Source organism: Lepidochelys olivacea (genome assembly GCF_965140295.1).
Source record: "Lepidochelys olivacea isolate rLepOli2 genome assembly, chromosome: 23".
Classification (NCBI taxonomy): Eukaryota; Metazoa; Chordata; order Testudines; family Cheloniidae; genus Lepidochelys; species Lepidochelys olivacea.
Genome location: NC_140433.1, coordinates 9,496,089 through 9,640,267, shown reverse-complemented (window position 1 = coordinate 9,640,267; position 144,179 = coordinate 9,496,089). Strand labels below are relative to the sequence as shown.

Sequence of the window (144,179 nt, the reverse complement as noted above, 5' to 3'; positions counted from 1 at the left end):
ATATGAGATTTATGACAGCATGCCAAACCATTAGTAACCCCATCCCACTTTCATGCCCATGACACTTTGCTTGATGCTTGAGAGCATGTTAGTGGCAGCCATTCATCCTTGGACTTTGATCTCCTTCCAGCTCTGTGTTTGCATGTTTCATCTATTCACCCAGTATTATTAAAATGCCTTTGTTAACCCAAAGATCCAATCCTGCATGTGGTTGTGGGGACGGACTCCTATGCCCATGCAAAATTCAACAGGGCACCCTGGATTCAAGGTCTGTTTGTGCAGATCCAATCTCATAGCTGGATATGAGTCAGCAGTGTGCCCTTGTTGCCAAGAAGGCCAATGGCATTTTGGGATGTATAAGTAGGGGCATAGCGAGCAGATCGAGGGACGTGATCGTTCCCCTCTATTCGACATTGGTGAGGCCTCATCTGGAGTACTGTGTCCAGTTTTGGGCCCCACACTACAAGAAGGATGTGGATAAATTGGAGAGAGTCCAGCAAAGGGCAACAAAAATGATTAGGGGTCTAGAATACATGACTTATGAGGAGAGGCTGAGGGAGCTGGGATTGTTTAGCCTGCAGAAGAGAAGAATGAGGGGGGATTTGATAGCTGCTTTCAACTACCTGAAAGGGGGTTCCAAAGAGGATGGCTCTAGACTGTTCTCAATGGTAGCAGATGACAGAACGAGGAGTAATGGTCTCAAGTTGCAGTGGGGGAGGTTTAGATTGGATATTAGGAAAAACTTTTTCACTAGGAGGGTTGTGAAACATTGGAATGCGTTACCTAGGGAGGTGGTAGAATCTCCTTCCTTAGAGGTTTTTAAGGTCAGGCTTGACAAAGCCCTGGCTGGGATGATTTAACTGGGAATTGGTCCTGCTTCGAGCAGGGGGTTGGACTAGATGACCTTCTGGGGTCCCTTCCAACCCTGATATTCTATGATTCTATGATTCTATGATTCATGTTTGGAAAGCAAAGTGCACCCAATGAAATGTCTGTTATTTCTTTGCAGATTCACCACACACTTCACCGGGTAAGTTCAGTTTGGGATTTTAACTCTTCCCTTCTAGGACAGAACGTCTCTATGCTGGAAATATGCACCCACTATGGGGTACCACTTCCATCTACCTCCTTCCCCTTCCCCAAAAAAATCAATCACTCAACAAGGTTTTCATAAATCTCCCATTAACAGACATAAGTCAAACTGAAATAAGCCTGGTTTAAACTGAAATAGGCCATTTAGGGCTTATCTATGCTGTAAATGCTGCCGCTGTGGCCCTTCCATATAAACTGAATTCTGCCATCGATCTAGTGCTGTCTATGTGGGAACTTGGGTCGGCTTAACTCCACGGCTCTGTGATGAGGGTTTTTCACACCCCGACTTTAATTAAGCCGACTTAATTTTCAAACATAGACCAGGCCACGTCTTTTGCACCAATTTAAAATCACACCTTGTGTTAAACCTGAGTAACTCTGCAAGTAGACAGTTGGTGACCTGTTCTTTGTGGGATTTGGAGCCAGCTGGGTCTTAACAAGTCCCACCCCTCCTTCCTCATTATGCCCTAACATTGCTTCATGTATGGTATGAGGTACTTTATATCTGACCACCGCAAATAATTCACCAAATGATTTAAAAAATAGGATGAACATGCAACATTATGTGTCATATATTGTGCTTTATTTAGATTATGGACTACTTGGGGCAGAACTGTTTCATGCTATGTGACCTTATAGCACCAGACCTGATCGAGTCCTTATCACAGCTGGAGGCCTTTATGCTTTACAACAACAACAACAATAATAATAGTTATTACTATTATTATTATTAATATATAATGTATAAGAAAAAGCTGTTGTTATATGCTGTGCTCCTTGTTTTCTTCACAACCCATACCTGCCTTCTTTCTTTCAGTTGTCAAATAATTGTAATTTTGGTCAAAGCCGACCAAATTACCCAGAGCCACCTAGATTACCGATTACCCAGAGCCACCTAGAATTCATTTCTCTGTTTAAAATGAAAAGACATTTCTAAAGCAGGGCAAATGTGATGGAGATTTTCACTAACTACAGGGCATATTGTTTTGTCTTTTTCCAAAGAACACCTGGACATGCCCAAACTGGTGCTAATGTTCAGCATTCTCCTTGCCGTTGTGACTGTTTCCCTCTTCATCCTCACTCCGTTCCTCATTTATTATCGTTGCTGCTCAGGTATGAAAATCTTACTTCTACTTTTCCAAACTGAGCCATATTCATACAGCAGATTTACTAATACAAAGATAAACCCTTGCAGTCCTTATTGAGACTGACATCAAGGGGAATTTCCCCCAAGTCAGGACTGCAGTGTTTGACCTGTAAACTTGTGCCAAGGCAAGCTGAGTAACTACCCATTTCACACATTTTATGTCATTGCAAAGGGGCTCGCAGCCAGCCTAGACACACACTTATTTTCTTTGTCTCGACGTTGCCTTTTGTTATATTGGTACAGAAGAGATAACAGAGAACAACTGCAAACCTGGCCCCCTAGAATCTGTCCTGTACCAAATTCCCTGCCTTCCCAGGTGAATTCCTTTGGATAGTATTGAGTTCCTGTATAATCAAAAACAAAAAAAACAAAACCTCCCTCTTACTACCACATGTGTGCGTGTTTTAGGCTTTGTCTACATTAGCACTTTTGTCAGCAAAACTTTTGTCTGTGAGGGTGTGAAAAAACACCCCCCTGACTGACACAAGTTTCACCAACAAAAGCGCTGGTGTGGACAGTGCTATGTCGGCAGGAAACCCTCTCCCCCCGACATAGCTACCACTGCTCATTGAGGGAGGTTTCATTATGCCGGCTGTAGAGCTCTCTCCCACCGACATAGAGCAGAGACACAGGAGACCTTACAGCGGCGCAGCTGCAGAGGTACAACCATGCTGCTATGAGGTCCATAGTGTAGACATAGCCTTGGGCTCTAGGGTTGTAAGTAGTAGGTAACTGCTGAACTATTTGTAGTGTTCAGATAGTGTCTCTTTCTTTGCTTTTAGAAAACAGAAAAAGGGATGCTGCAAAAGGTAATACAGGAGACAGACTGATGTAAATTTTTGGCAAGTGGTTATATTCCTTGTAACAAATGTAACATCTTTGAGTGTAAGTCAATAGTAAATATTTTCATATATAATCAATATTATTTTCTTCATGCCTATTACATCGGGGACTGGGATGGGGAGGTTAACAGGGGAAAGTATTGAGAGCCAGAGGTGGGAGAAATTGATTGGATGAGGAGCTGGGGAGGGCAAAACTGGGACTACCTGGGCAGGGAGACTGGGACAGGGAACCAGTGGGAGCAGGGGAGACAGATCTGATGAGGAGGTGGATTGGGGTGGAGAAGTGCAATTGTGGGTGGATTTAGAGGTTCCGACCCTGCTCGTGACTCAGGTGGATGTGTATCTGATGCCACAGGATGGAATTTCTGATTTTGGTTTTGTTTGATTTTTCAAAAAATAATAGGAAATTACACACAAAAACCTGCATTAAAAGAACAATAATTTTGCAAAATCAAGCACACAAAATTAGGAACTGAGAGATTTAAATTTGCCTGGTTAAACATAATTTGGCCTTCTTGTGCATAAGCATCAGAATACAGTCTTTAAAAGATCCTATTATTTTCCATGGGACTCTTGCCTCATTTGTTACCAAGTGCTCAGTGGTTCAGGGTTGTGTAGTGAGTAATGCCGTTGTCTGCAGGTCCCAGTCCTCATCTGCTGCAAAAGTTGGAGGGAGATGAGTGAACCAGACAGGGGATGACCGAAAGAGAAAGGATTACAGATTACTGAATACTGCCTAGGATAATTGTATTCTATCCCTGCCTCTGCCACAGAGTTCCTGTGTGATGCTGGGCATACCCACTTTGCACCCACCCTGCAGGCTGCACCTCACACCCAAGATACCTAGCTCTTTTCTTCCCTCTTAGGCCTTATGACAGCTCCTAGAGAGGAGTAACTCGGGTGCACATTGTGAAAAGGTCTCAGGACATGTTGGGTGCATGCTGGGTGCTGAGCCGTAGGGAACCACGTAGCAGCCCCCTCACTAATTAAGGGTTAAGTTCTGCTGAGCCCCTGTCCTGCTCCTCACCCAACACTGCACTTGGGCTGGACCTGACCTTGAGAATTTTCTAGGGTAAAGGCAAACTGTTGACACAGAACAAGTGTTTGTTACTGTAAATGTCGCAGTTCAGAGAAACTTCACCTGTATTCCCCCTCATGGTCCAGCAAAGGACCCACTCTAGGCTCCTAGCTCCCCAGCCATCACTTCTTCAACAGAGACCCATAAAAAGCTGTGGGATCTGCTGCAGAGCAAGGCCTGCAATCATGGCATTGATGTGTCAGGAAGAGAAGAAAGAGGGCGATAAAGCCAGTAGTAACTGAGGGAACAGGGAAGCAGGGGCAGTGTCCTGACACTGTCACACCTGGGGAAGTCCAGGTAGCCAGGGACAGAGATAACTTCTACTGGAGCATGAGTTTTTCTCTTTGTTTGGTACAGAGAAATTCCACAGCTTTGGGCTTCTGAAGCCCTTCTTAATTAGAGCTGAGTGAAATATTTCAAACAATGTTTGCATGCATGGGAGAAAAAATGGCCTTTTTATAAAAGCAAATTTTTTCACAAGACTGTGGACATTATCACTCTGATTTTCAAAATTTTAGTCAAAGAGGTTAGCAAAATGTTACATTTCAAAAACTGGGTTTTAATAACCTTTTCAGTAAGAATTTGCATTAAAATTGATAAAACAGATCACAAGAAATATAATAAAAAAAAACCCCAAATGGTCCATTTTGCACCTTGCAAAATGGAAACTTGGAAATGTCAAATTGTTTAACTTTCTATACATATAGTGCTCCTCTTCCCTTGAAGTACATGAATGTTTACTTAAAATATGTCCATGCTCACTATGAGAGTTAATTTGCTTTAGAGATGTAGCCAATAATTCTCCCCTCTGTTGTTCAGTACAGTTGTTAGCAAAGGGCGGAATTATTGGCTATGTCCCTATTGAAGCTTGTCTATCAATGTGGGCACGGGCATTATTTTAAGTAAGAACTCATGTGTTTCAAGGGAAGGGGTGCACTATTTGGAAGAAATATGTACTGTTTTCCACCCATGCTCACTACATTTGTTATTGGGGCAAAAGTAGGGATGCAGCCCCACTTCCACACCAACGAGCAGAGCAGGGCTAGTTCTGGGAGAGCCGCCAGGGCTGGAGATGGGTGAGAGAGCCAGGTGCATGCTGTGCCACTGGAACGGGTGTCACACCTTCTATTCTGGGGTGCTCGCCTCAAGACTTGCTGGAGACGGTCGCCAGACTGGGGTGTCTCCACACCTTTTTCCCAGGACCCCTGTGCTTGTAAGAGAGAGGATAGCAGCCATGCAATAGGCCGTAGTCCGTTGCATAAACCAGTGAGTATTAGTTACACAGGGGCACTGTCTTCTGAAAATCTTGATGGCACAAAAAAAATCAATGTCTGAGCTATAAAAAATTCAACTGAAATCACTAAATTGTATAGACTGTAAGATGTTTGGGGCGCGGACAGTCTCTTACTGTGTGTTTGCACAGTGCCCAGCACAATGGGGTGCTGACCTGCTTGGGATTATTAAGTACTTAATAAAGATAAATAATAACAGTTAATAGCACAAGAAATGTCATATATGAATTACCATGTCACATTATCTGTCTCTCTGTCATGTATTGTAACTCCACACTATCATTGTGAAACCACAATCGGCTGGCAAAGACTAAGTTGTGCCTGCTTTTTCTTGCAAGAGTTAATAATAAAATCAATAATGTTCATATTAATTAATTTGTCTTTGTTCATTTCAGTGATTTGTAATGACAAAGTAGAGAGTTCATTGGGACGGGACATAAGACTTTTATAGGGTATATCTACACTGCAATTAAAAACCCGCACTGGCCTGTGCCAGCTGATGCAGGCTTGTGGGGCTTGGGCTGTGGGGCTGTTTAATTGCAGGGTAGACTTCTGGGCTCAGGCTAGAGCCTGGGCTCTAGGACCTTATAGGGTGGGAGGGTCCCAGAGCTCTGTCTGCATCCCAAGCTGGAACATGTACACCATAATTTAATAGCCCCTAAGCCCAAGTCCTGTGAGCCTGAGTCAGCCGGCACAGGACAGCTGCTGGTGTTTAACTGCAGTGTAGACATACCTATGGAGTTGAAGACCAGAAGGGACCATTAGATCACCTAGTCTGACCTCCTTTATAGCACCCACCATAGAATTTCACCCAGTTACTGCAAATTAAGCCCAACAGCATTTATTTGGCTAAAGTAATTTCCAGGAAATCATCCAGTCTGAATCTGAAGTCTTCAAGAGATGGACAATCCACCAGTTCCCTGGGGGAGTTTGTTCCAATAATCACTGTCCCTGTGTCATAAATATAAAGGGAAGGGTAAACCCCTTTGAAATCCCTCCTGGCCAGGGGAAAGCTCCTCTCACCTGTAAAGGGTTAAGAAGCTAAAGGTAACCTCGCTGGCACCTGACCAAAATGACCAATGAGGAGACAAGATATTTTCAAAAGCTGGGAGGAGGGAGAGAAACAAAGGGTCTGTGTCTGTCTGTATGCTGGTTTCTGCCAGGGATAGACCAGGAATGGAGCCTTAGAACTTTTAGTAAGTAATCTAGCTAGGTATGTGTTAGATTATGATTTCTTTAAATGGCTGAGAAAAGAATTGTGCTGAATAGAATAACTATTTCTGTCTGTGTATCTTTTTTGTAACTTAAGGTTTTGCCTAGAGGGGTTCTCTATGTTTTTGAATCTAATTACCCTGTAAGATATCTACCATCCTGATTTTACAGAGGGGATTTCTTTATTTCTATTTACTTCTATTTTTTATTAAAAGTCTTCTTGTAAAACACTGAATGTTTTTTCATTGTTCTCAGATCTAAGGGTTTGGGTCTGTGGTCACCTATGCAAATTGGTGAGGCTTTTTATCCAACATTTCCCAGGAAAGGGGGGGTGCAAGTGTTGGGAGGATTGTTCATTGTTCTTAAGATCCAAGGGTCTGGGTCTGTAGTCACCTAGGCAAATTGGTGAGGCTTTTTACCAAACCTTGTCCAGGAAGTGGGGTGCAAGGTTTTGGGAAGTATTTTGGGGGGAAGGACGCGTCTAAACAGCTCTTCCCCAGTAACCAGTATTAGTTTGGTAGTGGTAGCGGCCAGTCCAAGGATAACGGGTGTAATATTTTGTACCTTGGGGAAGTTTTGACCTAAGCTGGTAAAGATAAGCTTAGGAGGTTTTTCATGCAGGTCCCCACATCTGTACCCTAGAGTTCAGAGTGGGGGAGGAACCTTGACACCCTGTTATTATTATTTTTTTGCCTAATTTCTCATTAGAATTTGTCTGGCTTCTGCTTCTACCCATTAGTTCTTGTTGGGATAGAAATGGTTAAAAAACAAACAAAATTATAAATATGCTTCTAAGACTAAAACCGAACTGAACAAATAAGAATATTTTGTTCAAAGTAGATTTCTCACTACAGAACTTCTTCCAGCACGGCTGGCCAGTCCTTAGCCATGGTCCAACACAGAGCCAATTGCACTTGGTATCTTTGACTCCTCCAGGGAAGGATAACCATGGGGTTCTCTCCCCTTCTTTTTATAGTCCAGTAAACCTATACAATGTAGTCTTTGAAAAGTAGCCCAGAAAAAGTTTACCTCACCTGCTGGGGTGTAGATGCCATTCTGTCTACTCCCCCACTTGATAGTTTGATAGCTTTGTTTGCGTTATTTGCATCTTGATAGTCTCTGCCTGGTAACCCAGCTGGTCAGAAGCAAAAAAACCCATTCCTTTGGCTAGGGCAGACTGGGTTCATGCATTGCTTGCCAAACACATTTTAAGAACACAATTCCAGCCCATACTCATAGTTCTTTGTATGCACCCCATACACACACACCATGCAATGATTCTTGGGACCAGTGTGTAACCAGTTTATATATGGCACCTTCCATCACACCTTTTAGACACAGATTATGACAACATTGAGTTGGGGTTCGCTGAGCTGGTCAGGCCAGCTGAGGTGCCCTGCTAGATACTGGGGAGCCCCTTGCTCTCTGTCATTGACATGTTTTAGCATCACAATAATTTCATTGCCTAGAGCCAGATTCTACCTAGTCATTACACAGATGTGCAGTGGAAGGGAGGCAATATTGGGCTGAATCAGAACCAGGTTGTATTCCAGCCCTGTGTCCCTAGCCTGCTTTCCCTCCCTCCCTGGAAATGAGGTGCAATACAAAGATATGCAGAGTGGCTGGCATGGCCCTGGCTCAAACCCCACGGTGAGAATGGGCCAGTGGAGTTGTCTGGCTTCCCTGGGGTTTCTGAAGAAATATGTACTGTTTTCCACCCATGCTCACTACATTTGTTATTGGGGCAAAAGTAGGGATGCGGCCCCACTTCCGCACCAATCAGCAGAGCAGGGCTAGTTCTGGGAGAGCCGCCAGGGCTGGAGATTGGTGATGGACCTAGCAGCCTGGGTGCATCCTGGGGCTCTGAGCTCCCTGGGGGCATGGTATAATAGGCCGAGGGAGGCTAAACTTCCCCTAAACCGAGCCCTGGCCCTTCCCATGCTCCACAGTCTCCCAGATGCTGGTGTCTAAGCCAGCAGGCGCTCAGCTCTGCTGCTGGCCTGAGGTCAGCAGGTGGCACTGGGGGCGGGTGTTGGGCTGGCACTGGAGCTGATGCTGAGGCCGGCCGGTGAGCTGGTGCTGGGGGCCAGTACTGGGGGGGCCTGGCAGCTCAGTGCTGGTGCCAACCAGGGGCGCCGGGCGGTTTGGCCAGGGCTTCTCTTGCCATGTGTGTGGGGGGAGTGGGCACTTGGGGCTGCGGCGGACGGTGTGGTAGGGGGCAGGACCATATGGGTAGTCTCCCCTAAGGGGGCACTCACATGCCGCCCATGCCTGGGGTCATGGGTAACTCTGGCTCATCTCTTATGGTGTGTCTATACTACAAGAGCTACAGCAGCAAAGCTGTAGTGTAGACACTTGCTACAATGACGGAGGGGTTCTTCCATCGTAGCAAATCCACCTCTCTGAGAGGTGACAGCTAGGTCCATGGAAGAGTTCTTCCATCAACCTAGCAGTGTCTACACTGGGGCTTATGATTGCTTAACTACATTGCACAGGGGTGTGAATTTTTCACACCACTAAGTAACGAAATTAGGTCAATGTGTGTTTTTGGTGTAGACCAGAACTTACTTAGGGCTGGGCTCACAAGGTGCAGCTTACCGTTACCGGAGCATGTGAGAAATAGTGCTGGGCCTGTTTTCCCAGCATGGCACCGTATATTGGTGCATCGGTAAGACTCGGGTCTCACGGTGAGTGTTTTCTTTGCAAGCACAGCCATTATGATCATCTAGTCTCAACACCTGCCTTACACAAGCCCGAGGGTTTCACCCACTGATTCCTGCGCTGAGCCCAAGAACTTGTAGCTGAACTAGAACCAATCTGTCTGAAAGAAGTCCAGTCCTGCTTTAAAGACTCCGGATGAGGGAGAATTTACCATATCCTTGGGGAAGTTGTTCCAATGGTTAATTACTCTCATTTTTTAAAATTTGCACTTTATTTCCAGGTTGAATTTTTCTAACTTCAATTTCTAGTCATTGGATCTTGTTCTGCCTTTATCTGCAAGGTGAAAGGGCTTCCATACAAATATCTTCTCCATGTGTAGGTATTTACAGACTACAATCAAGATGAGCCTATTTCTTTCCTGTTTGCTTTGACCAGCAGTGAAATAGTTAACAATGATGACATTTAAATGACTGTCACTAGGTTTCAGAGATAAAAACGCACTGAGGTGAATGGGGACAGTTTGCCCCCATCAAATCTCATTTCAAGCTGTCCACATACATCACTTGCATCACTGCATCTGTTACACTCAGCTCACAGTTTGAATTGTGTTGTCAGCTGTTGTGCATGTTTGTTCTCTCTGTGCTATCCCAGTCCTGCACAGAGAGTTGGTTCAGCAAACCTCAACAGTGCTACCCAGAAAGACCACAGGCTTGGCTCGGGGGCAAAAAGGCTCGGCCAGCTTTAATATCTAAAAAGCACTTTATCAGTGTTCCATACACTGCATGGGCATACTGCATGTATGCTCATGAATGTACCAGCACATTCAGTGTAAAGTCATCCCCTAAGCCAGTACGAAGAATCAAGGGGTGTCCCTTGATATATCTGGGGTGAAACAAAGACTTACATGCCTCATGGCATCTGTTTGTTACCTTCCCTTGTACCTTGTTCATGATGTTTCAGACAAAACATTCCTATTCATTGTTCTGTCAAACCATCTTATCTTGTGCAAGGTTGGGGTGTATCTGTGCTAACCTCCTGAAACATATTTATGTTAATATCTAGTGACTAGTACTTCTTACGAGTGCCTGTGTTTTAGCAATGCTAATAGTAGCTTTGCCAAGTTCATATAGCGGACAGTGAACTTGTCAGCATGCGACTGCTCTATGATAGGCCCTGGTGTTTGCTCATAGCATGGCCTTGCTGACTGTGGTTCAAGCCTCAGGTCTTGCACCAGGCCCCAGGCTCTCTCTCTATTACATCCCCTACTTTTTGTCTTTTTTTATGGGGAGGAGATTTACCCATCATCCTGGAACAGCATCATGCATGGACTGAACATGACCCAGTGGGCTAACCACTTTTATATGGCCACCTTGTGTTATCCACACATTCATGCCCCATCTGTCCTTTGGTCTGCACATTCCCTCGTACAACCTGTGCACAGTTTCCTTCCGTCAATAGTTTTAGTCCCATATACTGGGCCTGGCAATGTTAGGTCTGGGACTTTAGTTGAGAGGTGTAGTCTTAGAGTTGCTCAGAAATACTGGGATAGGCATTATGAGTGTGTCCCACAGTGCTATGTATATGAGGAGTAAAACAGAAATTTGGAGTAGTGACATCACAAATGAGGTCTTCATATATACATTTCTTGTAATTAGTTACCACACAGTACTGTCCATCCATGTTATAAGTTATCCTTTCTGCTGATTGTTACCATCTGGTAAGTTTCGCTGGGCAGGAGACAGGAGCAGCTAGCTTCGCTATTCCATTGGATTGGCCTGAATCATTGTGGACACACAATAAGTTGCAGAGTCAACAACATTTCTGGCAGAACAAGCCATGGTGTGATGCTCTTTCGGTTTGCATTGCTCCATATTACACCAGTAGTTGATGTAGATCCAGTCGGTTTTTGTAGATGCTGTCTTCCAGGTGACCGACTGAATAGACAGGAACAAATTTATCAACTATTTCTACGTCAAAATTCAATATTGGTAACCAGATACTGAACAAGACTGTTTTGAACAACATGTGCCTTAGTTAGGGTGCAGTGTTACTGACCCCAAAATTATGACTAGTACTAACAGGGAATTCGTCTATACAATTTCATATATTGCCATTTCACCACAGTTTTTTGTTATACACTGAGGGCAATGCCAGTTAGCTGTTTATTAATAATAAGGTGAGGCAATTTTTTCTCTCTTTTTAAAATGTTCTCTAATGACAGGTTTCAGAGTAGCAGCCGTGTTAGTCTGTATTCGCAAAAAGAACAGGAGGACTTGTGGCACCTTAGAGACTAACCAATTTATTTGAGCATGAGCTTTCGTGAGCTACAGCTCACTTCATCAGATGCATTCAGTGGAAAATACAGTGGAGAGATTTATATACATAGAGAGCATGAAACAATGGGTGTTACCATACACACTGTAACCAGAGTGATCACTTAAGGTGAGCTATTACCAGCAGGAGAGCGGGGGCGGGGGAACCTTTTGTAGTGATAATCAAGGTGGGCCATTTCCAGCAGTTGACAAGAACGTTTGAGGAACAGTGGTGGGTGGGGGAGGGGGCATAAACATGGGGAAATAGTTTTACTTTGTGTAATGACTCATCCACTCCCAGTCTCTATTCAAGCCTAAGTTAATTGTATCCAGTTTGCAAATTAATTCCAGTTCAGCAGTCTCTCATTGGAGTCTGTTTTTGAAGTTTTTTTGTTGAAGTATTACCACTTTTAGGTCTGTAATCGAGTGACTAGAGAGACTGAAGTGTTCTCCAACTGGTTTTTGAATGTTATAATTCTTGACGTCTGATTTGTGTCCATTTATTCTTTTACGTAGAGACTGTCCAGTTTGTCTCTAAGTAAAAGAATAAATGGACACAAATCAGACTGGGAGTGGATGGGTCATTACACAAAGTAAAACTCTTTCCCCAGGTTTATCCTCCCTCCCCCACCCGCCACTGTTCCTCAGACGTTCTTGTCAACTGCTGGAAATGGCCCACCTTGATTATCACTACAACAGGTCCCCCCCCGGCTGATAATAGCTCACCTTAAGTGATCACTCTGGTTACAGTGTGTATGGTAACACCCATTGTTTCATGTTCTCTATGTATATAAATCTCCCCACTGTATTTTCCACTGAATGCATCCGATGAAGTGAGCTGTAGCTCACGAAAGCTTATGCTCAAATAAATTTGTTAGTCTCTGAGGTGCCACAAGTACTCCTTTTCTTCTAATGAGTTGGTTATTGTAGTTACCTCAGCCTGGTCCAGTCCACACAAGAGATCCACTTCCTGGACACTACAGTGCTAATAAACAATGGTCACATAAACACCACCCTATACCGGAAACCTACTGACCGCTATTCCTACCTACATGCCTCCAGCTTTCACCCTGACCACACCACACGATCCATCGTCTACAGCCAAGCTCTGCGATACAACCGCATTTCCTCCAACCCCTCAGACAGAGACAAACACCTACAAGATCTCTATCAAGCATTCTTACAACTACAATACCCACCTGCGGAAGTGAAGAAACAGATTGATAGAGCCAGAAGAGTCCCCAGAAGTCACCTACTACAGGACAGGCCTAACAAAGAAAATAACAGAATGCCACTAGCTGTCACCTTCAGCCCCCAACTAAAACCCCTCCAACGCATTATTAAGGATCTACAACCTATCCTGAAGGATGACCCAACACTCTCACAAATCTTGGGAAACAGGCCAGTCCTTGCCTACAGACAGCCCCGCAACCTGAAGCAAATACTCACCAACAACCACGTACCACACAACAGAACCGCTAACCCAGGAACCTATCCTTGCAACAAAGCCCGTTGCCAACTGTGCCCGCATATCTATTCAGGGGACACCATCAAAGGGCCTAATAACATCAGCCACACCATCAGAGGCTCGTTCACCTGCACATCCACCAATGTGATATATGCCATCATGTGCCAGCAATGCCCCTCTGCCATGTACATTGGTTAAACTGGACAATCTCTACGTAAAAGAATAAATGGACACAAATCAGATGTCAAGAATTATAACATTCATAAACCAGTCGGAGAACACTTCAATCTCTCTGGTCACGCAATCACAGACATGAAGGTCGGTATCTTACAACAAAAAAACTTCAAATCCAGACTCCAGCGAGAAACTGCTGAATTGGAATTCATTTGCAAATTGGATACTATTAATTTAGGCTTAAATAGAGACTGGGAGTGGCAAAGTCATTATGCAAGGTAGCCTATTTCCCCTTGTTTTTTTCTACCCCCCGTCCCCCGACGTTCTGGTTAAACTTGGATTTATGCTGGAAATGACCCACCTTGATTATCATGCACATTGTAAGGAGAGTGGTCAGTTTGGATGATCTATTGCCAGCAGGAGAGTGAGTTTGTATGTGTATGGGGGTGGGGGGAGAAAACCTGTATTTGTGCTGGAAATGGCCCACCTTGATTATCATACACATTTTAAAGAGAGTGGTCACTTTGGATGGGCTATTACCAGCAGGAGAGTGAGTTTCTGTGTGTGTGTGTGTGGGGGGGGGGGCGGAGGGTGAGAAAACCTGGATTTGTGCTGGAAATGGCCCAACTTGATGATCACTTTAGATAAGCTATTACCAGCAGGAGAGTGGGGTGGGAGGAGGTATTGTTTCATGGTCTCTGTGTATATAATGTCTTCTGCAGTTTCCACGGTATGCATCCGATGAAGTGAGCTGTAGCTCACGAAAGCTCATGCTCAAATAAATTGGTTAGTCTCTAAGGTGCCACAAGTACTCCTTTTCTTTTTGCGAATACAGACTAACACGGCTGTTACTCTGAAATTTTTCATTAATGTTGAGGATCCCCTTACATTTTTTTCCTTTGAATAAAAAACTTTGATTAATAAAAGAGAATTATTTTTGTTTGCAATTGCGTTATTCGTTGGGGCAAAATTATATGCACAAATATTTATAACTTCGGCTTTTGCAAAAAAAATGGTTATTAATAATATTATGATTACACCTCAATCATAGCATTGAAATAGTGTTACCACTTATATTTTTAAAAAAAGGATAAAATTGACTTTTCTTGCAACAAAATTTAAGAAAAAGGTAGTCACATGAAACACACAATATATGACACAAGACAATATATATGACATACAGGACAAACTTTCAATTAAAGATGAATGGTACCAGAATTGTATTTAGAACTATACAAGATTAGGCATTAAGAGCTAAGTTATTAAAGTTAGAAAACAGGCAGGTAAACAAAAGAGTTAAACATTTAAATAAGTGAGTTATTAACTTTTTATTTAAAACTTTTTATAAGAATTGATACAAATTCATCTTAAGTTATCTGCCCACTTTGTTGTATTAATTTAGTTAACTTAAGGCAGTTTCCATCACTTTATATTCCTTTTATTTTAAAAATGCGACTATATGAAAATAAAAAATACCCATGTTTCATGTATTAATTAATGGCTAGAATGAGAAGAAGAGTTAACATCTCTATTGCTTGTCAACTATATCTTCAAGAAAGTTAGGAGTATTTCTAGCTGTTCCAAGTCCATAATTAATTTACTGGACTTATTTAAACTAAAGCTTTTACCTGGCTTTCTCTTTGCTTGTTTGTCGTTGCTTTGACTTTTTCTGCGATGGAGATTTGTGTAACAAGTATAACTTTTAACTTTTAAAACAAAGAGAGGGCAGAAGTGAAGAAAGGTGTGTGTAGGGAGAAAGCAACCTAGAAAGGGAGGGAGATCTGAGTCAAGAGATTAATTAACTCTGTCAGGTCATCTGAAGCTATAGGCAGCAGCAGCCAGTTAGCAAATTGAGAGAGGATATAAAGGAAAACTTAAGCAGTATGTAAAAACATTTGAAAAAGATTAAATTATTAGCTCTGAGTTAGGCGTGGGGCTTCGTGGGTTAAAGTCTTCTTGAAATTGCCAGTATGATTGGTTTTAGGATGAGGCTGGAAACACAATGAGAACAAGCCTTCTGCATTGTGCTTTGGGATTTCTGCTTCACAGCTAGAAGTGTGAATATCCAATACTTGCAATTAACTGCTCATGAATAATCAACATACCAAAAATTATTTGTGGAAATTATTTAGCAAAAACTTCTGAATTAGAGCAATGGTGGTAGGCTCTTCCTGGACTATTTCTCTGCTGGGGCTTCGAGGTTCTAACAGAATACAAATATAATTATAGCTGTTGAAAAGCTCTCCCACAGAAACACATGTACCTTGATTTTCCAAGACTTTAACCAAGTCCAAGTCCAAGATTGGGAACCCACACCCCTGGTGTTTATCCTGGCTCTGAGAGGAGAGTGGAAGTTGTTACCTGGTCTTGCAAAACCTGAATTTGTTCCCCCAGTGTCCCTTGCTTTTGTCTGCATGCCAAATGGATTGCGGGAGTGCCCTTCGCTGCTGCAGTTAACCATTTCTGAGCAACTCAATGAGTTAATGCATCAATTCTGGGTTTTAACCTGCTCATTCTTCGCTTTTGACATTGAAATTCTTTTTTATCCACTCCCCTGCAATCAAGTCACACCTCCTGCCTGCAAATATGCTCTGTTAACTGCTCCATTTTCTCCTTAATCTGATTTACCAATCTAGTGAAAAGATTGTTTGCTACTTCTCCCTCCTGTGCACTTATTTCTCCCATTCTGACAGGCACCAGCCTAGGTCTCGGTTTAGGTTTTACCAGAACCTGGCTCCCATCATACAGTGATGGTGGCAGTATTGTGCCCCCTGCCCATGGATTGCTTGGTGGCTCTTGGTCTGGGTCATTCCCAATGTCCCCATTCCAGCAACCATTCCAATCATTCCATGTTCCATCTTTTAATTTTGATCAGGCCACATTTTTCCATTTCGGTCCTCATTCTTCAGGCACTGTACAATTACCCGAAGTCTGCTGTTGCCAGACAAGATTTATAGTGGGGGATGGCACTTCTCTTTTTTGCAGATTGTCTACAGCGGCTCCTCATTTTCTATTCTGTCCCTGTGCTTTCCAGTGCTCTATTTCTTCTTCTAATTGTTTTGTGTCTTCTATGAATTGCTCTGCCAATTTCATGGCATATTGTCTAAGCCAACTCACTGCCATATCCATTCATTTCAATTTTCTACTTTTATTACCCTCTGCTATTGCTTTTCATATTCCAGTCCATGTTTCCCCACTATACTTTTTGAACTTATATGGACCTTCTTTGCTGGCTATTCAGAGTGTCCAGACCTCATCAAACTCTGTGGAGATTCTTAGGGAGGGGAGGAGGGGATTATCTCCCTCTAATTTATTGATCTGTTTTTGATAGAGATGGGGTGAATTTCAATTCTCTTCAATATTGCCCAGCCTGGTATTTCCATGTCTGTATGTAACTTCCAGTATTGAGGATGTTTTAATGTGGTTTGTGAAATGTGTGTTTGCTAGAGACACAAAATGCATCCCCATCTAAGCACTGATATAGCTTTAGGGTTCTGGGCGACCTTTCCTGAAAAAGACACATACACTTCAGGTAGAACAACAGGAGAGTTAATATTTAACCTACTCTTTTTGTTTTCACTTTCCTTGGTCAGAGTTGAGTCCCTTTGTTCAGTGTATTCAAAGTGTGCGATCCATTCCGCGCAGGCATGCTGTCAAATCCCATTTTAAAGCCTTGGTTTTATTAACACTGGAGCCCCCGCATCTGGCACTGAGGGATGGAGAACCTTCCAGACTGTGGTCCAGTTTAATTTTCTGAAAAAAGGTAAGAGCCTCTGCTTTAATTCCAAATCCTCCGCTTGTGTTGATGGGTGGGGCTGCATTAACGTAAGGGGAGTTCTGACCATTCACACTCATTGGCTTGGGGAGCACATTGAGGAGAATGGTGGCTGGAATCTATAGCTGAGTTCGTAGTGGGAAGAATGGAAGATAAATTATGATTCTTTGAACAAATCTGTCACCTCTTCTTGACATTTTCCTTTTTTACTTGGTTGGTTGATCTGTCTGAGGGTTTACTAGCAAATAGAACAGGAGGCTATAATATAGGATGCAGAGGCAGTGGTGGATTACCACATAGGCCCTGGACAATTTGGGGGCCCCGCAAGAGCACCAGAACTTTGGTCCCACCCTCTGGTCCTCCTCCCCGCCACTCCCTATGTCCTGTTCCTCCTCTTCCCCCTGAGGACCTGTCCCCTGGCCCTGCCAGAAGATGGAGTCTGTGGTAGGGTGAGCCTATTCCCCTTGCCCCCATGCAGAGCTGGCAGAGCTGCTTGCCTGAGCCCCTCTCCCTTACCCCTCACATGACATGGAGTGGGCTCAAGCCCCCCCCCACACTGAGCAGAGTTGGCCAGAAGGTCCCCCGCCCCCATGTGGCATGGAGCTGGCTAGGGTTGCCAATTTTGGCTGGATGTATTCCTGGAGATTTTATCACATGACATAATCTTTAATTAATGTTTAATCTTTAATTTCTGGAGACTCCAGGCCATTCCTGGAGGGTTGGCAACAAAAGAGCTGGCTAGAGCGCCATGCCCTTCCTCCCACCTGGAGCTGGCCCAAGCTCCCCCCCAGTGCAGAGATGGCCCCCACCACGCCACTGAATGTTTCTTTGTGTCTGCCGGGGGGCATGCCCCACAGTTTGGGGACCACTGCCATAGGCTGTGGTAAGAGTCACCCAGGGAACCTGTATAGCTGTGGGGAGCCCCTGACCCTCCACCTGCCCTGGGTGGGAGTTTGGGAGGCCCAAGAGAAGCTCCTGACCTATGTCCCTGCCGCCAGGGCGCACTTCTCAGAACAGGTGGGGGGTCCAGGGCTCCTGACAGTGGCCCAAGCTCTCTGGGCAGCTCTTACCACAGCCCAGCTTCCGGCCAGGCCAGGTGGCGAGGCCTTGGGGGGAAAAGAAGGAGCAGGGGGTAGAGCCCCATGGCAGGGGGACGATGTGGGGGGCTCAAATGTTCTTTGTGCCCAGGGCCTCAAATATCTTCATCCACCTCTGTGCAGAGGTTATAGTCCATCTCTTCTGATTATTCATTTTTTGACTTTGGGCAAGTCACATGTTAACAGCTTCAGCCTTTGTTGCCACCAGATGGAAAATAAGAATGATAAAATGTATCCACCATTTTAAAGTGCTTGAAATCTTCTGCTGGTTGGTGTTCTATTAAATCAAATCTTTGTTGTTTTTATTTAATTTATTTATTTAATTATTAATTATTATTATTATTATTATTACTAATCGCTGGTAATAATTGCTGGCAAGTGCTAGAGGAGCCAACTAGGGGGGGCGCTTTTCTTGACCTGCTGCTCACAAACCAGGTAGAATTAGTGGGGGAAGCAAAAGTGGATGGGAATCTGGGAGGCAGTGACCATGAGTTGGTTGAGTTCAGGATCCTGACGCAGGGAAGAAAGGTAAGCAGCAGGATACGGACCCTGGACTTCAGGAAAGCAGACTTCGACTCCCTCAGGGAACGGATGGCCAGGATCCCCTGGGGGACTAACTTGAAGGGGAAAGGAGTCCAGGAGAGCTGGCTGTATTTCAAGGAATCCCTGTTGAGGTTACAGGGACAAACCATCCCGATGTGCCGAAAGAATAGTAAATATGGCAGGCGACCAGCTTGGCTTAATGGTGAAATCCTAGCGGATCTTAAACATAAAAAAGAAGCTTACAAGAAGTGGAAGGTTGGACATATGACCAGGGAAGAGTATAAAAATATTGCTCGGGCATGTAGGAATGTTATCAGGAGGGCCAAATCGCACCTGGAGCTGCAGCTAGCCAGAGATGTCAAGAGTAACAAGAAGGGTTTCTTCAGGTATGTTGGCAACAAGAAGAAAGCCAAGGAATGTGTGGGCCCCTTACTGAATGAGGGAGGTAACCTAGTGACAGAGGATGTGGAAAAAGCTAATGTACTCAATGCTTTTTTTGCCTCTGTTTTCACTAACAAGGTCAGCTCCCAGACTGCTGCGCTGGGCATCACAAAATGGGGAAGAGATGGCCAGCCCTCTGTGGAGATAGAGGTGGTTAGGGACTATTTAGAAAAGCTGGACGTGCACAAGTCCATGGGGCCGGACGAGTTGCATCCGAGAGTGCTGAAGGAATTGGCGGCTGTGATTGCAGAGCCATTGGCCATTATCTTTGAAAACTCGTGGCGAACCGGGGAAGTCCCGGATGACTGGAAAAAGGCTAATGTAGTGCCAATCTTTAAAAAAGGGAAGAAGGAGGATCCTGGGAACTACAGGCCAGTCAGCCTCACTTCAGTCCCTGGAAAAATCATGGAGCAGGTCCTCAAAGAATCAATCCTGAAGCACTTGCATGAGAGGAAAGTGATCAGGAACAGCCAGCATGGATTCACCAAGGGAAGGTTATGCCTGACTAATCTAATTGCCTTTTATGATGAGATTACTGGTTCTGTGGATGAAGGGAAAGCAGTGGATGTATTGTTTCTTGACTTTAGTAAAGCTTTTGACACGGTCTCCCACAGTATTTTTGTCAGCAAGTTAAGGAAGTATGGGCTGGATGAATGCACTACAAGGTGGGTAGAAAGCTGGCTAGATTGTCGGGCTCAATGGGTAGTGATCAATGGCTCCATATCTAGTTGGCAGCCGGTATCAAGTGGAGTACCCCAAGGGTCGGTCCTGGGGCCGCTTTTGTTCAATATCTTCATAAATGATCTGGAGGATGGTGTGGATTGCACTCTCAGCAAATTTGCGGATGATACTAAACTGGGAGGAGTGGTAGATATGCTGGAGGGGAGGGATAGGATACAGAAAGACCTAGACAAATTGGAGGATTGGGCCAAAAGAAATCTGATGAGGTTCAATAAGGATAAGTGCAGGGTCCTGCACTTAGGACGGAAGAACCCAATGCACAGCTACAGACTAGGGACCGAATGGCTAGGCAGCAGTTCTGCGGAAAAGGACCTAGGGGTGACAGTGGACGAGAAGCTGGATATGAGTCAGCAGTGTGCCCTTGTTGCCAAGAAGGCCAATGGCATTTTGGGATGTATAAGTAGGAGCATAGCGAGAAGATCGAGGGACGTGATCGTTCCCCTCTATTCGACATTGATGAGGCCTCATCTGGAGTACTGTGTCCAGTTTTGGGCCCCACACTTCAAGAAGGATGTGGATAAATTGGAGAGAGTCCAGCGAAGGGCAACAAAAATGATTAGGGGACTGGAACACATGAGTTATGAGGAGAGGCTGAGGGAGCTGGGATTGTTTAGCCTGCAGAAGAGAAGAATGAGGGGGGATTTGATAGCTGCTTTCAACTACCTGAAAGGGGGTTCCAAAGAGGATGGCTCTAGACTGTTCTCAATGGTAGCAGATGACAGAAGGAGGAGTAATGGTCTCAAGTTGCAGTGGGGGAGGTTTAGATTGGATATTAGGAAAAACTTTTTCACTAAGAGGGTGGTGAAACACTGGAATGCGTTACCTAGGGAGGTGGTAGAATCTCCTTCCTTAGAGGTTTTTAAGGTCAGGCTTGACAAAGCCCTGGCTGGGATGATTTAGTTGGGAATTGGTCCTGCTTTGAGCAGGGGGTTGGACTAGATGACCTTCTGGGGTCCCTTCCAACCCTGATATTCTATGATTCTATGATTCTATGATTCTATGGTCTCTGTCTGATTGTCTCATAAAGATTGTGTTGTAATAATATGTAGCAGTCCAATATTTAAAATAAAAAATCTTCCTAAATATTTCTGTGGATAAAAGCACTGTGCTCAGTTTGCTGTCACTCATGGGATTATGTTATTTGTTAGGACAGCTTCCAGATATTCCTGAGAGTGTTCACAGATCTCAAAAGTTATATTTTAGAACAAATAATTATTTAGATGAAAAGTCATATCCAAAATTCACTATTTTCATAATCATGAGAACATTGGAGCCGTCATCATATTATTTATTATTATTCATAGAATATCAGGCTTGGAAGGGACCTCAGGAGGTCATCTAGTCCAACCCCCTGCTCAAAGCAGGACCAATCCCCAATTTTTGCCCCAGATGACTAAATGGCCCCCTTAAGGATTGAGCTTAAAACCTTGGGTTTAGCAGGCCAATGCTCAAACCACTGAGCTATCCCTCCAGCAGAAATTCTTCTGTTTAAAAACTTTCTGTCACCCAACCAGAAATCAGAAACAATACCAACTGATGACCAATCATACACCATGAATAATGAGTAGTCACAGACAGGTCATAGGCTGAAACAGGTTACTCTTATTTATTTGGTAAATACTTAAGAAATAATAAATACAGTCACAGATTAATGGAATATATTTGTAAAATCAGGATCGGTTCATTAATAATTGGTTGGGATTTTCAAAAACATCTATTTGAGCTGGGAGATCAAGTCCCATTAAATAATCAAGGAAACATGCTTCTAAGTCATTCAGATCATGTCTACACTAGGAAAAAGGTGTCTAACACACGTTAATTAACAAGTAGTAGAATCCTAAACATAGACATGGCAGTTGTAGTATTAGCCAGTCAAGATAAACCCAACCGCCTTGTCTACTCTAGCATTTTAAAATGTTAGTTAACTTGCACTACAACATACCTTTTCCCAAGTGAAGACAAGGCCATAGACACATTAAAATCCCCCCTTGACCTTCCACCTCAAGTCTCAGAAGCACTGAAGCTTACACATCCTGTATAGTTTCATATTTTGTCATGTCATAATTATTAGCTGGGTAGCAGCTCCATACAGATCTTCATATAGATAGAGCTTATCAAACTATTTGGTGAAAATAATATTTATGAGGAACTTTGGATAAAATCAGTGAAATGCTTTTGAAAATTTTACCCACAATCTCTTGACCAGCCAAAGACGAAAGAAGGCATTTCTGGTCACTGCTGTCACCTGGGAAACAAGGTATAGAGACTGGTTGTAATATGGACTCTGTGGGCCAAAATCTGCCTTCATTTAAAACTATCCAAACCCACTGACTTTGCTTAAGTTGAACAGTTGTAGCTAAAGGGGGAATTTGGCCTTGTACCTTTTACTGCTTCATGGCCTGATTCTAACTTTCATTTACCAGGAGAAACTCCATCACCAATGTTGTTAGGCTGGTGTAAAAACAGTGTGAGTGGAAAATGCTTTGCTTCTTAAAAATAATAGACCTTGAAATATTTTGGGAAAAATTAACACATAGGTTGGATGTTAACAAAACCAAATTTCAAAGGCACTCCAGAATAAACAACCGATACAGATAAACTCAGCAAATGTGCTATCTGCTCTTCCATACTAACTGTTTGAGTTACAGAGAAGCGATATCATGGTGTTATTCAGAAATGAGTGAGGCTAGACTTGGGGCTAAATTATGTTTGTTTGTTTTGTCTGCCTAAGAAAGAAACAGTGCATATTGTTATGGTGAAATGTGCAAATGGCTAGTACTTTACAGTCATTGATGGATAACCCCCAACACAAAATTCCCCTTAGAAGATATCACATAGTAACCTCCCCCAGTGGGCTATTATGGTTCTGTGTGGTCAGAGCGCTCTTCTTTGGCTTGCACATATACAGACACTCAGGGAAACTATTCTGAATTAACTAACGGGGTGAAAGAAGGTGAATTAGTTAAACTGTATTAAACTCAGATGTGGATGCTCTCATTCATAATTAATGTGGCCTTAATTAAACCAAATTAAGGTCACAGTAAAGCCATTTGCATTCTGAATAAGAGCATCTACATTGGGATTTAATGTGAGTTAACTATTCCACTTAAAAAATTCAGTCAGATTATTTTTCCCGAGTGTCTCTATGTAGACATGGCTTTGTGTCTCTGGCTTGGTCTACATTTAAAATTTAGGTTGATATGGCAACTGTGCTCAGGGATGTGAAAAATCCAGAGAGAGAAAGACATGTTTTTCATCTTACCCAGAGGTCTTGTTCAGGTCTAGGAAATTTACTCAGATTGTCACAGCTAAATCCACACCCCTAAGTGCCGTAACTATGCCAACCTAACCCTCAGTCTATATGCAGCTAGGTCAATGGAAGAATTATTCTGTTGACCTAGCTACCATTGCTCAGAGAGGTGGTGCTCTGACAGCGATGGAAATACCCCTTCTGTCCATGTAGGCTGCATCTGTAGGCCATAGCTATGCCGCTATAGTCCCTGTAGAGTAGATATGGCCTCAGCATGGTAGCACAAAAGGAGGGTGGATGTTCAGGCTCATCCTGCCAGGTGAGCAGCCCTGGACTAGGTGTCAAGGCTGATTTCCCACTCTGGCACTTCGAGTGCAGAAGTGGGGCCCACAAGGATTCTAAAAATTAATACTGGCCACTCCAGGCTTGTATTAAACTCCCAGGGTTACAGCTTTTCTCTGACCTTGGATTGGTAGATGCTGCCGCCACCCAAGTGCAGAACCCCTTTGAGAGCCCAGGAAGGTGCACTTGGGAATTCCTTCCTGTCGGGTACCCTCAAGCCCTTTCACCCCACTCCGGGGAAGAGCTGAGAAAGGGGAAAAAAGGAAATCAGCTGTTGCCACCAGCTAATTAAACAACATGTGCACAAACCTCTTAAGACACAAAAATCCAATTCTGTTCTTAAAAAAGGTAAATTTTATTAATATAAAAAAGAAAGAAAATACATCTGGGAACTCAGACTATTGCTAGATTTTCAAAAGAGCAACTACAAGGATTAAGCACCAAGACTAGCTTTCTTGAGGTCCAGCTTAAAGGTTACAAGCAAAACAAAAGCACCTGGGTTAGCACAGAGGAATCCACAAGCCATAACGAAATAAAAGGGATAAACCTAATCGCATCTTCCTGGACATTTCCTGATCTACTTACATATCTGGGGTTTTAAATGAGTAGTTTCTAGGTATGATACTGATTATTTTTTCATACCTGGCCCAAACTTTTTACAGCGTCGCTGCTGCCCTATCCACCTCTCCCTGGGAGAACAACAACAGACAGACAAAAGGGGAGTCTTTTTTTCAATTTTAAAAAGTTCTAACCTTCCCATTGGCTCTTTTGACTAGGTGCCCACTCACTTCCTTTTACCTATGCATAGCAGTGAGACTTTTTAACCCTTTACAGGTAGAGCAATTAGAGAACAGCTACTAAGAGGTATTTTATAGCTACTGGCTGGCTGGTTGTCCATAAAAGGGAGCTACCCCCACCCCACTTGATTTATCACACTTCGGCTTTCTCACAGTAAAAAACTTGGGCTGGGGCAGAAAGAGGAGTCTATGAAGCAGTGTGGCTGGAGAGAGAGAAACAGAGGCCTAAGACAGCTGCCAGTCCGTACAGGGCAGGAGTGCCTGGCCAGAGATTTCTGCAGGAGGGAGTGGTCTGTATATGTTTGTTACCACATGGTTCAAAGGAACAGGACTCATGTACATTTAGTAAATAAACAGGTTTCAGAGTAACAGCCGTGTTAGTCTGTATTCTCAAAAAGAAAAGGAGTACTTGTGGCACCTTAGAGACTAACCAATTTATTTGAGCATAAGCTTTCGTGAGCTGCAACCCTTCTGCCCATCAGAGTTGGCAGCAACAAGGGCCGGGTTCAGTATATAGGGGTTCCATTCCAATAACACAATGCAAAACCGGCTCAAGCCCCCACCCAGTGACCTGGGACAAATATATACCACCCCCGCTGGGTGCCTCCAAGAGGCAATACTTCCCCTCTCGCAAGCACAAAGTCTGAGTGTAGCAAAAAGCCTTTTAATAACAGAGAGAAACAATGTGGCATTTTGTTGGGGAAACATCACCAACAGGATTCATAACACAACCCATGAGCAAAAAAAATAAAAATAAAACCCACCCCAAGCAAATTGGGGCATGTCCTTTCCCTTTGGTTCTTGAGTCCAGCAACCTAAAATCACCCCAAAGTCCCAAAAGTCCAACGACCCTGTCATAAATATAAAGGGAAGGTAAACCCCTTTAAAATCCCTCCTGGCCAGAGGAAAAATCCTCTCACCTGTAAAGGGTTAAGAAGCTAAAGGTAACCTTGCTGGCACCTGACCAAAATGACCAATGAGGAGACAAGATACTTTCAAAAGCTGGGAGGAGGGAGAAAAACAAAGGGTCTGGGTCTGTCTGTATGCTGCTTTTGCCAGGGACAGAACAGGAATGGAGTCTTAGAACTTTTAGTAAGTAATCTAGCTAGGTATGTGTTAGTTTATGATTTCTTTAAATGGCTGAAAAAAGAACTGTGCTGAATAGAATGACTAACCCTGTCTGTGTGTCTTTTTTGTAACTTAAGGTTTTGCCTAGAGGGATTCTCTATGTTTTGAATCTAATTACCCTGGAAGGTATCTACCATCCTGATTTTACAGAGGTGATTCCTTTACTTCTATTAAAAGTCTTCTTGTAAGAAAACTGAATGCTTTTTCATTGTTCTAAGATCCAAGGGTTTGGGTCTGTGGTCACCTATGCAAATTGGTGAGGATTTTTACCAAACCATTCCCAGGAAGTGGGGTGCAAGGTTTGGGAGGATTTTGGGGGGGGAAGACGTGTCCAAACTACGTTTCCCAGTAAACCCAGTTAAAGTTTGGTGGTGGCAGTGGAAATCCAAGGGCAAAGGATAAAATTAATTTGTACCTTGGGTAAGTTTTAACCTAAGCTGGTAAAAGTAAGCTTAGGAGGTTTTCATGCAGGTCCCCACATCTGTACCCTAGAGTTCAGAGTGGGGGAGGAACCTTGACAGACCCAAAAGTCTCTGTCCCTGGTTAGGGCAGCCCCAGAGTTCAAAAGTTCATCTGCAAAGTTTTACCTCCCAACGTAGGGGGGAAGAGGTAAGGGGCACCTTACATGATCTAAAGCTGACTGCCCTGCAGCTCCATAGGGCTTCACTCTGATCCGCTCCACGAGCCACTCCGCTCTTCTCCACCCGCTGCCCCACAAACTGCTCGGCTCCGCATCGCTCAGCGTCCCACAAGCAGCTCCCGCTGTCCCATGAACTGCTCCACCAGCCGGTCCACAAGCCGCTCCAGCCATCCCGCAAACTGCTCCACAATAGATCTTCAGGCTCCCTCCTTACTTAACACAACACTCAGTGATTTCAGCTCTTAGTCAGTTCAGCTCTTTTGTGATTTCAGCTTGTAGTAGGGGAGCCTCAGTGCTGGTGCACCATTAGCCCAAAGTGAATTCAGCTCAGCAGCCTATAACTAGACTCCTAATGGAATCAAAATTAGCTCTGATATTCCACAGTGGAGAGAGGAGGAAGTGCAATTAGCATGTAAGGCCCTCACCAAGGGGCCCATACCACCAAGTATTAATACCTGTCCCCAGCTGTAGCTCACAAAAGCTTATACTCAAATAAATTGGTTCGTCTCTAAGGTGCCACAAGTCCTCCTTCTCCTGTAAATAAACAGTATCACTGATTTGTCCTGTAATTGGGGAAGTGTCCTGCCAGGCCCTGAATTCTGCTACTGCTTTGTAAAGGGACAAGTTTTTGTTTGTTTGTTTGTTTTTGTTTTTTAAATTTAGCTTTAAATTAAAATAAGAATATAGGAACATAAGAATGGCCATACTGGGTCAGACCAAAGGTCCATCTAGCCCGGTATCCTGTCTTCCTGCCCATCCTGGCCAATAGCCATTAATGGACCTATCCTTCATGAATTTATCTAGTTCTTTTTTAACCCTGTTATAGTCTTGGCCTTCACAACATCCTCTGGCAAAGAGTTCCACAGGTTGACTGTGCGTTGTGTGAAGAAATACTTCCTTTTGCTTGTTTTAAACTTGCTGCCTATTAATTTCATTTGGTAACCCCTAGTTCTTGTGTTATGAGAAGGAGTAAACAATACTTCCTTATCTACTTTCTCTACACCAGTCATGATTTTATAGACCTCTGTCATATCCCCCCTTAGTCATCTCTTTTCCAAGCTGAAAAGTTCCAGTCTTATTAACCTTTCCTCATATCAAAGCTGTTCCATGCCCCTAATAATTTTTGTTGCCCTTTTCTGAATCTTTTCCAATTCCAATATATCATTTTTGAGGCAGGGCGACCACATCTGCACACAATAGTCAAGATGTGGGCATACCATAGATTTATATAGAGGCAATATGATATTTTCTGTCTTATTATCTATCCCTTTTTTAACGATTCCCAACATTCTGTAGCTTTTTTGACTGCTGCTGCACATTGAGTGGATGTTTTCAGAGAACCATCCACAATGACTCCAAGATCTCTCTTTTGAGAGGTAACAGCTAATTTAGACCCCATCATTTTATATGTATAGTTGGGATTATGTTTTCCATGTTTTCCAATAAAATAAAATAAACATGTGCCTAGCCAAGGATATGAGAGCCAATGTGAGTGAAGAAACATCTTGTATTAGACCAGCTTCTCTTGGTGAGAGATCAAACACTTTCAAGCTTACACAGAGCTCTTCATCAGATCTGGAAAACGTAATGAATGGCACAAATTAATACAAAATGGAACAGATTGTTTAGCATAAGTAATTTCAAGGGACCAAAATAAAATAAAATAAAAATAAATAAAACTGGTGCCTATCCAAGGATCTCGGCATCTTGGCCATAAATTACAAAAAAAAAAAAAAAAATACAATTACACAGCCAGCAGAACATAAAGCTCCCATCTAAGAACTCTGATTCCCCTCAAAAGTCCCTCTCTGCAGCACGCTGCAGTAAAATGGACTGAAAGCTTTCACATATTATTTCAAATGGAAACTGCTTCACTTGAAGAACTGTCAAGTTCACATCATATATACCAGGAGCCAGATAAAAACATACATACTTTTTTTCTGGAAGGTTGCAGCATACATGACTTTATTGCTTAGAATTCAGAAGGACAACACACAAGAACCAAAACCAGAGAGCGAGAAAGCAGGCTGCTCTCTTAAAAAACAGAGGGGCACAACTCACCCAACCTTAGCCGAGGCTGGCTGGTTGCACACTGACTCTGATCCCATGCTTCCATACAGAACCCGCTGCCTGCAAGCAGGACCAGGAAAACCCTGAGAATTCTTTTAATACAGTTTTCAATGCATGATAAGAACCGCACTGTATTTTGCTTTCTGCCTTTCTCTCCTGACTAGGGTGATGGCGTGAAGAGCCATGTGCCTTTACAATGACTCCAATTCAGCAAACCATCATTTTTCAGAAAAGCACATGCTGAACTTAAAAAGGACTTCTGTGGGTACTTTGCTGAACTGGTGCCTATAAGAGGTGCTCTCACATTTTCAGTATATCATTATGTTGACTCTGAAAAATAATTCTGCTTATGAGGAAACGCTCTACCCGTGATCTCCCTAGCCAAGAGCTTCAAAATGGACTAGTCATGTTGGGTGCTCAATCTGAGAGACCTTGAAGGGCCTGAATTTCAGAAAGAGCTGAGGAGCCCCACTCTGAATATCAGGACTTCTTAAGGTCTCTCAAGCTGGACACCCAAAATCAACACTCAGTTTAGAAACTCTTGGCCATTGAGTTCAATAGGATTGTTCACAGTGTAGGGTACCAACCCACATGAGTCAAGCCCACAGTGTCCATGGAAAAAGAAGGCTGAGTTCAGCAGTACAATCTTCCTCAGACAGCCACACACAGCCCCCATGTAGACAAGCCCTTTTGGGCTGATGGCTTATGTAGATTTTTTTTTTTTTAGTGACTTGTGTCTTTAAGGGTATGTCTATATTACAATAAAAAACCTGCAGCATCATGTCTCAGAGCCTGGGTCAACTAACTTGGGATCGCTGGGTTCTGCCTGCGGGCTAAAAATTGCAGTGTGGACATTCAGGCTCAGGTTGGAGCCTGGGGGTCTGAAAAACACCCCCATCGTGGGGTTTCAGAGCCTGGGCTCCAGTCTGTTCCCAAACGTCTACACTGAAATCTATAGCCCCACAACCTAACCCCAGCCATCACTGTGCTGCAGGGCGTTTTACTGCAGTGTAGACATACCCTAAGGCACAGCCCATGGTAACAGAAATCCTGCAGACTCCGATGAGTGAAAAGGGGCAGGAAAACTGCTGGATATCCCTAGCTGAGAATTTCCTCTCTGTAGGGAAGTAAATCCTCTGGCTTAGAGCTTATGTTGCTGGCCTGCATGCCACCCCAGCTCCTGCACTGTATGGCATAGGGGCATGAACTGCCATGTCTTGAGCATGACAGAACTCCGGTTAAACTGATCTGATGTAATGGCCCTTTGGGGCCATAGCTAGGAGCAGCCCTGGAGCTGGCATAGAACTGGTCCCAGAATTAGGGAGTTGCAACTGACTCCTTTGTTCTCCCAACTGCCACATCACCAAAGTACGTCCAGTCGGAAGAGGGTGCAGCTAAGTGTATGGCTATGTGCAGTCACTGGCTGTGATTGCAGCTCGAGGGGACATGCCTGAGCTAGCTATAACCTCACTAGCACAGGCCCTGGAGCAGTGAAGCTACAGCAGCACCGGTTGGGAGTAATTATCCTGGGTTCTGGGCTCCTTGGTTTGTACAGCCTGGATTGAAGCTTGTGCTGCTGCAGCTTCACTGCTCGAGGACTCGAACTAGCGAGATTAAAGAACTCACAGGCAATGCCTGCAGCCTAGACATGCCCCGCATCTCGGCCTATTGTGCCTCAGGGAGAGTCAGTGCCTCCAGCAGCCCTGGAGAAGGGCAGGCTCTGTGCCACATCTGGACAGCAGTGGTGCTGGAATCACATGGCCTTGCCCTCCCGGAGCACTAGGACAATGACAGTGAGTGTCCCTTCCACCACAGCAAAGATTCTCATGTGATCTACCCCACACACTCACCCTCACACTGGCTACACATAGTGACACCCTCACATATTGTTCAGCTTTCCCTGCAATGTACAGTGACACAGGGGAAGGGAAGGAACAGACTGGTGATACTAAACTGGGAGGAGTGGTAGATACGCTGGAGGGGAGGGATAGGATACAGAAGGACCTAGACCAATTGGAAGATTGGGCCAAAAGGAATCTGATGAGGTTCAATAAGGATAAGTGCAGGGTCCTGCACTTCATAGATTCATAGATATTTAGGCCAGAAGGGACCATTATGATCATCTAGTCTGACCTCCTGCACAATGCAGGCCACAGAATTTCACCCACCACTCCTAAAAAAGACCTCACACCTATATCTGTGCTATTGAAGTCCTCAAATTGTAGTTTGAAGACCTCAAGGAGCAGAGAATCCTCCAGCAAGTGACCCGTGCCCCATGCTACAGAGGAAGGCGAAAAACCTCCAGGGCCTTCCAATCTGCCCTGGAGGAAAATTCCTTCCCGACCCCAAATATGGCGATCAGCTAAACCCTGAGCATATGGGCAAGATTCATCAGCCAGATACTACAGAAAATTCTTTCCCGGGTAACTTGGATCTTACCCCATCTAAAAACCCATCACAGGCCATTGGGCCTATTTACCATGAATATTTAATTACCAAAACCATGTTATCCCATCATACCATCTCCTCCATAAACTTATCGAGTTTAATCTTAAAGCAAGATGGATCTTTTGCCCCCACTACTTCCCTCGGAAGGCTATTCCAAAACTTCACTCCTCTGATGGTTAGAAACCTTCGTCTAATTTCTAATCTAAATTTCCTAGTGGCCAGTTTATATCCATTTGTTCTTGTGTCCACATTGGTACTGAGATGATTTAACTGGGAATTGGTCCTGCTTTGAGCAGGGGGTTGGACTAGATGACCTTCTGGGGTCCCTTCCAACCCTGATATTCTATGATTCTATGATTCTATGGTGTATTTCAAGGGGGAATAACGAGAAATCAGGTGTCTTGTATTTCTGAGCATCTGTGTCTATTTTGATTGCTGCTCTCATTTCAGATCAGCTCCGTGACTCTTCCCACATGAGCTACCAGAGGCATGGAGCTACGGGGACAGCACTCCAGCTGCTTGTTCTGTGCCATACTCCTAGCAGCGATTCCCTTTTCAGGTAAAAGCATTGTCGGTAAAACACTTCTCTGCAGCACAAAATCCCTGGAGAGAGAGACCCTAAACCTGCACGAAACCCCTGCTGGTATCTGTGTTTCAGCAGAGAAAATGTTTCTGTTTGTGTTACTGAGACACAAACAGGCGATTCAGGAGGCATTTGGGGATCTGGTCCTGGAAGCATCTGGGTGCTCTCAGCTCCTACTGAGCTTGGCATCTCACAGCAGGTTCTCAGCACATTGCCAGTTTCAGACTCTTTGTTAGCCCCGGAGTCATAGAATCATAGAATCATAGAATATCAGGGTTGGAAGGGACCCCAGAAGGTCATCTAGTCCAACCCCCTGCTCAAAGCAGGACCAATTCCCAACTAAATCATCCCAGCCAGGGCTTTGTCAAGCCTGACCTTAAAAACCTCTAAGGAAGGAGATTCTACCACCTCCCTAGGTAACGCATTCCAGTGTTTCACCACCCTCTTAGTGAAAAAGTTTTTCCTAATATCCAATCTAAACCTCCCCCACTGCAACTTGAGACCATTACTCCTCCTTCTGTCATCTGCTACCATTGAGAACAGTCTAGAGCCATCCTCTTTGGAACCCCCTTTCAGGTAGTTGAAAGCAGCTATCAAATCCCCCCTCATTCTTCTCTTCTGCAGGCTAAACAATCCCAGCTCCCTCAGCCTCTCCTCATAACTCATGTGTTCCAGTCCCCTAATCATTTTTGTTGCCCTTCGCTGGACTCTCTCCAATTTATCCACATCCTTCTTGAAGTGTGGGGCCCAAAACTGGACACAGTACTCCAGATGAGGCCTCACCAATGTCAAATAGAGGGGAACGATCACGTCCCTCGATCTGCTCGCTATGCCCCTACTTATACATCCCAAAATGCCATTGGCCTTCTTGGCAACAAGGGCACACTGCTGACTCATATCCAGCTTCTCGTCCACTGTCACCCCTAGGTCCTTTTCCGCAGAACTGCTGCCTAGCCATTCGGTCCCTAGTCTGTAGCGGTGCATTGGATTCTTCCGTCCTAAGTGCAGGACCCTGCACTTATCCTTATTGAACCTCATCACATTTCTTTTGGCCCAATCCTCCAATTTGTCTAGGTCTTTCTGTATCCTATCCCTCCCCTCCAGCGTATCTACCACTCCTCCCAGTTTAGTATCATCCGCAAATTTGCTGAGAGTGCAATCCACACCATCCTCCAGATCATTTATGAAGATATTGAACAAAAGCGGCCCCAGGACCGACCCTTGGGGTACTCCACTTGATACCGGCTGCCAACTAGACATGGAGCCATTGATCACTACCCGTTGAGCCCGACAATCTAGCCAGCTTTCTACCCACCTTGTAGTGCATTCATCCAGCCCATACTTCCTTAACTTGTTGACAAGAATACTGTGGGAGACCGTGTCAAAAGTTTTGCTAAAGTCAAGAAACAATACATCCACTGCTTTCCCTTCATCCACAGAACCATCCACATAAATATAAAGGGAGGGGTAAACACCTTTAAATCCCTCCTGGCCAGAGGAAAAACCCTTTCACCTGTAAAGGGTTAAGAAGCTAAGACAACCTCGCTGGCACCTAACCAAAATGACCAATGAAGAGAAAAGATACTTTCAAAGCTGGAGCAGGGAGAAACAAAGGGTTCTCTCTGTCTGTGTGTTGTTTTTGCCGGGACCAGAGCAGGAATGCAGGTCAGAACTCCTGTAAAGGGTTAATAAGCAATCTAGCTAGATATGTGTTAGATTCTGTTTTGTTTAAATGGCTGATAAAATAAGTTGTGCTGAATGGAATGTATATTCCCATTTTTGTGTCTTTTTGTAACTTACAGTTTTGCCTAGAGGGATTCTCTATGTTTTGAATCTGATTACCCTGTAAGGTATTTATCACCCTGATTTTACAGAGGTGATTCTTTTACTTTTTCTTCAATTAAAATTCTTCTTTTAAGAACCTGATTGCTTTTTCCTTGTTCTTAAGATCCAAGGGTTTGGGTCTGTGTTCACCTATGCAAATTAGTGAGGATTTTTATCAAGCCTTCCCCAGAAAAGGGGGTATAGGGCTTGGGGGGATTTTGGGGGCAAAGATGTTTCCAAGTGGGCTCTTTCCCGGTTATATTTTGTTAGATGCTTGGTGGTGGCAGCAATAAAGTCCAGCGGCAAAAGGTAAAATAGTTTATACCTTGGGGAAGTTTTAACCTAAGCTGGTAAAAATAAGCTTAGGGTTTTTTTCATGCAGGTCCCCACATCTGTACCCTGGAGTTCAGAGTGGGGAAGGAAACTTGACACCCAGTTTCTCCAGTGAGATGCTCAGTTCATTATGGATCTGCGGTCAGTACGAGGTATGATTGGTCTGCTCTGGGGATCTGCTCCAATTCTAGCCATCGGGGAAAGATGACCAGTGCAAAGCCCTTTTATAGACAAAAACACCCCCACCCCCGCCACACGCACAATATGGCTTGGTTGAGCTTATCCCAGTTTTAAACTGGATACACAGCACTAATGGAAATGACATCATGTTCTGTCTATATTTACAGATTTCAGAGTAACAGCCGTGTTAGTCTGTATTCGCAAAAAGAAAAGGAGTACTTGTGGCACCATAGAGACTAACCAATTTATTTGAGCATGAGCTTTCGTGAGCTACAGCTCACTTCATCGGATGCATCCGATGAAGTGAGCTGTAGCTCACGAAAGCTCATGCTCAAATAAATTGGTTAGTCTCTAAGGTGCCACAAGTACTCCTTTTCTTTTTGTCTATATTTAGACATTTGTGCTGGTGGCTGATGGCTGGAATAGGGCAAACACAGGGTTGAAATTTTGATTTGAAACTTTTGTTTCAATAGAAAAATGTCCTTTTCCCAACAATAAATTTATGTTTTTTCAACAGACCTCCTTCCCCATCAGATTATCAGTTTGGGATTTTTTCCCCTCCTTTTTCTTTTTTCTTTTCTTTTCTTTTCTTTTCTTTTCTTTTCTTTTCTTTTCTTTTCTTTTCTTTTGCCTTTCTTCATTCTCTCCCCTCTTTTCCAATTTTACCATTGAAAAAGGAGAAAAGTGGAAAAAAAAGCAGACAGCACTTCCCCCCCCCCGCAAAAAAGAAAAGAAAATATATTTTATTAGAACATTGGGAAAAAATGGGGAAAAAAGCTCTCATAGAGCAGCCCTAAGATCTCCCAGGGAGGCTCTAATTCAGTGGTTCTTAACTTTTACTGCAGCCTTCACCCCTTTGGTTCTCAAAATATGTTCTCGCACCTCTTATCAAAAATGGTTGAAATAGGTCAGTTCTTTAAACCTGTTTGTATATTACTGTAATCTTTAAAAAATGTGTAATGTTAATAAATACATAGGATGGATGAAACAAAGTAGTTGTACTTATGTGCCTGTGCTTAATTTGTGTTTTCAATTATTTACCTTCTAAAAAAATCTGGCATGTCTCACACCCCCAGAAAGGTCATTTCGCAACCCCAGGGGGTGCATGCACCCCAGGTTAAGAACCACTGCTCTAATTATTTGGTATGTTTTATCTGTTATACAATGTCTTGTACACTGATGGTGCAATAACAAAATGTGTCTTCATTCTTCTTCTTTGATTCCCATCTGTCAGCTCAGCAGCTATGATTAGGGTTGGGTGATGTCTTTCCACCACTTTCTGTCTTGAACCAGCTTCATGGCTTCCTTTCTCTTTTTGTTCTATGTCATTGTATCTACGCAGTGCATTCTCAGTCTTCCTCTATTTCTAGGTTTCAGAGTAACAGCCGTGTTAGTCTGTATTCACAAAAAGAAAAGGAGTACTTGTGGCACCTTAGAGACTAACCAATTTATTTGAGCATGAGCTTTCGTGAGCTACAGCTCACTTCATCGGATGCATGCCATGGAAGTTCCTTGCACTCTGGTATGTATTGACAATATGGTATCCTTTTTAGGCCCATTCCTGACACATATCCAAACCATCACAGTTATCCTTCTTCAATCTTCTGTAACAGGGTTGTTTCTTGTCCCAGACATTTTCTTCTCATTTCATTTTTTAAAATTTTCTGCAGTCTTGAAACTCTCAGTATACCCCTCAGCCAGTTCATTTCTGCAGGCAATGTCTTCTGTTTGTTAGCTTTCCTCATACTCCAGCGTTCCAATCTGCAGCGCAGTATCGGCACGAGAGTTTCTTTGTTATTGAAATGTATTGAGGCTTCCAGATGTTGCAGTTTTCCAAATGCAGTAACAGCTAGTCCAATTTTTCTTTTTACTTCATCTTCATAATTCCCATGCTTTGATACTAATCCTCACTTTTTCTCACTTGTTCTAGTTCTTTGTCTACACCTTTGATCTTTATCTCTTCCTCTTGTCTTCCAATTGCCATATTTTTTTGTCTTCCCTGTGTTGATGTTCAGTCTGAATTTTCTCCTTTCCCAGTCTAGCTGGTCAGTAATTCTTTGTAACTCCTCCTTGGTCAATGCTATGAGTCAATATAACCTGCGAAACTCAGGTTCTTAACAATAAGAATGATCTTAGATCCTTAATAAACAATAACAAAAGCATTCAATTGCATATTTGCAGAGTATTTCCACTCTTAAATTTATGAAGATAGATTCCTGTCCCACTGCTTGGAATTCATGTCTATTACAGACACCCTCAGTTTTGTTCTGGACAAACCCTCAGGGTACGATTACACTGCAGTCGGAAGACTGATTGAGCTCAGGTAGGAAGCTTGAATCTAGCTAGCTTGGTTAAAAATACCATTGAAGACACAGCTGCATGAACTCCTGTGTGAGTTAGGAATGTGAATATGTACCCAGAGTTCAGGGTGGGTTTATACATCCAAATCCCATGCCACCATGTGTTCATTGCTCTTTTTACCCATGCTAGCTCGATCCAAGCTAGCACTGGAATGCCAACTGAGCTGCAATCACTCCTCCAGTTGCAGTGTGGACTCTCCCTCATTTAGGTTTGCTTCTTTCAGAGAGTTTTGAAGTCAGCTCACATGAACCAGCCCGTGGAACTGCTCCGCTCTGCAAGGGGCTGCAAGCTGCATGTAGCAGGCTGTGTACACCTAGGAGCTCTGGCGTAGGACAACTCCCCACCAGCCCCTTACTCTAAACTGTGCCTGTATGGAGCAACTGAACCCTAAACACATGGAATATGAAACACTGGACCTGATTTTCAGTCACACCAAGGACTTCTTATGCTGCACTATCAATGTAAAGGGGTCTTAAAATGGGCAGAAATGGCCCCTTGAGAATAGGCCCAGGGCAGGTCTCTGGCTGGCTTAATGGCTTTGCACCCACTCAGCACCCAGCCTCCAACAGAAGGGCAGATTGGGATGTGTTAGGCACCTGGGAAGAGCTCAATGCACCATGGATGTCCTCTGCTTACTAGGGCCCATGGGGACCAGCTGCTCTAACTTACACCAGGGGGCTGGACAGGCCTTACCTGGCCCCAGAATACAGAGAGAGTGAAGGTGGTTTAAAGCCCTTTCTCTCTTCCATTCTTGCCCCAAGTGCAGGGACTAGGGAGCGGAGAAACAGGCCCAGCCCTCTGAGATCCCTGTCTAAGGGATTGTCTGTGCTTCAGTGTAGACTCACACTACAGCAACAGAAGGGGTTCTCCCATCACTGTAGTGAATCCATCTCCCCGAGAGGTGATAGCTAGGTTGACAGAAGAATTCTTGCATCAGCCTAGTTCTGTCTATACTGGGGTTAAATCAGCTTAACTGCACCACTCAAGGGTGTGGATTTTTCACCCCCCCTAAGCAATGAAGCTGGGTCGACCTAACTTTTGAGGGTAGACCTGGCCTGAGTATTGGCATTGGCATGTGACATTTTGGAGGCCAGGCAGCCATACAACTTGCTATTTATTGTGGAGACTCGTCATGATCTGGAATTCCCAGGAGGAGCAGGTGAAGAATTTATTTGAACTCCAGTAACAAAAACACAGAAACTGGGACAGTGTCCTAAAATAAATTCATAACAAAGGGACAATGCTGTTTCCCTGAGGATAGTCCCTTCCTAATCTTTCTCATCTTGTTTTAGCTGTTGCTTCCGTGTCCATCGACGTGCTGGGTCCCCAGGACCAGGAGATTGAACTAGCCTGCAGGTCAACAGAGTGGTTCCCTAGCCCTGAAGTCCACTGGGTTACAAAGAATGGGCAGGATCTGCAGCCTGTGACCAAAACAGAGCAGGATCATGAACTTCTGTTCAGTGTTCTGAGTCACGTCACCATCCTGGGAGAGGAAACTGGAGAAATCAGCTGTGTTATCCAGAACAGCCTGCTGAAAACAGAACAGAAATCTGTCATTCTCCTCTCAGGTGAGCCCTATGCATCATGCTTTAACCTTGGAGCTGCTTCTCTGCCCAGAGTCATGTCCCATCAGGCTCTTGTGTCCGTATTATCGATATAAGAATGTGGCAGAACACAGCTTCTCACATAACTCAAAAGGATGCTGCCCTAATACTGTTAGAAGGGCCCCATTGTGTTAGATGCTGTACAAATAACTAAACTAGACAGTCTCTGCCCCAGAGAGCTCACAGGGTAGGATTAGAACAGGAAGAAACATATAAAAGGGTAAACTGGGTGGAAAAGGCAACAGGAAAAGAGGTAGATTTTGCCTGCAGTGTGACTTTGTGGACAAAGCACTGGACTGGGACTCAGGAGAAGTGGGTTCTGTTCCCAGCTCCGCCACTGGCCTGCAGGGAGACCTTGGGCAAGTCACTTCCCCTCCCTGTGCCTCAGTTTCCCCATTCGTAAAATGCGGATAGTGATATTGCTCTCTTTTGAGATACACTGATAAAATAAAAGGAGTACTTGTGGCACCTTAGAGACTAACCAATTTATTAGAGCATAAGCTTTCGTGAGCTACAGCTCACTTCATCAGATGCATATCGTGGAAACTGCAGCAGACTTTATATATACACAGAGAATATGAACCAATACCTCCTCCCTGCACAGGGAGGGGAAGTGACTTGCCCAAGGTCTCCCTGCAGGCCAGTGGCGGAGCTGGGAACAGAACCCACTTCTCCTGAGTCCCAGTCCAGTGCTTTGTCCACAAAGTCACACTGCAGGCAAAATCTACCTCTTTTCCTGTTGCCTTTTCCACCCAGTTTACCCTCTCCACAGTGGGGTGGGAGGAGGTATTGGTTCTTTTAAGAGACTACAGTTAAAACACAGTAGTAATAATAATAATAATGAACAGTGTTAGATGTTTGGTCTCCCCTGTCAGGTGCTTTTCTTTGCTCTTCCAAAATGCAAGTGGCTTTTTACACTAATGATACTTATCTATGTGAAATCAACCCAGTGTAGAGGGCTCACATAATACCTATACACCACTTAAGTCACTTAAGTTCCACTTAAGTCCTATTTTGAGTGTCATGTAGGTCTTGTGTTGGCTCTCCGCATAGGAGGAAACGAACTTCACCCATCTAGCTTTATAAACAAATCCTCACAAAACTCCTTGGAAGCAGATGAGTAGTATTATCGATATTTAGAGATCATAGAATATCAGGGTTGGAAGGGACCTCAGGAGGTCATCTAGTCCAACCCCCTGCTCAAAGCAGGACCAATCCCCAACTAAATCATCCCAGCCAGGGCTTTGTCAAGCCTGACCTTAAAAACTTCTAAGGAAGGAGATTCCACCACCTCCCTAGGTAACCCATTCCAGTGCTTCATCACCCTCCTAGTAAAAAAGTTTTTCCTAATATCCAACCTAAACCTCCCACACTGCAACTTGAGACCATTACTCCTTGTTCTGTCATCTGCTACCACTGAGAACAGTCTAGAGCCATCCTCTTTGGAACCCCCTTTCAGGTAGTTGAAAACAGCTATCAAATCCCCCCTCATTCTTCTCTTCTGCAGACTAAACAATCCCAGTTCCCTCAGCCTCTCCTCATAACTCATGTGTTCCAGTCCCCTAATTATTTTTGTTGCCCTTCGCTGGACTCTCTCCAATTTGTCCACAACCTTCTTGTAGTGTGGGGCCCAAAACGGGACAGTACTCCAGATGAGGCCTCACCAATGTCGAATAGAGGGGAACGATCACGTCCCTTGATCTGCTGGCAATGCTACTTATATGGCCCCAAATGCCATTAGCTTTCTTGGCAACAAGGACACACTGTTGACTCATATCCAGCTTCTTGTCTGCTGTCACCCCTAGGTCCTTCTCTGCAGATCTGCTGCCGAGCCATTCAGTCCCTAGTTTGTAACGGTGCATTGGATTCTTCCATCCTAAGTGCAGGACTCTGCACTTGTCCTTGTTCAACCTCATCAGATTTCTTTTGGCCCAATCCCTCTGTATCCTATCCCTACCCTTCAGCATATCTCCCACTCCTCCCAGTTTAGTATCATCTGCAAACTTGCTGAGGGTGCAATCCACGCCATCCTCCAGATCATTAATGAAGATATTGAACAAAACCGGCCGCAGGACCGACCCTTGGGGCACTCCACTTGATAACAGCTGCCAACTAGACATGGAGCCATTGATCACTGCCCGTTGAGCCCAACGATCTAGCCAACTTTCTACCCACCTTGTAGTGCATCCATCCAGCCCATACTTCCCTAACTTGCTGACACGAATACTGTGGGAGACCGTGTCAAAAGCTTTGCTAAAGTCAAGGAATAACACGTCCACTGCTTTCCCTTCATCCACAGAACCAGTTATCTCATCATAGAAGGCAATTAGATTAGTCAGGCATGACTTGCCCTTGGTGAATTAATGCTGACTGTTCCTGATCACTTTCCTCTCCTCCAAGTGCTTCAAAATTGATTCCTTGAGGACCTGCTTCATGATTTTTCCAGGGACTGAGGTGAGGCTGACTGGCCTGTAGTTCCCAGGATCCTCCTCCTTTCCTTTTTTAGAGATTGGCACTACATTAGCCTTTTCCAGTCATCCGGGACTTCCCCGGATCGCCATGAATTTTCAAAGATAATGGACAATGGCTCCGCGATCACATCCGCCAACTCCTTTAGCACTCTCGGATGCAACGCATCCGGCCCCATGGACTTGTGCATATCCAGCTTTTCTAAATAGTCCTGAACCACTTCTTTCTTCACAGAGGGCTGGCCACCTCCTCCCCATGCTGTGCTGCCCAGTGCAGTAGTCTGGGAGCTGACCTTGTTCGTGAAGACAGAGGCAAAAAAAGCATTGAGTACATTAGCTTTTTCCACATCCTCTGTCACTAGGTTGCCTCCCTCATTCAGTAAGGGGCCCACACTTTCCTTGACTTTCTTCTTGTTGCTAACATACCTGAAGAAACCCTTCTTGTTCCTCTTAACATCTCTTGCTAGCTGCAACTCCAGGTGTGATTTGGCCTTCCTGATTTCACTCCTGCATGCCCGAGCAATATTTTTGTACTCCTCCCTGGTCATTTGTCCAATCTTCCACTTCTTGTAAGCTTCTTTTTTGTATTTAAGATTAGCAAGGATTTCACTGTTAAGCCAAGCTGGTCGCCTGCCATATTTACGATTCTTTCTACACATCGGGACAGTTTGTCCCTGTAACCTCAATAAGGATTCTTTAAAATACAGCCAGCTCTCCTGGACTCCTTTTCCCCTCATGTTATTCTCCCAGAGGATCCTGCCCATCAGTTCCCTGAGGGAGTCAAAGTCTGCTTTTCTGAAGTTCAGGGTCCGTATTCTGCTGCTTTCCTTTCTTCCTTGTGTCAGGATTCTGAACTCGACCATCTCATGGTCACTGCCTCCCAGGTTCCCATCCACTTTTGCTTCCCCTACTAATTCTTCCCAGTTTGTGAGCAGCAGGTCAAGAAGAGCTCCGTCCCTAGTTGGTTCCTTCAGCACTTGCAGCAGGAAATTGTCCCCTACATTTTCCAAAAACTTCCTGGATTGTCTGTGCACCGCTGTATTGCTCTCCCAGCAGATATCAGGATGATTGAAGTCGCCCATGAGAACTGGGGCATGCGATCTAGTAGCTTCTGCGAGTTGCCGGAAGAAAGCCTTGTCCACCTCATCCCCCTGGTCTGGTGGTCTATAGCAGACCACCACCACGACATCACCCTTGTTGCTCACACTTCTAAACTTAATCCATAGACTCTCAGGTTTTTCTGCAGTTTCATACTTGAGCTCTGAGCAGTTATACTGCTCCCTTACATACAGTGCAACTCCCAGACCTTTTCTACCCTGCCTGTCCTTCCTGAACAGTTTATACCCATCCATGACAGTACTCCAGTCATGCGAGTTATCCCACCAAGTCTCTGTTATTCCAATCACATCATAATTCCGTGACTTTGCCAGGACCTCCAGTTCTCCCTGCTTGTTTCCCAGGCTTTGTGTGGAAAACAGACGACGATGAGGGAATATGATAGAGGTCTATAAAATCATGACTGGTGTGGAGAAAGTGAATAAGGAAGTTTCTTTTACCCCTTCACATAACACAAAAACCAGGGGTCACCCAGTGAAATGAATAGGCAGCAGGATTAAAAGAAACAAAAGGAAGTACTTCTTCACACAGCGCACCAGTCAACCTGTAAAACTCGTTGCTGGGGATGTTGTTAAGACCAAGACTGTAACAAGGTTCAAGAAAGTACTTTATATAAGTTCATGGAGGACACGTCCATCAAAGACTATTAGACAAGATGATCAGGGATGCAACCCCATGCTCTGAGCATCCCTAACCTCTAATTGCCAGAAGTAGGGAAGTGGATGATATGGGATGGATTACTTGATGATTGCCTGTTCTGTTCATTGCCTCTGAAGCACCTGACACTGGCCACTGTTGGAAGACAGGATACTGGGCCAGATGGGCCATTGGTCTGACCCATTATGGCTGTTCTTATTTTATAGAAAATGAACATACAAATAAATAACACTCCTTCCTCCCTTGCCCAGTGTTTGACACCTTATAGTCTTCCAGAAACCCTATTGGTTTTAGCTTCCCTTACATCTACAAGACTTAGCAGTATTCCCTAATTTACATCTAGAGAATATTGCTAAAACCAGAATGAATTTTTTAATGCACCGATTGTAATCATGGGAGGGGAAGAGTTCATTTCAGAAATTATAATATTTCTATTTTCTACAATTTAAGTGTGAGTGAAACGGATAAAAAAATCAGCACAGATTCACTGCTGCCCTCCCTGAGAGTCTTTGACAAGGAAAGCCAATATTGAAATATACACATTTTTATTTTGGAAAACTAAATGAACTAAGGGTTAAATCCTGTTCTCGTTCATGTTAGATCTGGTAAAAAAAAGTTTTCAACCATATTTTTCCTGATTTTTCACTGAAAATATTGTTTTTCAGGAAAATCTCATTTGATTTTTGGTCAGGAAATTTTGAAATAAAATAAAGATGTTCATTGAGACTGGAATGGAGTGTTTTATTTTGATTTTTTTTGAAGGGGAAAAAAACCTTGACTTTTCAACCAACTCTAAAGAGTACTCTTGTGAATAAGGTGAGTAAAACTCGGCTCAAAGCATCGGTACTGTGATATGGGGAATACCCACATCTCTCACTGAAAACAGTGGGAGCTGAGGACACAGCATCTCAGGAGATGGAGCCTTAAAATGTATCTTCCTTGAGCAGAGATTTTGTGTTGGTCAAACACATTGTAACAAAAAATAAAGACTGAAAATATTTCCCAAGGAACGGCAACATCAATATCCCTCTGGTTGTAGAGCTGTTCTCAGATTTTTCAGAAACAAACATACTTACCATTTCCCCTCAGGAGTGGTCTTGCAAAGCAAATAAACAAACCAACCAACCAGTTAAAATCATCTAGAGCAGTGGTTCTCAAAGCTGGTCCGCCACTTTTTCAGGGAAAGCCCCTGCTGGGCCGGACCGGTTTGTTTACCTGCCATGTCCGCACATTCAGCTGATTGTGGCTCCCACTGGCAGCGGTTTGCTGCTCCAGGCCAATGGGGTCTGCGGGAAGCGGCGCGGTCCAAGGGGGTTTTACCTGCCGCATCCGCAGGTTCAGCCGATCGTGGCTCCCACTAGCCGCAGTTTGCTGCTCCAGGCCAATGGGGGCTGCGGGAAGCGGGTGCCATCCAAGGGACATGCTGGCCGCCCTTCCCGCAGCCCCCTTTGGCCTGGAGCGGCGAACCGCGGCCAGTGGGAGCCGCAATCGGCTGAATCTGCGGATGCGGCAGGTAAACAAACTGGTCCAGCCCGGCAGGGGCTTTCGCTGAACAAACAGCAGACTGGCTTTGAGAACCACTGATCTAGACATGATGTGAAAATATTCTCTGATACAAAAGCATGAACCAGATTTACAGATTTGATTCTGGGTGAGTGCCTTAGGAGATGCAGAACTAGATACAGCAGCTAGACATGACCCAGGAGGAGGTCAGACTAGATGGTCACAATGATCTTTTTCTGGCCTTAGTAAGTAGGCATCTATAAAATGCACATTTCTTTTAAGGACTAAATGTACTCCCTCAGAATTGATTTTAGAGTTTTTATATTTAAAGAATTTGGTCACAGAAACAGATATGACACTTCAGATCGAACCCATATCTCAATCTCTTTGGAGAAGCAAAATAGCAGAAATTGATTACTTATAATTTGTATTCAGAGAACAACTACCCACTCTTCCAGTAGATGGGGTGAATCTGCTAATGCTGATACTTCTGCTACTACCCAGTTGTAAACGCTTGCAGATAGATGGGGACCCCAGAGCGTCCTACTCCCCAGTGTCCCAGTCTTGGGTTGTGAAGGATTTGTTCTGACAAACTTTTCTGCCTTCCTGAGACTACTTAATTGCCAAGAAGGCCAATGGCATTTTGGGATGTATAAGTAGGGGCATTGCCAGCAGATCAAGGGACGTGATCATTCCCCTCTATTCGGCATTGGTGAGGCCTCATCTGGAGTACTGTGTCCCGTTTTGGGCCCCACACTACAAGAAGGATGTGGACAAATTGGAGACATTCCAGCGGAGGGCAACAAAAATAATTAGGGGACTGGAACACAGGACTTATGAGGAGAGGCTGAGGGAACTGGGATTGTTTAGTCTCCGGAAGAGAAGAATGAGGGGGGATTTGATAGTGGCTTTCAGCTACCTGAAAGGGGGTTCCAAAGAGGATGGCTCTAGACTGTTCTCAGTGGTAGCAGATGACAGAACAAGGAGTAATGGTCTCAAGTTGCAGTGGGGGAGATTTAGGTTGGATATTAGGAAAAACTTTTTCACTAGGATGGTGGTGAAACACTGGAATGCGTTACATAGGGAGGTGGTGGAATCTCCTTCCTTAGAAGTTTTTAAGCTCAGGCTTGACAAAGCCCTGGCTGGGATAATTTGGTTGGGGATTGGTCCTGCTTTGAGCAGGGGGTTGGACTAGATGACCTCCTGAGGTCCCTTCCAACCCTGATATTCTATGATTCTATAATTATGGTATCACCTAGGTGTCCCAGAAGCTGACTAGGGCCCCACTGTGCTAGGCACTGTACACTATTTATTAGGTGTATTATGGTAACACTAGGAGCCCCCAGTAATGGCCAAGGCCCCCAACTGTGCTGGCTGCTGTACAAACACAAACACAGACTCTGCCCTAAGGGGCTTCTGGTCTTCAGTGGGGAGAGATAGCTCAGTGGTTTGAGCACTGGCCTGCTAAATCCAGGGTTGTGAGTTCAATCCTTGAGGGGGCCATTTAGGGATATGGGGCAAAAATTGGTTGGATGATTTAATTGGGGATTAGTCCTGCTTTGAGCAGGGGATTGGATTAGATGATCTTCTGAGGTCCCTTCCAACCCTGATATTCTATGACTATCAAATGTCATTTATATTTTGGGGGGAGGTCAGGGGAGACGGATAGCTCAGTGGTTTGAGCATTGGCCTGCTAAACCTAGGGTTGTGAGTTCAATCCCTGAGGGGGCCATTTAGAGATCTGGGGCAAAAATTGGGGATTAGTCCTGCTTTGAGCAGGGAGTTGGACTAGATGATCTCCTGAGGTCCCTTCCAACCCTGATATTTTATTATTCTAATAAGGACTTCAAATTTGTTACTGTCCTGCACATCACAGCCAATTTAATCTTCATGACAACAGCAGACATGGTACGCATGCCCTACTCTCCCTATAGCATAGGCCCCTAACACTTCATCTAAACAGAAGTCTTTAATAGCTATTAGACATAAGGGAGAGTTGAACAGTTCTGATTCCATTCAGCAGAAGGCACTGGTGATACATACACACTTGTAAAATCATTATAATATTCTGTCTTCCTTATGACAATATCTTTATACTTAGATAGATTCATATATCTAATATTTTGTCTTTATGCTAACCATAATGCTGAGATTATCATAAGTGGTGCTATTTTTTTAAGAGGTTATACATGTGTTAACTCTACTAAAGTCATTGGAATTACACAAAGGGCGAATTTGACTCATTTAGTTATTGCATCAGTGCTAGGAGAGAGACAACAATCATACAAGTCAACACATTCAACCCTGTACTTCCCTTTCACACAATAAGTGTGAGGGAGGACTCAATAATAGTATACAGGAGAGCTGGCTAATAGAGTCACAATAGATAATTTTTTGATGCATTTTGGTAGTTTTATTTGTGATTGTGATTTTTTGTCATTTATCACTCACTTTCCTAAATGGATGAATAATATTCAGCAAATAATTTATTCATCAATAGCTTGCTGATCAGCTCTAGAACACAATATGCATGATCACATTTTCATTCTTTGATGATGTTTAAGATACGAACTCAAAACTTCTTTATGGTGCCTGTGTTTATGATACAGGTACAGTAACTTACATAAAGTGCTTGACACTCCAACTACGATAAACAGACTCCAGTACTTACTTTTGGCTGAATGCAATTTAAAGGGCTGAGTGAAGCAGGGGATTTCTATGCAGACAATTGAATATAAATTGGCTAATGCACAGCTGGAGAAGTATTTACATAATAAAGTGAACCAATATTGCTAGCTACTTCATGTCTTTGACTGTCACAGCACATAGTGGTCATTGTAATATTTCACTGCCTCTATCATTTTAGCCTGTGATATTTCCAGTGAGCTTAAGGGAAACAGGTGCCCAGCTCCCAGTGAAACACAGCTTACATAGTCATGTTATTGCCACTCTTCCTGCATGCAAAACTCTTATGAGAATAGGGCCCAGTTCTGTAGCCTTTACTTACGTGATAAATCCCATTGACTTTAATGGGATCGTTAGCATGGCTAAAGAATTACCTGCACAAATAACAGTTGTGTGACTGAGCCCCATTCCCTGAACATCCTTTATACAGAGCTGTCAGATTTTTAAAAACAGTATCAGAAAAGAAAGAAAAATGAGTGTCAGTGACTGGAGTACTGTTCTGCTTCAGAGCAACTGTCAGGAGAGCTGGGTAAGATGAATTCTTTTGTTTTCAATAAGTCTTTGAGCACTTGGGAACTTCCATCAGCCCAGGAGAAAGTGAATATTGTACCAATTTTTTAAAAGAGTAAATGTGATGACCCTGGTAATTATAGGTCTGTCAGCCTGACATCGATCCTGGGAAAAATACTAGAGCGGCTGATACAACACTTGATTAATAAAGAATTAAAGGAGGCTGAGACAAGTAATACAAATCAATATGGATTTATGGACAATAGATCCTGTCGAGCTAACTTGATGTCTTTTTTTTTTTGTAATGAGATTACAAGTTTGGTTGATAAAGGTAATAGTGTGACATAATCTACTTAGAGTTCTATAAGGCATTTTACTTGGTACCACACAACATTTGGATTAAAAAATAGAATATAAAATTAACTTTGCACATATTAAATGGATTATCAACTGGCTAATAGGTCTCTAAATATAATTGCAAATGAGGAATTGTCATCAAGCCAATGGGCTTCCAGTGAGGTCTCACAGAGATCAGTTATTGACCCTGTACTATTTAACATCTTTATCAGTGACCTGGAAGAAAATATAAAATCATGACTCATCAAGTTTGCAAATGACATAACAGTTGGGGCAGTGGTAAATAATGAAGAAGACAGGTCAGTGGTTCAGAACAATCTGGATTACTTGGCAGAGGTGAAAGTAACTAAAGGGACTTACTGGTATGCAGTACGTACTTACTAGTATGTACCGGGGGGTGGGGCGGCTGGGCTCAACCAGAAGTGGCGGGGCCTTTAAATCCCCAGGCCCTTTACATTGCCGCTGCTACCCTGGGGCTTCGGCTGCAATTTAAAGGGCCCGGGGCTCTGGCTGTGGTGGCAGGGAGCTCCGGGCCCTTTAAATCACAGCTGGACCCCCATGGTAGCAGTAGCGGCCTCGGCGTCCAGGAGCTCTGGCGGTGATTTAAAGGGCCAGGGGCTCTGGCCACCGCTGGAAGCCCCGGGCCCTTTAAATTGCTGCTGGAGCCCTGGGGCTCCTGACTGCTGCTGCTACCACAGCCGGAGCCCCGGGCCCTTTAAATCACCACCAGAGCCCCAGGGTCCTGGCCGCCGCCGCTACGCCAGAACTCTGGCAGCAGAGCTCTGACTGACGGCGATTTAAAGGGCCAGGGGAGTGGCTGTGGATAATCATCTGAACATGAGCACCCAGTATGGGTAAAAGGGGCTAAAGCTATCCTGGGATGCATAAACAGCGGAATCTTGAACAGGAGCAGAGAGGCTCTTTTCCCTCTCTATCTGGCATTGGAGCAACTGCTGCTGGAATCCTGTGTCCGGTTCTAGTGCCCACAAATCAGCAATGGTGTTGATAAATTGGAGAGGGTTCAGAGAAGAGCCATGAGAATGATTAAAGGATTATAAATCACGCCTCATAGTGATAGGCCCAAAAAGCTCAATTTGTTTAGCTTAACAAAGAGAAGGTTAAGAGGTGACTTGATCACAGTCTATAGGTAGTTACATTGGGAAGAAATATTTAAGAATGGACTATTCAGTCTAGCAGAGAAAGGTACAACATGATCCAATGGCTGGAAGTTAAAGTTAGAGAAATTCAGACTGTAAATAAAATGTAAATTTTTAACTGTGAGACTACTGCACTATTGGAACAATTGTCCAGGGCTCAGAGTAAATTCCACATCAGTGACAATATTTAAATCAAGATTGGATGGTTTTCTAAAAGCTCTGCTCTAAGAATTATTTTGGAGAAGTTTTGGAGCCTGTTCTACACAGGAGGTCAGACTAGATGATCACAGTGTTATCTTCTGGGGCTGGAGTCTATGAATCTATCAAAATTAAACAGTTATTCTTGCAATGAACATTATAATTATTGTTCATACATTAACTAGATTCAAATAGAATGGAGACGAGCGTGCTATAAACACATGGGTAGGAAGACAGAAGAGATGTTAAACTCCACTGTATTTCACTTTTTGATAGATTTGCAAGATATTCATTGTTCTTTCCCTTTGGAGATTTCAGAAGAGCTCGGAGCTATGCTGGTAAACTGGAGTGGGTTCAGTCAACCTATTTTCTATAAATTTTAGAGATGATATTTTTTTTCAGAAGATCAATATGTGAAAAGAAAATCATTCCTAGTGCAGTCACTGGATATATTTAGAAATAAGTGTGATATAAATTTATTTTATATCTTTCAATCCATCTGTACCTTCAATTCTATTCTATTTACCTGTTTTGTGTAACAATACTTATTTCTTAAGTATTAACTATGGGATCAGTGTTATCAAACACTTAGGAAGATGTGGTTCCTGTTGAGAACAGTTTACAGTTGAAGACCCCAGTCCTGCAAAGTATTTAAGCACATGCATAACTTTAAGCATATGAATAGGCCCATTGAAGAAAAGAGCAATGCTCTCTTTAAAATTGTAAAAACATAAGAACGTCCAGACTGGGTCAGATGAATGGTCCATCTAGTCCAATATCCTGTCTTCTGACAGTGGCCAATGCCAGATGCTTCAGAGAGAATGAACAGAACAGGTATCAAGTCATCCATCCCGTGACATCCAGTCCCAGCTTCTGGCAGTCAGAGGCTTTGAGAGACCCAGAGCATGGGATTCCATCCCCGATCATCTTGGCTAATAGTTATTGATAGGCCTACCCTCTGAACTTATTTAATTCTTTTTTGAGCCCTATTACACTTTTAGCCTTCACAACATCCCTTGGCAATGAGTTCCATAGGATGACTGTATGTTGTATGAAGAAGTAATTCCTTTTGTTCTGTTTAAACCTGCTGCCTATTAATTTCATTGGGTGACCCCAGTTCGTATGTTATGTAAAGGGGTATATAACACTTCCTTATTCACTGTCGCCACACCATTAATGATTTTATAGAACTCTAGCATGTCCCGCCTTAGACGTCTCTTTTCCAAGCTGAAAAGTCCCCGTCCTTTAAATCTCTCCTCTTATGGAAGCTGTTCCATCCCCCAATCATATTTGTTGCCCTTCTCTGACTTTTTTCCATCCTAATGTTGTTTTTTTGAGATGGGATGACCAGAACTGCACACAATATTCAAGGTGTGGGTGTACCATGGATTTAAATAGTGGCCTTAAAATATTTTCTGTCTTATTACCTATCCTTTTCCTAATGGTTCCATTCTGTTCGATTATTTTGACTGTCACTGCACATTGAGCTGTTGGTTTCAGAGAACTTTTCACAATGACGCTAAGATCTCTTTCTTGAGTGGTAACAGCTAAATTAGACCCTGTCATTATGTATGTATAGTTGTTATTACATTTTTTAATGTTCATTACTTTGCACTTCTCAAGATTGAATTTCATCTGCCTGTGTCTAAGTGATTTCCTCGTCTTGGGTTTATATAGATAGAGAAAACAATATAGTCAGACACACTATGCTGTGGATGAGTCCTTGCTGGCATAGGCTCCAACTCCAGGGTTTCTCCATTGCTCAAGCCCCCAAAGAAAATCATAGAATCATAGAATCATAGAATATCAGGGTTGGAAGGGACCCCAGAAGGTCATCTAGTCCAACCCCCTGCTCAAAGCAGGACCAATTCCCAGTTAAATCATCCCAGCCAGGGCTTTGTCAAGCCTGACCTTAAAAACCTCTAAGGAAGGAGATTCTACCACCTCCCTAGGTAACTCATTCCAGTGTTTCACCACCCTCTTAGTGAAAAAGTTTTTCCTAATATCCAATCTAAACCTCCCCCACTGCAACTTGAGACCATTACTCCTCGTTCTGTCATCTGCTACCATTGAGAACAGTCTAGAGCCATCCTCTTTGGAACCCCCTTTCAGGTAGTTGAAAGCAGCTATCAAATCCCCCCTCGTTCTTCTCTTCTGCAGGCTAAACAATCCCAGCTCCCTCAGCCTCTCCTCATAACTCATGTGCTCCAGTCCCCTAATCATTTTTGTTGCCCTTCGCTGGACTCTCTCCAATTTATCCACATCCTTCTTGAAGTGTGGGGCCCAAAACTGGACACAGTACTCCAGATGAGGCCTCACCAATGTCGAATAGAGGGGAACGATCACGTCCCTCGATCTGCTCGCTATGCCCCTACTTATACATCCCAAAATGCCATTGGCCTTCTTGGCAACAAGGGCACACTGCTGACTCATATCCAGCTTCTCGTCCACTGTCACCCCTAGGTCCTTTTCCGCAGAACTGCTGCCTAGCCATTCGGTCCCTAGTCTGTAGCTGTGCATTGGGTTCTTCCGTCCTAAGTGCAGGACCCTGCACTTATCCTTATTGAACCTCATCAGATTCCTTTTGGCCCAATCTTCCAATTGGTCTAGGTCCTTCTGTATCCTATCCCTCCCCTCCAGCGTATCTACCACTCCTCCCAGTTTAGTATCATCCGCAAATTTGCTGAGAGTGCAATCCACACCATCCTCCAGATCATTTATGAAGATATTGAATAAAACCGGCCCCAGGACCGACCCTTGGGGCACTCCACTTGATACCGGCTGCCAACTAGACATGGAGCCATTGATCACTACCCGTTGAGCCCGACAATCTAGCCAGCTTTCTACCCACCTTATAGTGCATTCATCCAGCCCATACTTCCTTAACTTGCTGACAAGAATACTATGGGAGACCGTGTCAAAAGCTTTGCTAAAGTCAAGAAACAATACATCCACTGCTTTCCCTTCATCCACAGAACCAGTAATCTCATCATAAAAGGCGATTAGATTAGTCAGGCATGACCTTCCCTTGGTGAATCCATGCTGGCTGTTCCTGATCACTTTCCTCTCATGCAAGTGCTTCAGGATTGATTCTTTGAGGACCTGCTCCATGATTTTTCCAGGGACTGAGGTGAGGCTGACTGGCCTGTAGTTCCCAGGATCTTCCTTCTTCCCTTTTTTAAAGATTGGCACTGCATTAGCCTTTTTCCAGTCATCCGGGACTTCCCTGGTTCGCCACGAGTTTTCAAAGATAATGGCAAAATAAATTGGGGGTGCTCAGCACCCACTAGCCACATTACTTTCTTGGGTCCCAGGGCTGGCCACCAATCAGCTGTTTGGTGGGCCCCTGGGCTGGTGGCGGATCAGCTGTTTGGTGGGTCTCAGGGCTGGCCCTGGATCAGCCAGAGGCTGGCGAGAGGAGCTCAGGGGAGGGAGGGACTAAGAGGAGTGAGCGGCGGGTGGGCAGGGAGGGCTCAGGGGAGTGGACAGAACAGGGGTAGGAAGAGGCAAAGCCGGGGTGGAACAACCACAGGGAAAACCAAAAGTCAGCCCCCGGGCTTGCTGGTGATTCTATTGGATAATATAACAGTGTGTTTGTGTGAGCATGTGGTTCTTTTTGCAGATTGGTACATAACAGCATTTTGCTGAAGGAATTTTACATAAGAAGAAATTTGCAAGAAAACACATCTTGTCTTCATTCCTCCTGAAGAGAAGAGGGAGCTTCAGGAATATGGGGAAGCATGAAAGAAGCCATAAAGAGAAGAGAAGGAGAAGGATAAACAGGAAGTGTTGGGGTGGGAGTCATGGTGAAGTAAGAGGGGGAATAGTGGGAAATGAAAGCAGGATGTAGTTGAACTGTGGAGATCCTTGAAGATGTGGGTGAAAAGTGTGATCCTGATGTAAGGGTGAGAGGAAGACAATGGAGGGATTAAAGAAGGTGACTGACCGGTAGGGCTGTATGACTCAGGGCAGGAGAGGAATGGACAATGTGGGAATTTAAAAAATATATTTGTGAATATGATGTGTGCCTCAGTTTCCCTCATATTTTGCATTGCTACCCAGCGTGGGGGGAGAGTATGTTTGTTTTCCGACAGATTAAATAACATAGGACTGTGTCTGAGTGGAATGAACAGAGTTGTTAAGAAACTGGTTGAACCTTACCCAGATCAGCAAGGAGTCCAGACAGATCATGCAAGCTCCAATGACTCATCAGTTGACACTCAACAGCAAGATACTCCAGCCTGAGGGGCTGTGAACTCACCGTGGCCCTGCCTGGAGAACAAAAGACTGAGCCATGACCAGGAGAGAACAAATAGTTGGTGGGTGGGGCTCTCTACTGGGACTTACTAAGGAAAACAGAGAGAGAGAGATGGGGACTGAAAATGGAGTTCCTTACAGCTTGGCTGGTGTATTGTGGCTTGACCAGAATGGACGATGCTTTAATCCTTATTTCTGTGTGCTAACTTAAGGACTTCCAATGCTGTGTGGCAGCTAATAAATCCTGAACCTTTTTGAAAAGGCAGCTTGGGTGTCACTGAAAATACTGGCTAAGTTGCATGGGTGAATGAAGAGTGTGCAAATCTCTACCAGGAATCGATCACAGTTGGACGCTTTGGGCACAGTTCATGGTGTGAAGCAGGAGAGCTGGAACCCAGAGGCTCAGTCTGGGAGGCATTGAGGCCGTGTGGCCTACCCTGAAGGGAAGAGTGGGACCCCTAAGGCCTCAGACACGCAGAAAGGGTCCCGTCAAACACTGTTTAGAACCTGGGTGATGGCACCGATCTTGTGGATCCGTTACAAGGAAAATGCCTTTAGCTGCTCTAGTTTAAATGAAAGTTGGGATGTGAGGTGCAAGCTGGGCAGATCAGAGAGGAGGATGTTGGGGGAGATGTGGAAGCATGAGTTGACCAAGGACTGGAGAAGCATTTTAGTCATAGGGATAGGAAGAGAGAGATGAAGTTTTGAGTTGTTGTGGCGAAAGAACAGACAAACTTTGTCAACAGAAAGAGATGAACATAACACCAAGGTTGTGAGTCAGGGCATAAGAGTTAATACCAGGAATGGAGAAAGGAAGGAGAGTGATGGACTAGGGAGGAATGCTGAGGAGGTCAGTGTTAGCAATATGGAGTTTAATTTGGCAGCAGGACAGACAGGTCCTGAGAGGAGCTTCTCCAGATCTCTCCAGCCACAGCAGGGGACAAAGCCGCACCATTCTAAGTGACCAGGCTGCTTGCCACTTCTCCTGATGGTGGGAGCTCTGCTATGGATCATGCCTCCACAAGATGAGGCCTGAGGTAAGCCTCTTAAAGACGAATAAAGCAATTCCAGAATAGAGCTTCCACTCCAGCTTTAACTCACCCACTGAGCCCAGTTTTTAAAGAACTTGTGATGTGTAACATTACCTTGGAATCTCACATACCTCTGGGCAGTTGTGATGGCCTTAGGATGGGGAAGAGCACTGTATGAGTTTCCCTTCAGTACATTTGTGTGTGTGTTATACAGAACATAGGGTTTGGTCCTGTAAGATGCTGAGCACTCTGACCCAATCATGTGAAGCAGTTGCTGTCAGTTCAGCTATTCATTTTCTTCAGAGCTTTGCAACAAGCTTATCAACAAGGATAAGTGCAGGGTCCTGCACTTAGAACGGAAGAATCCAATGCACCGCTACAGACTAGGGACCGAATGGCTAGGCAGCAGTTCTGCGGAAAAGGACCTAGGGGTGACAGTGGACGAGAAGCTGGATATGAGTCAACAGTGTGCCCTTGTTGCCAAGAAGGCCAATGGCATTTTGGGATGTATAAGTAGGGGCATAGCCAGCAGATCGAGGGACATGATCGTTCCCCTCTATTCGACATTGGTGAGGCCTCATCTGGAGTACTGTGTCCAGTTTTGGGCCCCACACTACAAGAAGGATGTGGATAAAATTGGAGAGAGTCCAGCGAAGGGCAACAAAAATTATTAGGGGTCTGGAACACATGACTTATGAGGAGAGGCTGAGGGAACTGGAATTGTTTAGTCTGCAGAAGAGAAGAATGAGGGGGGATTTGATAGCTGCTTTCCACTACCTGAGAGGTGGTTCCAAAGAGGATGGTTCTAGACTATTCTCAGTGGTAGAAGATGACAGAACAAGGAGTAATGGTCTCAAGTTGCAGTGGGGGAGGTTTAGGTTGGATATTAGGAAAAACTTTTTCACAAGGAGAGTGGTGAAACACTGGAATGCGTTACCTAGGGAGGTGGTGGAATCTCCTTCCTTAGAAGCTTTTTAAGGTCAGGCTTGACAAAGCCCCGGCTGGGATGATTTAATTGGGGATTGGCCCTGCTTTGAGCAGGGGGTTGGACTACGTGACCTCCTGAGGTCCCTTCCAACCCTGATATTCTATGATTCTATGAGGGCCAGAGAGCTCAGCAATTCTCAGGATTGGAACCATAGTAGTTTTCAAAATGACTTTTTCCATAGCAGCACTTAGGGAGAATACTGCTTCTCTTCACCAGAGGGTCTCTGGGGTCGAAGCAGCTGAGTAGCACGTCCAGGAGCCACCAGCTACAGCAAGACAGGACAGTTCAGGATGACACGCAGCCCATATCTTCCATATTGCTCCTTATTGCTGCTCACAAAGGAGCATCCTGTATCTCCAGAACTGGTTTTGTTTCCTAAATATAGTCTAGGGATGCCTAGACTATATTTAGGAATATAGTTTAGGAATATTTCAAGTTTAGCGAGTTTTCCAAGGAGGAAAAAGAGCATATAAGGAAAAAACATTGAAGCTTGTTTATCATTTATGGGGATAGAGGGTTCAGACAAACTGCTCTGCACCTACAGGTACCCAGAGGAGAGTGATGCAATCAACCAAACCAAATCTGAGCTTCTGTTTTCCAGGGAGAAGCTTTTTATTTTGCCTCGGAGGTGAAGCTGCCAATTAGGAAAGTGTGAGAAAGGATGGTGTTTTCTTCTTTTTAACACCTGCCCATCAAATACCCCAGAAACACTGGGATTTTAATAAGCTAGTCAAATATTGTATTGGACAAAAGTCACAAGCAAAAAACTAATCGTAAATGAAAACATTTTATTGAAAAATATATAATGAAGACACCATGACAATGTACATTTAAAAAACACAGCTTTTTATACATCAAAATACATTTGTGAAAACCTTGATTTCAGTTACACCAGTATAAAATCAGCATCAGTGCCATGTTATATTTATTCCTCTTTAATTGAGCAAATTCTCATTGTTGTTTCTTTGTGTGAATTTTTAAAGAATGGATAAACCTCTCCTGAGAATGAACAATCATTAAATGTGAACAACACAGACATGTCAGTTACATTTAAAAAAGTCAACTGCCTGTCTTGGTGACTAAGGTAAACTCCAATTTTCTGGGGCTTTTTCTGCACCATGGCCCGGGTCCATGGGTCTGTTTTTGCCCAATAATCTCTCCCACTCAGACCCAGAGCCCAGAATCCCTCTTTAGGGGACAAGGAAAGTTTTCCTTTTCTCTGTATTGATGTTCTGGCCACTCCCAGGTCCCAGTCAGTGCTGCTCACAACCTCCACCTCCCAGTAGTGCTTTCCAGAGAAGAATCCTTCAGAACCCAACACACAGACAGTTGAATCGAACCTCTCTGCGCTTGCTGGAACTTTTTGAGGTTGGGCTTCATGTTTCAAACTCTTCTTATTGGGAGCAATGGAGAGGTTGGGGTGCGCTGTGTCTGCGTCAAGAGTGATGTCATCTACAGGAAGAGAGTTTTCTTTCTGAGAACCACTCCTATAATGCCAGAATAAACTGGAATAGGAGGAAAATATACACCACAAGCCTTCTCCTGCCGCCTCTCCTCATGCAAAGCTCCCACTGATTTCAATCAGAGTTTTGCCTGAGTAAGGACTGCAGGACTTGACCAATTCAATGTTGCATTGAACTATTTCGGAAACGAGAGTTGCTTGATATTTGCCCAAAAATAAAAGTAACCCTGAACTGTTTATCAAACTGGGATAGATTCTGAGCTCAGTTACACAAGTGTAAATCTAGAGTAACTTCACTTAAACTAATGGCTAGCAAAGTACACCATCACCATTGTATCTGAGAGCTGAATCAGGTCCACTATGTGTTTAGCATTATGGGATATTGTGTGTGTGAAGAATGGCAAAAATATTTTTCCTATGACAGCTAACTATGATGAGAAGTTCATCATGAAACACACAATTGGATTATTAAGAACTCAAACATTGGTCATGTCAACATACCCCTATTACTATCATTGTAAATAAATAAGATGCACATAAATAAAAACACATTATAATAGACTGTATTTTACCCATTAAAATAAGGTTTTATCTAGTAATGAATCCTGGAATCAGGACCGGTAGGTTCTGTTCCCACCTCTACTGCTGTGTGAGATTGGTCAGGTCACAAACTCTGAGACTTGGTTTACTCCTCAGTAAGCTCAGTATGGTGCCAACCTCATCAGGTGCTAGAGGGTGTTTTATTGTTTGTAAAGAGTTCTGAGATGGTCAGCAGAAAATTGCTATAACATATAAATGATTATCTACACTATCTTCATCATCAGATCACCATCGCTGTGCCCTTCCTCATCCCTGTATCATTTTAATCTTCTCTCACTATAATTATTATAATCAACATCAGTCTCCGTTATCACCAGAGCAACGATCCCACCACTGTCTTCATCACTTAGCAAATGCCTCATAAACCTCGTCGAGTCACTCCTGGCCAGGCCTGTCACCACTGCAATCTCCATTGTGATCCCCACTTCCACTGCATTTTGATTCTCATTGCAGTCCTCATTCCTGCCACCACATCATCTGTGCCTTCACTGTGGCCCAAATCCTGAGGGCCTCCTTAGGCACTTCTGAAAACCCCGCTCCAAGTAAACACTAAGGCCCAACTCCTCAAAGGTATTTAGGTGCCTATCTCCCATTGGTATCATTATCTTGGAGGAGCTGTGCCAAAGTGACTTAGAAGCACAGGACTTTCAGAGGGTAGCTGGCCTGCCGGAGGGGGGCACAAGGCAAATGAAGTTCATCTGGGAGTAGAAACCTCACTGAATAACTGGGGCAGAGGGCAGATTATTAGGCAGGGAAGCACCAGGGATTGATAAAAGTTTACAGACCTCAGTGAGAGGGAAAACGAATACAGAATTGAGGGTGGAGGTATATAGGGCACAGAGTGAGAAAATTACACCCAGGTGAACTGGGATTTGTGCTCTGAAGTCACTTAGGTTTTTTTTGAAAGTCACACCCTCAATCCTTATTCAAGGAAATCTCTCACTGGGGTGGATTCTGATCTGACTGCTGTAATTCAGGAGTAACTCCATACAAGTCAATGGAGTCACAGTGGTGTGAAATCTGTGTAAATAAAGTTAGGTTCAGGACTTGTAACCAGTTTGGGAGCTGGGGAGTAAGGTCCTTAGGAGCTGTCTCTGATAAGAACAGTTTGTGTTTCTCGTTTGATTATAGTAGCAAATATGATGATTTCTTTAATATTGGAAAAGATTCTAATGCATTGAGATTCTCCCGCTGCACCCAGCACCACAGTATTAACACCTCCATCCATGTGCTGTGTGTTCTGTTACCTGAATTGTTCCGAACCCTTCTCTATTCTGAAACAAAAGTAAGAAAACAACAGACATTGGATTAAGAGAGGCATTGACTATAGATTTTCTCCCTCCAGCAGCCAAAGATGATGTGTGTGCATGTGGGGGGGATGCGGGATCATGTGCCCCCCTCCTACCCCCACCTCCAATTTCTGCCAGGGTTTGCTGGCTAGATGCTGTCCCTGTGCAGCAGCTCCTGGAGCTGGCAAGTTGCAAGCTGCAGTCAAGGGAAGAGGGCACAGCAAACAGCTGGGAAGGGGCCTCTTAGGGTAAGGGGGGGCATGCCTGGCGGAGCGTGACTCAAGTTGTTAGCAGGAGGCAAACCTTGAAATTGTGTCCTCCCACTATCAGCAGGTACCAGTCATCTCTGCTGGCAATAGGAAAGGTCAAGCCTGAGAGCAAGTGAGGATTCCAGATGCAGTTGGGGGCAATTCCTTTTGCCGAGTTAATATAGACATAATGGCACTTGAATGGTCATTCTCTGTCTCTCTGTCACACACACGTGGGCTGTTCTGAGCTGAGATTAGAAACCAGGGCAGGAATCCTGCTCTGGCTGAGATCTGTCCTGTCTGTCTTGCACCTCCAGCCAAACCGTCACCTCACCATGTTACCTGCTCTCCTGAGCTTTGATCTGTTTCTAACTCCCTTGTAATAAATAAATGCGGGGGGCTGGGGGGGGAGCTCCCTTTGATGGACATCCAGCGAGCCAGTTAGCTGTAAAATCCCTCTTGCTAACTATTCTTTACTTGCTTTACCTGTAAAGGGTTAAAAAGTCCCCCAGGTAAAGAAAAAAAAAGTGGGCACTTGACCAAAAGAGCCAATATGAAGGTAGAACATTTTAAAATTGGGAAAGAAACTTTCCTTTTATCTGTTCTCTCTGGGCTGAAGGGTCAGAGCAGCCATGCTATAAGCAGCTAAGCCAGGTATGCTTATAAATCATCAGATCATGCCTAGAACTAGTTATCTGAACTTCAGTGTGTAAGTAGATCAAAATGTTTAGCTAGATATGATTAGGGTTATTTCTTTTATTTCTTATTGGCTTGTGGACTCCTCCATGCTAACCCCAGATGCTTTTGTTTGTTAAATTTGTTAGTCTCTAAGGTGCCACAAGTACTCCTGGTTTTTTGCTGATACAGATTAACAGGGCTGCTACTCTGCAACCTTTTGTTTGCTTGTAACCTTTAAGCTGAACTCCCAAGAAAGCGATTTTGGGTGCTGGATTTTTGGAATTGCTCTTTTAAAATCTAGCAAAAGTATAAGTTCCAGATGTATTTCCTTTCTATTTTTAATAAAATGTACCTTTTTAAAGAGCAGGATTGGATTTTTGGTGTCCTAAGAAGTTTGTACATGTTATTTGATTAGCTGGTAGGCATAGCTAATTTCCTTTGTTTTCTTTCTCAGCTCTTCCCCAGAGGGGGGTGTGAAAGGACTTGAGGGCACCCCACAGGGAGGAATTCCCAAGTGCTCCTTCCTGGGTTCAAAGTGGGTTTTGTGGCATTTGGGTGGTGGCAGCATTTACCAAGCCAAGGTCAGAGAAAAGCAGTAAGCTTAGGACTTTAATACAAGCCTGGAGTGGCCCGTATTAACTTTTAAAATCCTTGCGGGCCCCACTTCTGCACTCGGAGTGACAGAGTTGGGATTCAGCCTTGACATCCCTCTTACACATTCCCCTCTCACTCTAACAGACAATGAACCTTGCCATCCACACGTACAATGTTTCAGGCTGCCAGAGGCTGTATTCTCAACTGTTCAGCTCCTACTAGGTGGGACATAGAAGTACAATTCCCTCCAAGGGTATGTCTACACTGCAGCTTGGAGGTGAAACTCCCAGCATGGGGAGATGTGCACGCGCCATCTCTATCTGAGCTAGTGCACTAAAAAGTAGCAGTGTGACCACGCTGGCTTGGGCTAGCCGACTGAGTACAATTCCACGCCAGCTGTGGCTACGGAGGTGTTTTTGGCCCCACATGTGACTTTTAGACAGTCAGTGGGTCTGTCCCAACGCACAGGTTCAGACAGACAACAAGGCACAGGCCACATCTACCATGCTGCCCGGTATGTGTGAGCAGTGTGCGGTGATGCAACGAGTGTGCCTCGAGCTGCTTTATTCCCAGCTATGGATGGGGAAGAAAATGGACTGTCAGGATCCCTTTCCCTATCAGAGGCAGCCAGGGATATGGAAGAGAGAGAAGGAAAATGGCACCTCTCTCAAATATCCATGCATTGGGAGTGGGAACAACAGAGAGGGTGTACATGGGTCTTCATTAACCTAAATCCTATCTCATTGCAGCTGGAAAAAAGGAAACAAGGAAAGCCTTTTAAACTCTTGTTCAGTGTTTCCCTTGCTACCATGTATGAACAATTACACAGGAAATGAATAACACTGTGCAAAATCTGTGGTAACTTAAGAAGAGCTAGAGAAACTGATAGCTAGATAGCTGGAAAAATGTACTAGAAGGATGGTTTAAAGTTTGGATGATTATTCATCACTAACAGATATTCATGTAGAATTGGGAAAAAATGTGGAGTTCAAGGGGCTTTCAGATCCAGGTAAGGAACTGCAGAGCTGGCTGAGCCCTTCTTCATATAGGGGGGAAGGAATCTTAGGTGCTCTGCAGAGACTCTCAGTGCCCAGGTCCGGGGGGACACTGTCCTCTCTCTGTCCCTCAGGCGGAGTGTGGGGTGTTTGCATGGCCTCAGCTACTACAGCTCAGGCCCAGCTCTAGCAGCTCTGTCCTGCTGCACTCCCCATCCAGAGCTCTCTGATGCAGAGGGTAAGTACAGTTTATGCACTTTACATATTCGCTAACTGCTCAGTCCCAGTTGCCAAAAGGTACTCCCCTCCTGCTTACTGCTAGAGCAAAAGATCATGACCCTAGGCTGTTAAAGGAACCCTTCCTCCTCCAATGACTTTAACGGCTACATGATTGATCCTTCCCCATCCAAACAGCAGAAGTCAAAGCCAACTTACCCATGTTCTCCTTGACTTGGGCTGTAAAAAAAAAAAAAAAAAAGAGGACACTTTTCCATATATGCACTTAGAATCATAGAAGATTAGGGTTGGAAGAGACCTCAGGAGGTCATCTAGTCCAACCCCCTGCTCAGAGCAGGACCAACGCCAACTAAATCATCCCAGCCAGGACTTTGTCAAGCCTGACCTTAAAAACTTCTAAGGAAGGAGATTCCACCACCTCCCTAGGCAACCCATTCCAGTGCTTCACCACCCTTCTAGTGAAACAGTGTTTCCTAATATCCAACCTAGACCTCCCCCACTGCAACTTGAGACCATTGCTCCTTGTTCTGTCATCTGCCACCCCTCAGAGCAGCCAAGCTCCATCCTTTTTGGACTCCCCCTTCAGGGAGTTGAAGGCTGCTATCAAATTCCACCTCACTCTCTCTCTTCTGCAGATTACACACGCCCAGTTCCCTCAGCCTCTTCTAGTAAGTCATGTGCCCCAGCCCGCTGATCATTTTCTTTGCCCTCCGCTGGACTCTCTCCAATTTGTCCACATCCTTTCTGTAGTGGGGGCCCCAAAGCCGGATGCAATACTCCAGCAGTGACCTCACCAGTGATGAATAGAGGGGAATAATCACTTCCCTCCATCTCTTGGAAATGCTGCTATTAATGCAGCCCAATATGCCATTCGCCTTCTTGGCGTGGACAAACAAATCAAGCCTTTTTGGCAACTGCTACAGAGGTCTGCGGGCTTGAAAGCACTTGAAATGGCAGTAACACAACTACGTCCATAGGGATCAGACTCGACAGCCATATGCCAGATATAATCAAATGGTACTGGAAATCTCCCACCCAGGACCAGGCAGATGTAGGCCAATTGCCCACTACTACCCTGCGTAGCATGTTCTTGTGGACATCTCGAGGTTGTCTCCGAGGAGTAATATGACAAATCCTCCTTTCCCCCAACCTTTCTTGTCATTCCTATTTCAAAGAGGTGATTCCTGAAAAATTCTATGACCTCTTTCCCTTTTTAAAGGAGAATCAGAGCCCCAGGTTCTGTCCTCCATCACTTCAGAGGTGGAAGGCAGATGAGGGCAATTGGATGCAATGACTAGAGGGTCCTGATGCCTATGCAGGACTCCTGCCTTGTTTCATCAACTGCTGCTTCAGATAAGGGTTCCTGGCCATCTGTGTTCTCTTTTTCACAGAATGGCAGATGCTACAACTTTCTGTAATGTGACCCACTCCTGGGCAGAGAAAAGAGTGAATTTGCTGCTCGCTGTTGAGGACAGAGACACCACACAACGGGCAATATTTGACCCCTGGAGAACATTGCATAACCCTAAGTGTTTTGGGCCCCACATGGGGCTCTAAGGGAGACAGTGGGTCTTCCCCACCCCTCAGGCTCAGACAGACAACTGGGCAAAGGCCACAGCTCCCGTGCTGCCTGGTATGTGTGAGCAGTGTGGGGAGATGCAATGGGTCTGCCTGGACCTGCTGTATTCCCTGCTATAGTGGACCGTTAGGATACCCTTCCCTCTCAGAGGCAGCCAGGGAAAGGGAAGGCAGACAGGAGAAATGGCTCCATTCCCCCGATATACAAGCAAGGGGAGTGGGAACAACATCCAGTGTGTACATAGGTCTTCACTCACCTAATTCATTCCTCATTGCAGCTGGGGGGAAAAAAAGAATCCATCAATCACTACACTCTTTTAAACTCTTCTTCAGTGTTTTTCCTGATACCATGGATCAATAATTACCCAGTAAATGGATTACATCGTGCAAAATCAGTGATGACTTAAGTTAAAAAAGAGCTTGAGAAATTGATAGATAACTGGAAAAATGTTTTGGAAGGATGGCTTAAGGTTTGGATGAGGAATCATCACTAACAGATATTTATGTGGAATTGGAAAAAAGTGTGGCGCTAAAGGGACTTTGAGATCCAGGTAAAGGACTGCAGCGCTCTATGCCTGTCCGAGCATAAAAATTACACCTGATAAATAAATAAATATCACCTTATTTAATAAATAAATAAATTTACACCTTATTTCCACTCTGAATTTCACTACCTTCACTTCCAGCCATTGGATCTTGTTAGACCTTTCTCTGCTAGATTGAGGATCCAATTACCAACTATTTGTTCCCCATCTACCTACTTACAGAAGTTGATCAAGTCACCCTGTGTTTTTGTTAAGCTAAGTAGATTGATCTCCAGGACACCCTCTTTCTTCAGTTGTCCTATGGGATTGATTTAGCATGGTGCTGTCTGCCACATTCATGTACAGTTTTGAGCACAAAAGAGTTAGGTGCAGGGAGTGAAAACAAAACCTGAGAATCTTTCATTGGAATCCCCAACTTTTTATCAGCCCCTTTGAACAACAGCAGTGCCATTGGTGGAGCCTGCCTGACGGTTTTTCCATGATCTGGGAGGGCTTCATTCACGAGTAGAGCCACTCAAGCAAGGGGTGACATTTGCAGATTACCCAAACAGTTTCTGTCTGGATTCCTGGAGTTCCTCTAGTGGAATCTGCAGTGAATCTCCAACCCGATTCATCAGTCCTGGAACTACTGAAAATGGTGAACAAGGGAAGGTGGAGGAGGCGTCACAGCTCACCTGGGCGAGGTGAGGAGATGGCAACCTGTGCAGCAGTCTCCTCATGTGCTCATGCCTAAATCTTAGACCTTTGCTTCCAAAGGTTATACCCCATGAAAGGAGGCCAAGATGGATCCAACCTTTCCACATAGCCAGGTAAGCAGATCCTCTTGATGACTTTCTACTGAGCAGGATTTGTTGAATCGAGACATGTTCTCTCTTTTTGGTCTATCCAGTCAGAAGCCAGGATGAAAGATGACATCTGTCCATGTCAGGAGAGTATTGGGAGGAACAGATTTATTACTCATTGAGTCCATTTCAATCTCAAGGCTTCGAAAATAAAACCTGCAATGTGCCCTGCTCAGAAACAAAACTGGTGACATTTTCTGTTCTCTTTCCTTGCAAATAGGTCAACAAAAGGAATAACCTACCTCCGAAAGATGGGTCTGAGCACACTGATCTTGAAAGACCAATTGGGATTGAGCTAGATCCTCCTGCTGAAGAAGTTGGCCAGTTGATTGTGGACTCCAGCTATGTGCATAGCTATATTTGAAATATTTTTTGCAATGCAAAACTCCAAAAACTTTATTGCCTCTTCACACAGCAGGATGGACTGAAATCACCCCCCCACCACCACCCCGGCCAACCTCTCCCTGTTTAGATAAAACACTGCTGTAACATTTTCAGTGACAATCTGCACTGGAAATGTCTTGACAGAAATGAGAATTTTTATCTTAATGGATCCAAACTTTTCTACTTTTTTCGAGGGGGATGGCTTTTCAAAAATTAAGGAAATTAGTTAGGGAAGTGGATTGGACTGAAGAACTTATGGATCTAAAGGCAGAGGAGGCCTGGGATTACTTTAAATCAAAGCTGCAGAAGCTATCGGAAGCCTGTATCCCAAGAAAGGGGAAAAAATTCATAGTCAGGAGTTGTAGACAAAGCTGGATGAGCAAGCATCTCAGAGAGGTGATTAAGAAAAAGCAGAAAGCATACAGGGAGTGGAAGATGGGAGGGATCAGCAAGGAAAGCTACCTTATTGAGGTCAGAACATGTAGGGATAAAGTGAGACAGGCTGAAAGTCAAGTAGAGTTGGACCTTGCAAAGGGAGTTAAAACCAATAGTAAAAGGTTCTATAGCCATATAAATAAGAAGAAAACCAAGAAAGAAGAAGTGGGGCCGTTAAACACTGAGGATGGAGTGGAGGTCAAGGATAATCTAGGCATGGCCCAATATCTAAACAAATACTTTGCCTCAGTCTTTAATAAGGCTAAAGAGGATCTTAGGGATAATGGTAGCATGACAAATGGGAATGAGGATATGGAGGTAGATATTACCATATTTGAGGTAGAAGCGAAACTGAAACAGCTTAATGGGACTAAATCAGGAGGCCCAGATAATCTTCATCCAAGAATATTAAAGGAATTGGCACCTGAAATTGCAAGCCCATTAGCAAGAATTTTTAATGAATCTGTAAACTCAGGGGTTGTACCGTATGATTGGAGAATTGCTAACATAGTTCCTATTTTTAAGAAAGGGAAAAAAAGTGATCCGGGTAACTACAGGCCTGTTAGTTTGACATCTGTAGTATGCAAGGTCTTGGAAAAAATTTTGAAGGAGAAAGTAGTTAAGGACATTGAGGTCAATAGTAAATTGGACAAAATACAACATGGTTTTACAAAAGGTAGATCGTGCCAAACCAATCTGATCTCCTTCTTTGAGAAAGTAACAGATTTTTTAGACAAAGGAAACGCAGTGGATCTAATTTACCTAGATTTCAGTAAGGCATTTGATACCGTCTCACATGAGGAATTATTAGTTAAATTGGAAAAGATGGGGATCAATATGAACATTGAAAGGTGGATAAGGAATTGGTTAACAGGGAGACTACAACGGGTCCTACTGAAAGGTGAACTGTCAGGCTGGAGGGAGGTTACCAGTGGAGTTCCTCAAGGATCAGTTTTGGGACCAATCTTATTTAATCTTTTTATAACTGACCTCAGCACAAAAAGTGGGAGTGTGCTAATAAAGTTTGCGGATGATACAAAGTTGGGAGTTATTGCCAATTTAGAGAGAGACTGGGTTATCATACAGGAAGATCTGGATGACCTTGTAAACTGGAGTAATAGTAAAAGGATGAAATTTAATCATGAGAAGTGTAAGGTCATGCATTTAGGGATTAATAACAAGAATTTTAGTCAGAAGATGGGGACGCATCAATTAGAAGTAACGGAGGAGGAGAAGGACCTTGGAGTATTGGTTGATCACAGGATGATTATGAGTCGCCAATGTGATATGGCCGTGAAAAAAGCTAATGTCGTCTTGGGATGCATCGGGCGAGGTATTTCCAGTAGAGATAAGGTGGTGTTAGTACTGTTATACAAGGCACTGGTAAGACCTCACCTGGAATGCTGTGTGCAGTTCTGTTCTCCCATGTTTAAGAAGGATGAGTTCAAACTGGAACAGGTACAGAGAAGGGCTACTAGGACGATCCGAGGAACGGAAAACCTGTCTTATGAAAGGAGACTCAAGGAGCTTGGCTTGTTTAGCCTAACCAAAAGAAGGCTGAGGGGAGATATGATTGCTCTCTATAAATATATCAGAGGGATAAATACCAGAGAGGGAGAGGAATTATTTTAGCTCAGTACCAATGTGGACACAAGAACAAATGGATATAAACTGGTCATTGGGAAGTTTAGACTTGAAATTAGACGAAGTTTTCTAACCATCAGAGGGGTGAAGTTTTGGAATAGCCTTGCAAGGGAAGCAGTGGGGGCAAAAGACCTATCTGGCTTCAAGATTAAACTCGATAAGTTTATGGAGGAGATGGTATGATGGGATAACATGATTTTGGCAATTAATTGTTCTTTAAATATTCATGGTAAATAGGCCTAGTGGCCTGTGATGGGATGTTAGATGAGGTGGGATCTGAGTTACTACAGAGAATTCTTTCCTGGGTATCTGGCTGGTGAATCTTGCCCATATGCTCAGGGTTCAGCTGATCGCCATGTTTGGGGTTGGGAAGGAATTTTCCTCCAGTGCAGACTGGAAGAGGCCCTGGAGGTTTTTCGCCTTCCTCTGTAGCTTGGGGTGCGGGTCACTTGCTGGAGGATTCTCTACTCCTTGAAATCTTTAAACCATGATTTGAGGACTTCAATAGCTCAGACATAGGTGAGAGGTTTATCGCAGGAGTGGGTGGGTGACATTCTGTGGCCTGCGTTGTGCAGGAGGTCAGACTAGATTATCATAATGGTCCCTTCTGACCTTAATATCTATGAATCTATGTCATGAGGGCCCCCGTTTCCCCTATTCTTTGAGCAGATGTGATGGCCATGAGAAAGCCTGTCTTTATCGATAGATGTATGTCGGAGCAGGTTGCCATAGGTTCAAACGGGGGACCACTTAGGCAGCGTAAAACTAGATTGAGATTCCAAGGTGGAGTGGGGTCTTGTACTTCCAGCTATAGATTTCAAAGACCTGTGAGAAATCTCTTTGTCACTAGGTGTGTGAAAACCGAATGATCATCGACATTGTGATGGAAGACCATGATAGCTTTGAGATGCATTCTAATTGAGCTTGATTTTTTGAGTTTCAAGATGTAGTCCAGTACCCGTGGTAAGGAGGAGACTATAATTGTGACCTGCTTGTTATTGCACCAGGTCTGGAATCTCAGGGGCATCCAGGAAACTCTTCTGGCAGAAAGGCACAAGACCTCTCTGTATGAGGCCTGGGTTCTATTGGACTCTTGGGATTTACAATCATTCCACCATACTCTGCACTCTGCTGTGTGAGAGGAGAACCCCCTCATTAGTGTGGGATACAGTGAAAGGCCCCTGAAATTCCCAGCAGAAGTTTCCCATCCAAGCATTTCACTCTGAAGGGATTCCCCTCGGGGCAGTGTATCAAACCCCCTAGAGTTGTTGAAGACTTACCATGGTTTGCTGGGTGCCATCTAGAACTGACTGCTAACCATTTCCCTGATAAAAACCCCACTCTGTGTGATCATCTCAGAAATCAAAGCAAACTCACCCTTTCTGTCCTGCCATTGCTTGCAAAATGAGAAGACCCCTGGTGTCTCCTCTTTGTGTTTGTTTTGTCTGAAAATTGGGTTAATTAACATTTCTTTCCTCTCAACAGCCTCAGTCTGAAACTACACTGCTCACCAAGCAATGAGACAACCCTCCAATTGAAAAATGCTCTAATTCCCCTGAGTCCCAACTGGAAAACTCACTCACCTCAGCTCAGTGCAAAAATAGAAAGATTCTGACCCCTCAGGAGTTAAAGAAAACCTGCCTATTCAACAAGGACTGACCCCTCCATCTCCAAACTGCAGAAATCACAGCTAACTTACCATTATCTTCCTTGAGTTGGGCTGCAAAAGAAAAAAAAAGGACACTTTTCAATGCACTTTATTGTTATTAAATTAGGGGCCCATTCCTGATCCCAGTACAGATGCCTGGGGGATACCACTATTTACCTCTCTTCATTCTGAAAATGGACAATGTATTCCTACCCTTTGTTTCCTATCTTTTAAACTCTACACCAACATTCCACACAAAGATGGACTACAAGCCGTCAAGAACACTATCCCCGATAATGTCACGGCTAACCTGGTGGCTGAACTTTGTGACTTTGTCCTTACCCATAACTACTTCACATTTGGGGACAATGTATACCTTCAGATCAGCGGCACTGCTATGGGTACCCGCATGGCCCCACAGTATGCCAACATTTTTATGGCTGATTTAGAACAACGCTTCCTCAGCTCTCGTCCCCTAAAGCCCCTACTCTACTTGCACTATATTGATGACATCTTCATCATCTGGACCCATGGAAAAGAACCCCTTGAGGAATTCCACCATGATTTCAACAATTTCCATCCCACCACCAACCTCAGCCTGGTCCAGTCCACACAAGAGATCCACTTCCTGGACACTACAGTGCTAATAAACAATGGTTACATAAACACCACCCTATACTGGAAACCTACTGACCGCTATTCCTACCTGCATGCCTCCAGCTTTCACCCTGACCACACCACACGATCCATCGTCTACAGCCAAGCTCTGCGATACAACCGCATTTGCTCCAACCCCTCAGACAGAGACAAACACCTACAAGATCTCTGTCAAGCTTTCTTACAACTACAATACCCACCTGCAGAAGTAAAGAAACAGATTGATAGAGCCAGAAGAGTTCCCAGAAGTTACCTACTACAGGACAGGCCTAACAAAGAAAATAACAGAACGCCACTAGCCGTCACCTTCAGCCCGCAACTAAAACCCCTCCAACGCATTATTAAGGATCTACAACCTATCCTAAAGGATGACCCAACACTCTCACAAATCTTGGGAGACAGGCCAGTCCTTGCCTACAGACAGCCCCGCAACCTGAAGCAAATACTCACCAACAACCACATACCACACAACAGAACCACTAACCCAGGAACTTATCCTTGCAACAAAGCCCGTTGCCAACTGTGCCCACATATCTATTCAGGGGACACCATCACAGGGCCTAATAACATCAGCCACACTATCAGAGGCTCGTTCACCTGCACATCCACCAATGTGATATATGCCATCATGTGCCAGCAATGCCCCTCTGCCATGTACATTGGTCAAACTGGACAGTCTCTACGTAAAAGAATAAATGGACACAAATCAGATGTCAAGAATTATAACATTCATAAACCAGTCGGAGAACACTTCAATCTCTCTGGTCACGCGATCACAGACATGAAGGTCGCTATCTTAAAACAAAAAAACTTCAAATCCAGACTCCAGCGAGAAACTGCTGAATTGGAATTCATTTGCAAATTGGATACTATTAATTTAGGCTTAAATAGAGACTTGGAGTGGCTAAGTCATTATGCAAGGTAGCCTGTTTCCTCTTGTTTTTTCCTACCCCCCCCCCCAGATGTTCTGGTTTAACTTGGATTTTAACTTGAAGAGTGGTCAGTTTGGATGAGCTATTACCAGCAGGAGAGTGAGTTTGTGTGTGTATGGGGGTGGGGGGGATGTGAGAACCTGGATTTATGCAGGAAATAGCCCAGCTTGATTGTCATGCACATTGTGTAAAGAGTTGTCACTTTGGATGGGCTATCACCAGCAGGAGAGTGAATTTGTGTGGCGGGGTGGAGGGTGAGAAAACCTGGATTTGTGCTGGAAATCACTTTAGATAAGCTATTACCAGCAGGACAGTGGGGTGGGAATAGGTATTGTTTCATATTCTCTGTGTATATATAAAGCCTGCTGCAGTTTCCACGATATGCATCTGAGGAAGTGAGCTGTAGCTCACGAAAGCTTATGCTCTAATAAATTGGTTAGTCTCTAAGGTGCCACAAGTCCTCCTTTTCTTTTTGCGAATACAGACTAACACGGCTGTTACTCTGAAACCTATCTTTTAAACAGTTACCAATCCAAGAGAGGACCGTCCCTCTTATCAATGGTCAAGTCTTAGATTAAGTAAAGCTAGGGTTTTTTCCCTGAAACACCTACTCTGCCCCCACATGATTGGGTAGCCTAATGGAACCTTAACAATGTCTCCTTGCATTTGTTCTGTGAAAGAGGCACAGGGACTGCACATGTTACATGAACAGGTAACATTTCCCTCATCCAGCTGCGTATAACTGATGCATAATGAGGGCAGACTTACTGATTTGCTTAGGTAGGGCTTCTGAACAAGAAATGTTGCAATTATATTGGAATGGTCATTTTTCAAACCAGGCAAAAATATACTATACTTTCTCTGCTAAAACTTTCATGACATTATCAATATATCAAACTAAATATGCAGGTGTTGAGAGCTATTGGAAAAAGCAGACTATGAGGTGAGTTTTGCATGGATCCTTAGAGGTGGGGTCATTCTGATTTTGTGCAGGTTTGAGTTCTGTAGTCTAAATCCAGCTACCATACAGGTTCATGTTCTGTCTCACAAGTGGAATGTAGTAGGTATCAGTGGGGATCATAGTCATAGCAGGAGAAGCATCTCTCGGATAAGAAGGTGAGATCTTACGGGAAGTTTTGAATGTTAATCTAGAGACCGTGAATTGTACTCCACATTCAATGGGAAGCAAGTCTTTACGGTGTTCCTACTTAGCCTTAATGTAGGTATAAGCCTTCAAGTCTAAGGCTGCAGATTGACTAAATTCTGTACTTGGCACATTGATTTCAATGGGATTACACTGACAGACCACAATACCTCACAGAACTGACCGTTTGGAGCCTGCTGATGTGTAATGGATAATTTAGGGAGTGATACTGAGGTTTACAAATACAGGACATACATTATACTTCTGGGAAATAAAAACAGGGTGATACTAATCCACACAAACTCACCAATTTCTCTCTGCAGTTGCTCTGCAAAAGAATAAACTTTATCAGTCACCACTTGCAGTTTTGTTGTTTCGAATGTGAAAGAAAGAGAACATAACAGTTGGATACCTGATTTACTAACACCATGAAGAGCATGGATCAGCTGTATTCAGTACGGCTGATTTGTGTAGGTATTCAGTATTCAGCAAGGGCGGTGTGGTCTATGACCACCCTGACTATGTACCAACAGAGTTCAAGCAGGTTTATGAATCAAGCAGGTTTATCAAGCAGGTTCCACACCATTCATGATTTTATAGACCCATTTGGTATTCCCCCTAAACCACCTCTTTTCTAAGGTGAACAGCCCTACTTTTTTTCAGTCTCTCCTCATATAGAAGCTGTTCCAAATTCTTGACCATATCTATTGCACTTCTCTGTATTTATTCCACCTCTAATATATCTTTGTTGAGATGAGGCTAGCATAACTGGAAATGGTATTCAAGCTATGGGTGTTCCATGGATTCAGATAGTGGCTTTATGACAATTTTTGTCTTATTTTCTGTACTTTTCCTAATCGGTTCTAACCTATTGTTAACCTTTTTGACCACTGCTGCCCATTTCCTGAAGTTTTCAGATAACCATCCACAGTGACTGCAAAATCTCTCTTGAGTTGTAATAGCTTTAATTTAGAATCCATCGTTATATGTGTATAAGTGGGATTATTTTTTCCAATGTACATTAGTTTCCATTTACCAACCATGCATTTCATCTGCCATTTTGTTGCCCAGTCCCCCCGTTCTGTGAGATTTCTTTGTAACTCTTAATAATTTTGAATAATTTTGTATCATCTCCAAATTTTGCCACTTAAGTGTTCACTCTCATTTCCAGATCATTAGCAGGTCCCTTGGTAAACCCCATTGTTTACCTCTCTCCACTGTGAAAATTGACTACGAGGATTCATTTTGCAGCAGAGTCTTTCACACACTGTTTGTGAGGCAATAAACTCCCCTTCTGAGGAAACATCCAAGAGAGAGGATCCTGGAGCTCCCAGCAGAGGGAGTTCTCCTTGGGAGGATGTATTAAACCTCACAGAGTGGGTTTTTTTTTTTTTTTTTTTTTTAAGATTCACAGAGGGTTGCTTGGTGGAATCTGGAACTAGCTACTGAGTTATTGTCTCTGAAATCAAACTCACCCTTGCCTTCCTGCCATTGTTTTGCAAAAACAGAGCCATCACAACGCACCCCCTATTCTATCTTTGCTTTTGCTCTGTCAACGAACATTTCTTTCCTCTGAACAGCCCCAATCTGACATCCCCACCACAACCCTGTAAAACAGAGAAACAACCCCCAAGTGAAAAATGCCCAAATTCCCCTGAATCCCAACTGCAAAATTAATCTTGCCACCTCACTGTTTACCTCTTTTTCCAGATCATTTATGAATATGTTGAATAGGACTGGGCCCAGTACAGATGCCTGGGGGATACCACTATTTACCTCTCTTCATTCTGAAAATGGACAATGTATTCCTACCCTTTGTTTCCTATCTTTTAAACAGTTACCAATCCAAGAGTGGACCATCCCTCTTATCCCATGACAGCTTACTTTGCTTAAGAGCCTTTGGTGAGGGACCTCATCAAAGGCTTTCTGAAAATCTAAGTACATTATATCCACTGGATCCCCCTTGTCCACATGCTTGTTGACACTCTCAACAAATTTTAGTAGATTGGCGAGGCATGATTTCCCTTTACAAAAACCAGTTTGACTCTTCCCCAACCAATTATGTTCATCTATCTGTCTGACAATTTTGTTCTTTACTATAGTTTCAATCAGTTTGCCAGGTTCTGAAGTTAGGCTTATCGGCCTGTAATTGCCGACATCACCTCTGGAGCCTTTTTTAAAAATTAGCGTCACATTAGCTATCCCCCAGTCATCTGGTACAGAAGCGGATTTAAATTATAGGTTAGAAACCACAGTTAGTAGTTCTGCAATTTCACATTTGAGTTCCTATAGAACTCTTGGGTGAATACCACCTGGTCATGGTGACTTATTACTGTTTAGTTTATCAGTTTGTTCCCAAACCTCCTCTAATGACACCTCAATCTGGCACAGTTCCTCAGATTTGTCACCTAAAAAGAATGGCTCAGATTTGGAAATCTCCCTCACATCCTCAGCCATGAAGACTCATGCAGAGAATTAATTTAGTTTCTCTGCAATAGCTTTATCATCCTTGAGTGCTCCTTTAGCATCTCAATCATCCAGAGGTCCCACTGTTTTTTTTTTTTTTTTAAGCAGGCTTCCTACTTCTGATGTACTTAAAAGAATTTTTGCTATTACTTTTTGAGTCTTTGGCAAGCTGTTCTTCAAATTCTTTTTTGGCCTTCCTAATTATATTTTTACACTTCATTTGCCAGAGTATATGCTCCTTTCTATTTTCCTCACTAGGATTTAACTTCCACTTTTTAAAGGGTGCCTTTGTACATCCCACTGCTTCTTTCACGTTGTTGTTTAGCTATGGTGGCACTTTTTTGGTTCTCTTGCTGTTTTTTAATTTGGGGTATACATTTAATTTGAGCCTCTATTATGGTGTCTTTAAAGTTTCCATGCAGCTTGCAGGGATTTCTCTTTTGGCACTGTTCCTTTTAATTTCTGTTTAACTAACTTTCTCAATTTTGTGTAGTTCCCCTTTCTGAAATTAAATGCTACAGTGTTGGACTGCTGTGGTGTTTTCCTCACCACAGGGATGTTAAATTTAATTATATGATTGTCACTATTACCAAGCTGTCCAGCTGTATTCAGCTCTTGGATCAGATCCTGTGGTCCACTTAGGACCAAATCAAGAATTGCGTCTTATCTTGTGGGTTCCAGGACTAACTGCTCCAGGAAGCAGTCATTTAAGGTGTCAAGAAACTTTATCTCTGCATCCCATCCTGAAGTGACATGTATTCAGTCAGTGTAGGGATAGTGAAATCCCCCCTTATTGAGTTTTTCTATTTTTATAGCCTCTCTAATCTCCCTGATCATTTCACAGTCATTATCACCGTCCTGTTCAGGTGGTTGGTAATATATCCCTACTGCTATATTCTTATTATTAGAGCATGGAATTAATATCATTAGAGATTATATGGTACAATTTGGTTCATTTAAGATTTTTACTTCATTTGATTCTAAGCTTTCTTTCACAGATAGTGCCACTCCCCTACCAGCACGACCTGTTCTGTCCTTCCGATATGTTTTGTACCCTGGTATTACTTTGTCCCATTGATTATCCTCATTCCACCAAGTTTCTGTGATAGGTCCATCAATGGCTATTAGCCACGATGGGCAGGAATGGTGTCCCTGGTCTCTGTTTGCCAGAAGCTGGGATTGGCTGACAGGGCATGAATCACTTGATGATAACCTGTCTTTTCATTCCCTTTGGGACACCTGCCATTGGCCATTGTCAGAGGACAGGATACCGGGCTTGAAGGAGCTTTGGTCTGACCCAGTATGGCCATTCTTATGTTCTATTAGATCAATAGCCTCATTTAATACAAGGCACTCTAATTCACTCATCTTATTACTTAGACTTTTAGCATTTGTATATAAGCACTTTAAAAAGTTGTCACTTTTTAGCTGTCTGACATTACATGATGTGCTTGAATGGGACTCTTTTTCATTTGACTGTTTCTCATCAGATCCTACCTGTATTTTATCATCTTCCATCCTCTCCTCCTTACTAGGATATAGAGGATCTCCATTAATAGATCCTCCCCGAACCACATGCTCCTCCACAGCAGTCAGCTTTCGCCCAGCCCTTAGTTTAAAAACTGCTCTACGACCTTCTTAAGTGCCAGCAATCTGGTTCCATTTTGGTTTAGGTGGAGCCCTTCCTTCCTGTATTGGCTCCCCCTTTCCCAAAAGTTTTCCCAGTTCCTAATAAATCTAAACCCCTCCTCCCTACACCATCATCTCATCCACACATTGAGACCCTGCAGTTTTATCTGTCTAACTGGCCCTGTGCGTGGAACTGGAAGCATTTCAGAGAATGCTACCTTGGAGGTCCTGGACTTCAATCTCTTACCTAGCAGCCTAAATTTGGCCTCCAGAATCTCTTCTATCCTTCCCTATGTCATTGGTACCTACATGTATCACGACCAGCGGCTCCTCCCCAGCACTGCATGTAAGTCTATCTAGATGTCTTGAGAGATCCACAACCTTCTCACCAGGCAGACAAGTCACCATGCAGTTCTCCCAATCATCACATACCCAGCTATCTATGTTTCTAATGATCAAATCCCCCATAACTATTACCTGTTTCGTCCTAGTAACGGGAGTTCCCTCTCCCTCTCCCCTCAGTGCGAGAGGATACCACATCATCTGGAAGGAGGGTCCCAATTATGGGATCATTTCCCTCTGTTCTAGTTGGATGTTATCCTTCCCTGAGACATCCATCCTCCTCAACAGCACAGAGGCTGTCAGACCAGGGATGGGACCATTCTACTGTGTCCTGGAAAGTCTCATCCATGTATCTCTCGGTCTCCCTTATCTCCTCCAGTTCAGCCATGCTAGTCTCCAAAGCCTGTACACCGTCTCTGAGGGTCAGGAACTCCTTACATCGAAAGCACCCATATGCCACCTGCCCATCAGACAGGTAATCATACATGCTACATTGGGTGCAATAAACAAGATAGCCCCCACTCTGTTGCTGGGCTTCTGCCTGCATTCTCTTTTTACTCCTGAAACGCGTTCCTTTGTTGAAGTTTTGTTTTTATCAGGGGTTGGTTTTGGTTTTAAGTTTCATGCAGTTTAAAGAATGTTAAGTGTAACAAGACCCCCTCATGCTCCCTCTCTCAACTCCCTCACAAAACTCCCCTATTAGCCGCTCCTATTTGCTAGCTCCTCTGGTCGCTTTGGCGCGGGCTTTTTAAAGCCTTGGCCTTCCTGAGTAGCCCACCCCCGAGCTGATTGGTGCTAAAGGGCTTAGGGATCAAAGCCTCATTAAGAAGCTCTCAGCCTTGGCTAGCAAGACTGCAGCAAAGGATTCATGTGTGTAGGACATGTGTCTACCCCACATCCAGTCCCACAAGTCAATCATCAGCATCATTCCACAGATTAATATGAGCATTGTTTTTCCTTCTTATTAATAAAAATGTATTTTGACTTGTGGATTAAAGCCCAGCACTGGACTTCGCTAACAAGTCATGGGACCCAGCATTCTAGATTCTGTACAGTCTATCAGAATGGTAGCCGTGTTAGTCTGTATCAGCAGAAAGAACTAGGAGTACTTGTGGCACCTTAGAGACTAACAAATTTATTTGAGCATAAGTTTTCGTGGGCTAAAGCTCAATGCATCAGGTGCATGCAGTGGAAAATAAAGTAGGAAAATACAGTAGGATGTATACAGAGAACAGTCTATGTAACTCTCAGGGTATGTCTACACTACAGCCAGGAGGTGTATGCCCACACTGGCTGTGATTGAGCTAGTGTACTAGAAATAAAAGTGTAATCATGGCAGTGACAGCAGTGTGAGGGCCTATCTACCCAACACACGATCCCATCTGAAACACTAGGTATGTGCTGGAGACAGCTAGCCCATCCTTCTGCCCTTGAAGATGTCACTACGCTGCTAATTTTGGTATAATCATTCGTGAAAATGTTAAATAGAGTAGGGCCAAAACACAATCCCTGTGGGACCACACTACAAACACCCCCACTCTGTGAGGATTCCATGTTTGCAGTTACATTTGGAGACCTATGAGTTAGTCACTTTAAATCCATGTAATGCGTCATGTTAATTTTATATTGATCTAGTATTTTAATCCAAATGGATTAAACAAATCAAACACCGTACAGAAGTCTAGTTATCAACACTATTACCTTTATCGAACAAACATGTAGTGAACAGGAGGCAGGGATGTGCCATCCCCTTCCAGGGGTGGAAGGAGAAATTTAGACAACCTACGGGACTTTATACAATACAAGTGATTATTTTTAAGGTGCTTGGATACTGTAAGCATCAGTATGTTCTATATCTGTAGACAGACAAATTGACATAATATGGCAAATCATTACAGAAAATGTAAAAGATTAAAATGTATGAATCTAATATTCAAGTACATTAAGTAGGGAAACAGATTTGTGTTGCAGCTTAAAATACTTGTTCAAGGCTTACCCAGGTAGAAGTGTGGATGTGAAAAGATGTTCTATGTGACTAACAACTTACAAAATTCTGTATTTGGCCAATTATCTTCAAAGCAACTATTTATGTGGAGAAAGATACCTCATGTAACTCAGAGTTTGCAGAACTGGACACATACTGAGTAGTATCTTCTTAAAAAAAGCTCTGCTACATAATGGATGATTTAGGGACTTCTGTTTAGACTTAGAAATATAGGATATACAGTTGAGTTAACCTTGTCCTGTCCCACTTCAAGATGGTTTTGGAGACAGTGCTTCTTGCAACGTTTAAGTGCCTGAAGCCTATTTTGTCTTCCTTTCTTTGCTCTCTTGGTAAAATGTAAAGCAAATTGAACACTTGGAGGGTGAGTGTCCTTCACCTAAACATGTTGTATCTAATGCTGGGAACACCGCTAGATAAGATACACACCTTTTGAAACTGGGTTTCTTCTTCAATTCCATTCAAGTAACTATCTAATCTCCTACTACTAAATGCTAACTCATTCCTATTTGATTAACTACGTTTTAATGCTAGCCACCAATCATACCACAAAAGTATTCCTGAGCTCCACATAAAACTATTTATCTTGTTGGGAACACTGGGGCATGGCCACTAGGTAACTCGAGGGGATGGAAGACCACGAGTGTCGATGAAGCCCCCTCGCACTAGGCCCCGGTGTCCTTGCCCCCCCCCTCCTCCCTGGAGGCACTCGCAGCAGCTCTGTGTGCTAGGCCCAAGTGTCCTTGGCCCCCCTGCCTGGAGGCACACACAGCAGTTATGCTGAGAATCTGCAACAGTATGTTGCAGAGTCAGACTGCCTGAAACTAAGCAAGGCCAAACAGGGGAGCTATGGAAGAACAATGCTGAATAAAGCAGCTTTATGTATAGTTTAACAAATGATACAGAGAATCAGGGAACTAGCTGGGAACTGGATTGGCTGGCTATATGGATACTTGGAGCAGCTTGCTATTGGATAAGTATGCTGGAAAAAAGGATGTATAAAAGCCTGTGTAACTTCCTGCTCTGTTGTGCAGGATTTGAGATTTTATTCTCCCTGTACCTTTTTGCAGCTGCAAATAAACTTTTCTGCTTCTCCACCCCGTTGTGATTATTGGGTGTAGCACACCGGGTAACGAACCACTCCAGCTGTTGTTCAGCCTCTTGGCACTGGGTGCCGGCAACAATCTGGTCACAGTGAGAAGGAACTCTCTGCCCCTTTTGTACCCTAGCCCTGGAATGCTCCAAGTTCACTGAGGGGAGGGGTGAGGGAGGTGCATGAGCACTTCAATGGCTATGATTGGCTAGAACTCTACTGTTCAGGGCTGCACTGGTCTGGAGAGTTCTCATGAGTGAGAGTATGCAGAGTACACTTGAAGGAGAAGAATCTCTCAGTGGATGGTCCAGGATCCCATGGATAGAACCTGCTTTAGCTTCAAAGTGTAGTTTCCAGGCAGCACACTTTATCTCCTCCATGAGCTGGGAAGCCCATCCCCCTTGAGAGTACATTCCCCAGGAGAAGCTCATAGATTTCCCAGCAGATGTGCCAAAAATGGCAACAAACTGTAGCTTCCTGTGACAATCTGACACTCCCAATCCAGCACAAATAACAGCCACTCCTAACAATCGTCCGACGAAATATGAGCAATGTAACCCAACTACCAGCTGCGATAAACTTCACTAATCTCCCTCCAGTTCATCACTGCTGCCCTTGGTTCCTTCAACAATAATACAGTCATTTCTAGCCAATATCCTCTCTCTTCTCAAGAGTAGAAAGCTGCACAACTCGGTGCTAACTTACCCCTTTGTCTCTGAAGCTCATCTGTAAAAGAATGACACACATTTGAGTAATTACATAATTTTCCCCTTTTCTTCAAGCATCTTGAATACAATAGGTCCTTCTGGACAATTCAATGTTACTGGACATTCAATACATGCAGCTCCTAAAAATTCCTTCTCAAATCTGCAGGTGGTTAGGAGGCTGTTGGCAATATTGCACATATGACTAATGAAATAGTTTCCCCCCCTCTGCAAACATCTGAATACAAATTCAGGAAAAAAATATGTTGGGAGTTTTTCAAAATCCTAGGGACTAACTTACCCGAGTGTTACTACAATGACATCACTGTAGTTACAGATGGGATGAATTTAGCCATGTCTGCGCAGTGGAATGTTTTCAGAGAGAACCGATTTCTAAACAACTAATACACAGCATCCACAATTCCACCATATATCCTCTCTTTTTTCCTTTGCTTGAGTAGCAGGCTATATAAATCAATGAAAACTTACTCATTTCTCTCTGTTGTTGATCTGCAAAAGAATGACAACTATTTGAGTAAGAAAATAAATTCCCCTCTTCTTCAAAATAATTCTTTTATAGAGGTTCAGAGGGGGTAGATTCTGTTAGGTGAGAGTTATAAAAAGACAGCAACTTTTTTTCTTTATTTTTTAGAAAGGCCCAATTCAAGACTGGGGCTTAAATAGGGTTGCCAACTTTCTAATCGCACAAAGCTGAACATCCTAGCCCCGCCCCTTCCCAAGGCCCTGTCCCCGCTCACTACATTCCCCCTCCCTCTGTGGCTCGCTTTCCCGCATCCTCACTCGCTTTCACTGTGTTGGGGAAGGGGGTTGGGAGGGGGTGAGGGCTCTAACTGGGGTGCGAGCTCTGGGGTGAGGCCAGAAATGAGGGCTTCAGGGTGTGGGCGGGGGCTCTGGGGTGGGGCAGGGAGTTGGGGTGCGGAAGGGGGTGAGAGCTATGGCTGGGGGTGCGGGCTGAGATATTTGGAGTGTAGGAGTGGGCTGCCAGTTGAGGAAGGGGGTTGAGGTGTGGGAGGGGGTGCGGGCTCTGGGCTGGGGGCTCTAAGGTGGGGCCGGGGATGAAGGGTTTGGGGTGCAGGAGGGGTCTCTAGGCTGTGGGGTCAAGGGATTCGGAGTGCAGGAGGGGGCTGTGGGTTGAGGCAGGGGGTGCGGGCTCTGGGGTGGGGCCAGGGATGAGGGGTTTGGGGTGCAGGAGGGGTCTCTGGATTTGGTGGGGGGCTCAGTGATGGGGCTCGGGGTTGGGATGCAGGGGGGGTGAGAGCTCCAGCTGGGGGTGCAGGCTCTGGGGTGGGACCAGGGATGAGGGGTTTGGGGTGAAGGAGGGGTCTCTGGGTTTGGTGGGGTGCTCAGGATCGGGGTAGGGGATCAGCATTGGGGCACAGGCTTACCCAGTCAGTAGTGCAGCAGGTCTAAGGCAGTCTAGTCCCTACCTGTCCCAGCTCCGCGTTGCACTCTGGAAGCGGCCAGCAGGTCCGGGTGCTAGGCAGGGGGGGGATAGGAGAGGGGGGGACAGGAAGTTCTGGGTGCTGCTCTCGCCCGCAGGCACGGCCCTCCCCTGCTCCCATTGGCCGTGGTTCCTGGCCAATGGGAGTGCGGGGGCAGCGCACAGAGCCCCATGCACCACTGCCTAGGAACTGGACTTGCTGGGCGCTTCCAGGGCACAGCGTGGTGCCAGGACAGACAGGGACTAGCCTGCCTTAGACAGCACCGCCGACTGGACTTTTAACGGCCTGATCGGCAGTGCTGACCAGAGCCGCCAGGGTCCCTTTTCGACCCATTCCGGTCAAAAACCAGACACCTGGAAACCCTAGGTTTAAATAAGTGTGAGAGTGCACTAGAAGCTCTGCATTTTCAGCAGGGATACTTCTGGCTATGGCTGTGCAGTGGACTATTCTGTGAGGGAGGGGTGCTCCGGTCAGCAAATATAAAGCAAATATAAGTCTATCATCAGCTCCATCTCTGCATCAATAGAAGGTGGAGTAGGAAGAGGTCCTGAAACATAAGCCCATGTGTCAGACATAAGACCAGATATAAGAGGCCTGGTATGAGGCCTGGGCTAAAGTAGTTAAAATCTTGCTGCTATAACACAAAGTTAAGTTGTGAGCAAGAGGCAGGCCCTGCTCACAGAATTGATTGCAAAAGTATAGCTTGTGTTATAAAAGACTTGGCCCCTACTACACTGTAAACAAATAAAGTTAATCTGTCCATTAAATTTGGGTTACTGAAAACAAGAAGAAATGTAAAACAAACAAAAAACTTTATTATGTTAACTAACTTAAACTGTTTAAGGTTGCAGCCCACAGATCAAAGAAAACAGGTGATATCACATCCCAAACACACCAAACTTATCAATTTGCCCTTGTAGTTGGGCTGTAAAGGAATGACACACATTTGAGTAACAGCAGAGTTTTTGTTCTATCCTGTAAACAAATGTTTTCTACATAGTATAACTTGGCAGAGGTGGCTGTTAGATGGGAGCTATAGAAAGACAGCAGGAAAAGTGTAATGGTCACAGGATGCTGATGGATAAGGAATTAGCTCACCCTGCATCCTCTACTCATACCAGTCACCCATGAATATCATTGCGACAGATATGGCAAGTTCCTAAAATATCTTTGGGATATCTTACTGCACTGTTTTCTCTGTAAATCTTTCACCTTGCAAAGAAATATGTTTGCATATAAAAAGCTACGTGGTAACTTGTGCCTGCTGGCAATTCCAGCTGCACATAGACTTTGAAGAGAAAGCAAAGTACAGATGCAGGCCAGTTTAGGCAGTCTGGCTTGCTGGGGATATCACATTGTAGGCAGGGAACTGTGCAGCCTTGACAAACCCCAGTCAGGAGGGAGAGAGACACATATCTCTGTCCAAGAGAGGTGATGACTGATGAGCCCTCAAGAGACCACAGAGGGGTAATACAGGGAGAGTTGCCCTGAACTGTGATAATCATGTCACAGTTTTCAAAATGCAGAGCAAGTGGACAGCCCATTCATTTAGCCTGGCTTTCCCACAGCTGCAAAAAGGAAAACAAAGGGAAAGAGTAGGAAATTTGCAAAAAAATGTTTAATAATTATTACCTGCTAGTTTCCAGGAGGCATATAGACAATATGAGACACTTTATCAGAATGATGATTTGTAAGGTGATCAGACACTCTAGAAATAAAACTGCTGGACATTTTGAGGTAAATGAGACAGAGTAGGTAAGTAGATAAGTAGAAAGTTTAGACATATAGGATATACATTGCAAAGCAGAAAAAAAATCTGAAAATCACTACTTACAAATCAGTGAAAACTTACCACAATCATTACAGAATTGGACTGCAACAGATTAAATTAGATTATTATTATTTTTGGTTCTTGAACGTTTAACAATACATTTAGCTGACTGAATTTTTAACTTTGTGAATAGCACCAATAAACCTTATTCAATGACCCACATAGTGCCAAATATATTGTGCTATGTATATATTTTACCACCATCCTGCTGTTCCCAGCCTGTCATCACTGGTTCTTTCTCAGGTCTTCCAAGAAAATGTAAAATATTTTTTCACAACATACGATGGTCACTGCATTAATTACCAATCCCACCTGTATTTAATATTTGCTTCTCATATGATCAAAGTTTAGCAGATTATGCAAAGATTAGCAGAAATCCACTCTACAGATTAGCCCTCTTGCTAAGAATTAAATAAACCAACATTTGTTCCAACAGGAGTTTTGCAAAAACTGTCATCTAATTCATCCTTGATGTAAATCGCACCGACTTCACAACAAGGATGAATTTGGCCACTGCTGTGTAGTAGACTCCACTGACATGGAGCAGCACTCTAGATAATGAATATATATCACATGCAGTTCCTTCATGTCATGCCACAGCTGCAATCAGCAAAGAAGCTGAGGCTAGATCTCCCTAATATAAAGTTGCTAGTGGCAGAGCGCTCTATATAAAGTTCCTGGGGCTTTGGAATACCCTCCCGACCTAGGTCTGAAATAGCCTGGATTTCCAAACTTTCAGAGCATGCTTCAGAGCTCACCAATATGTTGAGGTGTTGTCAGACAGGAGTGAAGTTTTTATCTGATTTTGTATTTTGAAATAATTGGCAGGGCGCTCACAGCTTGCACATGGGCACTTTATTTTATCTCAGCTAAACAAACACATTTTTACAAATATATTCTTGCTTTTTTAATGAGAAAAGGTGGGTAAGGTAATATCTTTTATTGGATCAAATTCTGTCATTGAAAGAGACAAACAGTTCTGCAGAGCTGTTCCCAGATCTGAAAAAAAAAAAAAAGAGCTCTCTGTAAGCTTGAAAGCTTGTCTCTTTCACCAACAGAAGTTGGTTCAATGAAAGACTTTACTTTACCCACCTTGTCGCTCTAATATTCTGGGACCAAAGCAGCTTCAATAACTTTTCCTTGTCTTGGTAGCTTGAGCAGAAGCTTACAGAAATCAATGTAAACTTACCCCTTTCACTCTGCAGTTGATCTAAAAAGAAAGTACACAGTTTTCTTTAGTAAAAAAAAAAAGAGAGATTTAAATGGGAGGAGGGAGTGAGTTAGGATAGGGGTTTGTTAGCTGTGATTATAACAAGATTGCAGAAAAAACCCTGGGGCCTATTTTTCCCTGATGTAACTACACTGACATTACTGAAGTCACAGCAGAGATGGACTTGGCCACCGCTGTGCAGTGGATTGCTCTGAAAGGGAGCACTGCTTTGATCAGCAAATATGAAGCACCTGTAATTCCAATATATGCTCCATCCCTTTCTCCTTGAGTGGAAACCTACATAAATCAAGTCAAACTTACCCATTTCTATCCGTAGTCGGTCTGAAAAGGACTGACACAGATGTGAATAATGGAAGAGGTTGTTTTTTTTTTTCTATAGGCACTGACTTTTTTTTTTGGCCGGTGGGTGCTATTGAAGGGGTGTGTGTGCTGAGCAGGGTGGTGGTACACTCTGCCAGTTTTGGGAGGAGGCTATTTTCAGCATATTTATATACTTCTTTCCTATTCTAATTATTTGAATGTGTCTATCACTGATATCATTACTATTTTAATAATGATTAAATTGTTATGAACTACATAATTACATTATCATGAATTACATTATATTAAAACCACTGCAATCACCTACAAGCTGTTTTCACTAACGTCCCAATTTAAAGACATTATGTCTCACTGTAACTTTCTGGATGAAACTGTCAGCAATCTTATTTACATCTAGTTCCCTGGTATTGTCTTGATGCACATTAGGACAGTTACATTATTCAGTGGTGTCTGTCCCACTGATGACTGGAGATAATTTTTAAGTCTTCTGAAGCTGGAGAATGAGTTCAGGATGATACTGGCACAACGAGAAGGATTCTTATACATTTGCATTACTCTGGAAGCATAGTTATACTCCATATTCTTTACGAAAATATGTTTGTGGTAGGAATACGACATAACTAAGATATGTTTTATGCAAGGTAACTCTTGTAAGGTATCATTTGAAAGGTTATAATACACAAATAGGATAATCCTATTCAGTATGCATGTATCATTTCTGTATCTGCAATTAGGAATATTGACTCTGTGTCTATATTTCAACTATGCTACTTTGGATGACGCCCCCTACTAACACTTCAGGTACAATAATGAAAAAGCCGGACAGTGCTGATGGTCCATCAGCAAGAGACAATGGACTGTAAAAGACCTTAGTCTTCCAGTGAACTTGTGGGTCAGCCTGTGAAGAATGGCCACAGGGGCCCTACAGAGGCATGTGATCATGTCACCTGCTACTGGAACCCATCTTGAATTCTGTACTTTTCCAGGAGAAGCTGGGGTGTGTGTGTCAAACTAGGAAACAAAGGACTCCCGCCTTATGCAAATCCTATTTAAGGGTGGGAAGTGAGGTAATACAGGTCATCAGTTCTCCCCTGCAACCCCACCCAAGATGACTGCTGGAAACAACTAAGACAGAGGAGGGATAGCTCAGTGGTTTGAGCACTGGCCTGCTAAACCCAGGGTTGTGAGTTCAATCCTTAAGGGGGCCAATTAAGGATCTGGGGCAAAAACTGGGAATTGGTCCTGCTTTGAGCAGGGGATTGGACTAGATGACCTCCTGAGGTCCCTTTCAACCCTGATATTCTATGATTCTATGAACTGGGGGAAACAACTGGACGCAGGCTGGAAGGGTGTCAGGCCTGTGAATAAGATTATTAGAATCACATTTAGGGTGAGACCTTACATGCAACCAGTTTCTTTAGTGTATTAAGTTAGTTTTCATGCTCTGTTTTATTTTCTTAGTAATCTGCCCTGTTCTGTCTGCTACCTCCTTAACTACTTAAAATACTCCTGTTATTAAAATACTCCCACAGTATACTTGTCAGCAAGTTAAAGAAGTATGGGCTGGATGGATGCACTACAAGGTGGGTAGAAAGTTGGCTAGATTGTCGGGCTCAACAGGTAGTGATCAATGGCTCCATGTCTAGTTGGCAGCCGGTATCTAGCAGAGTGCCCCAAGGGTTGGTCCTGGGGCCGGTTTTGTTCAATATCTTCATTAATGATCTGGAGGATGGTGTGGATTGCACCCTCAGCAAGTTTGAAGATGACACTAAACTGGGAGGAGTGGTAGATACACTGGAGGGTAGGGATAGGATACAGAGGGACCTAGACAAATTGGAGGATTGGGCCAAAAGAAATCTGATGAGGTTCAACAAGGACAAGTGCAGAGTCCTGCACTTAGGATGGAAGAATCCAATGCACCGCTACAGACTAGGGACCGAATCGCTTGGCAGCAGTTCTGCAGAGAAGGACCTAGGGGTGACAGTGGACGAGAAGCTGGATATGAGTCAACAGTGTGCCCTTGTTGCCAAGAAGGCCAATGGCATTTTGGGGTGTATAAGTAGGGGCATTGCCAGCAGATCGAGGGACGTGATCATTCCCCTCTATTCAGCATTGGTGAGGCCTCATCTGGAGTACTGTGTCCAGTTTTGAGCCCCACACTACACAAAGGATGTGGAAAAATTGGAAAGAGTCCAGCGGAGGGCAACAAAAATGACTGGGGGCTGGACACATGATTTATGAAGAGAGGCTGAGGGAACTGGGATTATTTAGTCTGCAGAAGAGAAGAATGAGGGGGGATTTGATAACTGCTTTCAACTACCTGAAAGGGGGTTCCAAAGAGGATGGATCTAGACTTTTCTCAGTGGTAGCAGATGACAGAACAAGGAGTAATGGTCTCAAGTTGCAGTGGGGGAGGTTTAGGTTGGATATTAGGAAAAACTTTTCACTTGGAGGGTGGTGAAACACTGGAATGCGTTACCTAGGGAGGTGGTGGAATCCCCTTCCTTAGAAGTTTTTAAGATCAGGCTTGACAAAGCCCTGGCTGGGATGATTTAGTTGGGATTGGTCCTGCTCTGGGCAGGGGGTTGGACTAGATGGCCTCCAGAGGTCCCTTCCAACTGTTATTCTATGATTCTATAGTTAATACATTTATTTCTGGTTTACAATATAACTCAGTTTGTGTGATTTCTAACTGGGGGATGGGGGCAAGAAGTTGTGCATACTCTCCTCCACATTGAGGGAAGAGGCAAATTTCATATAATTTTGGGTTTGTATTCCAAGGGGGGTGGACATCTGGCAGTGGCAAGCCCCTTAAACTGAGCCTTCCCAGAGTGGATCTCTGTCTCTCTGTGCAGCTCTGTGTGGTCCTGCCTGTGTGCTTAGCTAGAAAAGCTAGCCCAGTGAGACCAGGTAAAAGGGGGCCCAGACTGGCAGAATAGTCTGACTCAGTGGTGTCCCTGCACAGCAGGTGACATCCCAGGGGGTCCAGCCTGTCACATAGGGAATGGGCAATTTATATATATATATATATATATATATATATATATATATATATATATATATAAAAGCTCTGTCCTTGTCTCCGTGGGTCCTGCATTTCCTGGAGGATTTCGCTAGCCTCAGAGGCTCACTGTGACCCTCCACGTAGCCCTTCTCTCTCTAGAGACAAGGGTCACAGTCTACTGAGCCATTTTCATCATAAGCCAGAAAGGGAGGTGAAGAGAAGCTATCCTCCCTTGCACAGTCTCAGTTGTCTCCCAGTCTCAGTGATTAATTGGGGATGGGGACAAAGGGGGGAGCCGGGGCCCGCCCTCTACTCCAGGCTCCAGCCCAGGGACCCTAATAGTATCAGCGATGGTAGCTGACCTTTTAGAAACATGACATGTACAATTCCCTGGGCTATTTCCCCAAAGAAGCCCCCACTTCCTCAAGCTCCATTTCTCCCTTACCTCAGGGCCTCCTTCCTTGTGCCTGATATGGTGTGTACTGCTCAGTCTCTCCAACAGCACAACTTCCTCCCACAGCTCCTGACATCTGCACCCACCTGACTAACTGGGAGGCTTTTAACTAGTTTCAGCCAGTCCCTGATTGGCTTTAGGTGTCCCAATCAACCTAGCATTCTCCCTGCCTTCTGGAAAGTTCTTAATTGGCCCCAGGTGTCTTAACTGACCTGGAGCAGCTACTATTTAACTTATCCTGGTACCAGGGATTTGTTTAGCCTGGAGCTAATATATGTATCTCCCACTACTTTTCTATACCCATCTGGCCTTGCCCCGTCACAATTATATATATATATTGTTGCCTGCTATGAGGGACTTATATTCTAGCATGAAATACTAAAAGTATTTAGGTAAATGTGACAGATTAGGCAGCTAGATCAATTAGACAGCTCAGTAAAATAGGATATACATTTCTGAAAGAGAAAAATATCTGAGATCAACTGCTTAGAAATCATTGCAAACTTACCATAGTCATCGTGGGATTGCTCTGCAACAGATTAAATCAGCTCAAAATGTGCATTTTGTCATTGGAAATTTGGTTAACATTACTATTGGCTGATTGAATTGTTAACTTAATGAATGGCTTATTTAATGAGCCACATATGACAGAGTCTTTAATCTTTAATACTTGTGTTATGTTATACATATATAACCACTATTTCACTCTCTCACTATCTCTTGTACCATCAAGCAATATTATCTATTCTTCACAGTGTAGGATCACTGTTTTCATAACATCTTCATCCAGGTTCATGCTGTATTTGAAATCTGGCTCCTATCATATCTAGCACTATGCAAAGGTTAGGTGAAATCCAATCTTCATAGTTATCCTCTTTCTGGGAATTAATGACACCACATTTGTTCCAATAGGAATATCCCAAATACTCTGAAAAAAATGCTGCAACCTAATCCTTCCTTGTTCTAACTGTACTGACTTCACTGGAATTACAATAGGGATGAAATTCACCAGTGCAGTACAGTGGACTACACTGAGAGAGAGTTGTGCTCTTGTCAATAAATATAAAGTACACACAGTTCCATCAGACGTACTATTTAACACTGGCCTGCTTAGAAGGCTACATAAATCAATACTAACTTACCTCTTACCCTCTGCACTTGGTCTGCAATGGAAAGACAGAGTTGAATAAATACATATTTTTGCCTTCTTCTGTAAACAAGTGTTCTGTATAGTGGGCAACTTGTCATGGGTTTTGGTTAGGTGTGATCCTGAAGAAGACTGAAACAAAGCCGGTCACTGAGATCTCATGACCCTGGTACTTCACATTGGCACCCCATAAAATCCTGAGTCAAATTCCAGATCAAGGCTCATCTTTAAGGAAGTTTTTGATATGTACACAAGAGGAGACAGAATACACTTGTCAACCTTACAGCAAGATCTCTCTTGAGGGCTCCCAGATCAACCATGAATTGGTCAACCACACATGTTGAACTTGTGAGAGCAGCAGATGAGGCTCCCAGCTGCTGTAAAAAGACCAAGTAGCTGCCTCTGAAGCAGGTGAGAAGGCCTCAGATATCACTGGTTCCAGAGCAAATGTAGCTTTCCCAGCCAAAACACAGAGAAAGAAGGGAGGAGGAGAAAAAGATGTGCAAAAAATATTTTTGCAAAAAAAGAAAGAGTTAGATTAGGTAGGTAGCTTATGTCGATAGCTCTGTGTGTTACTGCCTGCTTCTGTGAGGTACTAAGCACCCTCAATTCACATTGGCCAAATCCATAAGTCTTATTCAGATGTAATTCAGGCAAAATTCTCAAAAGCATAGATAATTCTCGGAAAACATCTGCTCAATGTGCATCAGCAGTCAAAAAAGCTATCAGAATGTTAGGAACTGTTAAGAAAGAGATAGATAATAAGACTGAAAATAACATTATGACACTCTATATATCCATGGTATGCCCACACCTTGAATACTGTGTGCAGTTCTGGTCACCCCATCTAAAAAAAATATGTTAAAATTCGTAAAAGTGCAGAGAAGGACAATAAAAATGATTAAGGGTATGAAACAGCTCCCATACAAGAAGAGATTTAAAAGACTAGGACTGTTCAGCTTGGAAAAGAGATGACAAAGGGGGAATATAACAGAGATCTAAGAAATCATGAATGATGTGGAGAAAGAGAAAAGGAAAATATTATTTACCCCTTTGCATAACACAAGAACTAGGGGTTACCTGATAAAATTAATAGGCAGCAGGTGGTTTAAAACAAACACACAACACACACTCAGCCCTTGGAACTCATTGCTAGGGGATGACGGCCAAAAGCATAAATAAGTTCATGGAGGATGGGTCCATCAATGGCTATTGGCCAACATGGTCAGGGACGCAAGCCTGTGCTCTGGGTGTCCCTAAGCCTCTGACTACCAGAAGCTGAGACTGGACAACAGGTAATGCTGATAAATTGCCCTGTTCCGTTCATTCTCTTTGGCACCAGCCACTATCAGAAGACAGGATAGTGGGTTAGATGAATCATTGGTCTGACCCAGTGCGGCCGTTCTTATGTTCTTAATGTTTAAGAAAAAGAGTATTGTGCCATTAAAGACTAAGTAAAACCTGTATTTGGTCCACTTAATCCAATGGACTATTCATGTGGGTAAAATGAGCTTTCACCCAACTGAGCATTTTCAAAATCTGAGCCCTACAGTGAAAGGGTTTTTGTGTTTTGATTGTTTGTTAGTTCCTCTTGCAAAGTGGATTATTAAGCAACTAGTGTGGAGAATTGAAATGATAGGAAATACATTTTTTCAATTAACCAAATAGAAAATACAAAGAAAATCTGAGTGTAACTGCTTAGAAATGAGGCCAAACTCACCAATCACATTCTGGAACTGGCCTGTAAAAGATTAATATTGATCAATGTACTTAGTTCATGTTCAGATTCACTAATTGCATTTTAAACATCATGAACATCAAAAATTAGCCACCTTCAGTGAGGTTCATGAGGACAAATATTTGGATCCAGTAGTTTTGCTATCAGCAAATTTGACCAGCATTGTGTTCTCTCTGCTGCTTTCAGTCAGCTTCTCCTTGTTTCTTTCAAGGAAAATTAAACTCATTCACTTGCAATATGACAGTTTTTCCATTGACCCCAAGGCCAAAAGAGACCATTCTAATAATCTAGTCTGATCACCTGTAGAACACAAGCCAGAGAACTGCCCCAAAATAATTCCCAGAGCAGAGTTTTTAGATAAACATCCAATCTTGATTTAGAAATTGTCAGGGATGGAGACTCCATCACAACCCTTGGTAAATTGTTCCAATGATTAATCATAGAATCATAGAATGTCAGGGTTGGAAGAGACCTCAGGAGGTCATCTAGTCCAACCCTCTGCTCAAAGCAGGACCAATCTCCAACTAAATCACCCTCACTGTTAAACATGTACACCTTATGCAAATTAAAACAAAAAAAAATAAGTTAACTTACTTTTGCATTTTCCAAAAAAATGTTCGACAGTCACAGCAATAAACAGCAAGATACAGATTAAGAAACCTACTGAAAGATAGAACATGTTACTATCACCACAATGTAAAAAAATAGCCTCAAACATGGGAGGTATTTCTAGGTGTTACAGTTTTGGACCTAAACAATGATGAACTTTTTTCTCATTCTCTCAAGTACGGTTCTCTTTATACCTTGACAGAGAATGAGAGAGAATATATTTCATATGGAATAATAGAGGCCTGCCTTCAGCATCTCAGGGAATTACAACAAAATCCAAAATACATGTACTTACTTTTCTGTTGCTAATGCTCTATCAGACTACACTGTGAACATTTACATTAAGCTTATAAATGAGCTAAACAGCCAGTCCCAGAATGTTTCTTTTTCCTTCACACAGAACTGCATTCCCAATCTTATGTATTCTAATAACCTCCAATTCACTTAATAGTGAACTTGGCCCTCATCTAGAATATTTATCATTCTTCTGGTTTTGTGTAAGACCTGACTCTCATGATGGAAAGTGTCTCTTCCAAATGTCTATTGCCACGTAGCTAGTCTTTAGGTTCGGAAGGATTCAATTTTTATTGATAAATGTCAATAAACTTCGGTTTCACCGTCCACAAACAAACTGAGGGAAAACATTTCTACCAATAATAATAAAAATGTATAAATAGGCAAAGAAAGAAAAATGTTGCTTGAGAATTTATTAGAGTCTGAATTAAGGATATCTTACTTTGTATATTTTGACATACAATGTTCACAATTTGTATTTTAGTGGTTATAAAGTTTTATCTTTTTGAATTTCAATATCTACTGTCATTAAATGATTATTGTCTGATACCCCCTGTTGTCTGAACCCACCATAATTTTCCCTAACTGTAAAAATTTAAATTGGTAAACATCTAAAAACCCCTTAAAACCCATAATTTTGCATAACTATGAACATTTAAATGATAAAAATAAAAAAATGCTTAAAAATTAGCATTATTATACGTCAAAATTATAAAACAATAAAATTGAATTCTACCAAGCCTATTTATCTTTGGTATTATGATGGGCTATCACTAAAGATGAGTGACTTGTGAAGAATATTTCACATGTATTTGTTCAAATTTAAAGACTAATTTGAATTTGGCCATGGTCTCAACCCTCTTGTGTTTCCTTTCTGAGAACTTTCAAGTTAGTATGAATACTCAGGAAAAACAAATTTTAAAGCTGAATTCTCTTATATTTATTATAAAGTGTGTTTGGAATTTCAGAACCACTTATCATATTCAAAAATACACCCTGTGCTGGTTACTTTACAAAAATAATCTATGCAGTGTTGTAGCTCTGTCGGTCCCAGGAAATTAGTGAGACAAGGCGGGTGAGTAATATCTTTTACTGGAACGACTTCTGTTGGTGAGAGAGACAGGTCTGAGGAAGAGCTCTATGGAGCTCGAAAACTCTCACCAAGAGAAGATGGTACAATAAAAGTGTAACCACCAAGGCGCTTACCTAGGTTTCTGGGGTTCTGTGTCCTGGTAATTCAGGGAAAAGCACTGACCCTGAGAGGAATGGGGACCAAGGGCAGATTCAGAGTCTGTTGGCAGCCAAGAGGGAGACACTATTTAGAGCAACAGGAGCCCTGTCGGCGTGGGAAGAGTAGCAGGTCTGCCTGCTTAGAGGAGGGGGCAGTGTCTGAGAGAAAGGAGGGGGAAGAGTCAAATGACTGACAAGTGAAAGCCCAGAGAAAAAAGCTAACCTTACACATAGGAAGTGAGATGCCCTCCCCTGGAGAGAGTAGAAACCATTTTTGAGGAGTCTGGGGTCAGCCACAGAAAGGGCGGGACTGGTTGTGGGGGCTGGTGAGTCCCAGGCCTGCATGCAGAGTCCCCCGAGAACTGGCATCTGGGCACCTGGCAGCAAAATCCCACAGCTTGGCCCTTTCCCTCTTCAAGGTGACTCCAGGTCTATACAGTTTTGTTGGGAAAACTTCCCACCTAGCCAGGCTGAGTTAGCCTTTCAGCTCCCTAGGGAAAAGCAGTCACCACATGGCACCTCTACTCTGGCTGATGGTTCAGGGCTGCCTCCTGCTTTAAGTGTGTCTGAGCGCTAGGGTGGGAGACTTAAGTGAGGATTTCATAGAATCATAGAATATCAGGGTTGGAAGGGACTTCAGGAGGTCATCTAGTCCAACCCCCTGCTCAAAAGGAGGGTTGGACTAGATGGGATTTTAGCAGAGCTGTTGTAATCTGCACCTTGAGCATTGCACCCCTTTGTGGTGAGGGGAAATCCTGGGACCAGAAGCACCCCAACTCCTGCCAGCAGCGATCATCAGCCCCTCTGCTGTGACTGAGGAGGCCAGATCCAGCTCTGAACTTGAGGATCATTCATGGAGTTGTGAGTGCACCATCCTTTAGTTAGATAGTCAGGGAGATTGTTTGGGAGACCCCCTAGTCCCTGAACTGTGTCCTCAAGCCAGGGGGTAAGGGTTTGGAGATTTCACTACCTGCTGCCTGTTAAACACATGGAGGGACTTACTGCCTTATCCCACATGTGAGTCGTTTGGGCTGCACTGAGCCCAGTTAGCCAAATCGCTAACTGCTGCTGCACAGAAGATATCATGGTCACAGGTCATCAGAGGCCCCTACAAAGTACACATACTAACAGAACACTAATTTTTATGGGTATTATCAGTATGGTGATAAAAAAAATGATGTCTGATTGTGGGAATTCATGGGTATTATCAGTATGGGCACCTGTGACCTGGAGAGTAGGGTTTTACCCAGTTATGTTATATTTACTTCCTGTTTAATATAATTACTTTGTTGAATATATTGTGCATTTGTGTTATTTCTTGGGAGACTCCAGCTATCTGGCATGTAAGTGGGAGTTACTCTGTGGTAAGAATGTTCCTTCTTAGCTGCCCTAGTGACCGTGCCAGGAATGCAGGAATGTGTGAGGGGGTGGAGGCACCACCAAATAAGTTCATACAGGAAGAAAACAAAGAAGCTACATCTTACTGAGCTGGAGGCGGGATCCAGATGACCCCAGGCATGTCCATGAAAACCTGTAAGGAGACTGGCACTAAAGGAGGTAACTGGGGAGATAGAGGGTGTTATAGAAGATATTACCTCACCCACCTTGTCTCATGAATAATCTAGTCACGTAACAAACAATACCACCTGAGTTTTTTAACCAATATACCGTGGAAGCTGAAGCTCAGATATAAAATATTCACAAATGCATTTGTGAACATTCTGAATTCCTAATTTTGTTAAAAAATCAGCAGTTTTTGCCTGAAAAATATTAGGTTTGGGGTGTCTAATAAAACATCGAAAAAGTTAGAGGGAAGCAGACACTTTCCACACAAAATTAATTTAGTCAAAACTCCAATTTTCTACCAAAAATAATGTTGATGGACATTTTTTTGACCAGCCCTAGTACAATATGAGTGATTTGCAGTGTTTGACCAAAATATTCAAAGTTGGGACCTAAAGAGAGACCAAAATAAAAGCAGATATTCTTGAGTGCTGTGCACACACTGCTCCCATAGACTTCCATGGCATATGCATGGGCGCAACAATTCTGAAAATGAGGTCATTTATCTGGGTACATAAATATGGCAGAAATTCATCCCAAAAAGTTTAAGCAATTGGTGTTTGTGATGAGCTCTACATTTTGAGGGCAGTGTGTGTGAGAGTATGTGTTTCTGAGAGAAAGAAATACACTGGTGGTGGCCAGAGTGGTTGTAGCAGCTCTCTGATCTGACTGTATACATGTATGTACTATTCCAGTAGCTCCTTTCCTAGACCATTGACAAAACTGTTGGCATGTAGCTACCCCTCCTTGGTGATGCAGAAGCCCCACTAAACAATCTCTCATCCTGAGTGACCTCATAACAGAGGAAAGGCCAAATTCTATCCTGACTGGCACAAACTGCAACACTTTGAATGAGATTGAACAAATCCCTCTAGAAGTAGAAATGCCTCACCCATCATAGAAATGCAGTCACATCTGAGAGGAGTGCAGAAGCAGTTCTATATCAGAAACACTGCATGTTGCAGTATGATCATCCTGCAAGCCCTTCATCTGTTAGAGTCCCATAGATTTCAAGATGACAGGTTTCAGAGAGTCCGTTTGCCCCTTTAACCCATTCTCAGCCACAATCAAAACTAATACTGCAAGATGATATGATGGGAGATGAGGGTGCTGAGCAGGTCACAGACACGTGCTCAGCATCTTGAAGAATAAAGTCCTAACCTTGTTACAGATGAAATATTTGGGGATAGAGATGAGTTAAGATTCAGAATGTAAAGATTTGTGTTTGTTAGTAGGCAGGATGATGCCCCATAGACCAAATAAAAAAAGCAGTAACCCTTGCTCAGAAGAGGGCAAGTTTCCTGGAATAATAATGATGACATACAAAGTTACATACCAAAGTGTTGAGCAGTTGATTGTTGAATCATCTCTGATTCTGTGTTGACAATGGCACAGGTAATCTCGGGGGTATCACATGACACAGCAATGGTGCTTGCTACTGTGAAAAGATTTTGCTCATCCTGCACTTCTGTTGTCTCAGCCAATGAGTTTATGCTTTGTCCTTTGTGATTTCTCCAGAAGACCATGGGCTTTGGATACCACCCTTTCCATTTACATTCATATTTGCAAACTTTCTGGAGATGCATTTGTAAAGAAGTTTCATTCCCTACTCCTGTAAAAAAGGCAGCATTATCACAATGGATGCATGTCTGACAATGTCGAGAGATGCTCAGAGAGGGTACAGTGTGAAAAGATCTCAGGGGCATCTACACATTTGTTCACTGTTTCATCTCAAAGCAAAGAGTGTATGTTTTGGTTAATATGATTTAAGATAAATCCCAGTAGAAACAATGGGAAATAATTTTCCTGTTTCCAAAAGCAGATCTGCTTTGCTCTGCCTGAACAAATATGAAGGTTCAAGTATTGCTCTCATTTATACCTGTACAAGCCCAGTGAAGCTAACAGTTCTGCATGGGGTTAATGGAGGGCAGAATTTGCCTCAAATATTTACACTGAGCAGAATGTGCTCCACAACGAGAAAGACTGAGCTCCAGTCAAATCCCCAATCACTGCACCTTTACATAGAATCATAGAATCATAGGATAGCAGGGTTGGAAGGGACCCCAGAAGGTCATCTAGTCCAACCCCCTGCTCAAAGCAGGACCAAATTCCCAGTTAAATCATAGTGTCTCTCACCCTGAATAACTCATCACACTTTACAAACTTTAAAAGAAAAAAAAAAACCAAAGCCAAAAATAAGCCTTAATGTGAAAAGATGGACACATATCGCTGTTCTTTGTCATTAATAGATGGCTGCCATACTAACCCTGGCATAGTTCAGCAAAAGGGCACATGAAGGAGTCATTTTGTGTAGGAAGAAAGGGGTGCAATTACCACCTTCTGCTTATAGATAAATAGGTTATATTAATAAGATGGCAGGAAAAGAAAGAAAATATGTGGAATTGCCACAGGACTCTATTTGCAGTTAAATGACCATAACCTGCTGTATGTCAATATATTACACTAGGGTTACAGAATCCTCTATCTGTTCCAACCCTCTTCTAGAGCCCACTCCTTCCTGGCCCCTATTGAACCAGAGTATCTTGTATATCTCTTTATTACGAATTTTAACTTCACACACTAAGAGAAAACTACAATTCCATCATAACTCATTTGCTACTCTCAGCCTTTGGTTTTGTGTATTTGCTTTTGTATCTCTTCAATAACATCTAGATCCATCAACGCATAGATAAGTGAGTTCAAGTTTCCAGATGAGCAATTCAGAAAACAAAATTACATGAATGGAGAAAAATGTTTGTGAAACAGCTAGATTAAAGTAGGGAAGGGATGGACAGAGAGTGGGCCAGAAGGAAGTTGCAGCAGAGGTGGATGGCACAACTTTGCTGCTTGTGCTTCCACATGCATTGATCTGCCTGTCTAGACATGTCATCTGCTTCCTTGGTTGAAACTGAGGAAAAAATGTTCTTCTCAGGGCTAGTGTACGCAAACCCAGGGATTGCAGCAGTGCCCTTGGATCTTTTAGTGTTGGCAGTGCTGTATCCGTCTTCAAAGAAAATAAACTACAATCCATGAAGGGGAGCTCTTCAATGGTCTGTTGTATTTCTACAGGAATCCCCAATGACTGAAGCCATGATGAGCAACAGATGGTAACTCCCATTACCGTGACTCTGGCAGCTAACTTGGCCGCATCCAGAGAAGCCAGCAATGCAGACCTTGCAACCAGATGACCTTCCAGCAGGAGGGACCAGCAATTAAAACTACCCTTTAGGCTGTGATGTGCGAAAGCAAAGGTGTCTGGGCTCTAGATTGTTATGCCCTGAACAACTGAAACCCCTCTGTGCAGTATTCCCTGTTTATAGCAAAGCTGCCCTTCTGCTTTTGCCTGGAGACCTGGGCTGCTCTAAGCCAGAGCAACTGAGGGTTCAAATTGAATGTGGTGATATAATGATTTCTTATCATATTCTTATATGAACATTTCATATCACCTCATGGAAGGCAGCTCCAGAAAATTTCATGCTGACAACTGAAGCCTCAATTGCTAAGGAGCAAACAATTCTCACTAGAGAGTGATCCTGCAAGAAGATGCTGGACTTGCAGAAGGCATTCAGCATCCTGAAGGACAAAGTCCAAACTGACCAGGGGTTGGGGATAGAGATAGAGATGACTTAAGTAGACAGCTCAGAATATAAGCCTCCATGGTTATTGGTAGGCATGATAATGTAATACATAAGGGCCAAATAGAACAAGAACCCCACTGTATACCTGGAACAGCCTGTAAACACTAGCAACAAAAACTAACAAAGTGGAAAAAATAGCTTGGTATAAAAAGTTACATATACCGAACTGGTGGGTGCTTGATTCTTGACTGATCTTTAATTCTGTGTTGATGATGGTGCAGGTAACCTCAGAGGTCACACATGGCACAGTAGAGCTCTCTGCTGTGAAAAGTTTCTGCTCATCCTCCCTTGGGTTGTCTTAGCCTTTGAGATTATGTTTTCCCCTTTGGGATTCTTCCAAAGGACTTTAGGTTTTGGATACCATCCTCCTGATTTACATCTATACCTACATACAGTCTCCTTCTGATGCATTTGCAGAGATGGTTTATCCCCTATCCCTGTAAGAAAGGCTTCATTATCACAATGAAAACATCTTCTAGTTCAGAGAGATGAAAAAGACAATGTTCAGGAAGGACACATTGCTGAAAGATCTCAGCAACATGACATCTGAATATTTGTTCACTGCTTCAGCCCAAATCAGTTTCCTTTTTATACCAAAAAAAGTGTGTGTGTATGCTGGTAGATTATTTTAATAGTGATTTAACATAAACACATTGGGGAAAATATTGAGCAGAAGTTGCTCTCATTTACCATTGTATGACCTTTCTGAAGTCTGTAATGCTACAGGGGTTTAACTAAGGGCAGAATTTGCCCATACAAGTTTTCACTAAGAAGAATGTACTCCACCAAGAGAAAAATCTTAGCTCCCATCAGTGTCCAAATAATTTCTCTCTCTCTCTCTCTCTCTATATATATATATATCTCGTCAATAATACTTATTGACACCACATATTAATATTCATTAAGCACACAATTTCAATAAAAAGAAAAGGAGTACTTGTGGCACCTTAGAGACTAACCAATTTATTTGAGCATGAGCTTTCGTGAGCTACAGCTCACTTCATCGGATGCCTTTGATAGCATGTGGCACAAGCTGTCAGCATAGTCTGTGTGATATGTAGATTGTAATGGATTTTTTACCTTCAGTCCTTTTGGTACGATGTCCATCTGTTTGCATTTGGAAAGGAAGATGATGTCTGTCTGTATCTGTACAAGTTTTTTCATGCAGTTGATAGATTTACACTCCATACGGCTAAATGCAGTGCCTTACATAATGACAGGTTTCAGAGTAACAGCCGTGTTAGTCTGTATTCGCAAAAAGAAAAGGAGTACTTGTGGCACCTTAGAGACTAACCAATTTATTTGAGCATGAGCTTTCGTGACCTACAGCTCACTTCATCGGATGCCTAGTGGATGGTTCACTTCATCGGATGGTTAGTCTCTAAGGTGCCACAAGTACTCCTTTTCTTTTTGCGAATACAGACTAACACGGCTGTTACTCTGAAATCTGACAATTTCAATATAACATTATACTTACGGCTTACGGTTAAGGATTTCATTGGACTAGGATGCAGATGATCTGGGCTCCGTTCTTGGTTCTCCCACAGACTTCCAGTGCGACCTGGGGCACGCCACTTATCTCTCAGTTCTTTAGTTCCCCTTCTATAAAATGGGAATTATAACACTTCCTTTCTTCCACCCATTGTCTGTCTTGTCTATTTGATTATAAACTTTTTGGGTAAGGGACTGTTTCTTAGCCTGTCTGTCTCGCACAAATTGTAATTAATAATTATAAATAATAAATAATAATATAGAATCTTCAGGTAAAATTTTCAAAGGCACCTTAGTCCCACTTTCAAAGATGAATGATGTACTTCTATGCCTAAGGGCAGGTCTGCATTTAAAATGCTGGATTGGTGCAGTTACACCAATGCAGCTGCGCCACTGTAGCATTTAAATGAAGACACTCCTACATCTAATTGGCATAGTTAATACATCTCCCCAAGAGGCAATGGCTATATCGATGGGAGAAGCTCTTCCATCGACACAGCACTGTGTACACTGGGGGTTAGGTCAGTATAACTATGTCGCATGGGGTGTGGATTTTTCATACCCCTGAGTGACATAGTTATACTGACATAGATCTATAGTGTCAACCCAGACTAAGTCTCCTGAAAAATTAATGGGATTTAGTCTCCAAAGTATCTAAGGACTTGTCTGCATGGGAACACTCAGGAAAGTTAATCTGAATCAACTTTTAAAATTGATAAGTTAAACCACAGTAAACCCATGTGGACATTCTTATTCAGAAGTGGCCTTAATTTGATTTAGCTTAGTTCACAAATTGAATTCAGGCAACTTAAATTTCATTAACCCCCTGTATGGGCATCTCTATTCAGAATTAAACTAATCCACTTTTGTCATAAATATAAAGGAAAGGGTAACCATCTTTCTGTATACAGTGCTATAAAATCCCTCCTGGCCAGAGGCAAAGTCCTTTTACCTGTAAAGGGTTAAGAAGCTCAGGTAACCTGGCTGGCACCTGACCCAAAATGACCAATGAGGGGACAAGATACTTTCAAATCTGGAGGGGGCGGGGGAAAGGCTTTTGTCCGTCTGTGTAATACCTTTTCCGGGAACAGATCAAGGATGCAAGCCCTCCAACTTCTGTAAAGTTAGTAAGTAATCTGGAAAATGTGTTTTCTTTGTTTTGGCTTGCGACATTCACTGTGCTGGAGGAAATGTGTATTCCTGTTTTTATGTCTTTTTGTAATTTAAGGTTTTGCCTAGAGGGATTCTCTATGTTTTGAATCTGACTGCCTGTAAGATTATCTTACAGAGTTGTTCTCTTATCTTTTTTTGTTCTTCTAATAAAAAGTTCTGTTTTTTAAGAATCTGATTGGGTTTTTTGGGTCTTAAAAACCCAAGGCTGGTTTGTGCTAATCTTTTTTATTCTCAAGCCTCCCCAGGAAAGGGGGTGTAAGGGTTTGGGGGGATATTTTGGGGAAATAGGAAGTCCAAGTGGTCCATTCCCTGATTGTTTGTTAAATCACTTGGTGGCAGCAGCATACTGTTCAAGGACAAGGAGAAATTTGTGCCTTGGGAAAGTTTTTACCCTAAGCTGGTAAAAATAAGCTTAGGGGGTCTTTCATGCCAGTCCCCACATCTGTACCCTAGAGTTCAGAGTGGGGAATGAACCCTGACAACTTTACATTAAAATTTTAGTTAATTGGGATTAATTTTCCAGAGTGCCTCTGCGTAGACAACAACTAAGTAACTTTTGAAAATGGGACTCAAGATCCTATATCTTTTTGCCACTTTTGAAAATTTTATCCTTATGGAATAAAATGTAATTTTTCAACCTGAGTGTAGAACGAAAAACATCTGTTCTCTGTTGTAAAGTGCCACAAGTACTCCTTTTCTTTTTGCGAATACAGACTAACACGGCTGCTACTCTGAAACCTGTTGCCATAATAACTCTCATAATAACTTCTCGAGGTCCCTTCCAGCCCTACATTTCTTTGATTGTATGTTGTTATAGCTTATTATCATTATTCTGCTTCAAAAAGGTTTATTAAAAAGTAGTTTAAATTGCACTCTAACATCCCTTTAATTGAATTAATTAAAATAATTAATTAATTAAGTTGAAAGAATTGGCATTTTAAAAGGAAAGTAAAGGGGAGAGTGATTATTATTGGTACCTTTTCTAACAGCAGACAGTCTGAAATCACTTCTGAAATCAGGAAACAGATCTCACAGTGAGATGCATTAGACCATGTAGTAGCTTCCCAATAGAAGAAGTGGAAACTCCATTATTTAGGAGTTTTAAAGCAATAATAGACAAAGCAATAGAAAATGTGCTGTAGAGAAGGGACAAACCCGTGCTGGCTCTTGGGGAGATAGAATAACAGAGTTCTGCTACATTTGCTTTCTCCCGTTCCAGGCTTTTCTTACCTATAACCAAGACTTCAGTGATGATCTCTCTGTGAAACAAGTTGGCTGAAGCAGAGCATACATATTTCCCTTCATCTTCCATCTGAATACTGTTCAGTTTCAGAGAAATATTTCCTTTCCCAAACTCTTTTCCTTTAAAAACTTCTGCCTTTTTTTCATATTCCTTCCGGAGCCATTCTCTGCTATTGTCTCCATTTGGAGATAAATAGCTCATTGGGCATTTGTCACTCTGTGGATAAGAATTAACCAGGGGGCTGCTTTCATCATAGAGATAGAAATAGATTATCTTATCCTTTCCAGGTCCAACTTTCCTCCATTGCAACTTCATGCTAGGGGGCAGATGTTTCGTAATCAGCCGGCAGGGAAGAATGGTATTTTCTCCAATTACCGTAGTAATTGTGTCATGTTCTGCCTCCACATCAAAGAAACCTGAAAAATGTTCAGGGGGTTATATTTGCACCAGCAGCACATAATGCCTCATATTAATGTGCAAGAGAGAGAGTGAAAAAGAGGCAGCCCTAATTCTCCTCTTATTGATACTGTTTTTACAATAGTGTAAATTCATTAGCTTCAGAGGGTCACTCCTAATATACACACAGATAAATGAAAAGAGAATCAGAGCTCTACTGTCTTTTACATCTTTGGTGATCTCAAGGATAGTATTTGAAAAGAAATGGTGAGTGGTACAGGTCTTAACTATGCTACACCAAAGGCTTGTCTACGCAGTGGGGTAATGGGCACTACAGAAGTGTAATTAATAAAGTGCACCAATGTGTTGTGCATTAATTGCTCTGTGTAGACCTTGATGATGCACACTAAAAGTTCCCTAGTGTGATTTACCATATTACTGTTTCAAACAATAATACAGTAAAGCACACCAGGGAAACTTTAGTGAGCACCAGCTGCGAGCCTACATGGACTAATTAACGTGGAACCCATTAATGCACTTTAGAAATCACACCCCAATAATGCATGTTGGTGCTCCATGTAGGCAAGCCTTGAATGACATGGTTGGCCACAAGGCAGATGCGTTTAGCCCGATTTCGTAAGTAACAGCAGGAATATTTACTTTGACAGTACTGCATCTCTTACCTGAAATTGCAATAACTTTTTTGCGGTGCCTCTTCAGCAAGGGGTTTCTTATAGTGCATGAGATAGTGTCAGAAGCAGTATCTGCGACCCTGAGCGTACTGTGGATTTGATACAGATCTGTCACATCTTTTTGGATTCTTGTTTCAGCCATAGCAGTTATGTTTTGTCCTGTGCTGTCAGTCCAGCATACTTCAGGTTGTGGGTACCACCCTTGGGACGTACACTTCAGAGTGACTAAATTATTCTGCTGATGGTCTATAGTTAGGCGAGGTGCAGATCCAAAACCTAGAGTGAAAACCAATTTCAGAAAATGTTAAACAGGCTGAAGAACTAGCTAACAAACACTTCACAAGCTGATCCCAAACTGTATGTAGACATGACTACATCGTATGTATGTGACAGCTTCACTTTTAGGATGGGAGCAGGTCCGTAAGGAAACAGTATTTTCAGAAAAGGGGAGATCCATCTTTTTGCTCCCCATATTTTGAGCTCATTCAGGGGCCCCGCTATGGCCCATTGTAAGTCAGAGCAGCCTTAAGTCTATTCTAACATACATTTTGCTTCTCATGGTCCCCTATGAGCCCTGGGAAGCAGAGCATAGCCAAAGCACAGTGTGCTCCAGCCATACCAGTAGTATAATGGCCCTACTGTCACTCAAACCCTAACCCCGCCCCTTGACCCCTTGACCTGACCCCCGAACCCTTAGCCCCGCCCCCAGCCCAAGGGTGCCCTACCATCAATCAAACCCAACCCCGCCCCTTGACCCCTTAGCCCCGCCCCTTGACCCCTTAGCCCTGCCCACCAGAAGTCCCAACCTCATGAGTTATTACTTCCGGGGTCAAGGCCGCCACATGACTGGAAGCAAGGTGTGTGATGTGACACCCCTTTACCCCTTAACCCCATCCCTTGACCTCTGCCCCCCCACCGGAAGTCCCGCCCCATGGGGTATTACTTCCAGGGTCAAGGCTGCCACGTGACCGGAAGCAAGGTATGTCATGTGACCCCTCTAACAACTCCTCCCACTGCCCTCTACCAATCAGGGTGGGTTTCGCCCCTGTAGGACCGCCCAGAGAGGAGCTTTGACCAATCAGGGCGAGTTCCGGGGTGGGGGTGTCCTCTCTGGAAGTGGGTCTTGTGACCCCTCTAACAACTCCTCCCCACACCCTGCTACCAATCAGGAGGGGTTTTGTTCTGATAGGACCAAGAGGAGATTTGACCAATTAGGATGAGTTCCGGGGGCGGGGTGACCCGTCCGGAAATGATTCGTGTGACCCCTCTAACAACTCCTCCTACCAACCTCTACCAATCAGGCTGGCCCGAGAGCAGATTTGACCAAAATAGGGCAGGTTCTGGGATGGGGTGAACTGCCCAGAAGAGGGGCGTATGACCCCTCTGCCAATCAGAGCGCAGCACCATCACCCCATAAGGCCCAGCGTCGGGCAGAAGAGGCTGTCTTTTACCGAGAGCGCGTGTTTTAGAAATCATGGAAACATGGACTCCTTCACCACCCCCGTGAGAACTTCAGACTTTGTTTTAGCCCCGAGGGCCTTCAACCAACCGCGGAGAAAGCGCTACATCAGCGAGAGTTCCGAGGAGGAGGGGGCGATTGAGGGGAGCCCTTTGGCCCAGTCATTGATGGATACACCGGAACCTGAAACCCAACCGCTTGTGAGGCACCGCGATGAGCGTGATGGCCTCTTGTTGTCCACCCCCCGAGAGGTGGAAAGTGATCACGGCTTGGGGGAGTTACGAGCGGACAACGTGAATGAAAAAGACGTGACTCAGGTAAATGAATGCTTAAGAAGTGACGTGGGGTGGGGGTGTAACGGGGGCTAGGAACCAGGGATTGTGTAAATCAAAAACCAAGCAGCGGTGTGCTTATGCTGTTTCTTTTTTGAAAAAAAATCTCTCGACAGTTCGATGATGCCTTTCTAGAGGACCCGGAGACTCTGGACAGCGTTGCACCAAGCAGCGAAGATGAACCAGGCCCACCTTGTTTTTGCTCAACGCCGATACAAAATGTTGAAGAGGACTCCGAGGATGACAGCTATGAGGAGTTTAGGAGGAGGCTTGGCATGGAACTGACTGAGCCAGTGCCACGTCGTGAGCGTAAAAAAGTCATGCGGACTATTGTACGCGTTGCTGTTTATTCTGTTCTTAATCACTGTCTTAGGCAAAAGCTTTTTGAAGATTGTGAGGGCTGTGTCATAGGTGCACCAGGCCAGCGGCACCATGACTGTGTGACTTGGACTTCAGTGGATATAAACTGCAAGCTCCGGGGCCTGTGCGCTGAGCTGTGTTTGGAAAGCTTATTAAACACTGTGATTGCCATAGGTTATGCTATGCAATGTCTGTGCCTAACCCAAGAACATTTAGCACAAGGGGTGACCTTGATAAATGCTGTGCAATTCAGTGGAGACCCTGACCATGTTTTAAAGAAAATGACCAAACCGGAAGATGCCCGCTTAGAGCGTTATATTGACCGTCTGGTCTGCACAAAAAGTTACAGAACCCTGCTTAAGAAAAAGAAAAGATTTCTATTTGTAAGAAATCTAAAAGGATTAAGTTAGAAAATGGTGAGGGGCCAAAGATGCGATATAAAACTTGGTAGCTGTAAATTTAAAAAAAAAATCTATTGAAAAGGGCTTTGTGACTATCTGTATTTCTGTTAAAAGGTCTCTGGCCCCTAAGGGAGCTTAAAGTCTTTTTTTCTTTCTTTTTTAATGGAGCATCTTGGTTTGTTTTCAAGGAGCTGTATGTCTTTTAAATGAAATAAAATTGCTTGTGAGAACCTAGCTCTTGTGTCTTTTGTGTAAGAGAGACTCATTTACAGCAAAAAAAAAAAAAAGCTGAAATGTATGTTGTGGGAAGGGAAAAAAATCCTAAAAGTGTGTTTACAATAAAACAAACAGGGATGGTTCAGACATGTGGTTGAGTACAATAGAACTGACTTATTCTGTTGAACTGAATGGGTTTAACCATCCCCACCCCTCACTGAATAGCCAGGGTGACTGTGATTACTCACCCTGGTTGTCATAGGGTTAATTTTGATGGGGGTGCACCCATAGTAAGGGAGGTGGTCCCCTCCCAAAAAATACAAACAAGTCCCAAGACATTCATTGATATCTGCAAAGGGTCCCTCACTTGAAATGGTTACTATAAGAAGGCCCTACAGGGGGTGGGGAAAAATAAAATGTATTTGAACTTAAAAAAAAAAGGAAAAAAAAAAGAAAAAACTTATACCCACCCCTTTCCCAGATCACAAAAAAGGGAATGCTAGGGAGGAGTGATCCAATCAACCTGCTAACTACTTTGAAAAAAAAGAGTTAGGATGGTATAAAAACCTCAGGTAGCTTGGAGACTGTCTCTTTCAACAGAAACTCTCTTGAATTGCTGCTGGACTGCAAGTGGAGGTATGTTCTCTGTTTTTAACATTGAAAATATATATTCTATAATGCCATGCTTTGGCCATGCTGTCTGAGTAAATAAGGATGTTTATCTTTATTACAGTGTGATCTGTTTACAATGGAACCAGTAACTTTAAGTTGCAGTTCATCACCAGGCCACGGTAAAAACCATTTTAAGTGTAGTTATAACTTAAGTAATAACTTCAGGTATTACTTAGTTTGAATAGGGATTTGAGGCTAATACTAAGTAACATTTTGCTTGTTTTTTTGTTTTTTGTTTTAAAAAGCCAAAGGCCCCAAGCCCACATGGCTGTGGGGTCGGGGACAGAACAACCAGGGGTCTTTTTAAAAGCATGTGGGGGGTTTATTGAAAAGTATTTTGTTTCAAAACTGTTTTAAACTGATGGTAAGGGTGTGTTTATAAAGCTGCTGGGGTTGTGTGTGTGTGAGTGAGAGAGGGGCCTGTGAAAGACCTAGATGCAGGGTTTTAAAAGTGCTTGGTTGCAAACTGATGGTTTGTTTCCAGCTAACAGGGGCTTTTTACTGTGCCCAATGTTGTTGTTTTTTAAATGGGAGGGGGCATTTGGGGCTAATACTAAGTAACATTTTGGCTTTTTTTTTTTTTTTAAAAAAGCCAAAGGCCCCAAGCCCACATGGCTGTGGGGTGGGGGACAGAACAACCAGGGGTCTTTTTAAAAGCATGTGGGGGTGAAGGGGGGTATTGAAAAGTATTTTGTTGCAAACTGTTTTAAACTGATGGTAAGGGTGTGTTTATAAAGCTGCTGGGGTTTTGTGTGTGTGTGTAAAACATAAGTGGTTTTTACAAACTGATGGTGATGGTGTGTTTCCAATTAATGGGGTTTGCTTTACAGCACAGTCAAAACCTGGGGGGGTAAAAATGCTCAAAAGAAAAAGGAAAGAGACAACTGAAAAGAAAAATTCACCAGTATCAGTGACAGATGGATGGATGAAGCTGGGTAAATATATTTTGCTTATTAGTCTGGTTAATTTATGAGGTTTTGTATTTTAAGTACATACATAGGTGCAGGTGCGAGAGGTGGCAAAGTTACGTTTTTGTAAAATGCTCTTTTTTTCCCCCTGCCCCAATCAGTCATGTGCAGCCCCTCTGACAAGGCTGTAGTGAGAGCTACCAGGACATCCCCCCGAGAACCATCAAAGAACCAGGAATCTGCTCTGAGACCTTTAACAGCGCAAAGCAGCACAAGGGTGCAGATGAAGCATCAGGCCAGTCCAAACCTCATTTACGTCAGACCCAAGGACAAAACAAAACACTCTGGTAAAAAACGCCCCTGCAAACACAACTCCAGTTCCTCAGCGGCCACCGCTGCACCAAGCCCTGAGAAAACTGTAAGCGAAAACGCCCACGTTCACAAACCCAGAGCGCCCGCTGTAGCGGCTCTGAGTGTGCGCAGAAACACACACATTCACAAACCCGGAGCAGGCGCTCTAGGGGCTGTGAATAAAAAACCAAGGACCGACAAGCCATTCTCCCAAAACCATCAGCTTGTCACAGATCCCCCATATGATAGTATTTGGGGAGAGATTGATGTGTCATTCAGAAAACTTATGGATGTTGTATCCTCGGGGGGGTCTAAAACCACAACATTCTAAAAAGATTTAGAAAAAATACGCTTTGTTCAGAAAACTGGTGGAGGCTGAAGCCGCAGGGGTCCTAAAAGAAAGGGGGGCTGGAAAGGGGGGCTCTGATCAGGCCTGTCTAGGTGTGGAAAGGGGTACCTTCAAGGATGCACATCAGCTCACGTGTAAACAAAAGGGTGGACAGCCCTTGGGGGATAAACAGATGGCTGCCAAAAAGTTCCAGGCCAGGGTCGCTGTAAAAATTTTAAAAAGGGCTAAAGAGGTAATGAGGAAAAAAAAACAAAAAGAGACGCCCCCTACTGGAGGCTCTCAGACTGGCCTGTCTGAAAATGGGGAGGCAAAATCAGACTCTGGTTTAGAAAATTCCCCAGCGAGTTCTCTAGATTGTGTCCCATCTACTCCCAATGACCCACAGGGAGGAGTCTCAGGGTCTGACTCTCAATTAGTATCTGATGTAGAAGATGCCATTGATGGTTCCGTAGAGGAACCCCCAAGTAACCCTGAAAATGCAGAGGTGTATATGGAGAGAGTGAGAAGTTGGCAACGTGAATTACCTAGATTTGGGGGGTTGGTGTATTGTGAGGAGTTTCGTTTTGTCCATCTTGAGCAAATAAATTCAGCTCAACAGGCTGTTGAAGCCATACATAGAGGGATACAGCTAATTCTCGATGACATTAATGGTAGGGTAGGCCCTGATGATTACGTACAGTTACGTTTAGAGAGCCGTCGTTTAACTAACCCTTTGTTTTCGGTCAGAAGAACTAGGGATGAGCTGTCCGCTGAGGATTTCTTAAATCAGACCTCAAAGCTGCTTCAGAGCAATAGAGAATTGCATCTCGATGGTACGTTGCGCCTCGTTGTTACAGTTGTAAAAAATAGGGGTGGGGGCGCTCGAAGAGTTTTAATTTCTATCCTTAGTAGTCAGATTATTCATAAAAAGAGACAATGCTTAGTAGACCTGACTTACACCGGTACCAATCTATGTTTTGCGTGAGGGCTCTTGGCCGTCATGGCTGGTCATAAACCTACGGATGCAGAATTGTTAGCAGAGGCGAGAAAGTTGCACGAGAAACTGGGGTGGTCAGATCAAAAAAAGGTTATGCTCAGTGACGTAGCAAAGTTTGAACAGCATTTAGGAGTTAACATACAGGTGGTGTTGTATGCGGTGAAAGGTGGCTGGGGTTTTTTTAAAACGGGGGGCCCCGTGTACCCTAAGACTTATTTTATCCTGTTGCACGATGAACATTACTATGGGGTTCTGGATGTGAAAAAGTTGTTCGGAGCAAAAAATTACTGTGAGTTTTGCCACACGGTGTACAGTCACGACCATTCTTGCCGTCTCTGCTTGAGCGCAACATGCTCTGACAACGTGGGTGTGCAGCTGAGCTGTCCTAGCTGTAAACTGTATTGTCGGTCCAAAGAGTGTTTAGACAGACATGTCAACTGTGCGTCAAAAAACCAAGTTGAATGCCTGTCTAAAACTTTGGGCGATAAGTGTCAGGCGTACGTGGACAAGCGGCACAAGTGTAAAGGGAGGCGCTGTAAGCAGTGTCAGGGTTTGATCGTTGGAGATGTAGACATTCACCTCTGTTTTATGGACAGCCTTAGAAAGCCCGAATCATCAGAAAAGTATATTTTTTATGATTTTGAATGCATGCAGGAGACAGGGTTGCACACTCCCAATTATATTTTTGCGATGTCCCTAAAGCCGGAAAAATCCTGGGAATTTAAGGGTGACGAATGTCTTTCTATGTTTGTTAAGACCTTTATTGGCAAAGAGTTCCAGGACTACACATTCCTAGCACACAATTCCAAAGGTTATGATGCGTATTTCTGCGTTAGACAGTTACTGAAGGAAAAGATGTGCATAGAACTGATCACTCAGGGCAGTAAACTAATGTGTGTGGAAGTTAAGGCCCTTGGCATTCATTTTATAGACTCTTTAAACTTCTTGCCCATGAAGCTTAGCAAGCTCCCACAGGCGATGGGGTTTGAAGGTTGCAAAGGGTATTTTCCACATTTTTTTAACACTTTAGAAAATCAAAATTATGTGGGGCCTATGCCCGGTGTGGAGCACTATGGTGTAGAAAGCATGATGCCCAGGGAAAAAGCAGAGTTTCTCGACTGGTATCAAGACCACAGCTCTGAGACTTTTGACCTGCAGAAAGAGCTTGCGTATTACTGCCAGCAGGATGTAAAAATTTTGAGACAGGCTTGTATCCTATACAGAAAAGAAATTATGAATATGACGGAGAAGGTCGATCTAGTAGAGAGAGAACCCGGTAAATTCACCGAGATAAAACTGTGTATAGATCCGTTCCGGTACATAACGCTGGCATCCGTCTGCATGGCTATGTACAGGTTTATGTTTTTGGAGCCTAACATGGTAGCTCTTCTCCCTCCAGACAACTATCACAGACAGAAAAAGAGATATTCGATCCCATCTATCCAGTGGCTGTTGTATATCTCTCAAAAAGAACATATACAAATACGGCACGCTTTACAGGGTGGGGAACTACAAGTAGGCCCCTACTTTTTAGATGGTTATGCCAATATTGACGGGGTACACACAGCCTTTGAGTTTAATCGGTGTTTTTTTCACGGCTGTGTCACCCATCATTGTGAAAAAGCACAAAACCCTATGATGGGTACAACTTTTGGGTTTCTTTATTACAAGACGCAGCTCAAGACCGACTATCTAAAACGGCTTGGTTTTGTAGTGAGGACTCTTTGGGAGCACGAGTGGGTGGTGATGAAAGAAACAGACAGGGAGCTTGTGAGCTTTTTAAACCGAGCCCAGTTACCCCAACCTCTCATGCCTAGGGATGCTCTTTTTGGGGGGAGGACGATCGCCATCCGTCTATATTATAAACCTAAGCCCGGCGAAGAAATCCACTATTATGATTTTACCAGCTTGTACCCTTTTGTAAACAAAACCAAAGACTACCCTATCGGGCACCCCGATATAGTTTATGACAAATTTGGACCCCTTGCAAACTATTTTGGAATTGCAAAAGTTAAAGTGTACCCCCCACGAGGCCTCTTTTTCCCATTGTTACCTGTCAGAGTGGGCGGCAAGCTTATGTTCCCGCTATGCCGAACCTGCGCGGAAACCATGCAGCGGGAGACGTGCACCCACACTGATGAGGAGAGGGCCATCCTGGGGACTTGGTGCACTGTGGAATTGAACGCAGCCATAGCGAAGGGGTACGTGGTGGCTAAAATCTATGAAATCTGGCATTTTAATGAAAAATCTGATGAACTCTTTTCGGAGTACATAAAATTACACCTCCGCCAGAAACAAGAGGCTTCAGGGTATCCCAGCTGGTGCACAGACGAAGACAAACAAAATAAGTATGTTAACGATTTCTACCAGAAAGAAGGCGTGCTTTTACGCCGACATGAGATCAGGCTAAACCCCGCTAAACGCCAAATTGCTAAACTGTTTTTAAATTCTCTGTGGGGTAAATTCGGCCAAAGAACCAACCTACCCAATACCAGCATCGTGAGAGACCCCGACGAACTCTTTCAGTACCTATTTTCCCCCAACTACGAGGTTTCATCCTGTGAGTTTATCGACGATGAAACAGCGTGCGTATCTTGGAAGCACGCAAAAGACCGTTATTCTGTCTCTGGCAATACCAATGTTTTCATAGCCTGTTTCACCACCGCTTATGCCCGCTTAGAACTATACAACCTCCTAGACGGCTTGCAAGAGCGGTGCCTGTACCACGACACTTACTCGGTGATATTTGTGAAAAGGGAGGGGGCCTGGAATCCCCCTCTGGGGGATTATTTAGGGGACCTCACGAGCGAGATCCCACCAGATCAACACATCACTGAGTTTGTGTCGGCAGGCCCAAAAACATACAGATATAAACTGTCGGGAGGAAAGGCTTGTATGAAGGTCAAAGGTATTACCCTGAACATAGCAAACTGTGAAAAGATCAACTTTGACAGTTTGAAAGATCTAGTCCTGAACTATTGCACGGGTCTGCGAGAGAACCCCTCAAAAAAGATAGAGGTGCAGGAACCCTCTATTGTAAGAAACAAAAATCAGTGGCAAATAGAGACAAAAACCCTTAAAAAACACAGAAAGTCATTTACAACAAGAGGGTCCTAGGAGAAGGGTTTAAAACCCTGCCCTACGGCTTTTGAAAAATGGATACGAGGTGGAAACACCCCTTTTCTGCAATTCTCGCGGGGCCTAGCAACTGCGGGAAAAGTTACTTTATAAAAAGTGTATTGGATAATGCCAAACAAACATTGTCTGTTACGCCTGAGAATATTGTGTGGTGTTACAGTTGTTGGCAACCTCTGTATAAAGAACTGCTCTGTAAATACCCCTTTATCAATTTTGTGGAGGGTCTGCCTGATGCTTTTGATGATGACCGTTTGTTTCCTACCAATAAAGTGAACATGATTATCATAGACGATCTGATGAACTCCGCTTGTGAAAGCGATGAAATCGAGAAAGCCTTTACCAAGTACGTGCATCACAGGAACCTGAGCATTACGTATATAGTTCAGAACATATTTTGCCAGGGAAAGAAGAATCGCACTATTAACCTAAACACAAAATACATGGTTCTGTTCAAAAACCCCAGGGACAGATTACAAATTGCTACACTCGCTCGGCAAATGTACCCCGGCAAAGCTCAGTTCTTTCTAGAAGCTTTTGAGGATGCTACCAAAAGGCCTTATGGCTACCTGGTGGTGGATTTAAATGCTTCCACACCAGAAGCTTATAGGCTAAGAACTGGTCTTTTCCCTCCAGACTGGCCGGCAGTTTATACTTTAAAAAGAACAACAGCCCAGTATGAAAAGAGATGAATTATTGGCAGGCCCCTTTTTAGCAGCCGGGGGTGCTGACTGAAAACATGTCTAGCTGCGTGAAAAGAAACCTGGGCCTTTTAAAATTACTTAGCAAATCGTCCCCGCAGCAAAGAAGGGCTATACTGTGCTCAGCCTCTGACGATCTAGTAGCAGCCATCTCAGAAATAGCGCTCAACACCTTAAAAGGAAACGTACCTTTAACGCCAAAGCAAGTGCGTGTGCTGAAAAAGAAACACACGCTTATAAAAACTTTGTGTAATAAAAGGGTTTCACTTAAAAGAAAGAAGCGTCTGGTGAAGCAGTCTGGGGGGTTTATAGGACCCCTGTTAAGTTTTGCTATCCCTCTGATAACGGGACTTTTAACTAATCGATAATGGAGTATGCAGAAAAAATGTACCTGGTGCCCAGCCGGCAGTTGGAGCAATTAAGTGCTCCCCCTCCGGCAGAGGAAAATATCAGAACGACCGCAACACGCTTACTGGATGCTGAAATGAAATCTGTTCTTCAAAGAACTGACTTAGGTGAATATGAAAAGGCTAAACTTTACAGCACCGTGCTTCAAAGGTACCTAACGTACGTGAAGCAGAGCGATATGGACAATGGAAAAATAAGTCTGTTTCTACCAGAACAGGAACAGAGTGTGACTGCCAAACCCTCCGAAACACCAAAGACCTCAGACTCTGTTGCTCAGGAGGTGTTGGATAACGTGAATAAGCGTTATAAGAAAAATGCATCAGTATTGCTAAATAAGCTGGGCCAAGATAAAAACATTTCTTCATGGACCGATAAAGGGTCTTTTGTGTACAAAGGCTCTGTGGTTAATGGTTCTAACATGCTCGACTTAATCAGGGCCGTCACCCAGACGCACTCTGTTCCTAGCAGACATGTACCTAAAGGATGGGATGTGTTTATGAAGGCCATGGCGGAACTGAACATACCATCTTCCGTCATGGGCAACGCGACCAACAGAGATCTTTTGGAACGCCTCAAGGCCTCGATCGTCGACACCGGTGTGGACCAAGAAACAGTGACCCCTTTTTTGCCATCTAAAAAACGAAAATTGGCTAAAAGAGCCGAATGGCTCAGTTTGTGATCTTTTTCACATTCTATTTTTTTTAAAACTGGTAATGTTTTGCTTTAAATAAAACATTTCTGAATTGGGTCATTGTGTTTTTTTTTTTTTAAAAAACCACGCCAAACATCGATTGTCTTTAACCCCTTACCTGGGGTGCTTTATTGGGTAACATGACTATGAAAATCATTGCAAGATACGCATGTCTGGGCTTGTTGAAACATGCTTTGAGCAAGGCTAGGCATGGCTAAGTATTTAAATTTATTTTTTACAAAATTCATCACCATCCGATCGTTTTGCACTAAGTCATTAGAATACAATTTTAAAATCTGGTCAAAAGATAAACCCTTGCTACGATGGTGTAAGAAAAACACGCAGTGACAGCCGCAGGCAACGGAGCTGGGGTCTTGTAATTGTCTGTTGTGAAACACAATGTCTGTGGCATTTTTGTTTAAAAATTTCATAATGCTTTTAGGAAAGAACACACTGTTCGGGGGATGCCCGTATGAGTCAAAAAACTCTCCAAGGTTACGCGGCAAATATGCGGCAGATACACGGCAAGCCAGTGTTCACCCGGTCGGCTGTGTGGATGCGTGTTGACCACCAAAACCTAGGGGTCTCTGAGACAGCTTGCCGCCAAGGAGCCAATCACAGGGAAACACGTCTAAGAAATTCTTTTTCGTGTAAGGGTCCGTTGATAAGACACGTGAGAGCTGCACGGTGTCCATGTTCACATGTAGTCAAACAGAACATTTCTCCTCTGATTTATCTCTATGACGTTGTCAAAAACCCCATACACGATCATATTGACAGTAATGGTTAAAGCCTTCCCAAAACGAATTTCTGCTCTCAGGTTCCCGGTTTTAATCAGGGAATAGTGATCGGCGCATTCCTGGTCGGGGGACAGGTCAAAGGCAAACAGGGTGTAACCCTGTGCAAACTCCTCACGGTCGATTAACAGAGAACGATCTTTCATGTGTTTACCGGCCGTCTGTACCAGATTCAGGTATTCTCTCACGCAGCGTCCTGCCTCGAAGTCTGGTTTCAGAGGCTTGGTCAGTATCTGCTCACCGTCCACATACAAGGCCACAAAATTAATATCGTAATGCTTAAAATGAAAGGGATTTTTAGCGTAACTTCCGCTAAAGGCATCGTTATCCACGAACCCCAGGACAAGCATTTTGGGTAACTGTCCCAAGAACAGGTTCTCCTGGTTACTGACCCTGCTGCCCGCAGGGATGCTAAACACTTTCATTCCCACATGGTCCATGGGGTATTTGGCATTAGCGGTAAGCAGGGCCTCGGCGTGCCCCAGACGAATGCTCGGGGCCACCCATACTTTCTTCACAAAAAGGGATGCTGATAGAATGCGCAGTTTAAAGCCTTCAGTTCCGCTGCCCATTAAACAGAAAGGATCTTTACTGCGCGTCAGTTTAATTTTCACATCCACTCCGTTCAACAATAGTTTTTTTCTTGAAAAAATAGGTCGCTGTGTAGATGACCCAGAAGCTCTACTGTTCTGCTTTGAGCGGTCAGCTTTGCACGCCTCACAAACCCTAGATTCTCGCCATCCAAGTCTGTGTCTTCCTGTTTCTTCCACTATCTTCGGCAGTGTCTTTGTAAAAGAGGCCAGCGGAAAATTGTGTGGCGAGGGTGTCGTTGCTGTAATTGAGCACCGATTCTATAAAGGCCCTGTAAGGGTAACAGTTGTTGCTTTGGCTTACAAGACGGTCTCCGAGCGTGACATCCAGCTGACTAAAAATAGAGGCCACTGGGTAATTCACCAGGCCCACCTCGGCGTCCGCTTCGAGTTCAGTTCCGTCTCCTTTTACAATCTTGCAACACAGGTACAGCAGTGTGTTGTTTAAATCCATATAATCTATGCCATTCCCTGCTATAAAAAAGTCAATGGGGGCAGACTCCGTAACGGCCGACAGAGGTGGCACCTCGATGTAGATGCTTTTCTCAATGCTGGTCTGCGTAGAGGCTATTTGGAACAAGTCTAGTTCGGATTTGGTGCATTCTTCAGACCCGCAGTGAATGAAAGCCATCTTGATTAAAATATATCTCTCGTATCAGCCGGTGAGCGTTTCCTCTTTCGCCCAGGCTTCCTCTTGGACTTTTGCTTATGGCCGACCCTGCGGGTCAAAGCCCTTCTTTTAAAGGGTTTCGGGGGACCTGCGCGTCGCGGGTATGACGCATTTCTCTTTCTCTTCTTCCTCCTTTTAATGTACATCAGCCCTGATCCTTCCTGTGAAGCTGTGTTCCCCACCTTCTCCAGAACAGAGCGGGAGACGTGACCTACCACGTCTTTAGCTATGTTTTGAGCAGCGGTTTTTATGTGGGGTTTAATAATCTCTAGCCCCCTCCTCAAAAGTGGTACGACTTTTCAAAAGAGGCTACGGAATATTCTACCCATGCCTGCCCCATACATCACAGGGGCCCCATGATATCCGGGAAGGGTGTATCCCGCCTGGGCTTTGTAATAGTTTCTGTAGACATTGGGGTCGCCGTAATACTGTTTTGCTTTTTTTTAGAAAACTCGCTCTCTCCGGGGGCGCAGGTGTAGCTTGATGATCACCTTGCCAAAGCGAAATGAGACGCTTTTGTTCTGATCTGTCTTTATTTCAATGGTAATGGTGTCGATGTGGTGTTTACTGATAGGGACGTAATGAGGTTTATGGTAGGTGATGGTGACAAACTCGTTGTTCCTTCCTTGGACGGGGACACAACGTAACAGGGGAACAGAAAAGTCCCCCACAAACTGATGTTCTACGATATCCGTGTACAGATACAAGGAATTAAAACCCCCTGTAATGTCTGCCGAGAAAGGGAATTTTTGGACGCTGTGTTTGGGGCCCAAGCCCAGAATGTTAGCTAGCTCCCCGCTGGTAGAAAACATATAAGTAAAAGTGGCGGATTTAAGTCTAATTTTTCTACCCACAGGGTCGTAGTTCATGATCATCTCAGGCGGTCCGGGGTGACGAGCTATGATACTCTTCATATGATCCAGTAAATCGGGTATGGACGCGTAATAACCTCGTCGTAGAATGAAACTCCATGCCATATCTCCAAAGGTGACTTCAAAAGGGGTGTCTTCGTTGATAGTGTTCCAGCTGTGCGGGTATTGTATTTCCACTAACCCCACCTCCCAGGCACCCCGGAGATCCAAGGGCTTAATTAGCCGTATTGTAAAGTTCGAGCTGGTGTTTTGGGGAAAAACTGCAGAGCTGGCGTTGCTGGGCAAAGTAATGTAAAACCCGCCGTCGCTCATCTTCTCTGACTTTGCGGGGAGGAATAACTTTTGTTTGTTTGTTGTTTGCGTCTAAATGTCACAGAGTTGAGAAGCTTTCACCCAGCTGTTAAACTTATCAGGCCACCCCAACCATTTTACCAGTAGTTGCTTTTTTCTCCCTTTTCCTTTCTCCGCTAGAACTTTTTCAAACCTGTAAATCCTGTCTCGTTTGGGGTTTACTTTTTGTAATTCTTCAGGGTAAAAAGATCCAGTAACTGTCTCACCCTCATTTTTTTTTCCTCATTACCTCTTTAGCCCTTTTTAAAATTTTTACAGCGACCCTGGCCTGGAACTTTTTGGCAGCCATCTGTTTATCCCCCAAGGGCTGTCCACCCTTTTGTTTACACGTGAGCTGATGTGCATCCTTGAAGGTACCCCTTTCCACACCTAGACAGGCCTGATCAGAGCCCCCCTTTCCAGCCCCCCTTTCTTTTAGGACCCCTGCGGCTTCAGCCTCCACCAGTTTTCTGAACTGGTAGGGGTATGAGTAGTATAATGGCCCTACTGTCAATCAAACTTTTGATTTGATTTGATTGACAGTATTTGATTTGATTTGGGATTTGATTGACAGTAGGGCCATTATACTACTCATACCCCTACAAACCCTTAGCCTGCTCCCTCTCTCCCACAATCCTGACATGCCCCTTACACCACATCTGGAAGCAAGGCCACTACAAAGCCCTTACATCAGCTCTACACTGGCCAAGGAGAACCTTCTCTGTACAAGGGGTAATGTCAGCGGTACATTTCCACGTAAAAGGGCCTTAGTGTAACTGAGAATCAGGGGCAGTTTGTACAAACCACAGGTGGACAGTGACCTCACAGTTCCACCAGACTCTGTAATGTACTGCCTGGATTCATATGTGTGTGTGATGGGAGGTAATGGCCCAGCTTTGCCCCTGCGTTTTATTCATTTTATTGCTGTTGTGTGTCAGCAGCACACACAAGGCAGGTGGATGAGAATTGCACATGCCACTACCAAAAAGACAGAGAAAATGTACATGATGTGTTCATGTTGTGTGCATACACTGGGTATAATTTGCATATACTATGCGAGATGGATACCAAACTGCTGAAGCTTCCCTGACTCCCAGTCCTGCGCTGCCTCTGCCCACCTCCCATAACGTTGCACACACATGGATGTTCGTCTACAACAGATGCTGTTTCTCCTTCCCTTGCCAGCCGTTGAACCCTTCCTATTGGGAGGAAAGGATTAAATGGAAACACAGCTGGCCACACACAGTGCACTGCAATGGACAATCAGTGCCACTGTGATAAGTGCAGCATTGTTCACTGCCAGCAACACTTCTGTATGAAAATATCCATGCTTACCTGCAACAATCACCTGGGCGATAGCTTCTTGATAGACACCATCATTTGTCACCGCACACACATACTGCCCACTATCTTCTACTTGCACTGGAAAGAGCTTCACCGTAACGATTCCATTTTCATATCGTCCTCTGGGAGCGTCACTCCTGTGCTGGTCCCCAACCCGGCCCAGCTCAGTACCATTTTCTGTGCTATTGTAAAAATATAATGTCATATTTTTGCTCCTTTCCCATTTATACCAATGCACTTGAACATGAGTGGGGTTGTGGCCTCCGGGCTGGCAGGACAACATCACACCTTGTCCAACCAAGGCAATTGGAGGATCAACATGTACAGTGACAGTAAAACCATCTGCAAGAAAGAAAATAAATCATGATCATTGATTTTCTTCAAAAGCTTGATATTGATGTTGAGAGAACAAAAAAAAACTAGATGCAATTACTGAGACACAACAGCAGTGTTATGTTTCATGGTAGAAATGCACCACATCTAACCTAATTATCCCCCTTCAGAATGGAGAGAGCATTTGAGGTCCTCACTGGTAGCTCAGCTATGCACAGATTTGAGCACGAGGTGGCACAGACTGAACTTCTGAGGGGTAGGTGCAGGATGCATAGTCCCTCCTGAAGCTCCAGGCAGAGCAGAAGCCGGTGCCATCATTGAAGATGTTACAGTGTGTTCTCCTCTCAGTGGCTGGCCAGCATGGGGAGGTGGACAGAAGAGCTAGGGTTAGACTTGGCAGAATTCTATTTTTTTAAATAATTTTGATGGATAATATCAATGTTTATTTTTTATCATTTTTTCCTATTGAAATTTTAAGAGTTTTGCAGACTTATGGGTTTTAAGAATTTTTGTATTTGTATCAATTTAAATTTTCAGAGTTGCAGGAAATTATGGAGGGACACACAATGGCATCAGGCCAGATTATTATTTAATGACAGTATATTCTGTGATTCAAAAAGTTAAAGCTTATAAGCATTAAAACATAATTGTCAACAGAATATATCAAAAGTTTAGCCTGAAATCAAACTCCAATTTCTTACTTTGTATCTCTGAATAGTTTGCAGCGATAGAAATATTTTTCATCAGCTTGTGTGCATACAGAGAAATCAACATTTATCAGCATTTAATGATAAAAAATCTAAGCCTAGTTATTGTCCTGCTTTCTGCCCAACCCTTTGGGTGGCTTGTGCCTCTGTAAGAAGTAGGAGGGAGAAGTCCTTGCGTGCAGGAAAAGCAATTGTACCTGGCCACCATTGTGTGAAGTGTGTGTGTGTGTGTGTGTGTGTGTAACAATTTTTCTGTCACTTTGGAATACTAACAACCATTCTGTTATTTTAGACTTCTCCAAACAATACTCCTGGACAGGGTAAATGTCCCATCTAAGCATCAGTGTCACTGTGCTTTCATCCTAATCATGGCTCTCAGTACTTTTTCATAGGTTGAGGAGGGTGACTAATGAGAATTTTAGTATTGTGTTCAGACAGAGACAATGTATGGTTACTCCCCCTGCTTAATGAGGCAGGGTCACTGAGACTTTACATACACCCGAGAGCATGCAAAAACAACCAGGGAGGTAGACAGGTTCCAGCACACAATGATGTTAATCCCAGCTCAGTGCCATTAGAGCTCCCACATTTGGTTTGGGTTTCCCTACTTCAGATTACATCATGGTTTCCATACACAGGGTTTACACAGGCAGAATTTATTTCCTGATCCGTACTTAGGAAAAATGATGTTCTTACCCCAAAGACATTTGCTGATGATATAAAGAAATGGGATGGCAATTGATTTGATCCATGCAGTCATTGTGAAGTGATTGCAATATCATCCATCCAACTCTCTGCCAATGGAAATAGAAAACATCACAAACTGTGGCATGAGGTTTACACACAACTAGAGCTGGTCAGGAATTCTTCTACAATGGGGCTGCATCAGAAAATGTTGATTTGTCAATACCAAAATATTTCACGGAAACAGCACACCTCATCAGTTTCAGGAGAGTCTGGGCTTCCAGGATCCATGGTTCTAGGGTGGCACTGCCATATAGATGGCACCAAGGCCTGGGACCCAGGGTTCTCAGGATTTGCAGGTTCCCTGCTCTGCATCAGAGGACTCCCCAAATGTTGGGGGGACTCCCTATGCAGCCCAGGGAGACTTCAGGAGTTAAGAGTTAGAGACTCCCAAAAGCCCACGTACTAAGTGGCTCCTTGTTTAAACAAGCCAGTGGGAGAGGCCTAGGTGAGCGATGTGAAGAATCGCTGTAATTAGGCACCAAGGAACAGGTGCCTAATGACAGAGCCAATTTGCAGTCAGGATTTATTGGTGACTCATGGGGATAAATTTTAGACACTAGCTTTCCCCTTTTTATGGTTAAAAATCATAAAATCAAAAAAAGGCTATTTGTTTAAAAAATCCCCACGATGTAATCCTGTAATAAATATATATTTTGTTTTGTTTCATTTCAAGTCGAAATCTTCCAGTTCTTAATAACCAGAACATCTTTAAAAAAATCAGGCATTTGGAGTTCTTTTTCTTCCACTTTCTTTCTCTTTTCTCCTTTTTTGCCACTGAATGCAATAGATTGACTGAGTGAGGTCTAGGGTTTCTTTGCTTGTTTATATTTTTTCCTGTGTTGTTTTTTATTGCACTCTGTAACTTTGCAAAACTTCTCCAATTTTGGAAAATTTACAGAAAACAAAAAGGACAGAATTGTAACAATGTAAAAAAGAGAAAACGGACAGAAAGAGGGAGAAAAACAGAACTCAAAATAAAGGAAAAAGCAAAATCTGAATGTTGTGGTGCCTAAAACCATAGATTGAAACAGAATGTTCTATAGAAATTGAACAAATTCATTTTATTTCATTCTGAATTTTTCCATTAAAAATCAAAACATTTCAAATGAAATATATTTGTTCAAAATTTCCTATAGAAAAAAAATTGGGGGAGATTGACCAGCTCTGATCTTCAGTCTCTTTTAAAGCTTTCCTATATACTATTCCTATATACTATTACTATATATACTATTTCCTATATACTATTACTTTATAATCCAACTGACCCCAAAAAACTGTTAAGGTTTTTTTTTTCCCCATTTGTTTGTTTTCCCAATTCCTTCCCCCTTTATGCTCCAAAGACAACTGCCAACTACCAGTAGAGCAATGCTGTTAATCCTGTGAAATATGCATCTCCTCCTCTGAAGCACCTCCAGTTAAACACAACGCAAGAAGAAAAATTCACAAGCCCCTTTTTATTCCCTTTCTCTTCTTTTCACCAACTGCCTGCCCATCCCATGCACATGCAGTAGCCTAGTATATTTTACACCAAGATATACTTTCCAATGTGATAATCTATTGTTAAGAATGAAAGTCCTTTTTGTATTCGAGAGCTCTAAAGACACATCTAGTTCTGCCATCTCCACAGCTCCCTCAGAGCTGATTCCTGCCTTAAAGCTCCAATAGCAAAAGGAGAGTGGTTTTGGTTACAACTTTCCTCTCTTGAAAAAAAATAAAATAAAATAGTGAAGTGCCTACCTCCCCTTAGCATTACAACTCTAAATCAAACATTATGTGACAAGGAAATTAGTATCTATTTCTCTCATCTTCCCATTCAGCAAGATCCAATTAATACAGATAAATGTTGGTCCAAACTCTGTATTTGCACAGAACTCCTTCCAATTATAAACCACTGTTTTATGAATGAATTGCAATTTTTTCATAGCTTCAGTTACGAAAACATCCCTGCAATGCATCTAAACTTTAATCTTAGTCATTCCAGTTGCTCCAGAAACAAGAAGTAACTTTTTAAAATCCCAAAGCTACATAAATATAAGAAACATATTTTAGAAATCACTTATCTGGATTATAAATGACATTCACACACAGCAGATCTGTGTACTCACCTCAGAATTCTCTCAGCAGACACAAATAAGCCCGCCAAAATCCGTTGGACTATAAAAAGCAGGTGTGGGCAAAGGGCATGAAAAAGCACTCAGGAAACATGTGAGGGAGGGGACTAAAGGTGAATGAAAGAAAATGCCATCAGTGTTTGCGTGTAGATTGCATCCTACCCCCTCCTGCTTCCCAGAATCCACAGATCACCAAGATTTGTACATGGGTGTATGTGATTACACAATGTGCAGGACAATGATGAATTGTCTTAATGCACAATCTCCCCCATAAGGATAAGGATGAGTGAGCCCTCAGTGATTAAGCTTTGGCTTTGCAAACATGGAAATGTCCCAGCAACTTGGGGCCTTCCCACAGATCTCAAGGCATCTGTTGGAGTGGCTGTAGTCCCTCACACTCTTACTGCAGGGCTTCCAGTGTCCTTGTTCCCCTTATCTCAGGGGGTAGGGAAAGCTGCTCACAGCTGCCTGGTATGATAGCCTGGGCCCTCCCTCTCCAGCAGGCTCCAACCCAGGGCTCTAGGAGTGGAAATGACATCAAGGAGGGCCCTGAGGCTGCTTCCCTAAACCACTTCCCACCTCTTACTTTTAAAGTCCAGGGTGCAGTCAGACTGTCACAAACTATCCAGCAAAAGATGAAGTGAAGGGTTCCCTAATCCTTAAAGACAAACTAGTCCCCCAGTAGGGACTCCTGCTATACCCTTACTCAGGTAAGAGTACATGCACATCTGAAAATTCCTACATTTCAAGGCCAGAAGGGACTACTGAGATCATTTACTCTGATCTGTATGAAAGCCCAGAGGACCTCTCCCAGCAATTTTTGCATCAAGCTGATAACTTCTGGTTGAGCTGTAGCATCTCTTTGAGAAAGACATCCAGTCTTATTTTAGTGATGGAAAATTCACCACATCCCTAGGTAATTTGTTCCAAGTGTTAACTACCCTCACTGTTAAAAACATGCACCTTATTTCTATTCTGAATGTGTCCATCTTCAGATTCCAGGCTGTAGGTCTCATGATTTTTTAATCCTAAATTAAGGAGCCCTCTACTATCAAACATCTTTTTCTCATGTACATACTTGAAGACTGTGAGCAAGTCATATCTTCCCATCTATTGGCCTCTGTGCCAGTTAGCAGGTGGGACACTATGATGTAGAGAATGTTTTATACAATAACAATTCTGTAAATACTGCAGCTAATATAGACACTAGTGTGCTGCCTATTAAGAAAGGTGTTATGCAAGAAACACCTGTGTTCTGTGACCTAACAGCTTTTCATCTGATTTCCAGGGTAAGTTTAACATGTACATTTTGAGTTGGATTTTTTCTGGTTCATGCATCAGCAACAGAACTATAAACTGAATTTTCAGTGTCAATATTCGTTGCCGATCATTCATGAAACAGCAAGAGCCCAGCTTGACTTTCAGAGTTCATGCTGAGTTTGCAGAGCACCTGGTTACTTGTAGACAGAACACATTTTCACTAGTCATTGAGAGACACTAAATATGGAGTCTGACCATTTTTAAAGAATCATTTCTCAGAGTTTGAACCTATATTTCATACAAAGGCTTTATAATAGAACTTGACAATGAATAAGGGTTGCAGAATCAGGCCCTAAGATAATATCTTGGCATTAAATACTATTGTGGGGAGGAGGCTGTAGAAGTAGAGAAGGCTGTGTATTGCTGGACATCATCTTTAGTTGACCATTGCGGCAAGATACTGTGATTTCTTGATTCCGAACACTTACACGGCAGAATCAGACTCTCAGAGAGGGCAAATAGTCACCTGTTGTTCAGATTTTGCTTATCTTTTATTACATTCAGGAGGGTCAGCAACAGGGTTACATGACAAAATTTCTTATTTCTTAACAGTGGGAAATATTTCAAGCAAGTATAATAAAGCCCCAGATTTATATAAAATCCCAGTATAAGTGAGACATCCTGGTGAACATTGTATTTATTCCCTTAATTAACCAGCAGTCCAGAATAACAATGGGCCATTTAGGAAAATAGCTGTCAGAAATAAGCTACTAAGAAATGAAACACTGATTCATTTTAAATGTTTTTTATTTTGTGGCTGGCCAGCATGGGGAGGTGGACAGCAGAGCTAGGGCTAGACTTGGCAGAATTCGATTTTTTAAAATAATTTTGATGTATAATATCAATGTTTATTTTTAATTACTTTATTCTATTTTTATCTATTGAAATTTTCAGAGTTTTGCAGAATTATAGGTTTTAAATATTTTTTATATGTATCAATTTAAATGTTCACAATTGCAGGAAATTATGGGGGAAGGGGTCACAAAATGTCAGTGGCAGCATAGATCAAAAGCAGACCAAGCTGTGGGTGACAAAAACTTAGCACCATTCAATGACTCTTCTGGACTATGTGAAATGTGCCAATTGTCCCAGCCAAGTTTCTAACAGAAAAATGTTCCCATGAAAAAGTAAAAAAGCAAATTAGTAGTACTCTGGTCCTTTGCGGGACGAGGCTTATATAGACATAACATGACATTCCCCAAAGTGGTCTCTCTAGATCTCGGTTGGGGAATTTGTGCTTATTCTTTTACTATATCTGCTCAGATATTATAAAGGGATTTAGTTTCCATTGATCTCAAATGCACAGGCGCTGACTTTTGTTTTGACGGTGCATGCTCCACCCCCTCTCCGACCGGAGGCCCTGCTCCCACTGAGCCTCTTCCCCCGAGGCCCTGCCCCCACTCCACCTCTTCCCACCCCTGCTCTGCCTCCTCCTGCAAGGCCCCCCACCACCACTCGCTCCTCTCTGCCCCCTTCCCCAAGGCTCCTCCCTCCCACCTGCCTGCCGCTTGCGCCTCTCCGCTCCCAAGGCCCCACCAGACCGCTACTCACTCCTCTCCTCCTCCTCCCCCAAGCACCTCCCAACTGCCATTTGCTCCTTTCTGCCCCCTCCTGCCTTAAGGGGGAGTGACAGGGGAGGGGCGGAGAGGAACGAGTGGTGGGGGCCTCGGGAAAAGAGGCAGAGCAGGGGCAGAAAGCTCAGATAAGAACTTTTCACAAACACAAAAATAATTTCAAAGAAAAAAATTCATCTTCAAACTCACCTTATATTGTCTTGTAAATTTGCTGCATTTCTTTCCCCAGAAATGCTGATTGAATTGCTACTCAGATGATAGTCACGCACCTTGTATAAGATCCTATTTAAAGAGGGAGCATAGTAGAAGTACGGAAGTCCCTATGAGTGAGCCTTCAAGAATCAGGCCATGTAGTAACAATTTACAGCTACTGAAGTATTTTTCACCCCAAAAGACTTCACAAACATAAGGAACTCAAATATCAATTACTTCCTTATGCAAAGTACAAAGTACAACGCTGTTAGAACAGGAATGTTAACTCTTTATTCACCTGAAACTACAAGGGGAATTTATGTAGATAAGCTTTGGTTAACAAAATTGTAATTTGTCCAAGACAGCAGGGTTAATAGACTGACCACTACAAGAACATACCAGAATCATAGAATCATAGAAACTCAGGGTTGGAAGGGACCTCAGGAGGTCATCTAATCCAACCCCCTGCTCAAAGCAGGACCAATCCCCAACTAAATCATAATATATGTCACATCACATCCAGTAGGATGTTACCCCTTCATACTGTGCTATAGTAGCAAATTTTGTTATCAGAGTGGGTACAGTCAATCTTACTATTTCCAAATACCCAAAATAAGCAAAGCTGTTTTATGCAATGATCATAATATTGACATTAGTGAAAAGTAAAACGGCTGGGCTGAGACACCAGCCCTTCCCTCCGTCACCCCTGGGGCTGGACTGAGACAACAGCCTCTTCCCCCCGTCACCCTCTGGACAAGGCAGAGTAGCCAGCTGCTTCCCTCCCGTCACCCCGAGAGCAAGACTTAGGCACAAGCCCTTCCCCCATCACCCCCAGGGCTGGGCTAAGGCACCAGCCCCTCCCCCAACCAACTGCCATTTGCCAGCTGCCATGGAACCACCCATCCCCACGTGTCTTTGGGCTGGTTCCAACCGTTGCTCTGGTCCGGGTCCCGCAGGATGCAAGGGCCAGTTCGTACCCAGCAGCCCCTGCCCAGATACAGCCCATGCAGACCCCTGACACCATGCAAACATTCCTGCCCCCATCTGCCCCCTGTAGGGATCCTAGCCCAGAGCCAAGACACACCCAGGTCCTGGCACCAGGGATAGCAATAGCCAGGGGGAGATAGACACTGGTCAGGGCAGCTGCCACATTGTGTGGGTGGCAGGTGCAGGAGTTGATTTTTGTGGATGGGGGGCACAATTTGGGATTTTGGGATGAGGGATGGAAAGTGAGTGATTATGGGGGTAGGATCAATCAATTTGGGGTGGGAGGAACAACAAGTGATTTTGGGGGTGGGACTCGCATGGGTGGCCGGTTTGTAGTTTTGGTGGTGCCCAGAACCTGCCCCCCAAACTCTGCCCCCCCACCTGCCTAAGGCTCTGGGAGGGAGTTTGGGGGGGGGGTCTGGGGTGCTGGCTCTGGGATGGAGTTTGGGTGCTGGGTGCAGGCTCTGGGCTGGGGGTGCAGGAGGGGGTGAGGGGTGAAGGCTCTGGGACAGAGTTTGGGTGCAGGCTCTGGGAGGGAGTTTGGGTGGGGAGGGTCTGGGGTGCAGGCTCTGGGATGGAGTTTGGGTGCTGGGTGCAGGCTTTGGGCTGGGGGTGCAGGAGGGGGTGAGGGGTGAAGGCTCTGGGACGGAGTTTGGGTGCAGGCTCTGGGCTGGGGGTGCAGGCTCTGGGAGGGAGTTTGGGTGGGGAGGGTCTGGGGTGCAGGCTCTGGGATGGAGTGTGAAGGACTGGGGTGCAGGCAGGAGGGAGTTTGGAGGCAGGAGGGGGTGTGTGGGAAGGGGGAGGGAGTTTGGGGATAGGAGGGGGTGCAGGGGTGAGGGCTGGGGAGTTCATGATGCAGGAGGGGGATCAGGGCTGGGGTAGAGGGTTGGGGTGCGGGGGGATGAGGGGTTTGGGGTGTGGGAGGGGCTCAGGCCTGGGGCAGAGGATTGGGGTTCGGGGGGATGAGGGCTCTGGCTGGGGCTGGCGTTGAGGGGTTTGGGATATTGGAGAGGCTCAGAGCTAGGGCGGAAGGGCAGGGTAAGGGCAGCCTGCCCCGCCATCAGTGAATAGGGGGCACTAGGACCCTGCGGCAGCAGTTGATGCGGGAGCCCGGAGAGCAGAGTCAGGGTGAGCTGCAGGCTCCGGGGCAGGTGCGCGGGGGCAGCAAGTGGGGGCCGCGGGACACTCGGGGAAGGTGCGGGGGGGCGGGGCAGGCGGATCCGGGGGAAAGAGCCGGCCCCACACGCTGGTGGAGCCGGGACCCCGGGCGCTGTATATTGCTGGAGCCCGGGCACCGCGAGTGTGTATAACTCGCCGCCCCTGGGTGGGAGGGACAACGAGTGATTTTCGGGGCGGGAGGAGCAAGTATGATTTTGACGTATGGTGGTAAAGGGAAACACGTGATTTTGAGGAAGGGGCAAGAAGTGATTTCTGGGGACAGGGCGGGGGACGTGACTGTCTCGTGGGGGAAGAATACGTGTGTGTGTGTATGTGTGAGGCACCTGGAACATCCCTGTAATCAGAGTTTGGCTCCCAGGATCCTCCTTCGAGGAGTGGAGGGAGGGACGCGCCTCAGACTGACATTCCCCAAAGCCCGCGCACCGGGCGGCTCCTCGTTTAAACGAGCCAACGGGAGAGGCCAAGATGAGCGATGTGCGCGGGGCCCCGCCCTCTCCCACAGACAGGTGCCTCAGTACAGAGCCGGTTTGCGGCCGGGCTTTATTGGTGACTCCTGGGGATACACTTTGGACAGTAGCTTTTCCCTTTTTGTGCTTAAACATCTTGTATGTTGGGAAGGCTATTTGTTTTAAAATATCTCCATGATGTCACCATAAGGGATACTAATAATATACTTTTGTTTCGTTTCAGATTTAAATCTTCCATTTCTTAATAACCAGGACATCTTTAAAAAATCAAACATTTGGATTTTTATCTCTTCCACTTTCTCTGTCTTTTTTCCTTTTTTCCTTTTTTTTTTTTTTTTTTTTTTGCCACTGAATGCAATAGATTGCCTGAGTGAGGTCTAAGGTTTGTTTGCTTCTTTATTTTTTTTCCTGTTTTTTTTTTCCCTGCACTCAGTTACTTTGCAAAACTTTTCTAATTTTGGAAAAGTTACGGTGAAAAAAAGGAAAGAAATGAAACAACGTAAAAAGGAGAAAACTGACAGAAAGCTAGAGAAAACCAAAACTCAAAAAAAAAAAAAAAAGGAAAAAGCAAAAAATGAATATTGTGGTGCCTGAAACCCCAGATTGAAACAGAATGTTCTATTGAAAAAGAAAAATGGTCATTTAATTTCATTCTGAATTTTTTCCATGAAAAACTGAAACATTTCAAATGAAATGTATTTGTTCAAAATTTCCCACAGGGAAAACATTGGGGAGTTTAACCAGCTCTGATCTTCAGTCTCTTTTAAAGCTTTCTTATATACACTTCAAAATCCAACTGACCTCAAATAACTGCTGGGGGATTTTCTTTGTTTCTTTTTCCCAATTCCTTTCCCCTTAAAGCTCCAAACACAACAGCCAACTACCAGCAGTCCTTGATTTGGTTTTATTCTTTTCTGAGGCCAGATCATTGTTATAATTGCATCCTGAGCAACAGGCAAGTTTGAGTTCAGTCCCAAAATAAAATTCTGATTTGCCTTGACTATTCTTGGTTCTTCTTGTACTGGAACAGTCTGTTTGGTTTGAAAAACAGTGTTAAGGCAATAAGACAGTATCAGTGTTGTTAAGACATGTATTTTTTTTTCTTTTCTTGCTCTTGGGTTGGCTTTCTCTGATTCTTTACTTCCTCTTTTGTGGTCAACATCTCTGGTTCCTCTGCCCGTAGAGAAATATTTATTTTCCAGTGCAAGTTTAATTCTATTAACATGATAGAATTTGCAAAAAGAAAAGGAGTACTTGTGGCACCTTAGAGACTAACCAATTTATTTGTAGCTCACGAAAGCTTATGCTCAAATAAATTGGTTAGTCTCTAAGGTGCCACAAGTACTCCTTTTCTTTTTGGAATACAGACTAACATGGCTGTTACTCTGAAACATGATAGAATTTATTTACTTTTTTTTTTCTGATTCTGTATACAGAGGAACTGAGTGTATTCATAATATAATGTGGCCCAGTTCATTGGTTACATACATTGTGTTCTATACAGTATATGATAGGAGCATAACTTGATCTCCAACTTTCCCAAGCATTCTCTCTTTCACTTTATCAAAATAAACTTTTGCCTTCTGTTTGGATTTTCCGAATTTGATAGCTACCTGAAAGTGAATCTCATTCAAATGTTTTTCATAATGCTTACAGACAGGTTTTCAGTTTGATTTCCTCTAGCTGTGTGCAACTGGTATGCCACAAAAGATGCTCTGGCATTCACATGGTTCTCCCAGTAGGAGGAGAAGTCCCTGAGTGCAGGAAAAGCATTTGTACCTGGCGATTGCATGATGGGTGGGGTGTGTGTGTGTGTGAAACAATCTCTCTGTTACTTTGGAATAGTAACAATCATTCTGTTATTTCAGACTACTCCTAACAATATACCCTGGTAGGGTAAATGTCCCATCTAAGCAGCAGTGTCGTACTTTCATCCTGAAACATGGCTCCCTGTTCTTTTCCATAGGTTGAGGAGGGTGACTAATGAAAATTTTAGTATTCTGTTCAGACAGGGAGCTTGTATGGTTACTCCACCTGCTTAATGAAGCAGGGTCACTGAGAATTACACCTGAGATCATGTAAAAACAACCAAAGAGGTAGACAGGGTCTGGAACAAAATGATGTAATTCCCAGCTGAATACCATTAGAGCTCCCAAATTTTGTTTGGCTTTCACTCTTCAAATTGTATCATGGTTTCCTTACACAGGAATTAGACAGGCAGCAATGGATATAGTTATTTCCTGACCAGTAGTTAGGAAAAAATGGTGTTCTAACCCCAAAGCCATTTCCCAATTATATAAACAAATGGAAGGGTGGAGAGAAAGGCGTTTGATTTAATCTATAGGCTCATTGTGAAGTGATTACAATATCATCCATCCAACTCTCTGCCAATGGAAATAGAAAATACCACAAACTATAGCATGAGGTTTCAGAGTAGCAGCCGTGTCAGTCTGTATTCGCAAAAAGAAAAGGAGTACTTGTGGCACCTTAGAGACTAAAAAAATTATTTGTGTACACACAACTAGAGCTGGTCAGGAATTCTTCTACAATGGGGCTGCATCAGAAAATGCGGATATGTCAAAACCAAAACATTTCACGGAAACAGCATGCCTGGCCAGTTTCAGGAGAGTCTGGGGTTCCAGGAGCCACTGCTCTGGGGTGGCACTGCCATGCAGATGGCCCCAGGGTGTGAGACCCAGGGCTCTCAAGATTTTCAGGTTCCTCTCTTTGCATCCGAGGACTCCCCAAACTTTGTGGGACCCCCCTTGCAGCCCAGGGAGACTCCAGGAGTTGGGGTGGCCAGCTGTTCTATTTCATATTGGGAAAATTGAATCATTGAATTGAAAATGAATCTAAACCATTTGATTTTTTTTTTAAATGTTTTTCAGAATTTCCTTTATGTGATTTCAAACTTTCCAGTTCTGTTTCTGAATCAAAATGAAAGTTTTTTCAAAATTTCAGAATTTCCAGTGGAATGGAAATTTTGATTTTTGGCCAGCTCTTTACAAAACTGCATTAATTTTACATGTCCCCTTCTACTTTTCTGAGTAGTGAAACACTAAGCAAAAATTATCTTTTGTGGAAGCAGATTGAGGGAAGACAAGATAATTCATCTGATATTTTGCTAATCCTGGACACTTTCACCTGTCAGTGACTGCATGGATCAACAACAGCCTGAGTTGTGGGTGACATAAACTTGGCACCATTCAATGACTCTATTCTGGGCTATGTGAAATGTGCTGATTGAGACATCAGCCCCTCCCTCAACTAACTGCCATTTGCCAACTGCCATGGAACCACCCATCTGCACGTGTCTATGGGCTGGTTCCGCCCATTGCTCTGGTCCGGGTCCCGCAGGCTGCAGGGGCCAGTTTTGACCCAGCAGCCCCTGCTCAGATACAGCCCCCCCCACTCATCCCATGCAGAGCCCCAGTACCATGCAGACCCCCCTGCATCTGACATCATGTGGGAAGGCATCCAGACCCACTGCCCCCACCCCCACAAACACACTGGTATCCCAGCCCAGACCCAGAAACACCCAGGTCCTGCTGCCAAGGACAGCACTAGCCAGGGGGAAATAGACACAGGTCAGGGCAGCTGCCGCATTATTGGAATGACAGGGGCAGGAACAGATTCGGGGGGGGGGGGGCAGCAGGTGATTTTGGGGTGGGGAAGGGCTATGAGTGGTTTGGAGTGTGGTGGTAATGGGCAATAATTGATTTTGAGGAAGGGGCAATAAGTGATTTCTGGTGACAGGGCAGGGGACTGTGACTGTCTCATGGGGGAAGAATATGTATGTGTGTGTTAGGCACCTGGAACATCACTGTAATCCAGAAGTCTGAGTTTGGCACCCAGGACCCCATACAAGGAATGGAGGGAAGGACGCGCCTTAGATAGAGATTCCCAAAAGCCCACACACTAGGTGGCTTCTTGTTTAAATGAGCCAATGGGAGAGGCCAAGATGAGCGATGTGCGCTGAGCCCTGCCCTCTCTCAGAGACAGGTGCCTCAGTATACAGCCGGTTTGCGGTCAGGATTTATTGGTGACTCCTTTTTTTGCCATTGAATGCAATAGATTGACTGAGTGAGGTCTAGGGTTTGTTTGCTTCTTTATTTTTTTCCCATTTTTTTCTGCACTCTGATCCTTTGCAAAACTTCTCCAATTTTGGAAAAGTTACAGAGAAAAAAAGGAAAGAAATGAAACAATGTAAAAAGGAGAAAATTGACAGAAAGCAGGAGTAAACCAAAACTCAAAAGAAAAAGGAAAAAGCAATAATTGAAGGTTGTGCTGCTTGAAACCCCAGACTGAAATAGAATGTTCTATACAAATGGAAAAAAATAATTTTATTTCATTCTGAATTTTTTGCATGAATAATTAAAACATTTCAAATAAATGTATTGGTTCAAAATTTCCTACAGGAAAAATATTGGGGAGATTGACCAGCTCTGATCTTCAGTCTCTTTTAAAGCTTTCTTATATGCACTTTATAATCCAACTGACCCCAAATAACTGGTAAGTTGTTTCTTCTCATTTGTTTGTTTTCCCCATTCCTTCCCCCTTTAAACTCCAAAGACAACTGCCAACTACCAGCAGAGCAATGCTGTTAATCCTGTGAAATATGCATCTACTCCTCTGAAGCACCTCCAGTTAAACACAACGCAAGAAGAAAAATTCACAAGCCCCTTTTTATTCCCTTTCTCTTCTTTTCACCAACTGCTTGCCCATCCCATGCACATGCAGTAGCCTAGTATATTTTACACCAAGATATACTTTCCAATGTGATAATTTATTGTTAAGAATGAAAGTCCTTTTTGTATTTGAGAGCTCTAAAGACATGTCTAGTTCTGCCATCTCCACAGCTCCCTCAGAGCAGATTCCTGCCTTAAAGCTCCGATAGCAAAAGGAGAGTGGTTTTGGTTACAACTTTCCTCTCTTGGAAAAAAAATAAATAAATAAACAAAATAGTGAAGTGCCTACCTCCCCTTAGCATTACAACTCTAAATCAAACATTATGTGACAAGGAGATTAGTATCGTTCCTTTCTGACTGTTTTGAACTTGTGTCCGTTTCTATTCCCCCACGCTTGTGAACTGCACAACTTGAGCCAGACTGTACATCTCGAATTTCTTTCATTAAAAAGAAGCACTTTATGTACTGCCATTTTTAAATTTTTTTTTAAAAAGAACAAGTTTTTTTCATTTCTGCTTGGTCTCCCCTGGATCTACTGGAAATGACATGAGTGTTTTCTAGTAGTAAACATGAGGGAAAGCTTTGAGGGATAGTAATGTATGTCAAAGGAGACTAGATTGGCTTTAAGTGTGCTAAGAGGGTTTTTGTACGGAGATTTTTTAGAACCTCTTATAGTCACCTTTACAAGGGTTTGGAATTCTAGTTGACCAGGCCAGCAAACAATCAGCTAGAGCCGACCCCCTTCACCGCACACAACTGTTGGTTATCCAAAACTTAATTGACTTCCATGTGGTAAATGTCTCAGAACAGTACACAAGTGTGATCTAGTGTATGCCATGCTGCTTTTAACAAGGAGTATCTTAGAGTTGGACCATTATGAAATGGGGCACGTGCCATATTTAGGGCTGAGATACCTGTCCTAATACTGGGGAGGGATTTAGGTGTAGAGTAGAAACTTAATCCAGTAAAGGTAGAATGAGGTGTGGATCATACAAGAGTGGTTGTTCAAGTAAAAATTACAGAGGCATTTTATTATAAATGACTCAATGCTGTGCATGATCATGCTGGTGCTTGACCATGAGGTGAAAATCTCATCCTTTTAAAATGTGTGTTATAACTTCACAAAGCTGAACTTTGCTTAAAAATAAATAATATAGAAGTTTTGAAGCAGTGGGAAAAAAAATGATCCAATTAATACAGATAAATGTTAGTCCAAACTCTATATTTGCACAGAACTCCTTCCGAATATAAATCACTGATTTATGAATGAAGCCTCACCAGTGTCGAATATAGGGGAACGATCACATCCCTCGATCTGCTGGCAATGCCCCTACGTATACCTCCCAAAATGCCATTGGGAGGTACGTAGGCAACAAGGGCACACTGTTGACTCATATCCAGCTTCTCGTCCACTGTAACCCCTAGGTCCTTTTCTGCAGAACTGCGTCCCTAGTCTGTAGCAGTGCATGGGGTTCTTCTGTCCTAAGTGCAGGACTCTGCACTTGTCCTTGTTGAACCTCATCACATTTCTTTTGGCCCAATCCTCTAATTTGTCTAGGGCCCTCTGTATCCTATCCCTACCCTCCAGCATATCTACCTCTCCTCCCAGTTTAGCGTCATCTGCAAACTTGCTGAGGGTGCAATCCACACCATCCTCCAGATCATTATTGAAGATATTGAACAAAACTGGCCTGAGGATCGACCCTTGGGGCACTCCACTTGATACTGGCTGCCAACTAGACATGGAGCCATTGATCACTACCCACTGAGCCCGACAATCTAACCAACTTTCTATCTACCTTATAGTCCATTCATCCAGCCCATGCTTATTTAACTTGCTGGCAAGCATACTGTGGGAGACCGTGTTAAAAGCTTTGTAAAGTCAAGGAACAACATGTCCACCGCTTTCCCCTCATCCACAGAGACAGTTATCTCATCATAGAAGGTAATTAGATTAGTCAGGCATGACTTGCCCTTGGTGAATCCATGCTGACTGTTCCTGATCACTTTCCTCTCCTCTAAGTGCTTCAGAATTGATTCCTTGAGGACCTGCTCCATGGTTTCTCCAGGGACTGAAGTGAGGCTGACTGGCCTGTAGTTCCCAGGATCCTCCTTCTTCCCTTTTTTAAAGATGGGCACTACATTAGCCTTTTTCCGGTCATCCAGGAACCCCGGATCGCCATGATTTTTCAAAGATAATGGCCAATGGCTCTGCAATCACATCCGCCAACTCCTTTAGCACTGTTGGATGCAATGCATCTGGCCCCATGGACTTGTGCTCGTCCAGCTTTTCTAAATAGTACCGAACCACTTCTTTCTCCACAGAGGGCTGGTCACCTCCTCCCCATGCTGTGCTGCCCAGTGCAGTAGTCTGGGAGCTGACCTTGTTTGTGAAGACAGAGGCAAAGAAAGCATTGAGTACATTAGCTTTTTCCACATCCTCTGTCACTAGGTTGCCTCCCTCATTCAGTAAGGGGCCCACACTTTCCTTGACTTTCTTCTTGTTGCTAACATACCTGAAGAAACCCTTCTTGTTACTCTTAACATCTCTTGCTAGCTGCAACTCCAGGTGTGATTTGGCCTTCCTGATTTCACTCCTGCATCCCCGAGCAATATTTTTATTCTCTTCCCTGGTCATTTGTCCAATCTTCCACTTTTTTTTTTTTGTGTTCAAGATCAGCAAGGATTTCACTGTTAAGCCAAGCTGGTCACCTGCCATATTTACTATTCTTTCTACACATCGGGATGGTTTATCCCTGTAACCTCAATAAGGATTCCTTAAAATACAGCCAGCTCTCCTGGACTCCTTTCCCCCTCATGTTATTCTCCCAGGGGATCCTGCCCATCAGTTCCCTGAGGGAGTCAAAGTCTGCTTTTCTGAAGTCCAGAGTCCGTATTCTGCTGCTTTCCTTTCTTCCCTGTGTCAGGATCCTGAACTCCACCATCTCATGGTCACTGCCTCCCAGGTTCCCATCCACTTTAGCTTCCCCTGCTAATTCTTCCCGGTTTGTGAGCAGCAGGTCAAGAAGAGCTCTGCCCCTAGTTGGTTCCTCCAGCACTTGTACCAGGAAATTGTCCCCTACACTTTCCAAAAACTTCCTGGATTGCCTGTGCACCGCTGTATTGCTTTCCCAGAATATATCAGGGTGATTGAAGTCTCCCATGAGAACCAGGGCCTGCGATTTAGTAACTTCCGTAAGTTGCCGGAAGAAAGCCTCGTCCACTTCATCCTCCTGGTCCGGTGGTCTATAGCAGACTCCCACCACGACATCACCCTTGTTGCTCACACTTCTGAACTTAATCCAGAGACTCTCAGGTTTTTCTGCAGTTTCATACTTGAGCTCTGAGCAGTCATACTGCTCCCTTACATACAGTGCAACTCCCCCACCTTTTCTGCCCTGCCTGTCCTTCCTGAACAGTTTATATCCATCCATGACAGTACTCCAGTCATGTGAGTTAACCCACCAAGTCTCTGTTATTCCAGTCACATCATAATTCCTTGACTGTGCCAGGACTTCCAGTTCTCCCTGCTTGTTTCCCAGGCTTCTTGCATTTGTGTACAGGCACTTGAGATAACTTGCTGTTTGTCCTGCTTTCTTAGTTTGAGGCAGGAGCCCTCCCCTCTCCTGCTTGTGCTTCCTCCCGGTATCCCACTTCCTCACTGACCTCAGGGCTTTGGTCTCCTTTCCCCGGTGAAACTAGTTTAAAGCCCTCCTCGCTAGGTTAGCTAGCCTGCTTGCGAAGATGCTCTTCCCTCTCTTCGTTAGGTGGAGGCCGTCTCTGCCTAGCACTCCTTGGAACACCATCCCAAAGAATCCAAAGCCTTCTCTCTGACACCACCTGCGTAGCCATTAGTTGACTTCCACGATTCAACGGTCTCTACCCAGGCCTTTTCCTTCCACGGGGAGGATGGACGAGAAGACCACTTGCACCTCAAACTCCTTTATGCTTCTTCCCAGAGCCACGTAGTCCTCAGTGATCCGCTCAATGTCATTCTTGGCAGTATCATTGGTGCCCATGTGGGGAAGCAGGAAGGGGTAGCGATCCGAGGGCTTGATGAGTCTCGGCAGTCTCTCTGTCACATCTTGAATCCTAGCTCCTGGCAAGCAGCAGACCTCTCGGTTTTCCCGGTCAGGGTGGCAGATAGATGACTCAGTCCCCCGGAGGAGGGAGTCCCCTACCACCATCACCCGCCTCCTTCCCTTGGGAGCAGTGATCATGGAACCTCCATCCCTAGGACAGTGCGTCTCATGCCTTCCAATCGGTGGAGTCTCCTTCTGTTCCCTTCCCTTCCCTCAGTTGTATCATCTGGTCCTGTGCACCGCAAACTGAAAACCTGCATCTCCATGACGCTCCTCTTTCTTCTTCTGGAGGTCACATGCTGCCAATTTTCGTCACCATCCTGTCCCCACTGTGCAGCCTCCTCTGAGTCTTCAGAACGTTGTGTCTGTAGAAGCATATCCTGATGTCTGTCCAGGAAATCTTCAGGGTTGATGCTTGTTTCTCCAGACCTTGAACCTTCTCTTCCAATATGGAGACCAGCTTGCACTTTGTACAGACAAAGTCGCTTCTGTCCTGTGGAAGAAAGGCAAACATGGCACATCCTGTACAGGTAACAACAGCTGAACGCTCACCATTCATATTACCTCCCTTCTAAGAGCTTCCTCAGCTGTTGCAGTAACTACTCAGAGAAGTCTGCAAGATGAAAGCCTCAGTGGGCTCTCCCCAGGCAAACTCCCTCTGTTAGCTTCTCTGCTGTTTGCCGCTCAGCTGGTTCACAGCTGACTACCTTTTTATAACAGTCAGGCCCACTCAAGGCCCACCTGGAACAAAGCACTCCCAATTCACACTTTTGGAACAATCAAACACACAGTCAAACTGACAAACAGGAAGGGTTCCCTAATCCTTAAAGACAACCTAGTCCGTCAGCAGGGACTCCCTCTGTACCCTTATCAGGAGTTGTGGGGTAAGTTTGTCCTCCTATCCTATCTGCTGCTTCCCGAGCTGGATGGATCCCTTTTTAAATTCCTCCAGCTGCAGTTGGCTCTTCTGGTGCAATGGAGTGGGGCTACGTGGGCCCAGAACAGCTTCTTAACCATTCTGTCCAAATGTAGGGTTTCTATACCCCACTGCACTCTCCTTCATTGGCATAGAATGGGAGGGCATGTTGGAATTTTGACCATTATTAGCTCTTCCTAGAATCTCTAGCAGAGGTTTCATGAGTTTGCCAGAATCATAATGGTACTTAACATGTCTGTCTCCCAGGTCCACACTCTCCAGGCTGATATCCTGCTACATGCACATCTGGCCTTGAAATGTAGGAATTTGCAGAAGAGACTATTGAGATCATCTACTCTGATCGGCATGAAAGCCCAGAGGACCTCTGTCAAGGTTTCTTCCCCACTCTGAACTCTAGGGTACAAATATGGGGACCTGCATGAAAACCCCCTAAACATATTTTTACCAGCTTAGGTTAAAACTTCCCCAAGGTACAAACTATTTTACCTTTTGCCCTTGGACTTTTTTGCTGCCACCACCAAGTGTCTAACCAATCTATAACAGGGAAAGAGCCCACTTGGAAATGTCTTTCCCCCCAAAAATCCTCCCAAACCTTACACCCCCTTTCCTGAGGAAGGCTTGATAAAAATTCTCACCAATTTGCATAGGTGAACACAGACCCAAACCCTTGGATCTTAAGAACAAGGAAAAAGCAATCAGGTTCTTAAAAGAAGAATTTTAATTGAAGTAAAAGAATCACCTTTGTAAAATCAGGATGGTAAATACCTTACAGGGTAATCAGATTCAAAACATAGAGAATCCCTCTAGGCAAAACCTTAAGTTACAAAAAAGACACAACAGGAATATACATTCCATTCAGCATAACTTATTTTATCAGCCATTTAAACAAAACAGAATCTAACAAATATCTAGCTAGATTACTTACTAAGTTCTAAGACTCCATGCCTTTTCTTTTCCCAGCAAAAGCATCACACAGACAGAGAGAACCTTTGTTTCTCCCCCCTCCAGCTTTGAAAGTATCTTGTCTTCTCATTGGTCATTTTGGTCAGGTGCCAGGGAGGTTATCCTAGCTTCTTAACCCTTTACAGATGAAAGGGTTTTTCCTTTGGCCAGGAGGGATTTTAAAGGTGTTTACCCTTCCCTTTATATTTATGACATGCCCCCCAAATCACAGGTAAGGTGAAATGCTGGCTGTGATTTCTTCCTGGAGCTCGAGAAGAAAACAGAGTTAATAAGACACATGCACCTCTAAATATACTACCAAGTATATAAAGACTAACAATATTTTCCACATCTCAAGGACGATTTTAACCAGTTGATTCTGGGAAACTTTCATGGGAAAGTGCATCAGCCACTTTGTTAGAAGCTCCTGAGATGTGTTGGATGTCAAAATCAAAATCTTGGAGAGCTAAACTCCACCAAATAAGTTTTTTGTTATTTCCCCGTGCAGTATGAAGCCACTGTAGCGCAGCATGGTCGGTTTGCAGGTGGAAACACTGTCCCCAAACATATGGGCGTAGCTTTTCCAGAGCGTAGACAATGGCATAACATTCTTTTTCACTGACTGACCAGTTGCTTTCCCTCTCAGACAGCTTCTTGCTGAGAAACACTACAGGGAGGAAATCTTGATGTGGTCCTTCCTGCATTAAAACTGCTCCCACACCACGCTCTGTGGGATGCATCTGTGGTTAGTAGGAACGGTTTGTCAAAGTCTGTGCCCTTAGCACAGGGTCAGACATGAGTGTCTCTTTAAGCTGACGTCATAAATATAAAGGGAAGGGTAAACCCCTTTAAAATCCCTGCTGGCCAGAGGAAAAACCCTTTCACCTGTAAAGGGTTAAGAAGCTAGGATAACCTCACTGGCACCTGACCAAAATGACCAATGAGGAGACAAGATATTTTCAAAAGCTGGGGGAAGGGAGAAACAAAGCCTCTCTCTCTGTCTGTGTGATGCTTTTGCCGGGGACAGAACAGGAATGGAGTCTTAGAACTTAGTAAGTAATCTAGCTAGATATGCGTTAGATTCTGATTTCTTTAAATGGCTGACAAAATAAGCTGTGCTGGAGGGAATGGATATTCTTGTTTTTGTGTCTTTTTGTAACTTAAGGTTTTGCCTAGAGGGATTCTCTATATTTTGAATCGGATTACCCTGTAAGGTATTTACCATCCTGATTTTACAGAGGTGATTCTTTTTACTTTTTCTTCTATTCAAATTCTTCTTTTAAGAAACTGAATTATTTTCCATTGTTCTTAAGATCCAGGGGTTTGGGTCTGTGTTCACCTATGCAAATTGGTGAGGATTTTTATCAAACCTTTCCCAGGAAACGGGGGGTAAGGTCTGGGGGGTGAAAGACGTTTCCAAACGGACTCTTTCCTAATAATAATAATACCGGTTAGATGTTTGATGGTGGCAGCGAAAGTCCAAGGACAAAAGGTACAATAGTTTGTACCTTGGGGAAGTTTTAACCTAAGCTGGTAAAAGTAAGCTTAGGAGGTTTTCATGGTCCCCACATCTGTACCCTAGAGTTCAGAGTGGGAAAGGAAACTTGACATCTGGTTAAAGGCCTTCTGACACTCTTTGGTCCACTGAACCGCATTTCGCTGTTTCTTTTTGGTTAGGTCTGTCAGTGGGGCGGCGATTTAGCTGTATTGCAGTACAAATCGCCTGTAATATCCGGCCAAGCCTAAGAAGGATTGAACCTGTTTCTTTGACTTTGGGACAGGCCACTTTTGGATAGTATCCACTTTGGGGGTTGATAGTTCCTTGACCCGCCTGGTGTCCAAGGTAAGTCACTCTGTTTAGGCCTATTTGACACTTCTTAGCCTTAACAGTTAGTCTTGCCTCCCTTATGCGCTCAAAGACTTTTTGTAGCTGTTCCACATGTTCTGCCCAGGAATCCGAAAATATGGCCACATTATCAAGGTAGGCAGCGGCATATTCTCCTAATCCCGCTAGGAGACCATCTACAAGTCTTTGGAAGGTGGCGGGTGCATTTCGCAGCCCGAAAGGGAGTACATTAAATTCATACAGCCCAAGATGTGTGGTGAAGGCTGACTTTTCCTTGGCGGATTCATCTAGCGGTACCTGCCAGTATCCCTTGGTTAAGACCAAGGTAGAGATGAACTGGGCCCATCCCAGTTTCTCTAATAGTTCATCTGTGCATGGCATTGGATAGTTGTCTGGGCGAGTTACAGCATTTAGCTTACGGTAGTCCACGCAAAAACGTATCTCCCCATCTGGTTTGGGAACTAGAACCACTGGAGATGCCCATGCACTGCCAGAGGGGTGGATTATCCCCATCTGTAACATATCCTGGATCTCCCATTCTATAGCATTTTTAGCTTGAGAAGACACCCGGTAAGGTTGATTTTTAAATGGGCGCACATTCATAGAATCATAGAATATCAGGGTTGGAAGGGACCTCAGGATGTCATCTAGTCCAACCCCCTGCTCAAAGCAGGACCAATCCCCAATGAAATCATCCCAGCCAGGGCTTTGTCAAGCCTGACTTTAAAAACTTCTAAGGAAGGAGATTCTACCAGCTCCCTAGGTAACGCATTCCAGTGTTTCACCACCCTTCTAGTGAAAAAGTTTCTCCTAATATCCAACCTAAACCTTCCCCACTGCAACCTGAGACCATTACTCCTTGTCCTGTCCTCTTCTACCACTGAGAATAGTCTAGAACCATCCTCTCTGGAACCACCTCTCAGGTAGTTGAAAGCAGCTATCAAATCCCCCCTCATTTTTCTCTTCTGCAGACTAAACAATCCCAGTTCCCTCAGCCTCTCCTCATAAGTCATGTGTTCCAGACCTCTAATAATTTTTGTTGCCCTTCGCTGGACTCTCTCCAATTTATCCACATCCTTCTTGAAGTGTGGGGCCCAAAACTGGACACAGTACTCCAGATGAGGCCTCACCAATGTCGAATAGAGGGGGATGATCACGTCCCTCGATCTGCTCGCTATGCCCCTACTTATACATCCCAAAATGCCATTGGCCTTCTTGGCAACAAGGGCACACTGCTGGCTCATATCCAGCTTCTTGTCCACTGTCACCCCTAGGTCCTTTTCCGCAGAACTGCTGCCTAGCCATTCATTCCCTAGTCTGTAGCGGTGCATTGGATTCTTCCGTCCTAAGTGCAGAACCCTGCACTTGTCCTTGTTGAACCTCATCAGATTTCTTTTGGCCCAATCCTCCAATTTGTCTAGGTCCCTCTGTATCCTATCCCTGCCCTCCAGTGTATCTACCACTCCTCCTAGTTTAGTATCATCCGCAAATTTGCTGAGAGTGCAATCCACACCATCCTCCAGATCATTTATGAAGATATTGAACAAAACCGGCCCCAGGACCGACCCTTGGGGCACTCCACTTGACACCGGTTGCCAACTAGACATGGAGCCATTGATCACTACCCATTGAGCCCGACAATCTAGCCAACTTTCTACCCACCTTATAGTGCATTCATCCAGCCCATACTTCTTTAACTTGCTGACAAGAATACTGTGGGAGACCGTGTCTAAAGCTTTGCTAAAGTCAAGAAACAATACATCCACTGCTTTCCCTTCATCCACAGAACCAGTAATCTCATCATAGAAGGCGATTAGATTAGTCAGGCATGACCTTCCCTTGGTGAATCCATGCTGACTGTTCCTGATCACTTTCCTCTCATGTAAGTGTTTCAGGATTGATTCTTTGAGGACCTGCTCCATGATTTTTCGGGGACTGAGGTGAGGCTGACTGGCCTGTAGTTCCCAGGATCCTCCTTCTTCCCTTTTTTAAAGATGGGCACTACATTAGCCTTTTTCCAGTCATATGGGACTTCCCCAGGGCATTACCTGTGTCAATGGAGTGGTATGCCCGTTCAATCAGTCCTGGGGTGGTTGAGAACTTTGGCGCGTAGCTATTGCACAGCTCCTTGATCTGCTGTTGCTGCATACGTGCAAGGGTCATGGAGAGGTTCACCTCTTTCACGCCACCGGCACTTTTCCCTTCATAGTAGACACCTTCAGGCCACTCAGCATCATCTCCTCCCTGGGCTGTAAACTGACAAACCTTTAATTCTTTGGAATAAAAGGGCTTTAGAGAATTAATATGGTACACCTTAGGCTTTCGGTTTGAGGTGGGGAATGCTATGAGATAATTAACAGCTCCCAGGTGCTCCTGGGCCATGAATGGCCCTTCCCACGACGCTTCCATTTTATGGGCCTGGAGCACCTTTAAGACCATGACCAGGTCTCCTACTTTGAAGGAACGCTCTCTGGCATGTTTATCATACCAGGCTTTTTGCTCTTCTTTAGCAAGGGCTAAGGAGGTTTGGAGGGTGTTTTGTAGATTGGTTACAAAGTCCAGAATGTTAGTTCCTGGAGAAGGTGTAAACCCCTCCCATTGCTGCTTTACCAACTGTAATGGCCCCTTAACCTCGCGGCCATATACAAGTTCAAATGGTGAAAACCCTAAACTGGGTTTGTGGTACAGCTCTGTAGGCAAAGAGCAAGTGCTGCAACACTAGGTCCCAATCAGTGCTCATTTACGAATTTACGTATCATGGCCTCCAAAGTTCCATTGAACTTCTTCACCATGCCATTTGTTTGATGGTGGTAAGGAGTGGCAACCAAGTGATTTACCCCATGAGCTTGCCAAAGGCTTTTCATAGTTCCTGCCAGGAAATTAGTTCCTGCATCTGTGAGGATGTCGGAGGGCCAACCTACCCTGGCAAAAATGTCTGCTAGTGCACACACTTTTAGCCCTGGTGTTGCTTAGAGCTACTGCTTCCGGCCATCGGGTGGCAAAATCCATGAAAGTCAGTATGTACTGCTTTCCTCTGGGTGTCTTTTTCAGAAAAGGACCCAGAATATCCGCAGCTACTCGCTGAAATGGAACTTCAATGATGGGGAGTGGCTGGAGAGGGGCTTTGACCTGGTCTTGGAGTTTTCCCACTCTTTGGCATACCTCACAAGACCAGACATAGGTAGAAACGTCCTTGCCCATTCCCTCCCAGTGGAATGACCTCCCCAAATGGTCTTTGGTCCTGTTCACCCCAGCATGGCCACTAGGATGATCGTGGGCTAAGCTCAAGAGCTTTACCCAGTACTTAGTTGGAACTACCAACTGTCTCTGAGGATGCCAGTCTTCCTGGAGTCCACCCGAAAGAGTTTCCTTGTATAAAAGTCCTCTTTCTACAACAAACCTGGATCGATTGAAAGAGCTGAGAGGCGGTGGGTTGCTCCGGGCCACCGTCCAAGCGCTCTGGATGCTTTCATCTGATTCCTGTTTGGTCTGGAACTGTTCCTTTGATGCTGGAGACATAAGTTCCTCATTGGATTGTGGGCCTAGGCTTGGTCTCTGTCATAAATATAAAGGGAAGGGTAAACCCCTTTAAAATCCCTCCTGGCCAGAGGAAAAATCTTCTTACCGGTAAAGGGTTAAGAAGCTAAAGGTAACCTCGCTGGCACCTGACCAAAATGACCAATGAGGAGACAAGATACTTTCAAAAGCTGGGAGGAGGGAGAAAAACAAAGGGTCTGTGTCTGTCTGTATGCTGCTTTTGCCGGGGAGAGAACAGGAATGGAGTCTTAGAACTTTTAGTAAGTAATCTAGCTAGGTATGTGTTAGATTATGATTTCTTTAAATGGCTGAGAAAAGAGCTGTGCTGAATAGAATGACTATTCCTGTCTGTGTGTCTTTTTTGTAGCTTAAGGTTTTGCCTAGAGGGATTCTCTATGTTTTGAATCTAATTACCCTGGAAGGTATCTACGATCCTGATTTTACAGAAGTGATTCCTTTGCTTCTATTAAAAGTCTTCTTGTAAGAAAACTGAAAGCTTTTTCATTGTTCTAAGTTCCAAGGGTTTGGGTCTGTGGTCACCTATGCAAATTGGTGAGGATTTTTACCAAACCTTCCCCAGGAAGTGGGGTGCAAGGGTTGGGAGGATTTTTTGGGGAAAGACGTGTCCAAACCACGTTTCCCCAGTAAACCCAGATAAAGTTTGGTGGTGGCAGTGGAAATCCAAGGGTAAAATAATTTTGTACCTTGGGGAAGTTTTAACCTAAGCTGGTAAAAGTAAGCTTAGGAGATTTTCATGCAGGTCCCCACATCTGTACCCTAGAGTTCAGAGTGGGGAAGGAAACTTGACAGTCCCTCTGGAAGCGATGTAGGGGATGGGGCTGTTTCCGTTGACTGTGAACCACTCTCCGCTGGTGCACTATGTTGGGGTTCAGGCTCCAGCTTAGCCTCTTGTGTCGGGTTATCGGCTGCTGCCGGTTCA

The 144,179-nt window shown here is 43.8% G+C and overlaps 3 protein-coding genes across 7 annotated transcripts in view; 2 read left to right on the top strand and 1 right to left on the bottom strand.

Annotated features, from left to right (window-relative positions):
• LOC311511787 (uncharacterized protein) overlaps positions 1-3,799 on the top strand; it is an 8,280-nt gene extending 4,481 nt beyond the window's left edge. Inside the window, exons 3-6 of the mRNA XM_084612647.1 lie at positions 1,010-1,030; positions 2,095-2,205; positions 3,022-3,048; positions 3,722-3,799. Coding sequence (XP_084468773.1) covers positions 1,010-1,030; positions 2,095-2,205; positions 3,022-3,048; positions 3,722-3,765 — 203 coding nt within the window. The 3' untranslated portion in view covers positions 3,766-3,799. The remainder of the gene's footprint in view (positions 1-1,009; positions 1,031-2,094; positions 2,206-3,021; positions 3,049-3,721) is intronic.
• Positions 3,800-31,039: 27,240 nt separating this feature from the next.
• On the top strand, positions 31,040-37,491 carry LOC311511970 (butyrophilin subfamily 3 member A2-like; the record flags this gene model as incomplete). Its single annotated transcript, XM_084612943.1, has 2 exons — positions 31,040-31,109; positions 37,124-37,491. The coding sequence occupies 2 exons, from the start codon at positions 31,040-31,042 to the stop codon at positions 37,489-37,491; spliced, it is 438 nt and encodes a 145-aa protein (XP_084469069.1).
• Positions 37,492-55,704: 18,213 nt separating this feature from the next.
• Positions 55,705-124,771, bottom strand: LOC311512029 (butyrophilin-like protein 2). Of its 5 annotated transcripts, XM_084613015.1 has the most exons (21): positions 124,572-124,771; positions 121,483-121,595; positions 119,327-119,424; positions 117,582-117,932; positions 102,020-102,304; positions 100,928-101,356; positions 94,732-95,007; positions 90,294-90,362; positions 89,682-89,702; positions 87,957-87,977; positions 87,323-87,343; positions 82,994-83,014; positions 81,826-81,846; positions 79,000-79,020; positions 78,512-78,532; positions 70,582-70,602; positions 67,593-67,613; positions 62,301-62,321; positions 60,664-60,684; positions 57,672-57,698; positions 55,705-55,814 (listed from the first exon to the last, which is right to left on the bottom strand). In XM_084613015.1, the coding sequence occupies exons 3-20, from the start codon at positions 119,388-119,390 to the stop codon at positions 57,694-57,696; spliced, it is 1,710 nt and encodes a 569-aa protein (XP_084469141.1). In that variant the 5' UTR covers positions 119,391-119,424; positions 121,483-121,595; positions 124,572-124,771; the 3' UTR covers positions 55,705-55,814; positions 57,672-57,693. The 5 variants fall into 5 exon arrangements, with proteins under 5 accessions (XP_084469141.1, XP_084469140.1, XP_084469142.1 ...); XM_084613014.1 differs by lacking the exon at positions 121,483-121,595; XM_084613016.1 differs by lacking the exon at positions 121,483-121,595 and having other exon boundaries at positions 90,294-90,359.
• Between the last annotated feature and the right edge of the window lie 19,408 nt (positions 124,772-144,179).

Bases quoted from the DNA above. Each gene is read 5' to 3' on its own strand.
- LOC311512029 (XM_084613015.1), bottom strand. From the start codon at position 119,390: ATGACTGCATGGATCAAATCAATTGCCATCCCATTTCTTTATATCATC. The intron at 87,344-87,956 runs GTAAGTTAGTAT...AATCTGTTGCAG, and splicing joins CCAAGTGCAGAGGGTAAGAG to AGCAATCCCACGATGACTAT. The intron at 67,614-70,581 runs GTGAGTTTGTGT...TTTCTTTTGCAG, and splicing joins GCAACTGCAGAGAGAAATTG to CCCAACTCAAGGAAGATAAT.